General features: G+C 34.0%; 8 protein-coding genes, 3 long non-coding RNA genes and 1 pseudogene across 15 annotated transcripts; 4 read left to right on the top strand and 8 right to left on the bottom strand.

Moving 5' to 3' along the window:
* Positions 1-1,343: 1,343 nt before the first annotated feature.
* On the bottom strand, positions 1,344-3,363 carry LOC107616544 (uncharacterized). 2 transcript variants are annotated; one of them, XR_002354026.2, is made up of 4 exons: positions 3,254-3,363; positions 2,573-2,712; positions 2,157-2,201; positions 1,344-1,755 (listed from the first exon to the last, which is right to left on the bottom strand). It is a non-coding gene; the product is annotated as an uncharacterized LOC107616544 (long non-coding RNA). The 2 variants fall into 2 exon arrangements; XR_001614552.3 differs by having other exon boundaries at positions 3,259-3,363.
* Positions 3,364-32,075: 28,712 nt separating this feature from the next.
* On the bottom strand, positions 32,076-39,181 carry LOC107616535 (disease resistance protein RML1A). The gene is made up of 7 exons (XM_016318486.3): positions 38,596-39,181; positions 36,738-37,791; positions 36,331-36,633; positions 34,705-36,241; positions 34,528-34,598; positions 33,895-34,240; positions 32,076-33,234 (listed from the first exon to the last, which is right to left on the bottom strand). Exons 1-7 carry the CDS (start codon positions 39,069-39,071, stop codon positions 32,303-32,305), a joined length of 4,719 nt encoding a protein of 1,572 aa, XP_016173972.1. The 5' UTR covers positions 39,072-39,181; the 3' UTR covers positions 32,076-32,302.
* Positions 33,121-35,001, top strand: LOC148543681 (uncharacterized). Its single transcript, XR_015899506.1, has 3 exons — positions 33,121-33,253; positions 33,841-33,906; positions 34,891-35,001. It is a non-coding gene; the product is annotated as an uncharacterized LOC148543681 (long non-coding RNA).
* Positions 39,182-61,259: 22,078 nt separating the features above from the next.
* Positions 61,260-61,979, bottom strand: LOC148543680 (uncharacterized). The gene has a single exon (XM_088498639.1). It carries the CDS (start codon positions 61,977-61,979, stop codon positions 61,260-61,262), a length of 720 nt encoding a protein of 239 aa, XP_088354765.1.
* Positions 61,980-68,010: 6,031 nt separating this feature from the next.
* LOC107616536 (disease resistance protein RML1B-like) lies at positions 68,011-74,225 on the top strand. Of its 2 annotated transcripts, XM_088498580.1 has the most exons (7): positions 68,120-68,698; positions 69,302-69,471; positions 69,556-70,343; positions 70,424-70,723; positions 70,812-72,456; positions 72,752-72,906; positions 73,059-74,225. In XM_088498580.1, the coding sequence occupies exons 1-7, from the start codon at positions 68,214-68,216 to the stop codon at positions 74,088-74,090; spliced, it is 4,575 nt and encodes a 1,524-aa protein (XP_088354706.1). In that variant the 5' UTR covers positions 68,120-68,213; the 3' UTR covers positions 74,091-74,225. The 2 variants fall into 2 exon arrangements, with proteins under 2 accessions (XP_016173973.1, XP_088354706.1); XM_016318487.3 differs by having other exon boundaries at positions 68,011-68,698; positions 69,302-70,343.
* Positions 74,226-75,132: 907 nt separating this feature from the next.
* On the bottom strand, positions 75,133-80,193 carry LOC107616538 (disease resistance protein RML1B-like). Its single transcript, XM_016318489.3, has 4 exons — positions 79,056-80,193; positions 77,306-78,389; positions 76,916-77,224; positions 75,133-76,818 (listed from the first exon to the last, which is right to left on the bottom strand). The coding sequence occupies exons 1-4, from the start codon at positions 79,991-79,993 to the stop codon at positions 75,241-75,243; spliced, it is 3,909 nt and encodes a 1,302-aa protein (XP_016173975.2). The 5' UTR covers positions 79,994-80,193; the 3' UTR covers positions 75,133-75,240.
* Positions 80,194-80,298: 105 nt separating this feature from the next.
* LOC107616546 (putative wall-associated receptor kinase-like 16) lies at positions 80,299-82,230 on the bottom strand. The gene is made up of 3 exons (XM_088498638.1): positions 82,159-82,230; positions 81,582-81,706; positions 80,299-81,466 (listed from the first exon to the last, which is right to left on the bottom strand). Exons 1-3 carry the CDS (start codon positions 82,228-82,230, stop codon positions 80,299-80,301), a joined length of 1,365 nt encoding a protein of 454 aa, XP_088354764.1.
* Positions 82,231-82,240: 10 nt separating this feature from the next.
* LOC148543679 (wall-associated receptor kinase 2-like) lies at positions 82,241-83,023 on the bottom strand. The gene has a single exon (XM_088498637.1). It carries the CDS (start codon positions 83,021-83,023, stop codon positions 82,241-82,243), a length of 783 nt encoding a protein of 260 aa, XP_088354763.1.
* Positions 83,024-87,515: 4,492 nt separating this feature from the next.
* On the top strand, positions 87,516-89,535 carry LOC148543678 (uncharacterized). Its single transcript, XR_015899505.1, has 2 exons — positions 87,516-87,949; positions 88,966-89,535. It is a non-coding gene; the product is annotated as an uncharacterized LOC148543678 (long non-coding RNA).
* Positions 89,536-99,546: 10,011 nt separating this feature from the next.
* LOC107614923 (TMV resistance protein N-like) lies at positions 99,547-103,119 on the bottom strand (annotated as a pseudogene).
* Positions 103,120-111,650: 8,531 nt separating this feature from the next.
* LOC148543677 (uncharacterized) lies at positions 111,651-113,168 on the top strand. Its single transcript, XM_088498636.1, has one exon. It carries the CDS (start codon positions 111,651-111,653, stop codon positions 113,166-113,168), a length of 1,518 nt encoding a protein of 505 aa, XP_088354762.1.
* A 3,567-nt stretch (positions 113,169-116,735) lies between these two features.
* On the bottom strand, positions 116,736-120,365 carry LOC107616539 (disease resistance protein Roq1). Of its 3 annotated transcripts, XM_021111472.2 has the most exons (5): positions 119,814-120,365; positions 117,900-118,972; positions 117,673-117,803; positions 117,510-117,548; positions 116,736-117,415 (listed from the first exon to the last, which is right to left on the bottom strand). In XM_021111472.2, exons 1-2 carry the CDS (start codon positions 120,302-120,304, stop codon positions 118,189-118,191), a joined length of 1,275 nt encoding a protein of 424 aa, XP_020967131.1. In that variant the 5' UTR covers positions 120,305-120,365; the 3' UTR covers positions 116,736-117,415; positions 117,510-117,548; positions 117,673-117,803; positions 117,900-118,188. The 3 variants fall into 3 exon arrangements, with proteins under 3 accessions (XP_020967131.1, XP_016173977.1, XP_016173979.1); XM_016318491.3 differs by having other exon boundaries at positions 117,510-117,803; XM_016318493.3 differs by having other exon boundaries at positions 116,736-117,548.
* Positions 120,366-144,179: the final 23,814 nt, after the last annotated feature.

The raw sequence follows: 144,179 nt of genomic DNA, 5'->3' as shown, positions 1-144,179 counted from the left end.
CAAAGACTAATTACTTTTCAAGAAAAGAGCATGAAGAGGGATATGTTGTTACTTACAAGGTTATAGAAGAGATTGAGAATGGTGATAAGATGTTTGATGTTACTTACAAGGTGTCATTTGATTCTTCAACTTCCGATGTTTCTTGTCAATGCCATCTTTTTGAGTCAAAGAAAATCTTATGCCGCATACTCTTTCAGTCATGGTCTTGAAAGAGTGAAGAAATTGCCAAATAAATACATTCTTGATCGGTGGAAAAAAACTTTAAAGCGCAAGCACAGTAGCATCAAGTGTAGCCATGATCCAAGTCGTTTAGAGCCCGTAAAGAAACGTTATGATGATATGTGCAAGCAATTTTACGATATTGCTGAAGTAACCGCTGCATCCGAGGAGCTCATCGAGACCGTACATCGTATACTAGACTCGGTTTGGGTTATGTTGGTGGAACCAAAGGCCTCTTCAATGGATAATGTAGATAATCAAAATTCAAATGAGGTAGATGAAAATGCAAATGATTTAGAAATTCACAATCCCCAACAAGTATCACGAAAAGGTCGTAGGCGTAAGAAAAGGTTTCAATCTACTGTAGAAAAATTTGTTAAACAAGGAAGGAAGAAGTATAAAAAGAACGTGAAAGAGAGATCACAGGCAAGTTCAGTGCTTGATTAATTTTATTATTATTGCTAAAATGCTCTATTATCACTTCATTAATTGCTATTTTTTTAGCCACTTGTGGAGTTACCTTCAGAGTTGAGCATTACCTCTAACCAACCATATGGCTTTGTATCCTTGCTGAAGTCAATGCAACAAAGCCACCATTTGGAAGAATAATAGTTTTATTTTTTTTTTTTTGTAATAGATTTGTTATATGTTGCAATAGAACTCTTGCATTTTTGTCAGTTGTAATAATTTTTACATGTGATTAGTGAATTTACACTCAAACATTCTGAGTTATCTAAAATTCTGAGTTATTATTGGCTTAGGAACAAAATGATTCTGATCTCTATTCTCTAAGTCACAACAAATATTTAACTATACACTTCCAGCTATGGTGAATTTAACAAATAGTAACATCTAACAGGGCTTATTGAATATTACAAATGAAATCCACAACTTCTTACTCGAATTTTATTATAATCAAACTCAATAGTCAAATATAGCACAAACATTTATAATCAAACTCAGTAGTCAAGCACTGAACCTGAGTTTGCACCGAACCTGACTATAATCAAACTCAATAAACATTTATAATCAAACTCAGTAGTCAAATATAGCACCGAACGTGACTATAATCAAACTCAATAAACATCTATAATCAAACTCAGCAATCAAGCACTGAACCTGAATATAATAAAACTCAGTAGACATATATTAATCAAACAAAATTGCTAACATGACATTCAAATTCAGTAGTAAAAATTAAGTAAAAAATTTATACAATCAATTCTTTCCCCCTCGATTTGTCCTTAATTTTCCTCATACTTTTCTTTTTTAATATCCAATTATTCCTTCTAAAGTTCCCGTCCCAACATTTGCATATGGACTAACTTGGGAGGCTCCTAGTTTTCTTTGTCATGGTGCTTTTCTCTCCTTCGGGGTATCCAAAGCTTTCTTTTCATTTTTCTTTCTTTCCTTTTTATTGGCAATCTTTGTGAATTGATAACTCTTTGCTAGCTCCAAAATATTAGTTCGGCAATCATTTTGTAGGCATAGGAGCATTTGCATGATGATATTCTTCCTTAATTTATCACAATCATCCTGTTATTCAAATCAAATCATACATACTAAACAAATTCAGCAACCGAATTCAATAGTCAAATATATAATCAAATTCCGTAAATATGTATAATCAAACTCAAATTATAATCAAACTCAGTAAACATTTATAATCAAACACAGTAGTAAAATATAGCACTGAACTTGAGCATAATCAAACCTAGCAGTTAAATATAGCACTGAACCTGAATATAATCAAACTTTGTAAACATGTATAATCAAACTCATATTATAATCAAACTCTATAATCAAACATAGTAGTCAAATATAGCACTGAACTTGGGCATAATCAAACTCAGTAGTTAAATCCAGCAAGCAAATTCAACAAGCTAAATCCAATGAAATTTTACCAAACAATGCACATGTTTTAGAAAGAAACTTACATTAGTCCATTTTGGCATGACTTTGGATGGTTCTCACAAGTCCATCTATTTTATTACAAACAAGCCACAATAATGCAAATTTAGTTGTTTGGATATATCCAGATATTCAATTGTTTAAAATATGAATAAAGTCATAATTGTTTTAAATGCTTAAGAAAAAGAATGCAATACAATTTTTATCACGCTTTTCGACTAAGCACAAAACAATTATGGCTTAAACTCGAAAAATCCTCAGTATTAAACAAGGGTTAAACTAAACTGACATATAGAGAAAAGATATAAATAACAGTTTTCATTAGTTAATAGTTACAGTCACAAATTTTTGTATCAGACAAAAAAATATTATAATATATATCAAACAATGTTAATCTTATATAAAATAGTACTAATAGTGTTTTAAGGATAGAAATCCTTACCCATTATTTCTATTTTCTGAACATTTAATCAATTAAATCACAGTTGCTACAATCAATTGTGGCCATCGCGTTGCCATCAAATGATAGATATCCCCAATGCTATGTCCATCGGAGAAATGACCCATGAAAAGAGCTACAACCTACTCACGCATCCAATAGATATACACCAAATTAACATGTGTGGGAAGATAACATTGTAAATTGTGAAGAAAAAATAAACAGCGTATACAAAATCAATAGGATATATGGCATAAGAGTTCCGACAAAATATCAGTATTATGTTATTATCAGTATCAATAATATTAGACCATATCATGCATCATGATGATAATCTTTATTTGTTTAAACATTTTTTTTTTACATATTCTGACCCTATAAACCATCTAATAAGATTCTGCTAACTTTCACCACATTATATCAGACTTACGAATGAAAAAGAAGGGGAAAAAAAAGAGGCCTTTAAGAGTTTATTGGATGTATTCATGCTTGGCATCTCTGGTCACAACAAATACACAATTAAATTAAATCACGGCAAACAATTAAAAGATATTTAAAAGCAAATTGATCTATGATTAAAAAAATAATAATGAAGGATCTTTCTTACGTGTTTTTGGACAACACACAGAACGAAAATACTTCATAAAAAATTTATTATTATACCCTCTAAAATAAAAAATGCACCTTACCAAGAGAGCGCAACAGCAAAACAACCCTCTTCTGGATTGAGCACTTAGGGACGAGAAAGGTGTAAAAATAAGAAGGATTTAGAAGAGTGAAGTGAGAACTCAACGAATGAACGAGCCACTATCTAAAACATCTAAAACAATATATAAAGGGGATACAGTAGTTTGGTATCCAATTCTTTTTTCCTATTTTACCCTTCTCTTTATAATCTAAAATTACGTCTTCAGTCACGTACTCTGAAAATTCTACATTAACCCACGACCACAAGAGAATAATGTAACTGCTTCATTTTTAATCGTCAGAAAAATTTAAAAAACTGCTCACTTTCAATCGTAAAGTAAGATTATAAAAACTGCTCCACTTGCAATGGTTTGTTGTTTTTTTCGTCTTCTTACCTTATGTTTTGATAGACAAAAAAAAATTTGAAAAAATTAATAAATCAACAATCATGGCAAAGTCGACCCACTTGGACAGAATATGCTACGCTAAGAAAACAGAATATGAGCCACAACAACACCTACCTAGGAGACGTGCAACTTTTCAGGAGATGATTCGAAAAAGAAAATAAGTTGTCATATCAACTGATACAACTCCTATCCCAACTCCATTGTCAAGCACAGGTAGAGTTACTGATTAACTATAAATATAGGAGTAGTCCGATTTAACTTAATATAAAAATGGCCAGGGTCACTAACCATCCTCAATTTGTTACAGGTAACATATAACATGATGTATAATGATAAGTTTTAATATTGTCCTTAATGAAAGAGGTTTGTTATTAAAAGAAATTCTCCTGTACAATCGTCAGTTACTTAATATAAAAAAACTTCCACCCATTTCAAACAACAATTTCATTAAAAGTTTTCTATTAGGTGTAAATCATTGTTGTAGATTTTCAAAGAATAAAGGTAAAATAGTTTAAATATGTATATTATTAAAAAAAATTTCGTACATCCGTCAGTTATATTGAATAAAAAAACTTTTACACATCTTTCACTGTTATTTTATTAAAAAAAAATTACTTGGATGTAAATTATTCATGCAGAATTTTTGCGATGGATATGCTTTTGAAAGAATAAAAGTAAAAATGTAAAATAGTTTAACAGAGCAATATTTTTTTTTAAATTACACAGTAATTTTGTACCAATTTATATCATAATTTATTTTTCATATAATATTCATCCATCTAAGATCAGTCGTGGAGTACCTTACAAAACTTATATTTCAATAATTTTTTTATCATATAACCATTTTATATTTTGAAATTCAAAATTTTGTATTTTTATTTTTATTCAAAATTTATTTTTATATTTTATTTTAGTTTTGTTAATCAAAAAATATTAATATTAGTTTTCTATAAATTAGTTATTTGAAGAATTACTTATTATAAAAAAAAGTTAAGTCTATTTTTTTATTATAAGAGTACATATAATTCACTCTTAAATAGAATCAACATAAATATATATTTATTCAATTTTTTAAAATTTATATTAATTTATATTAATTATTAAAATAATGATATAATGAATGTACTCCTTAAAAAAAATGAAAATAACTTCGTAACTATATTTTTTTTTGGAAGGAAACATAACTCAATAAATTTAAAGTCTAATTTAAATAACTATAGTTAAATAAAGTAAGTAATAAAAAATGAGCATAAAATTTAACTTTTTTGTTATTTGGTATAAAAATAAATCATTGTTCTCATACATAATGACATAGAATTTTAGCATTATCATTTTCTATATGCATCTATTTTTTTTAGTTTTTATCCATATTTCTGTGCTTTATTTTAATCTATAACAATATCTATTGAAATATCAGAAAATTTGGTATCTATCTTTAAATTTTAATATTGTCTTTATCGAAAAGAAAGATTTATTATTAAAAGAAATTCTTCTGTACATCTGTCAGTTACTTTACATAAAAAAAACTTCTATCCATTTCCATTTCAAACAGTAACTTCGTTAAAAGTTTATGTAAATCAATGTTGCCTATTTTTAAAGAATAAAAATAAAATAGTTTAAACATGATAATTTTTTTTAATAAATGTATAAAGAATAATTTTTTTCTTTAAATTATTATATCATATTATTTTAATATACTTTTGGTACCTACAAAATATATAATGATAATTGGTGTTCAAATTTAAGTTCCAATATTATTCCTAAAAAAATTTATTATTAAAATTTTTTCTTAAGTCACGTTAAATAAAAAAAAATTTACTCATTTCTTCAAAATAACCTCATTAAAATTTTTCTATTGGAGGTAATTATTGGTGCAGATTAAAATAGTTGAAAGGGGTAATTTTTTAAAAAATAAATTTACCCAAAATATTTTTTCTTTTCAAATTATTATCATACTCTTTTATCGTACTCTAAATACCTACATAACATATAATGTCAATTGACTTTCAATGTTAAGTTCTAATATTGTCGGGAGGTTTATTATTAAAAAAATTTACATCAGTCAATTACATTGAATAAAAAAACTTCCACATATTTTTTACAGTAACTTTATTAAGAGTTTTCTTTTGAATATAAATTTGTCATGCAAATTTTTATTATCGATATGTTTTGAAAATAATAAAAGTAAAATAGTTTAACAAGGGGTATATTTTTTTAAAAAAATTTACACATAGTAATTTTATACCAACATATCATGATTTTTTTTGCATATAATATTCATTATTTTAAGTTCATTTATGGAGCATCTTACAAAAATTATATTCAAGTATTTTTTTTATCTCATAACTATTTTATATTTTGGAATTCAAAATTTTGTATTTTTAATTTTATTCAAAGTTTATTTTTATGTTTTATTTTAGTTTTGTTAATAAAAAGTATTTATATTAGTTTTAATTTTTATTTTTTAAGATAAATAAAAAGATTGGACATTTTTTATAAATTAGATGATTGAAAAATTATTTGTTATAGAAAAAGTTAAGTCTATTTCTTGACTATAAGCGTAGATATAATTAACACTAAATGTAACCAAAATAAATATAAATTTATTCAATTTTTTAAAATTGACATTAATTATTAAAATCATGATATAATAGATGTACTACTATAAAAAAATAAAAATAACTTCACAACTATTTTTTTTGTTGAGAGAAAACATAACTCAATAACTGTAAAGTTTAATTTAAACAACTATAAATAAGTAAAATAAATAATAAAAAAAGACATAAAATTTAACTTTTTTGTTATTTGGTTTAAAATTAAATATAATAAAATAAATCAATGTTCTCATACATAATGACATAAAATTTAACATTATCCTTTTTTAGATCTTTTTTTTTTTTAGTTTTTATCTTTATTTTTGTACTTTATTTTAATTTTATTAAACCAAAAAGTACTAATATAATTTAATTTTAATTTTTAACTTTTAATCATAAATGAAAATATGTGATTTTGTATACATTAGATAATAAAAACATATTCATAATAAAAAAAATTAAATTTACTTCTTCGTTATATTTATAAGAGTGTAACTTGAGCTTATTTTTAACTTTATTTTTAAAGTAGTATTCGCTCTTAAGTGTAATAATTACGAACTAATATACAGTGGTAATTAATTGCGATTGAAGATAACGTGGAAGGAGAATAAAAATAGAGGAAAAAAGAGAGAACAAGGCAATATAAGAGTGGTGGTGAGCCAACGATGGACATGTGAATAGATAATGTTAAAAAAATAATAAAAATAAAAATAAAAAATTTTAAAAGAATAATAAAATTAAAGATAATTTAAAATGTTAAATATAAAATTATAAGAAATAAAAGTTTTTTAACCATTAAAATTATACAAGAGAAAGAATGATTTAAATATAAATTTTTATATCAGCTTCAAGTTAAATAAAATTGAGAAATAAATAAATTTATAAATATTTATAAATTTTTATTTTCATTGTTACACATGATAACAACGTAATGATTTTAGTATTATACCTAAATTAACTCAAATTTAATTATTCTATATATTAAAAAATTAAATAACTTATAATTTTTTATTTAATTATTCAATACAAGATTTTTGAATGCTTGATATCTTAATTTTTTCTTAAAATGATAAAATATGACTTAAAAAGTAACTATGAAAAATAAGTATTTATGTAATAGTTATACATCTAGATATCTAAATCAAATAAGAAAATAATTTTTTAACAACTCAAAAGTTAACACAATGGATAATTACGGATCAAAGTGATAAACAAAAATAAGAGTTGTGATAATGGTATGGTGGTAATTGATTGCGGTTGGGGTTAATAGAAAAAGAAAAAAAAAGGAAGGGGAATAAAACAAGGCAACATAATAATAACGACAAAACAATAATAGTTATATATGTAAAAAGAATAATAAAAAAATAATATTGTATGATATGATGAGATGATATAATCAAAATAAAAAGAAATAACTTAGAAATAATAATAAAATTAAAGATAATTAAATATGTTTAATATAAGATTAAAGAAATAAATATTTTTATCTATTAGAATTATGCATAAAGATAAAGTGGGTTTTGAATTTAAATTTTTAAATTTGCTTCAAATAAATAGGATTGAGAAAATAAATAAATTTAATATATAAATAACTAATTTGTAAATAATGTTAGTAAATTTTTATCTTGATTTTATTACACATAATAACAACATAATTCTTTTTCCTTATTTTTTAATTTAAATCTATTTATTTTATATTTCTTACAAATATTAAATAACTTAAATTATTTTATTTTTTTATAATTTACTTTTTAATTATTGAATAATTTTTTATAATTATTGATATTAAATTAGGATAATATTTTTGACTTTTTTTTAACTATATCTTTTTATGATAACATCTTTAATGTGGGCTTCTATAATTTAGCGTTTTAAAAGTTTTTTATAGTAATTTTAATTTTAAAAAAATATCATATAACTAAGGCTACGTTAATTTTGAAATGATGAAAAAAAACTTATTTGACAAATTTAAAAAATGAATAATATATTAACACCAATACTAAAATGCGATATAAATAAGATCACGTCAATATTAAAATAAAAAGATAATAATTTAATAAATTTAAAAAACGAATAATATATTAAAAAATAAAATTAATTTTTTAAAAATAATAGAAAAGCCGCTGAACGTGCCTGTTGAGCCGCTAGTATATAGAAAGGGAATGAAGTTACTGAAAGATAAAATGGAGTGGTTACGCTTTGTTTACATTGATGAATTTAGATTCTTATCCATTAGATAAGTTAGAGATTTAAATTTTAAACTTCAATTGCAGTTTAGAGTCAACAAAAGATTCTATCCGTTTTCCTCGCGGTCAACCAAAACCAATTTTTTCACAAATTGAATTTGTCAATGGGAATTACAATGCACATGGATATATATTCGGACGGACTGGGGACTCTCTTGTATGGTAAAATCTGTAACTTTATACCTTATAGAAACCTTTAAATTTGTGTGTATACACACGTATTGCATCCCAAGGTTTAATTCCTTCATGACCATATATTGCATTAAAAACACTCCAACTTATATTTATATTAATCTAAAATTATTTTACATTTTTTATTACAATTGACAGTAATATAAAATTTTAAAACATATATAAATATAAATTTTTAGATTATATTCTCATTAGTATTTAATAAATAAAACTTTTATGTAATTGGCTAAATTTATAATTTCAAAATTTATGAAAAAACAAATTATAATAGGACATCTTTTGATAGATTAATTTGTCCTTAGTTTTCGGAATATACCTTTCAAATCACCCATAAAATTCTCTTAAGCGTTTGTTATTTAGAAAAATGCTAATTGTACAACATTAATCAGCCTTTAATCAGATTTAAATAATATTTAATTATTTTTTTATTGAAATATGTTCCTGTTTTGTAGATACATATCTATAAATGAATTTAATTTAAATTTTAAAATTCACGCATTTCATATCATAGTTAGTTACTGTGACTTTATTTTTTTTACGTAACTTCACGTAACAAATAAAGTTTTTTATTCCTTATTTTACGGGACATTGACACTGCATTAGTGAATCCAAAACCAAAAAGGTATCTTCCTGCTGAATTCTCCCTCTCGTCTTTATTGGTGAAGACGTATCACCACCTTTCAGCTGAAGCACTCTCTCGTTCTGCATTGGTGAAAGGTATCACTACTTTTCACACATGTGTTTATGTAATTTGTTAAGAAATATTATGTTCAATATTTTTAATTATATTTAAAATAAACATAAAAACTGTGTTATTATTTAATTGGAACAAGGTTGATTTTATTTAATTTTATTAATAGAGTTGTTATAAATAAAGTACTTTGTACGTAAGTAGTTTGAGCAAAGAAGCAAAAAAAATCTAGAGTTTATAAGAGGGAAGATGTAGATGGTATGGTCATAAAAATTCTGTTGTTATTTTTCAATTATAACACATCTGATAATAAAATATTTTATTCAAAATATTTTTAAAACACATCCAAAATTAAACTTAAATACATATTCAAAATTATAAGAATGCACTCTAAATATTTTATCAACACATCCAAAACTCATGTAAAAAAACTTATATATGTTTATAAGAACATAATGAACAACATAAACACATCTAAAATTAAGGATTGACACATCCAAATTAGATTAACATTACAACTCTCAAAAAACACAGACACTTTCAATATTATACATAAATTTTAAAAAATAGAACTTTTTATTAAGTGGAAAAAGAAAGATAACATATCTTCACGAATGAACTCAACCAAATTTTTTTAGAATTTTGCAAGCAGAATTACCAAATTTTGAATTCTAACTAATTTGATTTTTAGTTGTGTATTTAAATTGTAATATATTAATAATTAAATATATTAAATTTGAAACAAAAATTTAAAATTGAAATTTAAATTTTAAATTTTAAATTTCAGTTTTATTTAGTTTGTATTTTGAATATGTATTTAATTTTAAAAAGACACTAAATTTATTTAAAATTTTTAGATGTGTTTGTTTTATTTTTTTTAAATTATTGTAATAAAAAGCTAAATATTGTAAATTTTTTAAAGGATACCTAGTTGAACTGTGTTATTTATAATGATCTGACATTTCATGCTTAGTGTTCTTGCCTGGTTCAGCCGAGCTATATCCTTCCTTAGCCGAGCTATAACTTGTTTCCCAGCGAGAGTTGGCCGATCTATTATCCGAATCAGGATATGCCTTGGTCACCAAATGAAACAGGAAGGGGAGCCCCTGCAAAAAGCACTCCGACGATCAAGTCAGTTGATGAGAATTATAAGAAGAGTTATTATCTTGGAAAGATGACATACCTTTTGAATTCTAATAGTTCTCTTTTATAATTAGGGAACGAGGATAACCGTTTTCCGACGTTTAAGAGGATTTAATACCCTTTCCGACGTTATTGAACAAATCATTTATAATCATAATTCGACGAAGTTAATATATCGGTTACAAGAAAATTAGCCGAGCTATAACTTTTCAGTGATGTATAACGGTCATAACACTTAGTATGTGAAATTCATCAGTGTTGTATGTAACATTCTTCATGGTTATTATTAGTTATTCCTCATGGCAAATTTGGCTGCCAAATTTGGACGCTACTTCGCTTCATCATCTGGCTGCATGCCTAAGCTTGTTTGGTTATTCTATTTTTCATTCTGTTTTCTTTTTTTTAATTCCTTCCTCCTAAAAAAATTGAATTTCTTAATCTTGAATCTAGTTTTTTGTTTAAATAAAATTTTGCTTTGCATACCTTTATTTAAGCAAAACAATATTTGCATACTTTATATTTTAATATTCTCTAAATATACTGATAATTGTATAATTACGACTAAAATTTTTTAATTGTCAATAAATATATTATTAGTGATTATTTTTATTGCTGTTAAAGATAAAATAAATAACTACTAAAAATAATTTTTTTTAGTAGTAAATAACTCTATTGAATGAAGTTGTCAAGATAATTGTAAAATAATTTTTATCTTTAAATTTACATATTTAAAAACATTTTAATTTTATCTATTTTCAATCCATTAACCCTTACTCCTAAATCAATTTTTTATTCTAAAAATTAAAATAACCAAAAAAAATCCTTTGTCTATCTAGCTTTTTTCTAATATACAGATCTCTTATATGAGACTATATCTTAGAAATATAAGAGACTTTCTTGAAAAGTTGGTCAATAAACTTGTTAAGAAGAGTCTTTAATTTCGAATTATCATGACATCCTAAAATTTGTGGCGCTTAGTTAAACTTAAATAATAAACTCGTATGCCTCAGTTATTTCTTTCCTAACGTTAGTAGTGAAGAGTTCAACCAGATCGACAACATAATTTCTAATATCGAGATTAAGGAAGTAATTTTTAATATGGAAAGTTTTAAAGTGCCAAAAAGAGATGGCATCAAGCTGTTCTTTTTTTAATCAAAGTCAATGGGATTGTGTAGGAAAAGATTTGTGTTCTTTGGTACAACAGATTTTCGTGGATCATGAAAAAGTTGGGGAGATTAATGAAACTCTATCACCCTTGCTTATTTCTAAATCTGATCCGATTACCAGCCTCAATCAAATGTGCTCCATCCGTCTTTGTAATATTACTTATAGGGTATGTGTAGTTCAAGTATTACTTTGTTATAAAGATTTCATTTCTATGGAAATTAAATATATCCAAGGAGAAGGTGGGAATTGAAATGATGGGATTTTGATTTCCTGGAATCAAACTTGTTTCAAAATAGCTTTTCAAACTTTGAACCAAACACAGGCATATGATATTCCCATATTAAAATTCCTAGGAATTATTTATAATTCCCCCAACCACACACACCAATAAAGTGATTACCAAGATCATTGTGCTACGAAAAAGAGAGAGGAAGTGCTGCCTCTGCCGCCACCAAGTCGTCACCGCTGCCGAAGAACCCAAAGAGAGAGACTATGATAAAGGAGAAGGAGAACGCGACCGTGACGGAGCTCGTCCCTTTCGCCCTTGCTATCGTTATTGTGGAAGAAGGAGGCCGCCGTCGAGCTGCGTGGCGTTGTCGCTGAAAAGACCACCATTGGAACCTCTGCCTGCTTGCCCTAGCTCTGTTCTTTATTCTTCTTTCACTGGAGCCTTCCACCATTGCCCTTGCGCTTTTGAAAACGCCGCATGAATCACTTCAGACTTTTGTCAGTTTCGTTTCACCACCATTTTAGTTAGGTTAGTGGTTGCTTGTTCTGTTTTGTTTTTGACACTGTTTTATCACTGTCATTGATGATGCTGTCGTTGCTCTACCTTTAGCCGTTGTTGCGTGTCACCGGCTTGCCTCTTCTGCTCCGTTGTGTTCTAGTTAGCTGTTCTGCCTGCCTGTCGGAGCTGCCGCTGTCCGGATCTAAATTCTGCGCTCTTTTGTTCTATTCTACTTCAACCATCATCACCTTTTGATTTGGCACTCCGGCCTTGGTCTCATCGATCATTGGGACCAATTTGTGAGTAGACTTTATATTTATAACCGTTAACCTTTTAGTTTATGCTATTCTGAATTTTTAATTATATTTATAAAATTATTGTTGAGAACTTTGATTTGATTAGAATTATTGATTTATTACAGTTGAATAATTATTTCTATGAAGCTCATATCTTAAAAATTTTAGATGAAACTATATATATATTTGATGAAGCTTTATATTATTTTAGAATATTTGATTTTACTCGAATATATACTTTTGAAGCATTAAAGTATTTGTTGGTACTCACTTGTTTTAAAATTGTTAAATATGTTTGAAATTTTTTATGATTGAAAATGTATGATGAAAAAAATTTTAATGAGAAAGTATTATCTGATTTGATTTGATTTGATACCTTATATATTTGAATGATCAAAGATTTTTTATATTTGAAATTATATGTTTTGAATTGGTTTGGGAGGCTCGTATTAGGAAATCATAGTTAACGGCAGTTATGACGTTAACTTAGATACATCTGACTCAGACTCCAGCCAGTAAAGGTGTTGCTAGCCTAACGTGTAGGTCACACGTTATATATGTTATTCTGTTAGGACACACAAGAGGAAATGGCTATCATAGAGGTGGAGCTGCTCAAGTGTAGATTTTTTATTTGATTTTTATACGAGAACTCCCTTATTGATTCACTTATTATTATCAATTGCTATTTTCTAATTAAAATTACTTTGATAATTGTTGGGAATAAGACACCATTCCCCCTTGAGAAAACACTTTTGACAGAGAAATAAAATAGACACAATCACAACACAAGAATTTAACGTGGAAACTCCAATTACTGGAGAAAAAATCACGGCCGTTGTCAAATGACAACCAGAGAATATATATCACTATGTGAAAATTGTTACAATACATAGACTTCTTTCTCTCTAACACCGGCACCCCAGTACACCCACACTCTCTCAAAGCAAATATCTAACTACACCTCACAACACTCTCTAATAAAAAAGTACAGAGGAAAAGAAAAATCAGATACAAGCTTAAAGTGTTTCTGACTGGTGCAAAAACAAATGGAGAACTTAGCCTCATATTTATAGCCTAGGCCACCCACTCCATTTGCTATCCTAAGCAATGTGGGACTAATTCAACCAAATCCTAACAATCTCCACCTTGATTGAAATAGTCACACATCTTCAGCTTCCATTGTCAACACCAACAATTCTTTGCTGTCATTGTCTATACCGACAATCATAGTTCAGAGAACTATCATACTCCACTATGAAAGTATACTCACTTGGAATTAGACCACTCAAAGCATTTCGCCTTAGTACAGATCGAAACCTTGCTGAAAATTCATGGTGCAACTTCCAAATTGGCTTTTCCTGGAAGTTCTTCAACCATCGACATAACTCCGCCACACACCTTGCATCTCAACGCCAACCAATGCCCGTGTGCAATTGTGGACCCGATTGCCACAACTTATCCTTATCCATGGCAGTGCGGCAATACCATGAGGATACTTCTTATCTTCAACGCCTTGTGCAAACCTGATTGTATCAACACATCCTTGACTTGTATTTGCCACAAGCCAAAATTGATTCTTCCATCAAATTTCTCTATTTCAAGCTTCACAGCACTTGAATATCCTGATATTGTTGTAACCGTATACTGGAATAATATAACTCAACTGTGCACTAGGAAGGGTCCCCAGAAAAGAGAGGTGGGTCACAATGGACACACTTAAATACCAAGTCTTTTCTTAGCCAGAACCTTTTCAAATTGCACTCTCATAGTGTCACACTGCCTTCCAGCAACAACAATAAAGTTTGGAGTTTTGAAACTTCTTTACATTATTAATATTGTAACGTGTATTGGTACAGTATTTTAACAAGTATTTTATTAATAAAGTTTTTATTATATATTGATAACATCGTTAAATAATTAATGCTAATAAATTATATTTTTTTAAAAGTTAATATTTAAAAAATTAATACTAACTTAAAATTATACTTTTAAATAAAAATAATAAAATAATTATAAAATATTAATCTCCCATCTTTATTTATTAAGCAACTTTTTTTTAAATTAATGTTTTATTAGTGTTAATTTTTTTACTGAAATAAAATAAAAAAATTATTATTTCTCATAACAATTTTTTTTATCTTTTAAGATTTATTTTGTTTTAAAATTTTATAAACTCATTACAATATGATTTCTAGATCGTACTGGTATATTAATCTAATTTTATTCACATAATTTAAAATTTTAAATTATAAAATTTTTAAATTAAAATTTAAATAAATATAATTAATTAATAACTTAATTTAATTTAATAAAAATAAACATATTCGTATTATTATATTTATATGATTAATTATATTTATTCGATTTAAAAAAAATAATTGTTTAAAATCGTTAATTATAAATTAAAAAATTAATATACTCATATTATTTTTAATACGATTACGTTTACAATACTCCTTAATAGTTTGGTAAATCAACAGTCAATAAAATTTTTAATTATTTAATGAATCAATACTCCATATATTTTTATTTTTAAATTAGTTTTTTACGGTTAAAATTTCTATTATTTTCTTTATATTTATTTTACCTCTTCTGCTTTAAATTAAAAAATTATTTATATTTATTTTACCTCGTAACTCTCTTTCTCAAATCTCACTTCTAACCAAATCCATCACCGTCGTTCACCACCGTCACCGGTGTCTCGTTCAACGTTACATCTCCTTCATCATTTCTATCGTCGCGTCACCGTCTTGGAGCCACTTCGCCTCACTGGCTTAGGCTGGGTTTGGTAAAGCTTTTTCAAGAGGTGCTTTGCGTTTGGTAAATTAAAAAGCCCAAGTGCTTGTGCTTGCAGCTTTTAAAAGTTAGGGGTGCTTTTGAAAGCACCTAGGAGGGAGCTTTTCAAAGCTGGCTTATACTTATCAAATTTTTTTCATTTTCTCGCACATATTTTCCGTTATTATATTACCATTGAAATCCTCATATATTTCTAACTTCTCATCCTAACCTTCACAAATTCTAACACAATCTTCATATATTTTTTATTTTTGAACCTAATCTTTACAAATTTCAACACAAATACATCTCTATCATATATTAGGTATGAACTTCTATCAATTTATATTATTTTTTTGCATTAATTTTGTATTTTGTCAGTAGATCTATTATGTTTGTTTGTTTTTTTTCTGTTCTTTGAAATGGGAAGAGGTTGACCTGGTTTATGAAAACCAATCATAAAATTTTTTTTTGCATGAACATTAGTCAAAATTATAATAACAACGTGTATATACATATGTAAATATAGATATATAATCATAAGAGTAGTTTATTTGAAATATGTGTCATATTTTTTGTGATCTGTAAACGTGAACCAATATATATAGGTGGGTAATGGACGTACCCAGTACTAACATTGGATTACACACAAATTTTATGATATTTATATAAAATTTTAAAGTTAAAAAATAAAAAAATTTATTTATTATATTTATGTTTATTATGAATTTTTTATTTTAACATTATTTTATTTTAAAATATTATATAAAATTTTAAAGAATTTGAAAAAAAGAAATTATTTTTTGTTATAAACATGTTTATTATAATTTTTTTAACTTTTAAAAGCTGTTTTACCAAATACAATTGTAGTGCTTGTACTTATTAAAAGTCATTTTTAATTTGATTTTACCAAACGCACATGCTGCAGCTTTTAGCTCTCTTTTAAAAGACAGCTTTCATAAGCTACTTTTGAAAAGCAAAAGCTTTACCAAACCCAGCCTTAGTGTCTTGCAGGCCGCAACCGTACCCGCGTCGTAATTGTCTTCTCTTCACCATGGTTACTCTTTTGGTTGGATCTGTTCTTTTAGTCGGAACAAATTCTTAATCCTATTCTTCAAATTTTTGTTTCAAATAGAATGTTTTTAGGATATTTTAGAATTTTTATCCCCTATTTTTTATTTTTTTATTCTTCTATTATGGATATGTTTTATTGTTTCTAAACTATCTTCAATTTTTGTCCCTATTTTAATTGTTCTGGTCTTTTATTTTTGTTCCTATTTTAGTGTTTTAAATTAAATTCAAAATTTTACTTTTTAACTCATTTAGTAATCTAATCATAAAAGAACATCTTAATATTTAAACTTAATACTAAATAATATATTTGATTCTATTAATTAAATTCAAATTCACATTTCCGTGTTTTAGTTATCCAAGAAAAAAATTCCAATTTAAATTTTTATTTTTTAATTTAATAAAACAACTTTAATTATTTAAAGAATAAAGTATTGTTTTTGCCGTCTAACGTTTGGGATAAGTCTCAAAATTGTACCTAACGTTTAAATTATCATATTTAAGTCCCTAATGTTTTAAAATTGGCTCAATGTTGTCAAGCGTTTAGGGATCTGTTAACAGAATTGATGACGAGACAAAATTGAAATGATTTTAAAACGTTAGGGACGTAAATAGGACGAAAACGTTGGAGACAAAAATAATACATAAAAATAAATTTTAATTTTATCCTTCAATAATATCAATTTTTTACGGTACATAGTTGTTCAATTATATATTTATGTTTATTTTTATGAATTAGTGTTTAAATAAGAAAATACAAAACATAGAAAAAAATCACAAGTGTGCTTTAGTATGTATAGTATAATAAAAATGAATTTTGAGTATAATGAAATGAACTAAGTATAAATAATTAAAATTAAGATATATACAAAATGTTCAATATAATTAATTTTTAAAATTAAAAAGGAGAAAAATAATTAAATTCATTCTCTTATACGAAGTATTTATTTTACGTTATATAGTATACATATAAATTTAAATTTTTAAAATTAAAGTTAAATTCATAAATATTTTTAAGTAATTAATGGCATAGAATTTTTTTTCCTTTTAATATGCTTACACAAAATAAATGATATTTTGGTCTTTTTATTTTAATACATTTAAATAATATTAATACTAAAAGAATATTTTTGTCTTTTTAATTAAATAAAATTTAAATTAAAATTAAATAATTTTAATATTAAAGGGTATTTTTTATCTTTTAAAATTAATACTAAAAATATGTTTTGATTTTTAAATTTTTTAAACATTTTATTTTTTTTAATTATAATGTTATAATAATTTTTTTAAATGTTATAATAATCTAATATGAGTAATATTAATCAAAAAGTGTAATAAGCCCAAACTGACCTATAAATCTAACCAATCCAATATAAAATATTAATTCTAGCCCAAATAAATTTTAAATAAAAAATATAAAATAATTATAAATGCTAACTTTTTTCTAATTTTTTATCAGAAGTTTTAGTACTCCAAAGTTTCAAGAAGCATGGAATCGCGTCCCCATTAAATAAGTTAGAGAATTAAACTTCAATTGCGCTTTAGAGTCAACAAAAGATTCTATCCCTTTTCTCGTTGTCAACCAAAACCAAAAATCACAAATTGAATTTGTCAATGGAAATTACAATGCACATGGATATATCTTCGGACGGACTAGGGACTCTCTTGTATGGTAAAATCTGTAACTTTATATCTTATAAAAACCTTTAATTTATATATATATATATACACGTAATGCATCCCAAGGTTTAATTCCTTCATTACCATATATTGCATAAAAAACACTCCAACTTATATTTATATTAATCTAAAATTATTTTACATTTTTTATTGATACAATTCAGTAATTCACAGTAATATAAAATTTTAAAACATATATAAATATAAATTTTTAGATTATATTCTCATTAGTATTTAATAAAGAAAACTTTTAAGTAATTGGGTAAATTTATAATTTCAAAATTTATGAAAAAACCAATTATAATAGGACATCTTTGATAGATTATTTTGTCCTTAGTTTTCGGAATACCTTTGAAATCACCCATAACAAAATTCTCCTAAGCGTTTGTTATTTATAATGATCTGACATTTCATGCTTAGTATGTGGGATTCATCAGTGTTGTATTAACATTCTTCATGGTTATTAACTTATTATTAGTTATTCCTCGTTGCAAACTTGGCTGCCAAATTTGGACGCTACTTCGCTTCATCATCTGGCTGCTGCATGCCTAAGCTTGTTTGCTTATTCTATTTTTCATTCTGTTTTCTTTTTTTTTAATTTCTTTTAAAAAAAATAGAAAAACTCAAAACAGTTTCTGGCAATTACTTTGAAAGACAATGAGGTCCTTGACAAAAAAAATCCAATTCGACCCTGATAATTACCTCAAAAAGACAATGAGGCTTCTGTGCCAAAAAAAAGTCAATGTTTTTTTTTTTGCACAGGGACTAATCAGTCAAAAAAAAAGATCAGGAGCCGGATTGGATATTTTTTTTCTTAGGGACCTTGTTATCCTTTCGAGATAATTGTCAGGGGTCGAGTGGGGTATTCACTAAAAAAAATTGATTTTCCTAATCATGAATCTAGTTTTTTGTTTAAATAAAATTTTGCTTTGCATAGCTTTATTTAAGCAAAACAATATTTGCATACTTTATATTTAATATTCTCTAAATTTATACTTTATATTTGCATAAAATTTTGCTTTGCATAGTAAAACTCATACATATAAAAGTTAAACACTTTATTAATCTTTTATTTTATTATTTTATAGTTCTCTTTATTTTAGAAAATATTTTTTCATCTTAAAAATATGCTAAATGGGTCTTACATATAGGCATTCAATAAATTAAATCTCCAATTTTTGTTATTTAAATAACTTTTTTAAATTATTGTAGAAAAAATATATTATCTCTCTTAATTTCATCGAAATTAAAAAAAATTTAATTTTGTATTCACTGACTATAAAATTGGAAACAATTTTTTTTACCTCAATTTCACGGTTATTTTCAACAAAATTGAAGAATAAAGTATTGGTTATCAGCAAAATTAAAATAAAACTAATTTTTTATTTAAATAAAAAAAACTCCGATCCCCTCACGAAGTTTATTTGTTGCAGTATTTTGCAAATAGGTCCTATAATAAAATTAAAATTGAAATTTGTGATTTAATGACCAACTTAGATAATAACTAAATTAATATATTATATGTACATTAAAATCAATTATTAAAATTTTTATTAGTATAAAATTAGTATTTTTACTCGTAATAATATTATGGGAATATAAATTTTTTAAAACTACGGTCTATTTTATTCTGACAATATAGATTATGCATAGCACAAAAGATTTATAAAATCAAACTACTTTTACAAAAAAAATGTTGTAAGTTAATAAAAGTCTTAGGCTAAAAAAACCAAGATATCTGTAAATAAAAAATCAAATAATAAGATTTTTAGTTATTATTTTTATATGAAAAAGTCTAATTTTTTATTAATAATTAATTTTAACATTCGTTATCTAAAATTTAAAATAATTTAACATGTATACTTTTACATTTAATTAGGTGTTAACTGTTACGTTTGTTGCACAAATAGAAATAATTATTTTTTATACTTGATATTTAAAAATAATATTTTTTTCTCTTTACGTATATAAAAATATAATTAGATATTAGTATAAAAAAATTATACTGATAGTTATAAAATTAACTCAAAATTAATTTTTTTAAAATAATTGAATTTTGATTCTAACTTTTAATTATAACATTAGTATTCTCTCTAAATTATATGTAACAAATATTTGAAAGAAGAAAAATAAAAATATAAATTAAAAAGATAAGCGGTAAAAATTTAAAACTAAATAAAAAACTAAAAAGCTATGTATATAATAATAATAATATTTTTTATTTAAATTATATTATTTTGTTAATTTTATTTTTTGTAGAAGAGAAAGATAAAAAAATAGAAAATGAGAGAAAAGAGAGAGAAAGATAAAGATGAAGAATGAGAGTGAGAGTGAGAGTTTGTTAATTTTGGAAGAAAATTTTTTATTTTAATTGTAAAAAAAATATCAGATGACATATTTTGATTTGTCAAATTACTAATATAAAATATAAATTATATATGAGTAAAAATAGTAAAGAGAAATAGAAAAGTGAAGAGAGGTAGATGAGAGAATTTAGGAAGGGAGTTTATTAATTTTGAAAAAAAAATTTCTCTCAATATTTTAATAAGAGAGTGTCATGTGAAATGTGAGTATGTGACTCATTTGATCATTAAATTAGATAGTAATATATAATACATAATACAAGTATATTTTAATTTCAATTTTAATATTTTAATTTTAATTTTAATGCAATTAAAGAATGTCATGTTGCACACTTTGATTATCAAATTAGTAATTAGTCATTGACATTGATAATGATATATAAAATAGATAGAGTAGTTGAAGGAATGAGATAAATAGAGAAAGGAAAAGGGAGGAGGGGATAATTCTTTAATTTTGGAGGGAAACATTTTATTTCAATTACAATGTGGGAGTGACATGTGACACATTTTGGTTGTAAAATTAGTAAAGAGGAGGAAAGAATTCTTTAATTTTGGAGGGAAGGATTTAATTTCAATTATAATGAGAAAGTGACATGTGGCACATTTTGATTGTAAAATTAGTAAGGAGGAGAGGAGAATTCCTTAATTTTGGGGAGAAATATTTGATTCCAATTAGAATGAGAAAGTGACAATGTGGCACATTTTAATTGGAAAATTAGTAAGGAGGAGAGGAGAATTCCTTAATTTTGGAGGAAAGATTTGATTCCAATTGCAATAAGAAAGTGACATGTGACATATTTTGGTTGTAAAATTATAGATATATAATAGATATATGATACATAATATAGGTATATTTCAATTTCAATTTTAATATTTCAATTTTAATTTTAATGCAATTAAAGAATGTCATGTTGCACATTTTGATTGTCAAATTAGTAATTAGTCATTGATATTAATAATGATATATAAAATAGATAGAATTGTTGAAGGAATAAGAGAGATAGAGAAAGGAAGATGGAAGAGTGGATAACTCTTTAATTTTGGAGAGAAAGATTTGATTTCAATTGCATTGAGGGAGTGACATATGACACATTTTGGTTGTAAAATTAGTATGGAAGAGGAAAAAATTCTTTAATTTTGGAAGGAAATATTTAATTTTAATTACAATGGGGAGTGACATGTGGCACATTTTGGTTGTAAAATTAGTAAAGAAGAGAGAAGAATTTCTTAATTTTGGAGGAAAAAATTTGATTCCAATTGCAATGAGAAAGTGACATGTGGCACATTTTTATTGTAAAATTAGAAATATATAATAGATAATAGATATAATAGATAATAGATTAGTAATTAGTCGTTGATATTAATAATGATATATAAAATAGATAGAGTGGTTGAAGGAATAAGAGATATAGAAAAAGAAAGATGAAAAAAGGGAAAACTCTTTAATTTTTAAGGGAAAGATTTGATTTCAATTGCAATGAAAAAGTGACATGTGACACATTTTGGTTGTAAAATTAGTATGGAAGAGGGGAGAACTCTTTAATTTTGGAGGAAAATATTTAATTTCAATTGCAATGAGGAAGTGACATGTGACACATTTTGATTATAAAATTAGTAGGAGGATGGAAGAATTCCTTAATTTTAGAGAAAAAAATTTAATTTTAATTACAATAAAAAAGTGACATGTGACACATTTTAATTGTAAAATTAAAAATATATAATAAATAATAGATATATATTAATATAAAAAATATATATTAAAAATAAATTAAATAACACATCTATTTATATACAAATATATAATAATTAATTTTAGTGTACAATTATTTTTTTTTATAAATTAAACAGGTTCTATAATAAATTCCAACATATACCTACTTTCACAAAGGTACAAAATCAGCTCTATATGTCATGTTTTAATTGGTTACAACTCTTAACTTCGTGATGAAGTATCCCCAAAGAAATAATCTTAGTCTATGCTTTGCAAATTGTCCAACATCTTCACATCATCTTTGGCTAAAAATTTTTATTAGGGAGGAAAAATGTGTGCAATTTAATTTTATTGATGGTGCATGTATTTTTATTTTAGCATGGAAATTAGTAATTGATACGTCTGATTATTTGTAACTTAATTTTTTATTTTTTTAATATCAAATCGAAGAGTTTGATTTGTTTGTTTTAATTTAAAAAAAAAATTATAGATTGAAAAGGTCTGATTTTCATTTCTAATAAATCGAATAGTCTAATTTTTATTTCCAAAAAATCAGAAGGTCTAATTTTCACATTTTAAATAAAAAATTTTCACATTTAAAAATAACATCTTTATAATCTATAATCCTAAAAAATATCATTTTCATCCTAATATAAAAAATAGGGTAAAAAACCGTAATAAGCCAAGGGTAGTTTCGCATTACGTAAATAAGCCAAAAGCAAAATCGTTTCAGCAATGAGCCAAGGCCTATTTTTATGTAATTCGAACCAGCCTGGTTCGAACTACATTCCTTAGTAAATCGAACCAACATGGTTCGAATTAGGAGAAGAAAAAGTTGAAGGTAATTCGAACCAAGGTGGTTCGAACTCAAGCTCCACATAATTCGAACAAGGCTAGTTCGAATTATGCCTATTCTAGCAAACCATGTAAATCGAACCAACCTGGTTCGAATTACACTTCTCGTGGCTCTTTAATAATTCGAACCAACTTGGTTCGAATTACTAGTGATTCGGCTATATAAGGAGTTCGAATCAGCCTCATTCGAACTATTCTTCCCTTCCCCTACCCCACCAAATCCCAGAGAAAACGACCCAGATTCTCTACGACGAAGACCTGAACGGAATACTCTGCTGATGGGGGATGATCCGGCACGGTTATATCGCTTGGACGGAGTTGCTCATATAGCCGAGGTCATCAACGAGGAGGTTAGTACAGAAAAATCTTCGTTGTAGCGGTATATGTGACTTAGTGGTTTTGCATGCCGATTAGATGGTGGTTTAGTTGGTGGTTTATGTAGGTGGTTTATGTTAGTGGTTTATGTTAGTGGTTAATGTTGGTGGTTTATGTTAGTGGTTTATGTTAGTGGTTTATGTTGGTGGTTTATGTTAGTGGTTTATGTTAGCGGTTTGTTTTAGTTGTTTTATGTTAGCTCTTTTTAGTTAGTGGTTTATGTTGGTTTCTTATGTTGGTGGTTTATGTTAGTTGTTTTATGTAAGTGGTTTCTGTTAGTTGTTTTATGCTAGCTGTTTTATATAAACGGTTTTGGTTAAGCTGTTTTATGTTAGTGGTTCTACTTATGTTGTTTTATGTTACCGGTTTAGTTGTGCGGTCTATGGGTTTGTTTTGCATGTGGTTCTTGTTCATGTATTTTTATGCGGTTTTATTTAGTATAATGTTTTGTTGATGATTTATCGTGTTGGTTATGTTTGTCGTTGGTTATTAAGCTGGTTCTAACAATGCGGTGCATTTCATGACCAGCCTCAGCGATGCATTAGGAGCATGCGGCGGCAGCAGGGCATGCGACTGGATGACAGATACGTTCCGTACTTGCAGATGGCCGGTCTATACCATCTTGCAAGGCTGAACGATAGATGGTTCCGGTTAGACGAGGCCCTTGTCAGTGCATTCGTCGAGCGATGGCGTCCGGAAATGCACACGTTTCATATGCCGTTCGGAGAGTGCACGATCACACTCCAGGACGTCGCATACCAGTTGGGTTTGCCAGTGGACGGGCGTTACGTGAGCGGCTGCCTATCAGAGTTCCATATATACATCCAGGGTGGGCGTCCAGCCTGGGAGTGGTCAATACTCTGTAGCTGCCCAATGAGAAAGAGCCCGTCGAAGTGGTCTCCGCTACGGTGAACTCGGAGTTATCCCGGTCATACAAAGTCACCGTGAAGCACCTGGCCGTCTTCAAGTTGGCCTCAATACACTTCACCAAGTACTAACTGAATTGTTGTCCGGTTCTCATCTGGGCCTCAGCCTCTCTCTCCTTGCGAACAAAGAGTTCCACAAGCCTTCCATATGTTGCCTTCACCAGAGAGCATACAGGAAGGTTTCTGACACCCTTCAGGATTGAGTTCACACACTCGGAGATATTCGTCGTCATGTGACCGAATCTCCGTCCCTCATCACGATGCTGAGTCCACAAGGAATAATCAATCCGGTTCGCCCACTCACACATCGCCGGGTCTTCAGACCGAAGAATATCAAACCAGTAATCAAACTCAACCTCGGTCTTGGCATATGCCGCATTCACTAGAAGCCTTCATGCGTCTTTGCCCTTGAAGGTAAGGGCAAAATTAGCCGCTACGTGTCGAATGCAGAATGCACGGTATGCAGATGGAGGTAACCAACCTCCGTCAGGAGCCTCAAGCGCAGCCTTGATGCCGTTATGCCTGTCCGATATAACCAGAAGACCTGGCTGCGGTGTCACGTGCTGTCGAAGGTGGGAGAGAAAGAATGACCAAGACTCTGCATTCTCACCCTCTACTAGTGCGAATGCAACATGTAGAATGTTGGAGTTCCCGTCCTGTGCAATCGCGATGAGCAAAGTACCCCCGTACTTCCCATACAGATGGGTGCCGTCAATGCTAACTAGGGGCTTGCAATGGCGAAATGCCTCGATGAGCGGTGGAAACGTCCAGAAAAGTCTGTGGAAAAAAGCTTGAGACTCGTCTACTTGTCCACTAACTCGAACGGGGCTCGTCCGTAGGATTGCAACAGTACCGGGCATCGTCAACTGGACTCCCAACACCCACCTGGGGAGCTCGTTGTATGACTCATCCCAGTCACCGTATATGAGGGCAATAGCCTTCTGCTTCGCCATCCAGACCCTCCTGTAAGTCGGCCTAAACCCGAAGTGTGCTGCCGTGGCATTTAGGAGCACCTTGATGCTGACGGATGCATCAGCCCTAACCATTGGCATAATGAACGCCGAAATCACATGATAATCCAAGCTCCTGTGGTCACTCGAGATGGAGGTCGCAAGACAAGTGTGAGGTCCATTGTACCGTTTGACCTCCCAAATGCCCTTGCGCTGCCGCAGACTCAGTCGAATCAACCATGTGCACCCATTCTCAAACTCAGAACACTTGCCCACAAAAGACGGGGAGGCGACAGGTTGGACCGCTGGCTCGTACACAGGGACGGATGAAGAAGCAACGACAGGCCTGGAACTGGAACCGGCTGCCATGGCTACAGTGGTGGTATTCCGGTTCGAACCCCCTGAGCTGGATACCACATCAACCAGCTTTGCCAACAATTCTGGTGTCCTCACCTCCGGAAACTGCCTCCGACAAAGAAACATGACTTGCAGGTCCTCATCACTACCAATCGTGAAACAATCATACTTCACGGTATCCTGCAAGACCGTGATTGGAATGCGATAGAAAAACTTCTTAACCCGCTTCGCACCTTCCAGACCAAGTTTCATCAGCACAGATCTAACAAGGTCATCATAGCTCGTCGTTGGGTTCACGACAATACAGAGAGGATCCTTATCTGTGAACTTCACACCGGAACGAGTTTTCCTCTGAATGGATCCTCTGTGATGAACCAAAACAACAAAAATCTCCTCACTAGCCATCTTACACCCTCTAATGAGAGCAACTCACGTTTACAACCATATATATACTGCTCTGTCTACCACTAAATCGAACCAGCCTGGTTCGAATTAGGGTTTGTGTAATTCGAACCAACTTGGTTCGAATTACTTGATGCAGCCTCTCTCTCTATAATTCGAACCAGCCTGGTTCGAATTATATGATGCAGCCTTCTCTCTCTATAATTCGAATCAGCCTGGTTCGAATTACTAGCATTGCTAAATCGAACCAACCTTGTTCGATTTACTTGAACCAGCTCCTCTATGTAATTCGAACTGCATTGGTTCGAATTATTAATGAATAGAGTTCGAACCACTATGGTTCGAATTATATAAATATGTGGTTTGACTCATTACTAAAACGATTTTGGTTTTGACTTATTTACATAATTTCGGCCTGACATTGGCTTATTATAGTTTTTTACCCTAAAAAATAATTTGCGCCAATCTTTCCTTATTCATTTTTTTTCAATCTTCTCTCTGCTCTCCATCTCTTTGTCGTTTACTCTCAGATCATAGAAGTGGTAACTAATTAAGAATGGAGAATAACCTAATAGTAAAGAGTATTGTAAAAAAGAGAGTACTATTTACTCTAATTAATTAAAAACAATGTTAATAGAATAAAACTATTATTTTTAGTAGGGTGCTTATTATGGTTATTAATTGTAACAAAGGTATTTTTTATACTCATAAAAAGAAGTGTTTAAGTTTAAGAATACAAAATTTGAATATTTTATCACACCACTTTAATTTATTTTTACATAAAAAATAATTAAAAATTTGAGTAAATATGAATTATTATATTACATGTTTATTTATATCCAAATGCTAAAATTTGACAAACAAAATTATTGAGTTAATATAGTATGATTCAACAATTAAATTGGAAAAAAATTTCATAATATATAAAAAGTCATTTGATTGTAAGATAATAATACCTGGTGCAGATAAATAGATTACCAAATGCATATATAGAAAAATTCTAACATTCACTCATCATTTGAATGAAATGTTACCATCCTTTTTATCGTTACTGTAAAAGTCCAATTAATGCCAAATCTAAATCATTCATTTTAAAGGAACTACTTCATTAAATCAAGACAAGAAAAATATATTCTCCTTCATAATAATTATATTGTTACTAGAATAGTTATTTTTATTTTCATCTTTATTAGAACTCCCCACCGATCTATGGTAAAAAATAAAGCTAAGTTCTTTTTTTTTAAAAAACAAAATCAAAGATAGAGAGACTTGAACCTACAATCTTTTAGTTGAGTATGAAAAGATTATACCATTTGAACTATAATTTATTGACAAATAAAACTAAGTTCAGATTATAATAAATAAATCAAAACATATTTTATTCCATATTTTAAAAAATAGAATATTATTTATTTATAATTAAAATAAAGATATAGTATATTCATATAAAATGTCATCGAAAAGATTAATGGTTCTTTTTAAATTATTATTTATCATTTTCTTATAAAATTTGAAGCTATTATAATTTAATTTTAAAACCGTTTAAATATACAATAATTCATTAGTATATTTGGAAGTAATTTATGAAGTCAGCATCTTATCTTATATATCTATGAGGAGAATGAAAATTGTCTTGCAATAAATAGCATGTTCAGTCATTAGAAATTTTAATATGTATAATTCACTCGGTTGCACGGACACTGACACGGACACGGGACACGATACGACACGGGATACGCCGACACGCAAATTTTAAAATCTTACACACGGAGACACGCATACATATAAAATATAAAGTATTTTTTAGATAAACCGTAATGATATTTTAATATTTTATTAATATTAAAATATAAATTAATTTTTTAAATTATTTTTAATGTCTTATTTTAAGTATATCAAGTATTTAAAATATTTTTTGTTTTAATAAATAATAATATATACTATATCTAAATTTATTTTAAGAATATATATTAAGAATAAGACCGGACACACTGACACGTGATGGTATTTAGGTGCGTCCAAGTGTGTCAAGAGAATAATTTTTTATTTTTTATTGAAACACGGTTTGGACACAGCAGACACGCGTGTCGAACGAATGTCGGTGAGTGTCGTGTCCAAAATGTGTCCGACACATAAACATGACAACTCAGTAAAGTGTCCTTACTTCATAGGTTGTCTCTTTATTTTTTCTTTTTATTATTTGAAAATACATTTTGGTATATTATTTTTTTTAACAAAAACTATAAATTCATTACTGATCAGCGATTAATTGTATGAAGTATCTTTCTGATCTCGCTGGATGACCAACATCATCTAACCAATAATAAGTTAACAAATATTTTTAAATTATATTTTATATTAATAAACTATTATTAATTAATAATAATTTAAATTTTATTTTTAAAAAATACAAAATTAATAATTATTAATTACAGTGATTTAAAATTAATTTATTAAAAATTATTTACTTATATTTTTTTATATTTTTATTTTTATGCAAATAATTACCTATTTAACCCATTAATTTGTATAAATTAAGCTAGTATTTTTTCAAACAATAAAATTAGACGGTCAAATATTTTTTTTGGCCAAATCTAATCAAGTTATACGTGCGTATTTTTTTCTAACGTTCGCCTTCTTTCTTTACTTTTTTTTTCTCTTTTTTTTTTATTTTTTTATTTTTTTTCTTCGTTTTGTGGTCGTCTTCTATTAACACCATATGGTGAAACATAGAAAAAAAAAAAAAGAAAACTAAAAAATTAGAAGCAACTATATAACTAAAATTCCTTCGTTATTTTTAGGGTTAAGTACAATTTTGGTCCCTAATGTAGAGGTCGAAAATTTATTACGTCCTTAACCTTTTTTTGCTACAAAATGGTCCCAAGATTTCAGTTTAATTTGTTTTAAAATCATCCTTCGGACGAAAATACCCTTCCCCTTCTTCCCTAAATTCATCCAAATGTAGAAGTTGAAACAGAATAGATGCAGAAGCAGAACAGAAGCATAACAGAAGCAATATCAATAAAATAACAACAATAACCAGAAGCAAAAAACAACAATAAAATCAAGAGAACAACAACAACAATAGCAGCTACAAACAGAACAACAACAACAACAAAAGAACAACAAAAATTCAGAACTCAAAAAATCATCATCATCATTAAAACTCGAAAAAACACCCAGAACTTAGAACTCAGAAACAACAATAGATAATTGAATCAGAAAAATAATAACAAAAGAACAGAAACTAGAAGAATTGATAATCAGAAGCAGAAACAGCAAAACTAGAAGAAATCTGAAACCGGCGAGAACAGTGACGACGGCGACCGAGCAAGGAGGAGGAGCAGAAACGGTGAGCGGCGGTGACATCCACCCTCGCGAATCTGCTGCCATCGACGTCGAGCCAGGAAGAGGAGCAGCGGTGAGATCTGGCGGTGAAATCCAGCGGAGACGACGAGGACCGAACGATTAGGAGTGACGGCGGCAACGGCGGCGACGACGAGGGCCCCTTCCCCTCTCCTTCCCGAACAACCCCCCCCCCCAAACACCCTTCGCATAACCCCTTCCCTTTTCCCTTTTACTTTACGCGTTTCTTTCTTTCTTTTTTATTTTTTTATTTTTTTATTAAGGATAATTTGATAATAAAAATAAAAAATTTGGAAAAAAAGCACGAGTTTAAAATAAATCGAAATTTTGGGATCATTTTATAGTAAAAAAAAGGTCGGAGACGAAATAAATTTTTGCCCTCTACATTAGAAACCAAAATCATACTTAACCCTTATTTTTAATATTACCATCAATAACGAAAAGATTTAGATAAATTTTATTCTTGATAGTGTTCAAAAAAACCAACAATATCTATAGTTTTGTTGAAAAAAAAAATTTATTTCCAACCATATAGTCATATACACTAAATGGTAGAAATAAATCCAATCAACTATTTTTTTTGGTGATCCTTAGCTTGCTCAATGGTACAACAATTCAATGTTTGAAGTGCTCCTTTATTGTTCTTGGTAATGTCCAAGGAAGCTTAACATCAGATATTCAAACACATCATGCATGTGAGGAAAACTCATGTACCTAACCGATATCCTCGGCAATATCTCTCATTATCCTCTGCAACCAAAACTATGCAACCGATAATAAACCCATTAATTCAAATGATATCGAGATCTGGGCGTAACGTAACTTTCGAATCAAATCCTACTAACAACCACACCGAGCATAACTCAAAGGGCTCAGCCTATTTAATCAGGCGAACTTAACTCGCCAATGATACAGAACACAAACTTTATCTACTTTTTACTTCTCACTCCTTATCTTCTTAACGTTATTCTTTGTGAGTTTATTATTCTGGTAACTGACTTGAGCGTCGGAGTCCTTTTTTGTAGGGTCTACTCCGAAGTCAAGGTTCACAGGAGAGTACTTCCGAGTCATATCTCTGTCGTTGCACCGACCATACCTCGGAGGCGTATTCTAGATGGAACAACTCATAAACAACAAATAAGTGGTGCACACTTTCAATATTTTTATTATATAATATACAGACAGTAAATTAGTTTAATAATATCCAATTTACTCAATTTTTTCTTAGTACTAATTTTATTATCTAAAACAAATCGAATAAATAATTCAACTCTTAATAAAATTAAACCTCTTTATACATCTTTAATGAAATTCTAGTTAGATATATTTTTGATACTATTTTTTATCTGCAATACCTGCATAAAACTACAAAGAAATTAATAGTAAAAACACATTTTTTATTATATTCTCACACCACAATAGTGTTACCTATACTTTTTCTTCTTATTAACTATTATTGATTGTAAAAGATCAGGAAGTTGATTTACAAGTTTTAATTTTCATTGATAAAGATCTTTCTATTAGAAGTTCCAAACCTATTCTATTCTATTCTAAAATCTACATTCCCATGTTAATATATATAACTTATATATATAATATTACATTTTCAAAATTTGGAAGTATTTCATATTATAAGGACTAATTAGTTCACTGTACGATGCCTTTTATATATAAATTACACACAATTATTTAAAAAGAAAATTAGATTGTCAATTTAAAAAGTTTTAGAATTAATTATAGGCAGAGTAAGATATATAACTCTAACTGGTTAGTTAAAAATCTAACAATAATTAATTATTCATGGATAAATTGAAATAATAATAATAAAATCAGTGTAGTTAGATTTGTAATATTATGAAATAGATTATTTGAACTAACCTCGCATTGTGGGATATGAGCAATTTTGGGCCAATTTGGACCTGTCTGCTTATTGTACCTTGCACGTAATGTGGGACAACCAAATATTTTCAAATACTGAAGATTATTAATTTGATCCATGTTAGGAAGAGATGACAATTCCTTACAATCAATGATATAAAGTTGTTCAAGAAAGGTCATCGGCATCCTTGTGGGCAATGATTTTATCCCTGTTATGTGTATTCTCAAATATTGCAATTTAGTATGGAAGGAGGAAGCTAACAGATGAGGATAAGAATTGGGTAGGTGAAAGCAAGGAGCTGATGTTGACAATTAACAATTCTAAAGTCTCATATGCATCTGAAACATCCAAGCAGGAGAAGTTGAAGTTTGAAATGGGAAGGTTTTCGAACATCCTTTTCACAGAACTCAATAAGAAGTTAAACAAGATCAATGTTGTAGCAAGAGTTTTAAAAAGGTGTTTTCACAAGGTGCTTTAACAAGGTGTTTTAATGTTTGAATCTTTGAATGTAAATATATATACTTGTAATGATCCCATTTTTAATCTAACAAACGAAATTAATTTTTTTTTTAAATGACATAACCATTAAAATCTATATACATCTATTATTATAATCAATTAATGGAGACTAAGATTTTTAAAATTAGACAAAATCAAGGATATTTTAGTAAGATAATATAAATAGAATGTTTATTAGTAATTGAAGAGTGCATAATTAGTTCCTCCAAGATGCTAACAAGCTATAATTCAATGGCGCAGTCTACTCATCTTTTCCTAAAAATCTCGAACTCTAATCTCACTCCTAACTTAAAAAAAAAATCCCTCCCAAGACGGGCACTATCAAAATTTAAATCTTGGGATCAAAAAAATAATTTAGTCGCCACGGGCATCGTCGTGACCACCATTGTCAAAGTTGCTGGTGTCTTCTTCACTTTCAGTCTCCTCCGTATCAGATGGGGATACTATCTGCCCATTTTGAATCTCCTTGAAAGGTCCAAGCCTACTTAAATCAATGTTGGGGTACAAAGTGGAAACCTGCAACCTGCAATTTTCAAACGACCAAACCAACTGAATTGCTGCCTCCGTAATCAGCTCACTCTCTCTTCTTTTCCAATAAGATTCTCTCTGAGCTCCTGCATCTTTCTCATCTTCAAGTTTCTTTTGGGTTTCTTTCAGCGACTTTTCAGTTTCCTCATATTTACTTCTCCAAGAAGCCACCTCAGTATTCAAATCCTCAACTCTTTTCTCCAACGATTCAACATGTGAAACCCTGTCCTCCATTCTTTTCAATGCTTCTTCAAACTTTGCATTTTCTTCTCTTGCAACTCTTAATTCTTCCTCTCTTTCCCGTTTGGCCGCTTCGAACTTCATCTCTGCGTATCTCGCAACGCTCACTGAACGAAGACCTTGAACTTGAAGCCAGCGACAAAGTGCCGAAACATCAAGGTCTTTTGTTATGGAATGATCATATGGATATAGAACATGATTGTCCACAAACTCTGTTATTTGGAGGCGTTTCGCTGATGCATCGAAGTGTTTTAGCAACTCCAGAGCAACTTGAGGATCATCCAAGGAGGGAATGGCAATTTTATCGTGAGTTTGTGCAATAGAAGTAGAAGCATTTTCAGTTGGAACCTGGTTCAAACGGATATCTTCTACTCTTTTGCCTTTAATCTTCGAACGGGAAGAAAGAGAACTTACCATAGCTAAATTTGTAGCTGGGGTTACTCTTTCAGGGTTGGCTTCAACTTTTGCCTTCAAGTGACGGCGGAGTTCTTTCAGAGGCAACTTAGGAGCCATGATCACTGCAAAAAATAGATCAAGGTAGTTGATATGTGTTTGGCGAAGTTAAACATGTGTTGTGAAACTAACTGTCGCAACTTGATAAGAATTTTATTAATTAGATTAATGACAGAAAAATCAATTTGATTCACGACTCACTGACCAAACTGCACATGAGTAAACTTAAAAGACCAAATTGATTATTAAATGAAAACTCTAACGCTAAATTAAGTCTTATCTCATTAAAACACTTTTCATTTATTTATAATCGGATAATGTGAAAACTTTCATTTAGATAATTTAATTAAAACGAAGAGAAATATGGAGTGAAGGTTGTGATAGTTATCTCCATGTGATTTCAAGGATTCAAGGTTATAGGTTCAGATATGAAAGTAGCCACTAATATTTTTATTAGATTAGTTGCTGTGTTACTTGATAGCTTGTGATGCAAGTCAAGTCAGAACTAGAAGTTAGTTAGGATGTTTGATTATTCCTGGTTATTGTTGAGCCCACGTGTCTTCTAGTTATAGTTAGTTATCAAGTGGTTCATTCTGTTACTTAATTGTGTTGCTCAGAATTGTTATGGAGGTTGAATATAAATAACCGAGATGAACATTTCTGTTAAGCAGTACATTTCATCAACATAATGAATGACAGAAAGGGATTGCTTAAAGGGAACTCACCGCCATGCGAAGGTATACTGGAATTAATGGGTTGAGCATGCTCAATCATTTCTTCTTTGTGTAGCTCTTGCAGTTTCTTAGCATCTATGTTTTGTTGCCCAAGATTTTTCGTTTGTTCTGCATTTGGTTCCTTTTGCTTTGGTTCATCAGCAGTCATATCACGCATGTTATGATGAACTTCTTGTAGTTTTTCTTCGAAATCTTTGACCTCTTCCATACCATTTGGCTGATCATAATAATTTTCAATTGAAATGTCCTTGGACACATTTTTATTAACTGAATCAATTGATAGAGGGGGTCCAGCTTCAGATTCAGTTGGTGTTTCTTCATTTCCTTCGCCTTTGACCTGTACAATGTAATTGCAACATAGGTATAAAATGATTCTACCTGTGTTTGTAATTATGGCATGTTTTGAGTAACAGGAATGAAGTCAACAAAGCTTTTTCAATCCTTTTCTAAGAACTCAAGATCATAAAAGTTTCTATCAATAATGTTATGAAACGGTAAAGAATTATGGCAGAGTGAAATACAACTATTTTTCTAACTTTATTGACTGATATAACTATTTTATAATGTCAGAGTGTCGGTATATAAAAATTAATGTCTCACATAAAAGAAATTCTTTTGACTTACTATGTTGTTCTCCTCATGGCTTTCTCCACCACTAGTCTTGTTTTCATTGGGAGCAAATTTCATCTTCTCTTCTGCATGAAAATTATCTGAACTCTTAGTATTTGTACTGAATGGTTATTGAAGATGTAATAAATTTTTTTTATTAAGTACATATCGAAAAACATATTCAATGTGTACCTGCACCCAGTACATTGCTCTGCTTCTCATCAAGTCTTTCTTTCTTCAAGTATTGAGATGGTGTCTGGACATGGCTGTCACTGTGATTTTGATATCCATGTGGTGCATGTAACTGCTGCTTTGATGATTCCTCCTCCAAGTCCTTTTTCTTCTTATCTAATTCCAGTAAAAATCTTTGCAATTCAGATTCATTTATGATTTGAACACCACATTCTTTAATAGTGATGGAGTCATCAGCTTCCCCGGTGTCCGTTGCAACACTGAACTCAAGATGAAAACTTGTCCCATATTGACCAAGAATTTTGTCAGTGAGGAATGGATCATACCATATATATACATGATCCGAGTTCAATTCACTTATGGTTATGTCCTCCCACGAAGAATTCTTACCTCCTGCAAAGTTGTATTCGCATCGGATTTTGGCACCGTGCATCTTCATTCCATGAGGCGGTGAAAGAACCACTGAATAGATAAAGCCAAGAAAGTTGGAAGGAGAGTCAGGGAGTTCAATTGTTATGGAGGAGGATTTCTCCGTCTTATATGCAAATTGATCTGGGATTGTGTCTCCTGGCAAACAGACCTCCACACTATTGTAGTTGTAGCTATGGACATCGGTTGCATAGCTTCTTACTGTGACATTGCTAGATACAGCACTCACCATTGTTGAATGGATGCTTTCCATGATCGAATGCAATGTGTGTCCGGCCGACAATTTCAAGCTATTATTGAAGGAGATGCGTTTCGTCTTTCCCACCATCTTTGTTGCCAGAGTGTTTAGAGCTGATACAGACTCCAATGAGATGCAGTTATCGGCAGAGAACTCCTTGACAGAGGATGGAAGCTCAGGCAGTGTCTCAAGAAACCTGCAATCCTTTAGGGACAAAATTTCCAACTCTTGAAGACGCTTGATGGTTGCAGGCAACCTGGTCACATTGCTTCCATCTAGCCTTAACTCGCGCAATTTCGATAAGGCATCAATGTTGTCAGGGAATTCAAGTAAGTGACTACAATCCTTCAAATGTAGTATTTGTAGAGATGATAAGCCGTTAAACAGTTCTTGCAACTGATGCTTGTCAATTACTAGTTCACTGTATGAATGCCTCAACTCCTTAAGCAATTTTAGAGTTGATAACTGCTTTGGAAGACGCTCAACTCTTGAACCTTCTAGATTGAGGCATTTGAGCTTCTGTAGCTGCCCAATTGATTCGTCCAGCTTTTCAACCTTTGTGTTACTCAAATCCAAGTTTTCAATTAAATCTGATGATACTGCAAATTCATTGAGATTTGAGCAGCCTTTGACACTTATGTGCTGCAGAGAATTCAGATGCCTTTTGGCCTTAACACACTGCAAATTTGTGCACCTATCCAGTATCAAAGAAACAAGTTCATTGGAGGAAAATACAGATGAATTAAGAGTAGGCAAAGTCTCGCAGCCAGAGAGATTCACCCATTTGAGTCTTTTAGCCTCAGACAAATCTGGAAGCTCTTTTAACTCTCTGCATTCACTCAAGTCCATCCCTTCTAAATTATAGAGTTCCTGTTCCATCAGAATGGAAAATCTTCATATTTGAATTTAATAAAAAAAGAAAATGTGATACACATGAGTATGTATGTTTATATCTTTACCTGCTTGTCATTCCAAAGTTTCTTGACACGGCTGTGCGGCATGTGAATCTCAACAAGTAACTCAGCACAAAAACTTGGTGGAAGAGTGTTGAAAGGGTACTGATGCCACTCAAAGTACCTTAATTTACCAGAAAACGGTTCAAGGTGTGTAGGAAGGATCATCTTACCAGAACTCTGACCCGAGGGGATATATAATTTTAGAAATCTCAAGCTATTCATCCTTTTGAATGCGCCAGGACTCAAACGCAAGTCTTTAATTTTAGACAAATCTAATATTATGCCTTCAACTGCATCAAGACTCTCCTGAAAAACAATGTAACCAAAAAGTGCAACATAAGCTATGATATAATGTCCAAATAAAAAGGTGTGCAAAACAAGAAAGCATACAGATACAACCTGTTCTTTACCTTGTTATCTTTGAGTACAACACGAATGTCTTCAGTATCCCTCAGTCGGCTACGTTTTCTAGGGTCTTTTTCTTCCTTGCGTACGATCTCGAAAGCCATTTTTCTTAGCAAGCCATGCATTTCGATTGTTTCTTTATACGGAATAGTAGTAATCAATGCTTTATCTTGAAGGACCTCTATTCCTCTTATCGGTGATAAATCACAGGCTTTTAATATGCTTGTGACAAGATCTTTCTTTTCTCCATGGAAAAAGAATGCAATGTCAAGAAATATCTCCTTGTCTAGGTCTTCCAATTCATCATAAATCTTTCTAAAGGCAGTATGAATGCGCTGATCTGGATGCTTCTCGAGCTTTTCCAAAGTACCTTCCCAGAACTGAATGCTTTTGGATCGAAGATATGAACCCAAAAGGCTCAGAGCTAATGGAATTCCCCCGGCATACCTAACAACCTTATTTACCAGACTCTCGTAAGGTTTTGGAGGGATGCTTTCCTCAAATGCTTTCAGGCTAAGAAGCTCTATAGATTTAGAATCGTTCCATTGTTGAACTTCAAATATCCAATCAACTCTGTTTTCAAGCAAATGCTTATGTGTTGTTGTTATAATAAGTTTACTTTCTCTACTATGGCTCTTGTACCCTTCACACACTGCTTCTAACAACGGTTGATCAAAATCATTCACATTGTCGAGGATAATGAGAACTTTCTTATTGCTAAGGCTGCTAATACTGTTCATGAATCCGGTTACATCAGTGGAAATTTCTTCTCTCAATAGCTCTGAGAGAAGCCTTTGAGGCGTATATTCTTTCGCATTTTCCGCATAGCAAACATGGTCATAATGAGGAAAGGATTTTGCAAATAACATTTTAGCAATGGTTGTCTTGCCTATTCCAACCATACCCCAAATTCCAATTACTCGGTGTTGCTTAATGTAGAATTTAACATTTTTACGGATTTCTTCAATTCCAACCAGGCCTGTTGGTACAATGGGGTGCTTTAGAATACGCATTTTCAATACATCATTCACAACCTTTCTGATGAGCTCATGATCGTCCCTACAATGAGTTGAGAAACATAGGATAAACATAACTATGAAAATTAAATAGGCTAGCAGTTTTATTAAAATTTATTCGGTATTTAATTGAGTGATGTCACATCATTAGATGTAATTTCATACCATTAAAAATACTAATGATAGTTAATTGATGGCTATAAATCACAAAATTTGCGAGCTTTCTAATACTCCTCAATTAAATAATCACAAATATTTTAAAATAAAAAACCAGAAATAGATTAATTGTCATCTCAAGTAATTCAACTTTTTATTAAAGTAGATTTGTTTATTATTTTAATATATAAAATTTTTAAAATAAAAAAAAATATTTCTCCATAGCCGGTGTTTTATTGCTCTATAGACACTTATTAGTTAGCTAAAGTAACCAAAACAAGATGTATTTTAATTTAATTATTTTGAACTAAAACTTTATGTAACTTCATTTTTTTAATTAATTTACTAAATTTGATCACATGAATCATACAAATTTATTAAAATACCTTTTTTTAAAAAAATGGTAAGACAATATAGGCAACATTAACCACAGGTTATTATTATTATTATTATTAATAATAAACAAATTTTCCAAATTTATAAAACATGTGTGGTCTCTCAAAACAAAATATAAAAGTCTAAGGAACTAATATTAATTTAGTTAATTAATTTTAAAATTAGTCAATAAAAAAATTAAAAAAAAACAGAAAAAAACTAAAAACAATAAAAATATTTAAAATTCAAGTAAAATTAATATCTGAAAGTAAAATAAATTAAAAATAATATAGAGTTTCTCATGATATATACTTACGCATAGTTTTTGGAGTGCCATCCAGAAATGTTAGCTGATTTCTTGAGAGCCTGTCTCCAGTTGCTTATCTTGTCTCTGTTGGATTCACTTTCTGTGAGATCTCTTTCGTATTTTGCAAACGCCTTCTCAAAACTCCCACTTTGGTGGCGTATATCTGACGGATCTGTTCTATAGAAAACTGGGATAACAACCTGACCGTGATCTTCCCTCCATTGAATAATCTTGACGAGTTCCTCCAAGCACCACTTTGAGGTCGCGTAGTTTTCTGAAAAAACCACGATGGACATCAGCGAGCTCTCGATGGCTTTCTCGAGTGCCGGCCAGACTTCGTCTCCTCTCTGGAGAAGACAATCCATGTATGCCCGGATTGTCTTGTTTTCCAGAGCGCTAAACAGATGGACAGTGAATGTTTCGCGGGTGTCCTCACCTCTGAAGCTGATGAATACATCGTATGTTGTTGTACAAGAAGACGACATATATTATCGTAATGCACCTCTAATTAACTACTACTCAGATGATTGCAGACCTGCATCGCCTTTTAGATCTCTTTCTACTAGGACAAAATCTTTTGATCTCACGGCAGGTCAACCATTGCTAAGGTTATTATTAAAATTTAAAAACGAATATGGTACGTTTACATTAAAATCAGTCATTAAAATCAATCATTATATATTTTTGTATAAATTATAAATACATATTAAAATATAAATATACCTTTAAAATAAATTAAATTACAAATATTTATATACAAATACATTGATAGTTGATTTTAATGTATAAATAATATTTTTATATTAAAAAAATTTAAATATTTTAAAAATACTATTTACATACCAAAATCAGTCTCTATATATTTTTATATAAATATATATAATTTAACTAATTTTTAGTATGTATTTTATATTTTTATATATATTCTATTTTAATAGCTGATTTTAGTTATTGATTTTGACGTGAATCTGACATAGTTGTAAATTTTTGTATTAAAAATTTATATGCACCATTTTTCCTGCATTATCTCTTGTATATTTTTTTATTTTGATATTAAAAATAATTAATAAAAAATTATTTTTACATAAAAATATAAAAAATATATATAAAATTTTTTTATGTAAATTAAGTCCATTCCTCATCTATTGCTTGTAATTTTCAAGTCATCATCTAGTGACACTAGAAGAAGGAAACAAGACAATTATCTATAACCAAGACGATTTAAACGTTAGGGACACAAATAGAATTTACCCCAAACGTTGAAGACAAAAACGATACTTTATTCTTTATTTAATTTTCAGTCTTGGTTGTAGGTAATTGTCTTATTTCCTTCTTCTAGTGTCATTAGATGATGACTTGAAAATTACAAGCAATAGATGAGGAATGGACTTAATTTACATAAAAAAAATTTTATATATTTTTTTATATTTTTATGTAAAAATAATTTTTTTATTAATTATCTTTAAAAGTAAAGTATCGTTTTTGTCCTCAACGTTTGGGGTAAATCCTATTTGTGTCTCTAACGTTTAAATCATCCTATTTGTATCTCTAACATTTGTAAGAGTGATTCAATGTTATCCTGCCGTCAATTACACATTATGAGCACTTTAGTTTGAGTTTTAAAAATCTCTTCTTGAGGTTAGAATACAAATTGATGAGTTTGGAAAACTCTAAACTAAATTGATGATGATCAAACATTATTAACAGCAAAATTATTAATCTAATCATGTGTTAATTAAGTTAATTTTGCTGTGCAGGATTTTATTGGGCCGGAAAATAAAATGTTGCAAGCCCAAATTAAAAATCAGCCGAGCTATATGTTTCCTATCAAATGGCTGAATTAATTGGGCCAAATTCAATGTTATTATAAGCCCATATCTAGTTTTGATGAATGCTTCCTATGCTTGATCTGTTACAAAATTTATCAGGAAAGCAAATGTTGACTATTAGGCCAGAACTTAAATATTATCATTAAGCCCAAGTTGTTTTGCATGCATGGTCCGAAAGAAAAATAGAATTGGGAAACAATGATGAAAACCCAACTCATTGAATCAGGTGGCATGCTTCCAACGGACTTCACATTAACTTGTTATGGAATTCAAATTTTATAGAGAAAAGTTAATGCAGTCCTTGGGAATATGAAAGAGAAAAAGTCAAGTGATTTGATGGCAATGAATAGTAGCCTACACGCTACTACACAAAGCATGGAGAAGTGCATCTAATTAATTTATCTTTCATAACACTCATAGCTTTGTTTCTATTTTCTCTTTCTTCTCTCTCTCTCTTTGTGCTTCTCTTCTTCGGTTATTACACAGGAAACAAAGGCAGCCATGAAAGCAAAAATAAGCTACCAAAAGGAAGGAAGAGCAAGCCTAAAGACCATCACAATGATGACAAGAAAACATACTAAAATAAAAATGAGCTGTGGCTAAGATACTTACCAAATGTGGTCAGATTTGGTGAGGTTATCTTGGGCTTTGCATGCTCAAAAAGGAAGAAGAAGATCTCGGCCAGCAAGGGAGATTCTTGAAGCATGGCTTGTCTTTGATTCTGCTCAACCACCACAGGGAGTAGCTAGAGTGGCGAAGTGATGGTTGAAGGCAGAGATTGAAGCAGATGAAGTCATCATCATCATGAAGCATTAAGGGCCAGAATTTCATCTTGGAGAGCAAGCCAAGGATGAAGAGCTCGGATTGATGAAGGGTGATGATCAAGAAAGGACTAGAGGTAATTGCATGTTGGTTAATGCATGGTTATCTCTTCTCTCTGTGTGTGGCTGAACCGGTTTTGTTGAAGGAGGAAGAAGTTGGTTCGGTTTTGGCTTCAATAAGTGGAGGCTCCCCTCTTCTATATTAAGGGTGGACAGCCACTGTTTGAAGTAAGGAGAAAAATTTGAGAGTGCAAGGCACAGTGTTCTCAGAGCTACCTGAGCTAACAATTTTCTCTTCTCCTTCAATGTATTCTGTTTTGTATTTTTCTGTTTAATTTTGTCATGTCTTGAGTCTCATGGTAAAAGGCAAACAGTGAGGTTTGTAATGAAAAAGCCATAGAGCGGAAAAAGGCAGAGAGTGCAAAATTAAAAGAAAAAGCCATAGATGTCTTAGAGTTCCTTTGTTCATCTATGTTGTGTTTCATGATTCTGTGGGAATCCCCTTGTAAGTTGGGTTAGCACTTTACAAGTTGTAATCAGATTGATTATAGTGAAATTCCATCATGTTTGTGATGGAGACTGGATGTAGGCTGCACTGCACTTAGCAGCTGAACCAGGATATATCTTGGTGTAATCTTTCTTCTCTCCAACTCCATTTCTGATTTCTACTGCACAGGAGCAAAAACTAAAATTGTCTCGTGCCAAGTGACGAGACAAAACAAAAAGTCTCGTGGCAAGTGACGAGCAAAAACAAAAAGTCTCGTGTCCAGAGACGAGCTAAAACAGAAAAGCCTTCCTCTGTATTCAGCAAGTGTCAGCAACATAAAAAGAGGGCTAAGATTCAACCCCCCCTTCTCTTAGCCACTGAAACCATCAATTGGTATCAGAGCTTGGTCTCAAAGAGATCAAGCTTTGCAGCTTGGAGTAAAGATCCTCATGGCAGAAAACAGTGGCGCAAATGTGGTGTCTTATAATCTAACTGAAGGTCAATCAAGCAACAGACCCCCTCTTTTCAATGGGAAAAATTATACCTATTGGAAGGAGAGGATGAAGATATTCGTACAAGCAGTGGATTATAGACTTTGGAAGATTATTCTCGAAGGGCCTCAATTTCCAACTATCACAAGTGCAGAAGGAGTTGTTTCTCTCAAACCAGAAGCAAGATGGACCGAGGAAGATAGGAAGAAGGTGGAGTTAAATGCCAAGGCAATAAATATGCTCAATTGTGCTATCAGCTTCGAGGAGTACCGACGGGTATCAAGATGCACAACGGCAAAGGAAATCTGGGACAAATTGCAAATCACCCATGAAGGAACCACCATTGTCAAGAAGACTCGGACAGATATGCTAAACAGAGAATATGAAATGTTTGCAATGAAGGAAGGAGAGTCCATTGATGAACTGTTCGAACGGTTCAATGCTATCATTGTTGGCTTAGATGCTCTGGGAATTACACATTCTGATTCTGTGCTAGTAAGAAGAGTGTTGAGATGTCTCACAAAAGAGTGGGAAACTAAAGCTTTAATTATTTCTGAGAGCAGTAGCCTAGACTCCATGACACTTGATGATTTGAGAGGAAATCTTCTTGCTTTTGAAAATACCTATTTGAAAAAGGATACAAAAAAGAAAGGAATTGCATTTTCTTCTGTGACTAACCCTCTGGATGATGAATCCAGTGATAACTCTTCTGAAAATGAGTTTGTTTTATTTGCAAAAAAATTCAGGAAAATGGCTAAGCTCAGAGGCAAAGGCAGCAGCACAAGGAGAATAAAGAAAGACCTTAGCAAGGTAACTTGCTATAATTACAAGGAAATGGGGCATTTCAAATCTGATTGTCCCAAGCTGAAAAAGGAGGAAAAGCCGAAAAGAGGAAAGAAGAAAGGACTGATGGCCACATGGGAAGACTTGGAGAATGACTCTGATGATGATGATGAAGAAACCGAGACCAAGTCACAAACATGTCTCATGGCAGACCACATAGATCAGGTAGTCTTTCATAACCCTAACACTGAAGATCTCCATCTTATGATAGACCACCTTTCTGAAAAAATAAGATGTTTTCTGCTGGAAAATCAAGAACTTGAACAGCAAATTACCATTCTTAAGGCCGGAAACAGTTTTCTAAAAGAAAAAGTGAGAGAGGCCGAAACTGCTTGTGATCTTGTTGAAGAAAATAAGCAGTTAAGAGCCCAAGTTAGGAGCTGTGAAAGTAACCATTATGTTCTTGCATATGTGGACTGTTTTAAACAAAATGAAGAGTTGCTTAAAAAGGTTAAAAGACTTGAGGAAGACTTGGCCAAATTTACACAAAGTTCTGAAAGTTTAAATCACATCTTGGCTAGTCAAAAACCTCTTTATGATAAGGCTGGGTTGGGGTTTCATAAATCTGAAAATTCATTTTTTTGAAAATATTGCTTCATCTTCTAATGACACAAGATTCCAAGATCCCACCTACTTTAACAAAAAGGCAACTCCAAGGTTTTGTAGACTATGCAATCGGAATGGACACTTTCCCATTCAATGCTTTTTCGGTGAAAGAATGGTTGGTGACAAAGTTTATAAAATTGTTTTTGATTACAATGGCTTAGGACATAGAAGATGGTTTAACGTAAAAGGATCCAAAAAGATTTGGATACCTAAGGTTACTTAAGCATTGTTTTGTAGGTGTGCCTAGCATCCAAAAGGAAGGAAAATGTGTGGTATATGGACAGCGGATGCTCTAGGCATATGACCGGAAAGGCAACCTTCTTCATAAAGCTTGATGACTATGATGGAGGACTTGTCACTTTCGGTGATGATGCAAAAGGAAAAATTGTGGCTGTTGGGAAAGTTGGTAAAAACTTTTCTTCTTGTATAAATGATGTTCTCCTTGTACATGGCTTGAAACATAATTTGCTTAGTGTTAGTCAACTTTGTGATTTGGGTTTTGAAGTTATCTTTAAGAAATCTGTTTGTTTAGTTGTGTGTGAAAAAACTGGAAATGTTCTTCTTGAAGCTAAAAGATGCAACAATGTGTATGGATTAACTCTTGAGGATTTAAAGGAACAAAATGTAACATGTTTCACATCTTTTGAATCTGAAAAATGGCTTTGGCATAGAAAGTTGGGACATGCTAGCATGTATCAAATTTCTAAGCTAGTCAAAAGAAATTTGGTTAGAGGAATCCCAAACATCAAGTTTGATAAGGATCTCACTTGTGACGCTTGTCAATTAGGCAAACAAGTGAAATCCTCTTTTAAATCAAAAGATAGAATCTCAACCAAAAGGCCATTGGAAATATTACATATTGATCTTTTTGGTCCTACTAGAACTCAAAGTTTAGGAGGTAAACATTATGGTCTTGTGGTGGTAGATGATTACTCTAGATTTAGTTGGGTACTTTTCCTTGCTCATAAGAATGATGCTTTTCATGCTTTTTCCACCCTTTGTAAGAAAATTCAAAATGAAAAGGATTTGAAAATTGCCCATTTAAGAAGTGATCATGGAAGAGAATTTGAAAATCAAGATTTTGAAAAATTCTGTGATGACTTAGGGATTTCTCATAATTTTTCATGTCCTAGAACCCCCCAACAAAATGGGGTGGTTGAAAGAAGGAATAGAAGCCTTCAAGAAATGACTAGGGCTATATTATGTGAGAGTGAAATTCCTAAATTCTTATGGGCTGAGGCTGTGAACACAGCATGTTATTTTTGAATAGAACAATCATTAGAAAAAGGTTAAAGAAAACGCCTTATGAGCTATGGAAAGGAACCCCTCCAAATCTTAAGTATTTTCATATTTTTGGATGCAAATGTTTTGTGCTTAACAATAAAGAAAATCTTGGAAAATTTGATCCAAAATCATATGAAGGAATGTTTGTTGGATATTCCACCACAAGCAAGGCCTATAGAGTTTATCTCAAGGAACATAGGACAATAGAGGAATCCATACATGTTACTTTTTGTGATTCTAACTTAATTCCCAGTATTGTGAAGGATATTGATTCAGATTGTGAAGATGGAACAAGCAAAGAAATTCCCAAATCTGTCCAGAATGAAGAATCTGTCAGCCCTGTTCTGTCTCGTCAGATTGGAGGAGACACTTCCATTTTGTCTCCTGAACAGGCACGAGCAACTGAAACAGTGAGACCACCAGAAGTTCATCAAAGTTCCACACCTGTCCGAAAGCCTAGAGAATGGAAGTCTATGAGAGGTTATCCTCATGATTTCATCATTGGTGATCCTTCTCATGGCGTAACAACGAGATCCTCCACCAAAAGGCAAACCGAACCTAGCAACTTTGCTTTCTTGTCACAAATGGAGCCCAACAATGTCAAACAAGCTCTTGAAGATCCATCATGGGTCAAGGCCATGGAAGAAGAGCTAGCTCAATTTGACAAGAATGAGGTTTGGACATTAGTACCTTATTCGAATGATATGAAGGTAACGGGTACTAAGTGGGTCTTTAAAAATAAACTTGGTGAGGATGGACAAGTTGTTCGTAACAAGGCTAGATTAGTGGCCCAAGGTTACGATCAAGAAGAAGGTATAGATTTTGATGAGTCTTTTGCTCCGGTAGCTAGAATAGAAGCAATTAGATTGCTTCTTGCCTATGCCGCCCATAAAGGTTTCAAAATGTTTCAAATGGATGTTAAATGTGCTTTCCTTAATGGTTTTATTGATAGAGAAGTGTATGTGGCACAACCCCCCGGTTTTGAACATAAAGAGTTTCCAAATCATGTTTTCAAATTAACTAAAGCTCTTTATGGTCTTAGACAAGCTCCAAGAGCTTGGTATGAAAGGCTTAGTGCCTTCTTGTTGGAAAATAAATTTCAAAGGGGTACCACCGACACTACTTTATTTATTAAAGCATCTAATGATGATATACTTCTTGTTCAAGTTTATGTTGATGATATTGTATTTGGTTCGGCCAACATTTCCTTGTGTGAAGAGTTTGGAAAACTCATGTCTAGTGAGTTTGAAATGAGTTTAATGGGAGAGCTTACTTTCTTTCTTGGCCTCCAAATTAAACAAACTCCTAGTGGTACTTTTATTTACCAAGGAAAATATGCAAAAGAACTTATTAAAAAGTTTGGCCTAGAACACTCCAAAGCAATGGGTACACCAATGCATCCCAACACAAAACTTGAAAAGGATGATGATGGTCAAGATGTGGATGAAACAAAGTATAGAGGAATGATAGGTTCACTCATGTACCTTACCTCCTCTAGACCGGATATTGTTCAAAGTGTGGGTGTATGTTCAAGATTTCAATCTCACCCAAAAGAATCCCATCTTACGGCTGTTAAACGCATCATTAGATACATTAAGGGAACTTGTGATTATGGCTTGTGGTATCCTAAATCTGATGAATTTTGTGCACTAGGGTTTTGTGATGCAGATTATGCGGGAGATAGAGTGGATAGAAGAAGCACGTCCGGCATGTGTTGCTTCCTTGGAAGCTCACTCAATATGTGGTCAAGCAAGAAACAAGCCACAGTGGCTTTATCCACAGCTGAAGCAGAATACATTTCCGCATCTGCATGTTGCACTCAATTAATTTGGTTAAAAACACAATTGGAAGATTACAAATTAAAAATCAATAGTATACCCCTATTTTGTGATAATATGAGTGCCATAAATATTTCAAAAAATCCTGTTTTGCACTCAAGAACAAAGCACATTGAAATTAAATATCATTTCATTAGAGAACATGTGCAAAAGGGTACTATTGATATTCAATTTGTAAAATCTGAAGACCAAATTGCTGATATTTTTACAAAACCTCTCTGTGAAGACAGATTCTGTATCTTGAGAAAAAGTTTGGGAATGTTTGATTTAAGTTTTATTGAAAATCTGTGAATTTGTGACTCTGTTCAGTTGTTGCTCGTAGGTTTGGACGAGATAAAAATCATGGCATGATGGAAGAGCTGTGGTCAAGGGGGAGGCAGCGCAGAATTCAAAATTTTATGGGCCCCACCAAAATTTCTTGACCCCACCTTAACAGTTATGGTAGTTATCTTTCTACAAATAAGAATCTTCCTCTTGTGTCATCAAATCTCCTTGGAAGTGGTTATTGTCAAATCAAATCCCTATATCCATCTAATCCCTTGATTTAAGGCAACAACTTTTCAGTTTTGGATTTCAAAAGTTAAAAGGGAAATCATTTTTTTGGATAATAACCACCCATTATGGTCATTAACCGTCCACTAATGGTCATTACTCTCCATATTCTCTTTCCAAACCCCATTAAATGCGTTCACCCACCTTGTCTCTCTCCCTCTCTCAATTCGGTTATCACCACCACCCTTTCATATTCCATTCCCTATTACCATGAAAAAGAAAACCGCGCCAAGAAAGAGTGAAAGAATTCTTCTTTCTCAAAAACCATCAACACCCCAAACACACACTCATATCCACATACATTCTACTTCCTCATCCTCTCCCTCACCTCCAACCAAACAAACCGAAGCCATGAGAAGAAAGGTAGTGGCCCAAAAGAGTTCCGGAAGAGGACGAAATAGGAAGAACAAGGACCCCCAAGAGGAAGAAGAGCAAGAATCTTATACTTCTCCCATTCCATCTCCTCCACCCTCATCACCGAAGCGGACTACTCCTGGAAAAAGCTCCCAGAAGAATCAGGGGTTTGCACTCAATGACACTACTGAACCTCCAAACTTGGAATCCATGGAATTTAGAGACAAATATGGCAAGACTCACTCCCACTTTGATCCAAGCAGATTTAACTCTTGCACCTCTTTTGAGTTTCATAAGGAGGTTATGGAGAAGCGTCATTTGTGCACAACTTATCTTGTTAGCCTTGAAAATCTCACCAACAAGGGCATCAACGTCTCTCATCTGTTTGAACTACTCAACTGGAAACCTTTGCTTCTCATTCAGAAACCAGTCTACCCTGGTCTTGTTCGAGAGTTTTATGCCAATATGCGGCTCATTGACGGCACCCTTCATTCCTATGTCAAAAGGGTTCAAATAGCCCTTGATGCTGAGACTATTGGAGCGGCCCTGGGCTTCAAGGATGAAGGACCGCGAGCATACATGGTGGAAAAATGGGACACACAAGTTGGCGTTCCATACAAGACTGTTCTCAAGCACATTTGCGAGAACCTTTCTGGATTGCATGGCACCATACCAACACATAAAGCTCTAGGACCGGTCAATTCTCTGCTTCACCGCATCATCACACATATTCTGACTCCCCAAAGTGGCTCACACAACCGAGTAACATTTTCTGACTGTCTCATCTTATTTGCTTTGGTTACCTCTACTCCTATATCCTTCGGTTATATTATGATTAGACACATGTGGGATTCTGTTAGAAGCACCAGAAAGGCTAACCTGCCTTATGGTATGTTTCTAACTAGAATATTTGAGTACTTTAAAGTTGATTTGTTGAATGAGGCTGTAGAAAACAAGGTGTCTTCAATTAGAGGAGCAGGAGCAACTAAGGAAACCAAAGGGCGACAAACTGCTGCATCGGATAGTGACCAGGAAGGCAGACCAGAATCTTCCAAAACAATCAAGTCCATCAAACAGATTTTGGGAGAATTTTCGAACATGGCAGATTTGATGTATCGGTCAGCCAAAGAAACCCGTAAGCAAGCCTTTGACAATGAGAAAGCTTGGAAAAATTGCAAAGACAGGGTCAATCTGATGACGGAACATTTTAAAGAAGATTTGGGAGATGCTGAAGAACAACTTAATTTTTCTGATGATTAGTGACTGTTTCTTTACTCTGTTTGATATTGGCTCCACTAGGCTCAATCTGTTTTTTGTATGAGCATGACTTGATACTCACTGCTCTAGGATACTCTCTAGGATATTGTGATATACTCTTGCTACTTTGCTTTGAATATTTTGCTATGTTTGATTCTGTTTTGTGCAGGTGCCCCCATGATGACAAAAAGAGGAAGAAATTTAGGTTCCATAATTGAAATTGGAACGAAACAGGGGCTGGAAAAACAGGGGAACAAGGGTTGAAATTTTCAAAATTGAAAATTTATGATCACCCTTGTTCAAAGAATGCATGCGTTATTGCATTCACTATATTGCTTGAACTACATTTAGTTTATGATGATGTTTGATTTTGATGCTTGGCTGTTGATTCATCATTGATAAATTTGTTGGATTGAAAACTTATTTTTGGCAGTTCCTTTAAATTGTGCATTGTATTAAAACTGCCTTGTTTTGATCATGTGTACTTCAAATATTTTTCACATCATTTTGTTTTGCTCTGATATACTAACAAGAAATGTTTGGAAAATATTTGGATAAATTTTTGTTTGTATGAAAAGTTTGAGCAGTAAATCAGTTTATGATATCAAATAAGTTTTTTGATTATCAATTAAAACTGCTCATAAATCAAGCATTTAGCATCATAAAATATGCTAAATAACATTACTACTTGAAGCTTGATTTAAAAATGTTACAGGTTGAGTGCTTCCCTTGGTAACATAAGCATAAATCAAGGGGGAGCATTGTGACATTTTGAAAGGGGGAAAAATTCAAATCAAAGGGAGTATTCTTTACTCATTCTCTAAATTTTTTCCCATTTCAATTTTGATAATGTTTGTCATCAAGGGGGAGATTGATGAGTTTGGAAAACTCTAAACTAAATTGATGATGATCAAACATTATTAACAGCAAAATTATTAATCTAATCATGTGTTAATTAAGTTAATTTTACTGTGCAGGATTTTATTGGGCCGGAAAATAAAATGTTGCAAGCCCAAATTAAAAATCAGCCGAGCTATATGTTTCCTATCAAATGGCTGAATTAATTGGGCCAAATTCAATGTTATTATAAGCCCATATCTAGTTTTGATGAATGCTTCCTATGCTTGATCTGTTACAAAATTTATCAGGAAAGCAAATGTTGACTATTAGGCCAGAACTTAAATATTATCATTAAGCCCAAGTTGTTTTGCATGCATGGTTCGAAAGAAAAATAGAATTGGGAAACAATGATGAAAACCCAACTCATTGAATCAGGTGGCATGCTTCCAACGGACTTCACATTAACTTGTTATGGAATTCAAATTTTATAGAGAAAAGTTAATGCAGTCCTTGGGAATATGAAAGAGAAAAAGTCAAGTGATTTGATGGCAATGAATAGTAGCCTACACGCTACTACACAAAGCATGGAGAAGTGCATCTAATTAATTTATCTTTCATAACACTCATAGCTTTGTTTCTATTTTCTCTTTCTTCTCTCTCTCTTTGTGCTTCTCTTCTTCGGTTATTACACAGGAAACAAAGGCAGCCATGAAAGCAAAAATAAGCTACCAAAAGGAAGGAAGAGCAAGCCTAAAGACCATCACAATGATGACAAGAAAACATACTAAAATAAAAATGAGCTGTGGCTAAGATACTTACCAAATGTGGTCAGATTTGGTGAGGTTATCTTGGGCTTTGCATGCTCAAAAAGGAAGAAGAAGATCTCGGCCAGCAAGGGAGATTCTTGAAGCATGGCTTGTCTTTGATTCTGCTCAACCACCACAGGGAGTAGCTAGAGTGGCGAAGTGATGGTTGAAGACAGAGATTGAAGCAGATGAAGTCATCATCATCATGAAGCATCAAGGGCCAGAATTTCATCTTGGAGAGCAAGCCAAGGATGAAGAGCTCGGATTGATGAAGGGTGATGATCAAGAAAGGACTAGAGGTAATTGCATGTTGGTTAATGCATGGTTATCTCTTCTCTCTCTGTGTGGCCGAACCGGTTTTGTTGAAGGAGGAAGAAGTTGGTTCGGTTTTGGCTTCAATAAGTGGAGGCTCCCCTCTTCTATATTAAGGGTGGACAGCCACTGTTTGAAGTAAGGAGAAAAATTTGAGAGTGCAAGGCACAGTGTTCTCAGAGCTACCTGAGCTAACAATTTTCTCTTCTCCTTCAATGTATTCTGTTTTGTATTTTTCTGTTTAATTTTGTCATGTCTTGAGTCTCATGGTAAAAGGAAAACAGTGAGGTTTGTAATGAAAAAGCCATAGAGCGGAAAAAGGCAGAGAGTGCAAAATTAAAAGAAAAAGCCATAGATGTCTTAGAGTTCCTTTGTTCATCTATGTTGTGTTTCATGATTCTGTGGGAATCCCCTTGTAAGTTGGGTTAGCACTTTACAAGTTGTAATCAGATTGATTATAGTGAAATTCCATCATGTTTGTGATGGAGACTGGATGTAGGCTGCACTGCACTTAGCAGCTGAACCAGGATATATCTTGGTGTAATCTTTCTTCTCTCCAACTCCATTTCTGATTTCTACTGCACAGGAGCAAAAACTAAAATTGTCTCGTGCCAAGTGACGAGACAAAACAAAAAGTCTCGTGGCAAGTGACGAGCAAAAACAAAAAGTCTCGTGTCCAGAGACGAGCTAAAACAGAAAAGCCTTCCTCTGTATTCAGCAAGTGTCAGCAACATAAAAAGAGGGCTAAGATTCAACCCCCCCTTCTCTTAGCCACTGAAACCATCACAAATGTCTGGGATAGAATCGATGAGCACTTTAGTTCGTCCTATTTGAGTTTTAATTCCTACAACATTTACATAATTCACTTTTTTAGGGACATAATTGAATCTAAACACAAATAGTGGGTATAATATTAAAATCGAACACATCCAAGTGAGACCTAATTGAGAATGAATACATTCAAGTGAGAATAATTGAAAAATATAATCTGATTTGTTAGTATAATTGATAGTAGGATAACATTAAATCACTTTTATAAACATTAAGGATACAAATAGGACGATTTAAACATTAGAAACACAAATAGGACTTACCCCAAACATTAAGGACAAAAACGATACTTTACTCTTAAATAAATAAGACCAAGAACACTTTTAAACTTTGGGAATATAATGGCCGGCTAACAATTAATTAAAAAATGAAAAAAAATGTAATTAAAAGACTAAAAAAAATGAAAGCAGTTGAATGAATTATGGAGCAAAGCACATGACAAGTGCATAACAATGATGTTTGTCCCTGGTCCAGTGTTGAAATACTTTGGTTTTCCCATCTATATATTTATATTTATTTATTATATATTATAAAAATTGATACCAAACATATAATAGAACGAATTTATGCGATATTACTTTTTGCATTTGTATCACATTAGCAATTTTGCATAGATAATAATTTTATAATATAAAAATTAGATTTTTTATAGTATTAATATGTTATTGGGTAAAGTATATTTTTTGTCTTTGAAATTTGGCAAAAATTTTAAAATTACCCTTAAATTTTATTTTGTTTCAATTTTGTCCCAAAAATTTTCGATTTGCATTAACTATACTCCTGGCCGCTAATTTTTCAAAAAATTTAGCACCAATTTAACAAGCTGCAATTTCATAAGAACAACCTTCAAAATAAGTAAATCAAGCATAATTTCATACATTTTTGTTGGATTAGTGTTAAATTCTTTGAAAATTTAGCTATTGGGAATATATTCGATGCAAATAAAAAAAATTTGGGACAAAATTAAAACAAAATAAAATTTAGAAATATTTTTGAAACTTTAACTAAATTTTAAAGACAAAAAATATATTTTATCTTATGTTATTTATCATCAACCATTATAAAAATTGAATTAATTTTAATATGCCACTAAATAAAATTTAAAACTTCTTAATCCATTAAATTTAATACATAGCATTATTACTCAATTGAATTAAAAAATAACAATTAAATATAATTATTATCTTATTAAAGTAATATATTTTTCTTTGTATGTTTGTGTTAAATAATTATATTAAATCATATACAAATGGCCAAATAAATATTTTGTCCATTTTTTTTTATAAATTAGCCTTTAAATTTAACATTAATTTACATATTATCAAATCCATCCATAAACAATATAGAAATTTAAATTTATACTATAGGAAAGTTTTCAAATACTCCAGTCACCTTTACTGGTTCTTCGATGATCCAGGGTGCAGTACCGTTGAGATATATAATTGAAAATGTTGAGGGTGCAGATTTATTATAATTATTATGGTGTAGAATCATAGAAGAAGGGTGCAAGCTGTTCCCAAAACCTATTGAAAACGTCACATGAAAAGCTACAGGAGTTTATTGACATTGAGGGCAGATGTGGTGTGTTGTGAAATTATTGAGTCGCAGCTATTAACTCAGCGCGCTAGTGGAGCCGTAGCATGGAGTTGGTTTTTTTGTGGACTAAAAGGCATGGGCCTTTGATTATTTTTGTCAGATATGAGGAGTCAGATATGAGGACAACAGAACACAACCTACCACCACCCAAAGCACCCGTTGCTGGTTTTGTGAAAATCTACTACCGGGTAAGCCACCGCACGAACGCTGTGCCTGACCTTCGGACTCTAACAACCTACCGCGACGAGCTTCGATCGCCTTCGGCCACTCACGAGCTCGACTGCCATACGACGCATCCCCACGTCATAAGTAAGCAATCTGTAGGACCCCACAACGGTTGCATGCGACAAGGACGGCCGACCTCATACCAGCGACACAGCTTCAGGAAAACCGTGTTAGATAAGCCACAGAGACAACAGAGAGGAATTGGGGTTCAGGCCAGCCTCCAACACTGCACGGGTGGCTACTCACCGTCACAATGAGCACTTGGGTTTTTCAAAATGACAGCGTTATGAATTTCTTTGCAAAATATCTATTAACCTGGCCCCACCAACCCTCCGTTCTTCATTTCTATAACGGGCTACACTTCCTGCATCACCAACCCATCATTATTCCAACAATACTAACAGGGACACAAAGGCCCGCACTAAACAAAACTTCTACAATAATACACAACCACAGATTGCTACAACTTCCCTCTTGTTAGGCCCATTACCCCCTGACCAAAAACAAATTCTAATAGAGCCCAACGGTGCTAGCATGTAAACCAGCTGACTTAGATGCAGCTTGGCTTGATTTTAACTTCACGCTGATCGCACGTTAATGCCCCTGTGGTCACTTTTCACTTTTTTCTTGGGACATTAACGATATTACACATGATGCTACACGACAAACCTTAGACCGGCTACCTTACCGTACCTGGATCATCAAAGAACCAGTAAAGGTGACTGGAGCATTTGAAAACTTTCCTATACTATATTAGTATAGCTAAGTTAGCTCAGGCAGCGACTCACGAGAGAGGGAGACATGGAATGATGGAAACATCTTGTTATTTTTCTCTCTTAGCAACTCGACTCACCAAAAGTTTACGTGGGAATAGCATTCCAAAAACATGATTCCCTTGCATTAAGGACATCCAGCAACCATACATAAATGTAACTAAATAACAAAGGAAAGAGTAGTATTAAGAATAGCACTGCCAAGAAGATGAGACGGCCACTGTTACAATTAAATTAAGGAAAGAATGGAAGGTCAAACATATATATATATATATATATGTCACCTATTCAATTAATACATATAACATTTCGCTCTCTATTGTTACCTGTTCATACCCTGACCCAACGATTAAGGCCCAGGATCCAAGTAAAAAGGTCCAACCCAAAGGGTTGACCTCACCTTTCACCAGATCAGCCACTATAGAGTCGGTACTCGTCACGACTTGCTCTAAAGAAGTCGGGAACGAGGGTTAGTTGGCAGATAAACACTCATTTGAATGAGTAACTGCCCCTAGAATCTCTCTAACCACTTCCACGAGCCATATCTTAACTTTTCTAAGATAAAGGGACGGTTAACACCCTAGAAAAGTGGCACTACTCCAACGGTGGTTATTGGTTCACCACTATAAATACACTGACACTCCTCAGGTATCTCCAAGTTCCAATACATTCTAAACCTGCTTAACCCCTTGCTGACTTAGGCATCGGAGTGTCTTTGCAGGTACCACCCCCCATTCTTTCACATACACAAGTCGGACGGAGGGCACCGAGTTGCAGACCCACTTGAAAGTCTCCTCCTTCACATGATTGGGCCAACCAACACCGTCCAGCCCATTAATCTCCGGTTACCCATCGTAACATTGGCGCCGTTACCGGGGACCCGAGAGATCAACCAGTGATGGTGGACAGATCCCCTGAGGAGGGTCATGTGGAAACAGATTCTGAACAAGAGAATCTGGATACCGGAAATAATGACGCGGACCTAACCCTCCATCAGGAAACCAACGATCAACACAAAGAAGGAACCTCCGGAGTCAAATCCCCGAAGGTGAATTCCTCAGAAGGCCGTGAGTCAGAGAAGGACGGACAGTCCCACGCAACTGAGCTTATGAGATTAGTCCATGTCCACCAAAGTCGTTTGAAACAACTAGAACAGGAACGGGAGCGACAAAGGGAGATAGAAAAGCACCTAAGAGAGGAGATGGATCGACGAAAAGAATTAGAGGAAAAACTCTTAAAGTTATAATCCTCCCTCAAAGGTCGGAACTCCCGTGACGGTAGAGAAGAGTCGCCCCTAGGGGGAAAGATCCTTTTAGTGAGGACATAATGAGGACAAAAGTTCCGAGAAATTTTAGAAGCCCCGATATGGACCTCTATGACAGAACCACTGATCCAAAGCATCATTTGAGCAATTTTAAAAGTCGGATGTATCTGGCTGACGCTTCTGATGTTACGCGATGCAAAGCTTTTCCGACAACCTTGTCGAAAGCCGCGATGAAGTGGTTCGACAGCCTCCCCCCGAGGTCGGTTACCAGTTTTGAAGACCTCTCAAGGAAGTTCTTGATGAGGTTTTCTATCCAGAAAGACAAAGTAAAACATGCACCAAGCCTCCTGGGAATAAAACAGGAGGTCGGAGAATCCTTACGAGCCTATATGGAAAGGTTCAACAAAGCATGTTTAGAGATTCAAGACCTGCCCACCGAGGCAGTCATAATGGGGTTAGTCAATGGGCTCAGAGAAGGTCCCTTCTCACAGTCCATATCCAAAAGACACCCCATCTCCCTAAGTGATGTACAGGAAAGAGCTGAAAAGTACATCAACATGGAGGAAAATGCTAAGTTGAGAGACCTGAGCTGGCGACCTGGGCACCCTCCCTCAACGAAAGAGAGAGAGAGGGAAACCAAGAAGAAGGAAGAACTCGGTCTCGATAGACCAAGAAAATATCACTCTTATACTCCTCTGAAAGTTTCTATAGTGGATGTATACAGAGAGATTTGTAACACCGAAAGGCTGCCACCCCCCAGACCCATTAAAAATAAAAAAGGGAGGAGCCGCAGCGACTACTGTGAGTACCATAAAATATATGGTCACTCCACAAATGACTGTTACGACCTCAAAATGTGATAGAAAAGCTGGCTAGAGAAGGTCGGCTTGAGAGATATCTCATAGAAAGGTCGGACAGCCATGGGAAGAGAAAGCGAGATGATGTGGATAGAAGAGACCCACCACCACAGACCCCGGAGAGACATATCCATATGATCTCAGGAGGGTTCGCGGGAGGTGGACTCACCAAATCCTCTCGCAAAAGGCATCTCAAGAGAGTCTACCAGGTCGGAGGAGAGTCATCCGACCTCCCCACCATTTCATTCACAAAAGAAGATGGGCAAGGAATAATCCCTGGACACGATGATCCAGTGGTAATAACTATGATCCTAGCAAATGCTCATCTCCACAGAACCCTAGTAGACCAAGGAAGCTCAGCGGACATTCTTTTCAAGCCCGCTTTCGACAAACTAGGGTTGGATGAAAAAGAGTTAAGAGCCTACCCCGACACCTTATACGGACTAGGCGACACGCCAATAAAGCCACTAGAATTTTTGCCCCTCCACACCACTTTTGGAAAAGGGGAAAAATCAAAAAATCTGAGCATAGACTTCATAGTCATCGATGTAGGGTCAGCATATAATGCTTTAATTGGCAGAGCTACCCTTAATCGACTCGGAGCGGTGGTATCCACTCCTCACCTTTGTATGAAATTTTCGACCTCAGCGGGGATAGCAACGGTAAGGGGAGATCAGAAATTGGCAAGGAAATGCTACAATGAAAGCCTAAACCTGAGAGGAAAAGGCAGAAAGGTTCACACAGTAGAGCTCGGAGGCGCAAGGGCTAGAGAGAAGCTGCGTCCACAACCGGGAGGAAAAACCGAGGAGATACAGGTCGGCGAAGAGGAGAAAAAAAATACTCACATAGGGGCCAGCCTAGGGAAAACCCTAAAACAAGGGTTGACTAAGCTCCTAAGAGATAACTCCGATCTCTTTGCCTGGAAGGCCTCTGACATGCCTGGGATAGAGCCCGAGCTCATGTCCCATAAGCTCTCGGTTTACCCGGGGTCCCGACCTGTACAACAACGAAGACGCAAGCTCGGCCCCGAACGAGCCCTAATAGTAGAAGAGCAAGTACAAGCGCTCCTAGAAGCCGGTTTCATCAGAGAAGTCAAGTACCCAACATGGCTAGCCAATGTAGTGCTAGTCAAAAAACAAAATGGCAAATGGAGAATGTGTGTCGACTATACCGACTTAAATAAGGCATGTCCCAAGGACCCTTATCCACTGCCAAGTATTGACTCCCTAGTAGACTCCAGCTCGGGGTATCAATACTTGTCGTTCATGGACGCCTACTCGGGGTATAACCAAATCCCGATGTATGAGCCAGACCAGGAGAAAACATTATTCATCACGCCCAGAGCTAATTTTTGCTACGTGGTCATGCCATTTGGATTGAAAAATGCAGGAGCCACATACCAGAGGCTGATGAATAGGGTGTTTGCCTCTCACCTTGGGAACCTAATGGAAGTATACGTCGACGACATGCTGGTAAAGACCAAGAAAGAAGTCAACCTCTTGGCAGACCTCTCACAAGTCTTCGACACCATAAGGTTACACGGGATGAGACTAAATCCCGCAAAGTGTGCCTTCGCGGTAGAGGCAGGAAAATTTCTAGGGTTTATGCTAACACAAAGAGGGATTGAAGCTAATCTCGACAAGTGTAGAGCTATCCTGGAGATGAAAAGCCCGACTTGTTTAAGAGAGGTCCAGCAGCTGAATGGCCGACTTGCAGCCCTCTCCAGATTCTTGGCAGGATCAGCACTAAAATCCCTTCCACTGTTCTCCTTATTGAGAAAGGGATGTCAATTCGAATGGACTCCTGAATGCGAGGAGGCGTTCCAGGAGTTCAAAAGATTCTTGAGCCAACCTCCTATTCTGACCTGACCTACAGCTGGGGAAGACCTCGTCCTATACTTATATGTAGCAGACAAGGCCGTCTCGTCGGCCCTGATAAGAGAAGACGAGGTCGGACAGCACCCAGTATATTTCATCAGTAAAGTTCTACAAGGCCCTGAGCTAAGATACCACAAACTAGAGAAGTTTGCCTACTCCTTAGTGGTAGCCTCACGAAGGCTACGACCTTACTTTCAAGCTCACACAATAAGAGTCCGCACGAACTAACCCATGAAGCAAATCCTCCAAAAGACGGATGTTGCAGGGAGAATGGTTCAATGGGCAATAGAGCTCTCCGAGTTCGACTTGAAGTATGATACTCGGACGGCGATTAAAGCCCAGTGCCTCACCGACTTCATCGCAGAATACACAGGAGATCAAGAGGAAAAACTAACTACATGGAAACTCTACGTAGATGGATCCTCAAACAAAACAGGAAGTGGTGCAGGCATAATATTGGTGGATGAAAGAGGAACCCAGATAGAAGTTTCCCTCAAATTTGAATTCCCAGCTTCAAATAATCAGGCAGAATATGAAGCCTTGATTGCTGGATTGAAGCTGACGGAAGAAGTCGGTGCTACAAAAGTGATGATATACAGCGACTCGCAAGTGGTGACCTCCCAGATAAGTGGAGAGTATCAGGCAAAGGACCCAAATATGAAAAGGTACTTGGAAAAAACTCTGGAACATCTTGGGCACTTTGCAGAAACTGAGGTCAAACACATAACTCGGGATCTAAATAGCAGAGCAGACGCCCTATCCAAGTTAGCAAGTACCAAGCCAGGAGGGAATAACAGAAGCCTGATCCAGGAAACTCTCCAGAAACCCTCCGTAGTAAAAGAAAAAGACAAACAAGAGGTCCTTGAGGTAGTCGGATTAAGCCTCGGATGGATGAACCCCTTGGTCGAATACATGAAATTCGACATCCTCCCGAAAGAGGAAAGAGGGGCTAAGAAAATCCGGAGGGAAGCACAACACTACACCTTGGTGAAAAATATTCTCTACAGGAGGGGGATATCAACACCATTGTTAAAGTGCGTACCGACCTCAAAAACCACCGAGGTGTTAGAAGAAGTCCATAGTGGGATCTGTGGAAATCATCTCGGAGCAAGGTCGTTAGCCAGGAAAGTGATCCGAGCTGGATTCTACTGGCCGACCTTGCAGAAAGATGCGACCAAATTTGTGAAAAAGTGCCAACCGTGCCAGATGCATGCAAATTTTCACGTGGCTCCCCCGGAGGAGCTCATCAGCATCACTTCTCCATGGCCCTTTGCGAAATGGGGAATTGATTTGTTAGGTCCTTTTCCCCAGGCGCCAGGACAAGTCAAATACCTGATAGTGGGAATAGATTACTTCACAAAGTGGATAGAAGCAGAACCATTAGCCACCATCACCGCACAAATAAGTCGGAGGTTCCTCTACAAAAATATCATCACAAGGTATGGGATACCTCATTCCATTACTACAGATAATGGAACCCATTCACCGACTCTACCTTTAGAAGCCTAGTAGCCAGTATGAAAATTAAGCACCAGTTCACCTCGGTGGAACACCCACAAGCCAATGGGCAAGCCGAGGCAGCTAACAAAGTCATACTGGCAGGGCTAAAGAAAAGGCTACAAGATGCAAAAGGAGCCTGGGCTGAAGAGCTCCCACAAGTACTATGGGCCTACAGGACGACCCCCCAATCCGCCATTGGAGAAACACCCTTCCGACTAGTTAATGGGGTAGAAGCCATGATCCCAATAGAAGTCAACGAGCAAAGCCCAAGAGTGATTCTCCATGACGAGATCGGAAATATACAGGGGCACAAAGAGGAGCTCGACTTGCTCCCCGAGGTCCGAGAAGAAGCCCAGATAAGAGAAGCAGCGTTGAAGCAAAGGATGGCTACGAGATACAACAAAAAAGTCATTCGAAGAGCATTTGCCCCGAACGACTTCGTATTGATCAGAAACGACATTGGAGTCAACAAATCAGGGGAAGGAAAACTCGCTGCAAATTGGAAGGGACCATACAAGGTCAATGAAGTCTTAGGAAAAGGTTATTATAAAGTAACCAACCTGAACGGAACCGAGTTACCGAGGTCATGGCATGCTTGTAATATGAAAAGGTACTACAGTTAAAAGCGAACTCTACTCCCTGATGTACTCTTTTCCCAACTTCATGATTTTTCCCCCAAAATCAAAGGGTTTTTTCTGAAGAAGGGTTTTTAACGAGGCATCATAGTAGAGGCTAAGGGAAATAGGTTGTCAAAGACCCTTAGTAGCAATAAGGTACCTCCCCGATTAATAAAGATCTTTTTTATCTTACAAACATCTCTTATAAATTCCTTCTTTGTTTTCTCTTCCAACGAAACGCGCCGACTTAAGCTCGACAAAACGTGAAAATCCCATGAACCGACCTAGATGGTCGTCAGGATAAAACGACGAGGTACAAGTCGGTGTAAAGAGGTTATAGAAGTTGATCATAATAAACTCGGAAACATCCCGACTCATAAGCTGGAACGGAAAACCGAGTAACACAAAAATGAATCACGAAAGTAGCCTAAGTCATAAAAGCTCAATGAAACGAAATTGAGTACTAGGAATAACAAAAGAGAGATAGGAAAAAATCCAAGAAAGGACTAAAAGGCTGTCCTAAAGATCCTTAGAACAAAAAGGTTCAGAAAGGCAGACAAGCCAAAGAAAAGGTTTTTTCAGAAAAGATCAAGAGAAATTCGAAAAAATCGCAATCAGAAAAGCATGCACGCATAAGGTAACTTAAACCCTTATCCAAAAAAGGGGTACTTATTTTTTAACTTAAAAAGGGTATTATAAAGTGTTTTGTTTACGGCCTTAAAAGGCTAAAAAATTGTTCAAACACTACCAAAAATAAATAAAGAGTTTAAAAAAGAGGGGACCCACAGGCCGAGCCCCCAAATAGCCAACAAATTACTTTTTTGCAAGAGGAGTAGACAGATCACCACCACCAGAGACAGGAGGAGCGCCACCAGGACCGGGAAGAGAGGCATCCATAGGAGACGAAGAGGAAGTCGGAGGAACTGTAGAAGAACTCGGAGCGTCCTTAGGGCGAGGAGGGGACTCTATAATTCTCTGTCCCCGAGTCTTTAATTCTGACTCGGAAATAATCTCGGGGACAGGGGGATCCACAATGGCACCATCAATGACAACTTTATCAGGATCTAAAGGGGAAAGGTCCAGGCCAGGAGCAATGACTCCGACCTGCTCCCTAAAGATCCTCCAAGCCTCCTCAGCCCCATCAGCAATAGAGTCCTCCAACTTGGTATAGGCCCTCTGAGAATTCAGCAGCTCATTTTTCACAGACACAAGATCGTTAAATAAACTTTGGTAGCTATCCTGTGCTGTCTTCCTCAAGCCCACCTCCATGTTGCATTGGGCTTGCAATTTCCTCTCCTTCTCCCGGAGGCTATCCCTCTCCTCCTTCAACTTGGCGACTTCCTCCTTCAACTCCCTCTCCTGCTCTTGATATAAAAGAAGCCTTCCTTCCAGCTCCTCGACCCTCGAGGTCATCCCTAAAGAGCTGAGAGGAGCCTTCTCAAAAATATCTAAGAGTTTGCCACAAACCCCCGCCGCCTTGAGGCTCTCCTCAACCAGAGTGGTAAGGTGGCGCCGAACAGAAACATCATCCATGCTTATACGAGCATGGGGATAGATGTTCTTTCAGACGAATGCAAGAGCATCCGCCTTAACCTCACCAGAAGAGCCAGACTCTAAAGTCTTGCGCTTCTTCTTCTCTGGCTCAGAAGAAGATCGGGTGGAGGGGGGCGGCTGAGAGAAAGCTGAAGAAGAAATCACAATGGGCTGAGAGGGAGTCCCAACGTTCCGAGGAGGAGGAGGAGAGATAAACGCCCTGGCGCCACCAGTTTTGGCGCGAGACCTTGCTTTGGCCTCCTGAACTCTCTGGTAAGATTCCTGAGCGTTTGTCTTCGCCATCTCTGAAAAGACAATAACTAATATATTAGATAAGTCGGAAAGGTCAGTCAGACAAGTCGGAAATCTAACAAACAAATAAAAGCTACCTAGCTGTGCCTGGACAAAGGTCGGAGACCCCTGGAGAAACTTTTTTGTGTCCAAGTATGGGGCCCTCCCCCACACTTCTCGGAGGAACCCCATAATGGCTGCTTCTACCTCATCCAGGTCATCCAGACCATATTTCTCGCAGGGAGAGGCCTCCAGCCATACAAAGGAAAGCGGAGAGAAGAATTATCATCCAGAAAAAAGGGGTGGTGACCCTCTACAGCTTGAACTTTGAAAAAATAATTTTTAAAGTCATGGAAGGATTCGTCAAAAAGGGTAAAAACTCTCCGACCCTGTATGGCTCGGAAAGACACCCACTGTTGCTTATTGTTTAGCCCACTGAAGGGTTTGGTCATATGGAAGAGATAGAAAAAAATATTCAAAGAAGTCGGGAACTCCAAAGCCTGGCTAATAAATTGATAAATTTTCAAAAAAACCCAAGAGTTGGGGTGAAGCTGGGTAGAAGCAACTCGACAGTGATGCAAAACAGACATCTCAAAGTCTGAAAAAGGAAGAAAAACACCCAAACGGGTGATCATACACTCATACATAAAGAAAAAAATGAGGGGCCGCCTCATTGGCCCTCCCGAAGCAGACCCGGTCTTCTGGACCCGGGACTACCAATTCATACTTCGGCTCATCTTCCTCAGAAGTACAAATTCTGTGGTGAGTACAAAGATGGGTAATAAACTCAGTATCGACCGAGGGTTCCTCCCCTAGGACCGTGACATCAACCCACTGAGAAAGAACGTCTACGGAAGCCATTTCTTTTTCTTAAAAGGATGACAAAAACCTACAAGGGAAAAAGAAAAGGAAAATCAAAAACACGGTCTCTAAAGGGAGGGAATACGGAACCAAAGTCTACAAACCAACCTATCTACAAAATAAAGACATGTAAATAGAAAGGCATGTTACAGAAAGAACTAACCTTTATCTGAAAATAAGGGTTGGAGGAAGCAAAAGCCTTCGAAAACACAAGGGTGCAGCACGAACAAATGAGGAAGAAGTTTAAAAATCGCAGAAACAAAACAACGAAAGAGAGGGAAAGCATTTATAAACATGTTAGGGGCACTATGGTAAAAACGGGGCAGTCATTAATGAAAATGCACCGTTACCAAGACCATCAATCCCTACGCACATCCCTAACGGACACGACGCTTGATTAGACGTAACTGTCAGAACCAAAAGGTCACGAAAAGTCACGTCAGTTTCAGAACATCACGTCGGTCCTCCAACAAGTCGGTTACAACCCCGAGTAGTATACTCGAACCCAAATCTTAAAGAGAAATTGGGCTCGAGTAGGGGCACTGTTCATACCCTGGCCCAACGATTAAGGCCCAGGATCCAAGTAAAAAGGCCCAACCCGAAGGGTTGACCTCACCTTTCACCAGATCAGCCACTATAGAGTCGGTACTCGTCACGACTTGCTCTAAAGAAGTCGGGAACGAGGGTTAGTTGGCAGATAAGTACTCATTTGAATGAGTAACTGCCCCTAGAATCTCTCTAACCACTTTCACGAGCCATATCTTAACTTTCCTAATATAAAGGGACGGTTAACACCCTAGAAAAGTGGCACTACTCCAACGGTGGTTATTGGTTCACCACTATAAATACACTGACACTCCTCAGGTATCTCCAAGTTCCAATACATTCTAAACCTACTTAACCCTTGCTGACTTAGGCATCGGAGTGTCTTTGCAGGTACCACCCCCCCATTCTTTCACATACACAAGTCAGACGGAGGGCACCGAGTTGCAGACCCACTTGAAAGCTTCCTCCTTCACACGATTGGGCCAACCAACACCGTCCAACCCATTAATCTCCGGTTACCCATCGTAACATTACCTTTGTTAAAAGAATTTGTCAACAACGATATAATAGTGGTATCATTCAATTTTCTTTTTAATTTGATAAGAACTATGACTTGTTTTTTTTTTTTTTTTTTTCTTACTATCACGCATGCTAAACAGAAAAAAAAAAAAGAATTGTTATATTCATTTTGAAATCGTGACATTTTGTGGCGTATACTAAACATTATCTTTTTAAGAATGCGTAAGTATAAATTATTTGGTGTAAAATGTAAAAATAAAATGTAAGATTCGAGAGCAAAATATGAAAAAAGAAATTATCTATCTATTAATAAATATAAAAATTGGTACAAACTTTAGCTATACAATCAATTTAAATTATTTTATTTTTTAATGATATCATTCAACAATTATAAATAGATTTCAATTGATGAAAATCAATCCATCGTTCTTTAGTAAAAGAATAAAAAAATAAAAAATATTTATTATTATTATTCAATTAAAATATAAAATATTAATTAAATATAATAAATATATACATTAAAAGTGTGATAATAATAATATAAATATTTGGCATATTTATGCATATTGCACATGGCTCTTATTACTACTATTATTTTGTTTATGAAAAAGTATAGAAAGATAATGAGTTTAGTGAACAATGTGAACAATAGAATTAAAAAAAAAATCAGATGATAATTAATTTAATTAATTTCTAATAATTTTAAATTTTGAATCTTAAAAAAATAAAAATTTACAAATGGTGCAGTTATGCATACGGTAACTTCCCTTTTTCGCATGTGATTTTTGTTCTGCAGAGCCTTCCTCTCGCCCATTCTCTTCCCATCTTTCCAGTCCGACGCCACCTAGAACACCAGCCGCCACCGTCTAGAACACCAGCTGACGCCACCCAGCTTACCACGAACATCCGAGCAAGCACCCCCTTCGCGAACATTGTGTCCCTCGCACAGCCCACCAACGCGCCGGCCGTGCAGGCCCCACCGCAGGCCACTGCCTCCCGTCGTGTCGTTCGTGCACCGCTCTTCCTCCCACCGATTCGACTCCTCCTTCTCTTCCATCTCTGGCCGATGCGTGTTCGGGTTCGAAGCCCACGGAGCAGATTAGCAACCTCGCTTAGCCGAAGTTGTCATTGTGTGGCTGTTCCGTCGCCTGATCTCCTCCCCTATCTTCATGTGTCGGCGTCGACTCTCTCCAGCCACCCAACAAATGTGCTGGATGTTCAATTCACTAGGTATGTAGATTGTTATTTTAATTCTTAATTGGATGGATATTTTGTTTGATTCAATTTACGTATATATAATTAACAAATGATGGATGGTCATTTCACTAGGTAGTCGTATGATTATTTTAATAACTACATGGATGGTTGTTTGATGACGATCCTACGTCGGTGATGGGGAGGGAGCTACAGGGGTAGACGATGATGGTCGGTGAGAGAGCTTCTAACAACTGGAGAGGTGGAATGATTGATGAGGGTGCGGGTGACAGACGGTTTGGGAGAGAAAAAAGAGTTTGGGTGAATTCTTTTGGTAAATTAGAGTTTAGATGGTTATTTTTTTGAAATAACTGTTTGTATTTCTTTTTTTTCTTGTATTGGGCCAAATTCAAAATTCATGGTTCACATTGTTAAGATTTTTTATTGTCTACCTAATAAAATTGTTCATTTATTAATCTCTCGTACCAATTGCAGAAAACTCTTACAAATAAATTTAAATCTGACACAATATCTTCTCACTGAATTATCGTGATTATAAAGTTATTTCATAATTTTTTATTACATATTTAGTATTTTTATTCTCATTTATTTTTCTTCTAATTTTTTCTTTAATTTTTTACAAACTAAACATCACATGAAAAGACAAAACATAACAATTAAAATAAAAGAAGATATAATTTTGTATAATTTTAATATAAAAAAAATCTGTACTTTTTAAAAATAAATCAATTCGAATTCCTAAAACAATAAACAATATTCAAATTTATATCACAATTTAGTTGAATAATTATATGGAATTATATAAATTATCAAATAAATATTTTACAAAAAATTTTTAATATATAACATTTTAAATTTAATATTAATTTACATATCATCTAATCAATTTAATTTTTTAAGTCACCGAAAAAATCTCATTTTTACATACAAACCTTAAAAAAACAATTACAGAAACACATATCAAAACAAAGAATAAATTACATAATATAATTAATTTATCTCTGTGCATCATAAACATGTCTCACTTTAATTTAAATTTAATTTTAATGCATTAAGCATTTTTAATTAATATATTTATTGTATTTAATTAATATTTTATATTTAATTGAATGATAATAATTAATAGATTTTTTTGTAATTTTTTTATTCTTTTTTACTTAAGAATAATTGATTAATTCTCATCAACTAAAATTTATTTAAAATGACTGATATTTAGAATAAAATGACTTAAACTTAAACTTATTATATAAAAAATTTGTATCAAAATAAATAAATAAATATATATATATATATATATATATATATATATATATATATATATATATATATTCGTAATTTTAAACTCATAAACAAGAAAACTATGGAAACAAAAATCTCAAATGATTTTTACTGGAAAGAAAAATAGTTTCCGTGATAGAGTTAAAAATAAAATATATTTTATTATCCAAAATATGCATGGCAAAAATAATTTACGTTTTTTATACGAATTTATCTTTTAAAGCAAAGGTCAAATACTCAAAATTTATTAGTTTTTGTAACTTTTAATTTAAAGAGTAGATACCTAACTCGATCTCTGAGAAATTTTTTAAAGGACTAGAAGGTCCCAAACAAAAAAAAATTCTTTTCGGTTTTTAATATTTAACTTTGTGAGACTGATTAGTTCCTGTGTTAATATTTTTCTTCAAAACATACTTAAGTGATACATTAATAACTAATATATCCTTCATTTAATTTTTATAAGTAAAAATAATTTAAAAATTACTAATATTTCTTAATTTTACACAGCAAATTTAGCTAATATATTTAAAAAAGGAGTAATAGAAAAATAAAAATAAAACTAAACGGTTTTGATAATTATCTTTAAAAGACAACAAAACTCTCATAAAAAAAGAATTTGTTAATCCTAATTTGTTCTTAATGGATAAATTAAAAGTTTAACATGCTATGTAGACTTTTTTTTTTTTTTTTTTACAAATTAGACACCCAAGTTTAAGGGGGAAAAAGAGTGAATTAGTAAAATAGTATCCAAAAGTTCACATCGCTAACAAAAATAATCTCAAAAGATACTAACAACAAATAAGTCCGAAAAGATTTAAAAGCACGACAAAAAAAATAGATATTAAATATATATTCTAAAAAAAGATTTTAGTAATCATATTTTGATGTGATTTTTTACTAGTATTAATAAAAAATAAGATCTTTTTATCCTTAAAATTTCGTAAATTTATATCAAGTGAATTTTTATAAAAATATTTTTATTGTGAATGACTAAGTATTTTTGAAAAAAAAAAAACCGAAAGATCAAATTTTATTCCGAATATTTTTGTACTCCTTCTAAATATTTATTCAAATATTGCCATAAAAATTCAAATAAAATGAATAAATTATTTATTAAATATCAATTTTTTAATTAGTTATAATTTTTTTACATTTTTAAATTATTTAAAAACGGTTTATCGATAATATCTTTTAAAATTTTTTTTGTAACATCTGAATATCTCATAACTTCACAGAAAAGTAAACACCTCAGATAAATTCGGTTGAGCCCCTACTCTAAAAAGTCTCTGTATTAAAGCGCAATGGACCCGTTTTGAACGGTGGACTTAGTCATATTGATTGCACTCTTTCAAGTCAAAGGATGCAGGTGAATAATAAAGGAAAAAAGATTATCAAGTTCATATTAGGTGCTTTATATATATATAATTCAATCTAAGCCAAGTGATTAGGTTGGCCATGAACACACACATACTCTGCACTTGTTCTAATTATCTTCTGCACTAAACTTTCTAAACCAATTTGGATATGTCTTGCTCAACCAAGAAATATGATGTTTTTCTTAGCTTCAGAGGCGAGGACACACGCACAAACTTCACTAGCCATCTTTACACTGCTCTTGATCAAAAGTCAATCAGAACTTACATAGATTATCAACTCAACAGAGGAGAAGATGTTTGGCCACCACTCGCCAAAGCGATCGAGAACTCGCATGTATCGGTTGTGGTTTTCTCAGAGAACTATGCTTCTTCAAAATGGTGCTTGGAAGAACTTGTCAAGATTCTCCAATGCAGAAAGGATTTTGGCCAGGTTGTTATTCCAGTGTTCTATGAAACAGATCCATCACATATAAGAAAACAAAGTGGGAGTTATGGGAAGGCATTTGCAAAACATGAGCTTGATCTTTGGGTAGAGGGCAGATACAGTGATTCCAACAAACACAAAGTAGACAATTGGAAAGCTGCTCTCACTGAAGCTGCCAATATTTCTGGGTGGGACTCTCGGAACCACAAGTAAGTTACATAAATTCAAGTAAACATCTAAAATGGTACCAGAAATATTTTGGCGCTGACAAAATAGATCATATTAGAACTAAAGTCTCTATGGTCTTGAACATGTGTTTGACATTTAAGTTGTGGTTGGACCATTTTATCAAATATCCATAATCTTTCAGAGAAGACAGATATCCAGTATCCATATCAATGAAGAAATCTTTCTCAGTATTGGTTTTTGTAGTTCTCTTTAAAAAGAACATTTTGCCATGATGTGAATGTTTCACTTTTACATAAGTACCAAACACTATCTGTTGAAGTGTTAGAGGCTTAGAGCACACGCAACACTCACTTCATAACAGAGTTATAATATATTAAGAGAAATGCTTTGAAATGATAGATTTCTATTGATTAATGTATACTTCAGTCATGCAAAATTTAAATGCACATAAACTTAGATAAAAGGTAAGAAAGAAATGGTAAATGAACTCTTATTTCTTTGTTAATTATGAAGGGTAAAAAAAGCCAAATAAATTCATAGTTTCTGTACTTAGTTTTCATATTTGTGATGAATTTATTTAGTTTATACTTCCTTACATCTCTTTTCCCCATCATTTTTGCAAGGGACGATTCTCAACTGATTGCAAACGTGGTTAATGATGTACTGCAAAAGCGTTACTTGAGGCACCCTATTGAACTAAAAGGCCTTGTTGGAACTGAAGAAATCTGCAGAAATGTCGAATTGTTAATGAAAAGAGTTCGAATAATTGGAATTTGGGGCATGGGTGGAATAGGTAAGACAACCATTGCCAAAGTGTTGTTTGCCAAACTGTTTCCTCAGTATGACAATGTGTGCTTTGTGGTGAAAGAAATCTCAGTTGATAGGCTTCTGTTCGAGCTGTTAAAGGAAGAAACTTCCACATCTAACTTGGTAGGACTCGCATTCGACATGAAGAGGCTTAATAACAAAAAGGTCCTCATTGTGCTAGATGATGTGGATAGTCTTGATCAATTGGAACATTTGTGTAGAGATTTTCGAGATCTAAGTGAAGATAGTCGACTCATCATAACTACAAGAAATAGGCAATTGCTTGCTGGAAGAGTTGATTGGATATATAAGGTTGAGAAATGGAAAGCATCTGAATCTCTACAGCTTTTTAGCCTGGAAGCCTTCAAGGAAACTCATCCTCAAAGGGGTTATGAAGATCTCGCCGCAATGGCGGTTAAGTATGCTGGAGGCATTCCCTTAGCTTTGAAAGTTTTGGGTTCGTATCTTCGTTCGAAAAGTATCAAATTTTGGGAAAGTACTTTGAGAAAACTCAACAAGTATCCCAATGAGACGATTGTAAATTTGTTGAAGGTAAGCTATGATGGATTGGATGATCTAGAGAAGAAGATATTCTTGGACATTGCATTTTTTTTCAATGGAGAAGAGAAAGATCATGTCATAAGCATACTAGATGCATGTGGATTTGAAGCAAGTAGTGGAATAGATGTTCTTGAAGATAAAGCTTTGATAACCATTTCATATAACAACACAATAGAAATGCATGAACTGCTACAAAAAATGGGTTTTGACATAGTGCGTAGAGAATGTAGTGGAGACTTTGCAAGACGAAGTCGATTGAGGGATACTGAAGTTCGTGCTGTACTTAAAGATAATAAGGTAAGAAAATGTACACAACTTTTAGACATGCTTTCAGTTGGAAACTGTTGCTAATGTGATTCCATCACCTTTTTTTGCAGGGGACTGATGCAGTTGAAGGCATAATATTAGATTTATCTCTAATCAAAGATATTCATTTGAGTGTTGACACATTCAAAAAGATGAATAACATGAGATTTCTAAGATTCTATATCCCCTTGGGTCAGAGTCCTGGCCATGTGTACCTTCCAAGAGCTCTTAAGTCATTTTCCAATAAACTGAGGTACTTTGAGTGGAATGGATATCCTTTGGAGTCTCTTCCTTCAACTTTTCATGCTAAGTTGCTCGTTGAAATTCGCATGCCGCACAGTCGTGTCGAACAACTTTGGAGGGGAAAACAGGTAAGGATATATACATATACCTAAGCTCCTTTTTCTTATGTCTATTCAAATTTGAAGACTTACTTTCCACTATAATGTCTTGTTGTAGGAACTTGATAATTTAGAGGGCATTGACCTAAGTGATTGCAAACATTTGATAATGCTTCCGGATTTGTCGAAGGCGTCAAGACTTAAATGGGTGAATCTATCAGGTTGTGAGAGTTTGTGTGCTCTTCATTCATCTATTTTGTCCTCTGATACACTTGCCACTTTGATACTAGATAGGTGTACAAATCTGGGGACTGTGAAAGGTGAAAAGCATTTAAAATCTCTGAAGAATATTAGTGTCAGTGGGTGCTCAAGTCTCAAGGAATTTGCAGTGTCATCTGATTTAATTGAGAACTTGGATTTAAGCAACACAGAAATTGAGACGCTAGACACATCAATTGGGAATCTACCTAATCTTATATGGCTCAATTTAGAAGGTTTGAAGCTTAAGCAACTTCAAAAGGAGTTATGTTTCTTGACATCACTAAAGGAGTTAAAGCTTTCTTACAGTGGACTAGTAATTGACAAGCAGCAACTGCATGTGCTGTTTGATGGCTTGAGATCTCTACAGATACTCCATCTGAAGGATTGTGCTAATTTGTTTGAATTTCCCGACAACATTGGCACTTTATTGAAACTACAAGAGTTAAAGCTAGATGGAAGCAGTGTGAGGAGTTTGCCTACAAGCATCAAACATCTTTTAGTGCTCGAGATTCTGTCATTAAAGAATTGCAGGGAGCTTCTGAGCCTACCGGAGCTTCCGTCTTTCATCAAGGAATTCTATGCCCCTAACTGCACCTCATTGGAGACAGTATCAAAATTCAAAAGCTTTGCGATGAAGATGGTGGGAAAGACAAAACACATTTCATTCAAGAATAGCATGAAACTGAATGGAAACTCACTGTATTCTATCATGGAAAGCTTGCATTTAACAATGTTAAGTGCTGCATTTCACAATGTGTTGGTAAGAAGATTCCATGTGGCCATCCATAGTTATAATTATAACTGTGTGGATGCCTGTTTACCAGGAAGCAGAGTCCCCGAGCAATTCACATTTCGAATAACAAACTCTTCCTCCATTACCGTTCATCTTCCTACCTGTTCCAACTTGCTGGGCTTCATCTACTGTGTGGTTCTCTCACCATCCAATGGAATGAAGCAGTGCGGTGCAAAAATACAGTGTGAATGCAATTTGGCAGGAGGCCTAAAGGCTACATGGCAAGATAAAGCAGTTAGTGAGCTGAACTCGGATCATGTTTATTTATTGTATGATCCATTCCATTGTGACAACATTCTCAGATTTTATGAACCAAAGGTCTATTTTGAGTTCAGTGTAACAGCTGACACAGGGGAAGTTGATGGATCTATAGCTATTCAAGAGTGTGGTGTACACCTCATAAGTGATTCAGAATTGCAGTGTGTTTTATCAGAACTGGAAATGGATTTAGACAAGAGGAAGGACTTGGAGAAGGAATTGGAGATAGAATCTGGAAAGGCCAGATGGTTATATACACATGCCTCCGAAGATCACAGCAAAAATCTGGTCACCCCTCCCCCTCCTCCTCCTCCCTCAACCCCTCCACTCCCAAAACCAAAAACTAGAAAGAAAGTAAGGTCACACAAGGAGAAAAGTAGCAGTAAGAGAAACCGGATGCAGAATCCAGGAACGGAATTATGCGTGCAATGTTGCTGCAATAGGAAAGTAGGTATGTAACTCTGACTAATCTGTGGGCATCTGTGGTTGTTGCTCATTCCTTTGATGATTAATTAATAGCATTTACATATGTAACCAAAAAAATAAATAGCATTAATATTTAAGTTTTAACAATCACACAATACAAGAAGTAAAGTCTTTACACGAAAACCAACGAATTTATCAAAAGATGTTATAGGACTCGAGTAAAGGTATGTCTTTACTCAGAGTGTTGAATCTATCACTTTGTGTGTGTGTGTGTGTGTTTTTTTTTTTTTTTCAACTTATCATTTGTTTCTTGTTTGTAGCCACAGAAGAAATGAAGTCTGAGATTGTTGAAATAGATCCTAGGAGTACAGACCATTTTTCTGATGTAGAAGAGAGAATGGAATCTAATTGCAAGAAAATCAAGAATGGTGATAGAAAAGGTCTTGAGGAAAATAACTCAAAGTCAACAAAAGCTGTAAGTCAATGGTTGTTTTATTTTGAAAAATTTTCTCATTCATCTTAGTTATGATGTGCTAAAAGTATAAAACATTAACACTTTCAATTTAGTATTATATAAATATTTCAACTGTAATTTGGTCAATCTGAATATCTGATTATACTGCCTAGGTCAAAAGCAAAGGAAATGAAGGCAGGCCAATTGATTTTGATGCTGGATTGGATCTGCTTGTTAATTCAGATTCAGCCAGTGAAGAATATGCGCCTGAAGACATGCCACTTCAAAACTTTTATGATCAACCAAATACCATAGAAGGATCTAATCACTATAAAGAAAATCCAATGCTACTAAAAAGACAACTCCTGGTTCATCCTGACATTAATGATCTGACCGTTGAAAAACCAAACCAGGAAAGAAAAAAGGAAAGAATGGGTCTCGACAAGCCTAAAGTGGAAGGTGAGTCGGATGAAGATCCTCTTGCTGAACTTGAGAGCATCTTGCTGGGAAGACAGAAGTCGTTGCTGAAACCAGCCTGTTCTGCAAGCGATGTTGCCATAAGGGAAGCTTTGCAAAATCTTGAATGCATACTCGAAAAGTCACTTGAAAACATTCTTGGTGACATTGAATTACAACACAAGTTACAAATTTCTTTGCAATGCATAGAAGAGGCATCAGATGAAGAAGTTTCTCCCAGTATAACAAAGCTTGTCAAAAGCATGACATCTTCTGTTGAGGATCTGATCAAAAGTTTTGCGTGGACCCAAAAAGTAGTTGAAGACCACACTAGCCGCTTGGAACAAAAAGAAAAACTTGTGCAGAAAATGTTAGATGCTAGGAAACAGCAAGAATTAGTGAAAGAAAGAATGAAACAATACAAGATTCAAGCAGAAAGTGTTGAGAGAGAGGTTGAAGATCTTGACGAACAAATTCGATTTCTTGTTGGACAAAGAAAAATCATCCAAATGAAAAGGACCAAGTTGAATAAGGACTTGGAAGAATGCGATGGCAAAAGGAGGAAACTAACAGATGAGGCTAAGGATTGGGTAACTGAAAGCAAGGAGCTAATGTTGACAATTAACAATTCTGAAGCCTCATATGCAAGTGCAATATCTAAGCAAGAGAAGTTGAATGAGAAATGGGAAGGTTTTCGAGAATCTTTTTCACAAAAGAAGTTAAAACCTTATCCTAGAATAGTGCTGTAGTAACAGTTTTAACAAGCTGTTCTAAACTTCTAATCTCTTAATTTTTCTCTCTAATTCCAGTAACAATAACATACCGTGCAGTCAGCTAAATGGATTAGTATTTCATCATAAATCATATTTGTATTTGATCCCCTATTCGTATTCAAGTCCACCTTCTCTAGTTCCAAACTTAAATTAGAGAAAATTTAAAACTTCAGATCCAAACATTAGACTGCTCTTTACAAGATTAAGCAGTATTTAAAAGGAGACCAAAAACCTCTTTAGTTCCCAAAGGAGTAGTAAACTGCTACAAAATTGAGTGCTTTACAAACCTCAAAATGTATCTTTCTTCACATTTATTAAAAGATTTGGTAAGTTTTTTTAAGATTATAATTTCAGAAAAATATATCTAAGCACAATTTAATCTCTCTTCTCATGCACAACTAGCCATTTCAGGAAATGCCTACCATTACTTAGCTCTATTTTAGTGTTGTGTTAAGTTTAAATACCCCTGATTCAACCAATCAACCCCCTCCTCAGGGGCTAGCCAAAGTATCATATCCAATATTCCAATCAAGTCTATCAAAAGAAAAAAATGGATTAATATGATTTAAGAATAAAATTATATATTTTTAGGTTATTAAAAATTAAATTAATTAATCTGTTGCCACCTTGTCAAATATGTACTAGTTAGTAACAAACACCATTGGTTAAGTAATAAGCAAACACATTTCCTTTTCAATGGTGTTGAGTTTAGGTCGTGGACAAAGAAAAAAAAATATTATGGTTGGAAATTTTTAAACTGGATAAATCGAATTTAAGGTAACAATGTCCGAACAATAGTGCCAAAAAAAACTTGTTGAGAATAAATTATGTATGAAATCAAATCAAAATCATACAAATTTTCATGAATAACTATAAAATTTGACTATAAGATTATGAGCCAAATTATCTATTATATTATTATATATTTTTCAGCTACAAATAGTCAACCTATTTTCATGAATCTATTTCATCTTCAGAATTTGTCAAAAATGTAGTAAAAATCAATTATTTTTCTTTCTTTCTTTCTTTGCAAAAGAAGTTATCATCACGTTGTGAGAAGTTACAAAGAGAAAAAGAAAGTTAATACATGAATAAGAATTCAGAAGAAGAAAGAAACCTGTGTCCACTAGCATAGTTCTTTGAATTTCTTTGTGGAAGGGAGTGGTCCTCGGTCACTGGAGCTTCCAACTCCAACCCCACCTTCAGTATGCTCCATCTCAAGAATACCCCTAGGCCTTTTATTTTCCATGCCCAACTCCAATTTCAATTCCACCTGCTTCAACTGAGAATCAGGGGCAACAAGTGGATAAACCGCACACTCTCTGATCAACCAATCATGATCCTGACTCCACTGAAATGTGCAACAATAGAAATAGAATTCAATTGTGACCTTTAGGTTGCCCTTGTAAGACTCGCTCTGACTTCCGTATTTTAATTTGTATGCCTTAATTGCCTCTATGATGCCACCACGGTCAAATGACATATAAATATGATCAAAATCCCGTTCTGCAGGAACGTCATCAAGAAGAATTTTACTAGTTGAATATTTGTTCATGTCACTATCTTCCAGGTGGCATTGATACTGAAGAATAAGGCCATATTTGATTGGGGAAGGCCAACAGGGTGCGATAACAACGCAGAGAACGAAACTAGAACAGAGATCATAAGGCTGATCAAGTTCAAAAGTTATGGAAGCTCCCTTTGTTTGATACGTGAACCACTTTGGTATTCTGTGGTCTTGGTAGAAGATTCTGAAATTGATATCTGCAAACATTGTTCTTCGTCCTCCCCCTCCTCTTCTTTTAATCCTTCTTAACTCATATCGGTGCGCTAAGTCCCTTAAATATTGATGGAATGAATCAGTATGTTTCTGTACATGGAAATTCACACAATTATGAAATGAATCATCACTTCTGCCATCTTCTTTCGGCCTAAAATTTGTTAAACTTGATGATGCTATGGGCAACAATGTGCAGTTGTCTGCTTCCAAACGAATAATGGATGATGGAAGCTCTGGCAAAGATTGAAGCCTCCTGCAACCCTTTAATGACAATGTTTCCAGTGCTGAAAGATGCTTGATGGTCTCCGGCAACCTCACCACATAGCTTCCATCCAAAGCTAACTTTTGTAGCGACGATAGCTGGTTGATATTGTCGGGGAGCTCAAACAAGTAATGGCAATCCATAAAATACAGTTCACGCAATGATTGCAAGCCATTAAATACGAGATGCAGGTTTTCTTTGGAGCTTACTCGGCTGCATCTATGCAGCGAAAGCGTCTCGAGAGATTTCAAACAAGACAATTCCTTCGGAAGATTCTCAAGTCGATGGCCATCGACATGTAAGATTCTTGCTTTGCTGAAACGCCCAATGGATGGGTGTAACACTTTGACTCCCATCATTAAATCCAAGACTTCAACTTCTTCTGAAGACACAGAAAATTTAGCTAGACTTTTGCAGCCACTGACGTTGAGGTGCCAAAGTGATTTAAAATGAGTCTGGCTTTCAAGCGTCTCAAGCTTTGAGCAGCCAGTTAGATCCAAACGCTCAAGTGTGCTGCAAGATAAAATGGATGGATGGATGTTGCTTAAACTTCTACAGCCAAAGAGATCCACATTTCTAAGATTTTTTGCCTTAGACAGATCAGGGAGCTCCACCAATTCTTGGCATCCAGCTAGGTTTACATCCTTCAGATTAACAAGATCCTATAACAAAGAAAACGGAGACATCAATGGGAAATCATTAGTGGAAAGTGCCTTTTTCTGGCTAAAATCCGAAGCAAGTTAATACACAGGGACAAACCTGCATTTTGTTCCAGAGTCTTCTAAATTGACCATTAGGCATTTGAAGAGTGACAAGCTTTTCAGGACAAAAATTTGATGGTAGAGAAGGCAAAGGATATGCATGCCACTCAAGGTGCCTTAATTTCTCAGAAAAAGACTCCAACTCCTCAGGAAGCTGCAGACCAGATAATTTGCCATGCTCCCTTATGGAGATAAAGAATTTGAGATATTTTAGATTAGGCATCTTTTTGAAAGTGTCAACACTCAAGCTTAGGTTTTGTCGAATTTGATATGTATCTAACTTCATGCCTTGAATTGCACCAGTTCCCTGACAAAACACAGAGAAAAAGAAAAGCAAATTGAATCAAATTAATGAGTCTTGTTAAAAGGAAATGTGTGTGTCTGTTACCTTATTGTTTTTGAGAACATCACAAGTATCATCAAGATCCCACAGTCGACTACGATCTTCAGGATTTTCAATAGATTCTTGACGAACGATCTCCCAACCCATTTGTTGTATCAAGTCATGCATCCCTACAGAATCATTAGATATAGTTATGAGAGCCTTATCAAGAAGGGATCTCATGCCAATAACTGGGTAGAGGCTGCAACTGTCTAACAGACTAACTATGTTTTCTTTTAGTTCACCCTTAAGAAAACACGCAATGTCTAGAAATATTTGTTGCTCCTCATAATCTAACTCATCATAGCTCAACCTTAGCACAGTTTGAATTTCTTCATTGGGAATCTTCTCGATTTTGTTCAGCGCACTTTCCCATTCAGCTTCAGTTTTAGAATGAAGGAAAGAACCCAACACTACTAAGGCTAGGGGGACACCTTTGCAATAGTTAACTGCCTTTCTTGATAGCTCTTTATATCCCACTTCCGGAGAGTCTTCATTAAATGCATTCAAGCTGAACAATGTAAGGGATGTAGGGAAATCTAACCCCTCCACCTCATGTATTTTCTCAACTCTCCTGTTTTGCAGCACACTTTTATCTCTAGTTGTAATGATGATCTTACTACCTGGACCATAGGATTCAAGCTCCCCAACAAGGTATTTCAACTGCTTCGAACTACTCACATCATCAAGAACTATGAAATTGCTTTGTCTGCGGATCCTGCACTCAACAAAAGTTGATTTTGCTGTGCTACTTTGGCGAACTTTTTCATTTAACAGCACTGAGTAAAGTTGATCGCGTAAATCATGTAGTCCTTGCACATGATCTCCTGATCTTTCCCGTATATTTTCCAAGAAGCATGAACCTTCGAACCCATGAGAGTATTTGTCAAATATATATCTCGCAATAGTTGTTTTGCCTATCCCACCTATCCCCCATATACCAACCGATCGAGCTTCTCTTAGTAATGATTCTAAAGGGGCAGACTTTTCCTGAATACCAACAAGGCCTTTAAAATCATTGGGTGGGTAATGGTAAATTAGCTTTTGCAAAACGTCTTTGACAATCCTTTGAATGAGTTCAGTGTCATCCCTACAGTATGAAATAGAGCATAAAAATTTAATTAAGTGAAAGAACCATTATTCATTATAGCGCGCATTGATTGCAATTTTGACTTTTTAGATTCCTTAAAACTATATATGCAAATCTATCCCTGAACTTTCTTAAATATGTGTTCCCCCTAAAATAATTGCACTATACATTAGGTATGAACAAATCTAATATACAATTTTGATATAAATTTTTTTAAAATTTTATACTAAGTTTGGAGTAAAGATCCAAATGACCCTTGAAATTTGTCTCGCGCCTTAAAATAGCCCCCAAAATTTCATTTAACCCAATTTAAATTCTCAAATGTGGGTTCTTGATGTCTTTGGATTCATCTTTGCTTTGCCCAACTTCCATGTGACTGAGACTTAATGGAATTATCATAAACTTGATTGTCACCATCAAAATTTGGAATTCAAATTAGATTAATTGAAATTTCAAAGAACATTTTGAGGCGCGAAACAAATTCCAGGCGTCATTTGGCATTTTGCTCATTATATTTGCTCACCATGGATTAAAAATTTATCAATCAGACCTGAGACTAAAATACGCATTACATTAAATTGAGGTAGGTAAAGTGCAATTTAGTAGAATCCATTTACTGAATAATGAAGAATTTCATAGTTTACTATTTGGCAAACGAATCATTACCTATAGGAGCGGGAGTGAGAATCCCAGCCAGCCAAATCAGCTGCTTCAGCCAGAGCATCCTTCCATTTTTGAATCTTGTTTATATCAAGCATGGAATTTTGCATGTGCTTCTTCTCAAACGCTTCTTTGTAACTTCCATTCTGCTTCCTTACATGTGATGGATCAATCTCATAGAACACAGGTATAACAACCTGTCCATATTCTTTTCTACACTCCAATATCCTCACGAGTTCTTCAAGGCACCACTTGGAGTCAGCATAGTTCTCCGAGAAGACGATAACAGACACATACGAATCCTCGATTGCGCGAAAGAGCGACGGCGAGATCTCATCGCCTTTGTGAAGCTCGTAATCGATGAAGGTCTTTATTCGCTTTCTGCACAGAGCTTCGTGAAGATGACAGGTGAAGTTGGTGCGCGTGTCCTCACCCCTAAAACTGATAAACACATCGTACTTTCCATGAGTACTCAACGGACCAACCAAACGGGAAGATAATGAAGAAGAAGGAGGAGGTGGAGGAGGAGGAAGCTGTAACTGCCTTACGGCCGGGTCGGGTTCGGGTTCAGATGAAGCGGCAGCAGAATCAAGAGGGAGGTTGGGGAAGAGGAAGAGTCGCATGCGAGCAGTTTTAGGGGAAGCGCTGTGGAGTTGATCGTACTCGATCATCATGTTTTCGAGGTCGTCATCGTCGGTGACGGAGATAAGGGAGTCGAGATCCTCGCCGGGAAGCTGGTACTTGAAGGAGACGTCGGCGGAGGCGGAGGCGGCATTGCAGAGGGTGGCAAGCTTGGCGAGCATTGCGGGGAAGGTTATGGTGGTGCGGTGGACGTAGACGATCTTGGTGTGGCCGCCGACGTAGGAGAGCTTAGTGTGGTCGAGTGTGTCGCGTTGAATCTTGCCGCCGTAGCTGCACATGAATTTTGCCTTGTAGTTCTCCATCTTCTTTTTTCGTTTTGGATTCTGGGTTTGGAGTTTGAGAGAGTAAAGAAGAAGGATGCGGGTCAACGCAAATACTCATCCATTTATATGGTCTGGAAAAGAAATAAAAAATTCAAAATACGTACATATCAGATAGTGTTTTTGGTGCTCCATACCAGGATCACTTGTACAGTAACCATTTTCATAACCATTTTTTCTTCTTTTAGCTAGTATTATACACCGAATTTATATGTATCCATTATTCCAGTCAAATTAAATCATTACCATAAATAAATTTTTTATTGATAAATCTTCTAGAGTGTTATTTATATTACTGAATACAATCCATCTTGCATTGAATCGGTACACGATTCGTAGCCACTGTTTTGGACACTGCTAGTGCTACTACTGCCATGCTCAAATGTGCCAGATGGATCGTCAAACAAGCGAAGACTCTTGGTCAAACTTAGGTCTGAATTGTGTTTGATTTGATGCTTCTGTCTTATATTCTTCAACTCCATTGCAACCATTCCCATGCTAGGCCTTTCTTTTGCATGAAGTCTCAAACACTTTGCTGCAAGTAGAGCAACTTGGATGAATTCGTCTTCATTTTCTTTATTCACAATCCCAGTTTCAAGAATATCAAGCCAGCAATTCTTTTCCAAGGTTAAGATGAACTGCTTAGCAAGAAAGGGAAATCCTCCATCTGGTTTCTCAACATGAATTGTTTTCTCCCCTATTATCAGTTCGGCGAGAACGACACCAAAACCATACACATCACTTTTCTCAGTAAGTTGGCCCGTGTGAATATACTCTGGGTCCAAATAATAAAGATCTAGTCCAATTTCATGCATCGAACTCAAACTTAGATTCCTAAAATCAAACAATAATTTGGCAGTATAAGTGTCATCAAGGAGAATATTGCCACTTGAGACCTTTGAGTGGATAATTGGTATTGTGGCACCTGAGTGCAAATAATCTAGAGCTCTAGCTGCCTCTGTTGCTATCTGTAGACGAGTTTTCCATGATAAGTTGATCTTCTCTTCCTTGTGTAGGTGGTCAAAAACGGTACCATTATTGAAAAATTCATAAACCAGTAAAGGAACTTCACTCTCTAAACAACAACCCAAGATGGGGACCACATTCCTATGCCTGATTTGTTCTAGAAGAACCAACCAATCAATGAATTCCTCGATTACGTTCTGATCTAGTTCCCTGAACTTCTTGATAGCAACAACCCTATTATTGGACAAAATTCCTTTGAAAACCGTACTAATATGTCCTTTACCAATGATTAGTCTCTCATCAAAGTTGTTGGTGGCCTTAATAAGTTGCTCTAATGTGAAGATTTTAGCATTTAAAAGCTTTTGTTGTAAAATGGGACCACCATTTTTTTTAAGAACTTGTCTTTCAAGTTGATTAGTTTCCTTTTCAGATACCTCAGGTATATGCAAAAAGCTCCTACAATCAGGATTAGAAGTCCAACGCCTAAACCTATGCATGGTTAAGACATGGGAAAAGTAATAAGCACATGCAAGTGAAAAGGAAAAGAAAAACAGAACTGAATAATTGTGCTTTGCATACCAATTATTGCACCCTTGGTAAGTACAAGGGTTCGGTGGCATCCTTTACCTTCCCTTTTTCCATCTCCAGATTCCCCAGCAGGACAAAAGCACTCGAACGACCCTTCAGTTTCACGGCAATGATGTTCACTGATGCAATTATGGGTGTTATCTGCAAGGGTGGTGCACCAGAATTAATATTGCAACTCTCATTTTTTACATGTTAATATTAATTTTTAGGTGCATTCTATGGTGTCTATCTATATTTGCCTAAGTTACTAAAAGAAGATAAAAATTAATATTTAAATTAAAAAATATAAAAATAAATAATTTTTTAATATTTAAAACTTACCATACAAGGTAAGTTCAATAATTTCGACACCAAAGTTATAGGCACCATAGAATTTGCCTAATTTTTATGTCTAACAAAACCAAATAAAGATGAAAACTTCAACATAAACTTTATCTCTAAACATAATTACATAGTCATGCTAATATGACCAACACATTTATACGTAACATGTCTAAACATTACAACTCATTTTTTTCAGTATGGGTTATACTTTTTCTTTCAGTATACATGCAATATGCTTGTCTAAAATTTAATTAAAAACACAATAGTACCTCGGCAACCTTCCAGATCGTATGGATTTCCCTCGAAGCCTTTATTACATCTCCATCGGTAACCAAATCCATTGTTGGAATCCTAGCAACTGCTATTACCCCTGCATATATGCCGATAGATGTTTTGGCGGGAAACTTCACGACCCAGTTCTCCAACGCTCCAATCAATAACCATGGGAACCCTCTCCAACGATGCCCCCTTCATCAAATGACTCACCGAAAATTCGTAGCCACCCTTTTTTGCCATAAAGGAGTAGCTGCAGTTGTTGAATCCCCACGATGTGTTGAAATTGGAGAAGCTATTCGCCTCTATGCTGATATTATTGTTCTTCATGGCAAGAGGAATATCCACCTTACAGCACCCTATCCCCGTGCAACTCTCATCGTTTTGAATATCAGCCATGTTATTGCACCTTGTCAAGCACCCTGTTGTGTTCTCTATGCTGCCATGAATAATATTATTGATGAACCCGTAAGTGTCACACCCTACACTTACGAAGCTGTTTTCTTCCTTAGAAGTCACGAAAGCCGTCCCTATAGGAAGTCTGGCTTCGTTGCCTTGCTTTCTTACTCTGTTATTATCTTGGTTGTGATCTTCTCTACCTACCTTGGAAATCAAAGCAGGCATGCCCAGTTGACTTTTGAGGGAGATCTTCCATATTTTGAGGTCAACGCCTCTGAGATATAAAGTTGAGTCTTTGCAGACAAGTTCCAAGCTTTGTTTCAAGAAACAGCTTTTACTGGTGATTGATGGAACTCCTATGCCAAACGGCGGGTATGGAATTAAAACATCCCCACATGTTTCAGTGCAACCAGGAAGGGCTTGCGTAGCTGCGGCTACTATCTTTGCCAGAACAATTACCATTACAAACACCAACCTCGTTTTCATTTCTATTGGATTAAGAAATAATTAACCATTCTAACTAAGATTGGTGTGTCTTGAATGGAGGGTTTAACTTGTTTTTTAGTAGGGTTTCTTTTCAATTTTCTTATCCAGTTTGTTGACCTCGAAGTAGGGGTATTCATGGATCGGATCCGATCCGCATATTCGCGGTATTTATCCGAATTCGACCCGAGAAAATTGCGGATATAGATCCGATTCGCGAAGCTATCGGATCGGATCCGATCCGATCCGATCCGATCGGCACACTAATCGAATCGGATTGCGGATTTTGTGTAAGTATCTGCATATCCGCGTATCCGCAAAAATAAAGAAATAAATAAGTAAACATTCTTTTTATGTATTATTTCAACTAATAATTATCCTATATGTTGTATTATTTTAATTTATTATTTAAAAAAAATATGTTTAATATTATTTTAAAAGTAAACATATTTAAAAGAATAGGAAAAATAAATTTTATTGATATTTTTTTAATAAAATTAAATTTTTTAAAATATATTTGTGTTTTAAGGATATATCCGATCTGATTGCGGATCGGATCGAATCAGATTCAAACTTAAAAACTGCGAATATAGGATCCAATCTGATAATTTTAGTGCGAAACAAATTGAAATTTTAGCTATATTCGATTCGATCCAATCCGGGTTCAGTCCTACTTGAAAGGAGAAGTGGAGGACTCACTAGCTAGATCCAAGCGCACTGCCAGCATAAATAAGACAATATAATGGGAAGAAATTGCATTGTTCTTTTCCCCTTTTAGGCATACAAAGATATCTAGCATCCTAACTCGGAATTTGTTTGGTGCTTATAAAATTTTGGTGTTTGTTTCGGTATAATAAATTTATATGTATCGATACGATAATTAAAATGTAGATAAATTAAAATACGGATTATAATTTTCATATTAACGTTTAATTTTTATTTTTTAAATATATATTGTAATATTATTTTTATTAAAATATCTTTATAATTTAATAAAAAAAAAATTTTTTATAATTATACAAAAAGTCAAAAACTTCGTCTATGTTACACTTGTGGTACATAGCCAGTTCTAAACTCGGATAAAGGAGGAGGGTTGTGTTAGATCTTCGGCAACCAACATAAAAATATAGCCGAACCCCATGACATGAATCAAAGACATTATTGCGCTAAAGCTAGGTCGTTGTCCGGAAGCAACGCGCCGTATGGCTCGAGTACGGTGTCAAAGCAAGAGCCGCTGCATCGGTGCCCAGATGTAGTGTTAAATGAGCAAGGGTTCTCGCGTTTTCGTGAACGGACGAGGGTAAATAAGCTAGTTCACAAAGTAAAAGGTAAAGGTCGAAGTGACAGAAGGTTGGGATTTGGGACATGGAACATAGGCACTCTAACAGGAAAGTCTATGGAGGTGGTGGACACCATGACAAGGAGGAAGATTAACATTATGTGCCTACAAGAAACGAAATGGGTTGGTGCAAAGGCTAGGGAGTTGGATACTTCTGGTTTCAAACTTTGGAATACAGGAAAGGTGAAGAATAGGAATGGGGTTGGAATAATTGTGGATAAGCAGTGGAAGAAGGACGTAGTGGATGTCAAGAGGGGGGGAGATCGGATCATCTCTATCAAACTTGTGGTAGAGGGAGGTGCTTTCCATGTGATTAGCGCCTATGCACCGCAAGTGGGTTCGGACGAACAACACAAGATAAGGTTTTGGGAGGATCTAGAGAGTTTGGTTCAAGGCATACCTTTGGGAGATAAGATTTTCTTAGGAGGAGATTTAAATGGCCATGTTGGGAGAGAAGTGACTGGATATGGGAGTATTCACGAAGGCCATGGTTTCGGGGTGATCAATGCCGAGGGTAAAACTATTTTGGACTTTTCCTCAACTTTTGATCTTCTAATCGCAAATACATGTTTTAAAAAGAGAGACGAACATCTTATAACCTATAAGAGTGGCATGACAAGCTCTCAAATCGACTTCTTCTTGTTGAGGAGAGTCGACCGGAAATTTTGCATTAACTGTAAAATTATCCCGGGAGAGAGTTTGACAACACAACATAGGGTGCTCGTCATGGATTTTCGCGTTGAGCAAAAGTTGAGGAAAAGACATCATACGAAGAACCCAAGAATGAGGTGGTGGCAGATGAAAGGTGAGGAACAAAAAAGCTTCCTAAGACAGGTAGGAGAAGAGGCAAAGTGGGATGGGAATGGAAGCGCGGAAGAGATATGGAGGGAGATGGCAGAAGTTATTAGAAGAATAGCAAAAGAAAGTTTTGGTGAATCTAAAGGAATAGGACCAAGAGACAAGGAGTCCTGGTGGTGGAATGCGAGTATACAAGAAAAGATAAAGATAAAATGGGAATGCTTTAAAGAGTGGTCTTTATGTCGCAATGCAGATAACTGGAAAAAATATAAGGAGGCTAAGAAATAGACAAAAGTGGTTGTAAGTGAAGCAAGAACAAGAGCATATGAGGGTCTCTACCAGTCTTTGGGTATGAAAGAAGGAGAAAAAGGTATATATAGAATCGCAAAGAGTCGGGAAAGAAGAACGAGAGATTTGGATCAGGTTAAGTGCATAAAGGATAAGGATGGAGAGATGTTGGTTCAAGAGGAAAAGATTAATGAAAGGTGGAAGAACTACTTCTACGAGTTATTTAATGAGGGACAGAAGACTCTTCCGAGCCTTGGTCGATTATGCACAAGGGAAGAAGACCAAAACTTTGACTACTATCAAAGGATTCGAGACTTCGAGGTAAAAGAGGCTCTAAAGCAGATGAAAAATGGCAGGGCAGTAGGACCTGATAATATCCCGATTGAGGTTTGGAAGGGTCTTGGAGAAAAAGGCATCAACTGGTTAACCAAGCTTTTTAATGAGATTTTAAGGTCAAAGAAGATGCCTGATGAGTGGAGAAAGAGCACCTTGGTACCTATCTACAAGAATAAGGGGGATATACAGAGTTGCGGAAACTATAGAGGGATTAAGCTTATGAGTCATACTATGAAGTTATGGGAAAGGGTGATAGAACGGAGGTTGAGAAAAGAGACACAAGTAACAGAGAACTAATTTGGATTTATGCCAGACAGATCTACCACTGAAGCGATATACCTATTAAGAAGGATGATGGAAAGGTATCATAGTAATAAAAGGGATCTACATATGGTGTTTATTGATTTAGAAAAAGCGTATGATAGGGTACCAAGGGAGGTCTTATGGAAGGTTTTAGAAAAGAGGAGAGTAAGGATCGCATATATTCGGGCAATTAAAGACATGTATAATGGGGCCACAACTAGTGTGAAGACTCAAGGTGTTGTGACAGAGGAATTCCTTATTGGTATAGGATTACACCAGGGATCATCCTTAAGTCCATACCTTTTCACATTAGTCTTAGAAGTACTCACAAAGCACATCCAAGAGCCTGTGCCATGGTGCATGCTTTTTGCCGATGATATCGTCCTTATGGGAGAGTCAAGGGAAGACCTAAATAAGAAGTTGGAGTTATGGAGAGAAGCTCTAGAAGTGTATGGTCTGCGCATAAGCCGTAGCAAGACGGAATATATGGAGTGTAAGTTCAGTCTGAGAAGGGAAAACCCCAATATATAGGTGAAGATTGGAGAAAACATCCTACAAAAAGTTAAAAGTTTTAAGTATCTTGGGTGCATCATACAGGATAATGGAGAGATTGAACAGGATGTAAATTATAGGATCCAAGCAGGTTGGTCAAAATGGCGGAGTGCATCTAATTTTATATGCGACAAAAAAGTACCTTTAAAACTTAAAGGTAAATTCTATCGCACCGCTATAAGACCGGCTATGCTGTATGGTACGGAGTGTTGGGCGGCTAAAGGGGAACACGAACATAAGCTGAGTGTGGCAGAGATGAAGATGTTGAGATGGATGAGTGGTCATACGCGATTGGATAAAATAAGGAATGAAGATATAAGGGAGAGAGTTGGAGTAGCACCCATTGTGGAAAAGATAGTTGAATCGCGTCTCAAGTGGTTTGGACATATGAGAAGAAGACCGATAGAACATCCAGTCAGGAGGGTGGATGAGATGGAAGATGGACAAAGGGCGAAAGGCAGAGGAAGACCTAAAAAGACCATCCATGAGGTGGTCAAATGAGATCTACATGTAAACAGTCTCTCTGTAGACATGATACATGACAGAGCACAATGGCGTCGTTTGATTCATGTAGCCGACCCCACTTAGTGGGACAAGACTTTGTTGTTGTTGTTGTATACAAAAAGTCAAAAATACTTTAATATTCTTCTTCTTATGTTGAATACAAATTATTTTTTAAATTAATTAAATTTTAACATTCAACTAACTTTAATCTTATAGTTTAAAATCTTAAATAATTTAAAAATTATACAAAAGCTCATCTGATTATTCATCTATACTAAAAGAAATTTTTTCCAATTTCATTAATACTCTCCATAAACTCTAATCTCTTATACTCATTCATACCAAAAAATATATCTAAAAAACTAAAAAAAAAAAGTGTTCTTCGTCTTGACTGGATTTTCTCACCTCTTTCAAACGTCTCTTACTCTCAATTCTCAGACTCAAACTCTCTCTCCTCTCTCACTTCCACTACCACTAGCCCACTAGAGTTTCTCTCAGTCTCACTCGAGTCTCGTCTCAGTCACACTTGCTGGCGTCTCGTCATTCGTCTCGCCTCGTTGCCGGGGTCGCCGGGGTCTCAACGTCTTGCGGCCTTTCTTGGGCTCCTTGTCGCCGGCAACAGAAGCAACTCGTCAGGTCGTCGTGGCTCGTCGTCTTGTCTTCTGGTTTCGGGTCCTCGCCGTCACCAAGTGGCTCGTCGCTTGGGTTTAAGGTATTTCTAGGAATTCTTTGCACAAGAGGCATGCCATTGGTGAAAAGAAGGTAGTTTAGAGGAAGAAGAGAAAGTATGCTTTCACTCTCTTTTCCAATTCTCTGTGTTTTCCTTAATTTTTGTTTTTTTTTTCGAAGAGCCTTAGTTTCTGTTAGTTTCAAAATCAAATTCCCCCCGAATTTCAACGCTCGTCTGAATTTCAACCCAAATCCTCTGTCCAGATTCAATCCTCTGTCCGAATTTCACATTTATTTTTTAGTTATTTTTACGAAGGTTCATTCATTTGTGCTAAGTGATTTCAATTAGTTTATAAGTTTTTATTACCGTAGAACTAACTCTCAGACAAAAAAGCCAAGTTCCTAGTTATTTACAAGTTATCTTGGAAGTGATTATACTCCTTGTACAGATTGCACAGAATATAAGAACTCAAGTAAGATTTTATGTCACTATCTAGCTATATAGAGTAGACCAAAAAATACTTAATATGCTAATCTAATTCCTTTGAACAAACTAGGGTCCCTATGCTTGAAATTTTTCCATTTGATGTTAACCGACTTAGACTTAATTATTTAAGTCTCATTCTCTGTTCCTGCATGTGCTTTCTTTCTTTCTTTTTATCCGTGCCTTTATTGTGAGTTTTAACACTATAAGATAGGACCATAGATTTTTGTGAAGAGTATATAATAGAGAGGCCACTTGATGTATAGTGTAACTCATTGTAGAGAGAAAGCTATGATTCTGATTTCTTCTTTTATGATCAATAACAAATCACAAAACTTAATTCTTTTTATTCTATAGTTTATTGCTTTCTATCTTTCTGATTCAAGATAGTTCCACTTAGTTTTCTTGCCAAAATTGATAAGCAGTAGCTCCATGATCTGCCAGTTGTAATGAATTTTATTTATAATACCTAGCAACCTCTTGAGTATATCTCTGACTTCTTTTATGTTGGTGCATTGGTTCTTTTAATCAGCATTATAGAACTTGAAAGTGAGTCTGGCATTTTTCTATCAGATAAAGAAGTACTTATTTATTTGCTACTCTATTAAACTTGAAAGTATCATGTGTAATTTAAACATATGCTTGCAGATGAATCAATTTCTTGGAGGTGGTATCCTTGACTCTTCAGGATCATTGCCACTTGGACTGCACAATCATATAGAACTCCCTTCAAACAAAAGTTTTTATTACAAACACACATCTAATGCTTTCTTGACTTGATTCTACCAGAAAATCGGAAAACAGTAACAATAGCTATAATGAGTATGTATTTATAATGGTTTTCTGCTTGAAATCCAACAATGTTAACAAGCTAAGAAAAAGTGAATAGTTTCCTAGTCTTGGTTGAGAACAAGATAACTCGGAATTAAAGATAGAAGGGACTTGTTATATTAGAGACCATGCATTTGGATTCAAGAAAACTGGAAATCAAAGATAAGAAGAAATTTTGCATGAGGATTTCATTTGACCTATCTTAATTTCGATAGTTATGGTTTTATTTTATTTGAGACTTTTAATTTGGTTACATTACATGTAATAATTCTATAGTTGCTCTGTAGTCTTAGTAATGAAATTTTAAATTTGATGACACTCCAAGTTTTGGTTCCTACAAGGGATTTTGTAACATGAAAATGCATGACTTTTATTTAAGAAGGAAAACTATAGGGTACCAATATACTATTTACAAATTTATTGTCAACAATAATTAATATTAAAGACTCCTCCACTAAAAGACACATATATAAAGAGACATTCAGAAAACATATCAACAAAGACACTTCCATTAGAAACGGCCATAAAAAAAATATTTTCATTAGACACATCTAGAAAAATATTTTCATTAAACACAGCCATAGGCAAGAGTTAGCAGAAATTGGTAAAATCCTTATTGATTATATAGCGGAATTGATTTAAGAATTAAAAGGAATCTTATTCAGATTACTCTGGAGAGTCGGGAGGATCAACAACTTAGGATCAAAGAGCAAGTTTTGCATCAAGAACTTAACGCTGTCCTTCTTCAAGAAGAGCTGTTGTGGTATCAAAAATCTAGAGAACAATGGGTGAGATGTGGAGACAGAAATACAAATTTTTTTCATCTGCAGACAGTTATCAGGAGAAAGAGGAACAAAATTCATGGGTTATTTTTGGAGGATAGGTCTTGGGCCACGGAGACTATGGGTGTGTTTGGGGTTCACGTTGAGGAATAGAAAAGCACGTTTGAGCGTCTTGAACGTTTCATTGTCATGTTTGGCAACTTTTTGGACCCCCTAACCCAGAAGTGCTTTCACCTCTGAACGTACGTTCACGTGAAGCTAAAAATTCAAGCTTCTGCGTTCACGTTGGGAAAGTTAATTATCGTTGGAGAAATTAGATAAAAAATTTGTTCCATATCTACCAACTGTACCCTTCATTTATTCTATAAAAATTTATTTCACACTTTATGAATGTTCTTCTCTATATGTTCTTGGTTACAAATTTGTTTTTCAGATTTATTTTCATCACTGCCAAGGTAAAGATTTTAATTTTTTTTATTATTTTTAGTTCTTTCTTTCATATTTTGATTTTTATATTTTTTATTGTATTTTTTATTTATATGATAAATATTTTTCATATCATTTTTCTGATGTTATTTTTTTAATTTTCTATTGTTATATTTTTATTGTATTTTTTTATTTATATGACAACTATTGTTAATATAAATTTTTATTTTTATTAATTTTTATGATATTTTTATGATATTTTTTGTTTATATAAATTATTTTTTTCTATCCTTTATTGTACTATATTTATATTGTGTATAAAATTTTTTATTTTTTTATTTGATTTTTTTATATGAATTTTATTTACTTTTTATTATAATTTTTTTCTTCATATAATATATGTTGTTGGTTGTGATTATTATATACTATGTTTGTATGATTTTTTTTTATTTTTTTATTTTTATTGTACTTCTTACTGTACTTTATTTTTGTTTTTATTATATATTAATTATAAGTAACAAAAGAGTATAAATAATAAAAATTTATAGTCTAAAATAACACTAAATTAAAGAGTACTAACGACACTAAAATAAATTATAAAATATCTTTTTTGTTTAATATTATAAAATGTATAGTACTCCCTTTTATATTTTTATTTCTTATTTTTTTTTAGTTTATGTGAATTTTTTTTATTATTTACTGTTCTTTATGTTTAATATGTAAAGTGTCTTTTTTATTTTTTATTCGACGATGTAAAATTTATAATTATAATTCTCATATATTATATTTTATTGTAACTTTTTTATAATATAGATTAATAGATCCCATTAAAAAAGACAAATTAAATAAAAAATTATTCATAAGTATTAATAAAATTATGAATGTTGGATGCTAAAAAAGTCTTATATTGTCAATTTTTATATGTTACTTTAATTTAGTAAGTAAATACTAACATTATTATAAAATAAATTAAAAAGATTTATTCAAATATCTAAAGTAAAATAATAGAATAATATTCAAAATTATTTTAATTGATGTCTCTTTTAGTAATTTTTCATCTAAAAGTGATTTTGAGTAGTATAATCCAAACAACATTTATTTTACTATAATCCATTTTGACATAAAGATTGCCAAACATAAATCACGTTAACACAAACTTACTTTTCATCAAAATCAAGTTTGCAAAATCAATTCTATGCAAACTCCCGTTTGCAAACTATAATCCAAACACACACTATGACTCTAGAAATGGCGGCAAATTCTTTCTTTCAAAAACTCTTTTCTACAAGGGAGGATATTGACCTGGACGCCATGGGGCCTTTTCCTTGCCCGTCTCTTAGTACTGAGACTTGTCAAAAGTTAGTGGAACTAGTGACGTTTGAAGAGGTTAAAAGAGCTGTGATGACCATGAGTTCATTTAAAGCCCCAAGGCCAGATAGATTTCAAGCAATTTTCTATAAAGAGTGCTGGGACTCTCTTAGCAACGATGTGTGTGGACTGGTCAAGCGAGCCTTTGAGGGTGAGCCAATGAATGCGACAATTTTTGATACTCTCGTTGTTCTAATTCCTAAAGTGGAAGTTCCCTCTTCCTTACGGGAGTTTCGGCCTATTAGCTTATGTAATGTAATTTATAAAATTGTCACAAAGGTTCTAGTTAACAGGTTCAGACCTTTCCTGTCAGAGATCATTGGTCCTTTGCAAGGAGGGTTCATTCCAGGAAGAGAAACCACAGAGAATATTATCACTGCTCAGGAGATTATGCACTTCATGGGGAACACCAAGTCTCGAAAAGGGACCATAGCGTTCAAGATTGATTTGGAAAAAGCTTATTACAGGGTAGACTGGGGTTTTTTTGGAAGCTACTTTGGTCCGGCTTGGGTTTCCAAAGGCTACTATTAATCTTATATTGAATTGTGTGACTTCCTCTTCGTTGGCAGTTTTGTGGAATGGGAACAGGCTCCAAAATTTCAATCCAAAGAGAGGGTTGAGGCAAGGAGATCCCATGTCTCCTTATCTATTTGTACTTTGTATGGAAATGCTTGCCTGCTTTATCTCTCATAGAGTTTCCCAAGGTTTGTGGAACCCAGTAGCGGTTCTAGGAACGAACCACAACTCTCTCATTTGATGTTTGCAGTTGATCTTTTGCTTTTCTGTAAGGCATCGAAAGCTCAAGTAATAGAGGTTATGCATTGCCTGGACTTGTTTTCTAGAGTGTCAGGTTTGAAGGTAAATCTTCATAAGTCAAAGGCCCAGTGTTCCAAGAGGGTGTCGGAGAGGAGAAAAGAGGTTCTCTCAGGGGGTCTCTAACATCCGGTTCTGCAATGATTTGGGTAAATACCTGGAAATTAACATCGGTCATGCTAGAGCTTCTAGGAAGACGGTTCAGGAGGTTATTGAAAAAATTTCGAGGAAGCTCTTCAGTTGGAAAGGACGCCTGCTGAATAAGGTAGGGAGGCTTTGTCTTGTTAAATCGGTTATGGTCTCCATCCCGGTTTATGAAATGCAAATTTCTCTTCTCCCAAAGTATGCATGTAATAAAATTGATTTCTTGATGAGACAATTCTTGTGGAAAGGTCAAGCGATCGGCAAAGGGCTGCCTCTGGTCAGCTGGGAGGTCGCCATAACTCCTAAAAGGGTAGGAGGATTGGGTATTAGGGATACTTCTTGTGCTAACATGGCGCTTTTGGGAAAGTTGGTATGGGATTGTCTAAATAATAGTGAGAAGTTTTGGGTGCAGGTTCTGAAGCATAAATATCTCAGGAATCAATCTGGTATGAACGAAAACAGTAGAAATTCTTCATCGGCTACCTAGAAGAACATTGTTAGTGCTTATGAGCATCTCAAGGAAGGGCTTCATTGGAATATTGGAGATGTCCACAAATCAGTTTGGTATGATGAGTGGACTCCTTTTGGTAAGCTTTGCAACCTTGTTCCTTATGTACATATTTCTGAATCAGATTTCATGGTGGCTGACTTGTGAAAAGGGGTGTCTTGGGAGGTTGATAGTCTTACTACGCCTATTCCGCATGAGATTAAGAAGTTTATTTGTAGTCTGAGATATCCTAGTTCGACTGATTTGGAGCCACAGTGGGAGTGGTGGCCTGCAGCAACAAAAAAGTATAGTGCAAGGGAGGGTTATAGATGGTTATTAAAGAAAACATTAAATTGGAATGCCAATAGTAATTGGAACTGGTTGTGGAATACAAACATTCCGGAGAAGTTCAAATTTACTATGTGGCTTGGCTTACATGATACTCTACCAACTGAGACCTTTCGATTCAAGCGGCATCTAGCTTCTTCAGATATGTGTAAGAGATGTAACAAGGCGCAAGAGACTATGGAGCATTGCCTTAGAGATTGTGAACGATCAAAGGCAATTTGGCATATGTTGGATCCTAGTATCCTGGACTCGACGGCTGGTACTGCTCTTGAAGAGTGGTTTCAGAAGGCGTTGGCTAACAATGAGGCATCCTTTGGTACAGGACTTTGGTGGGTATGGAGACATAGGTGCAATGACATATTCAATACTGACAACCCTTGGACAGACCACAAGGTTGTTGCCTTGGCCAGAATTACCGCCAAGGACTTACAGGTTTATAGGAATCGAAACAATGCCTTTAGGTCTCTCCGAAATTGCCTGTGTTGGGAACCACCGGTAGGCAATAGTTTTAAAGTTAATTGCGATGTAAGCTTGTATATGGATTCAAATTTAGCGGGATTTGGGTGTATTATTAGAGATTCTAAGGGAGGTTGGATCTCGGGCTGCTCTTGAAGCATTTCCCCTTGGTCTATCATTAGATGTGAATTATTTGCTGCTTGGAGGGGGCTGGTTTTAGCTTGGGATTGCGGTTCGAGAGATATTATATGTGAAACGGATTGCCTTGACATTCTGCCCATCATACATGAGCTTACAAGTGGGTATTCATCTGAAGTAATAGATTTGGTTCACAAGATTCAGGAGCTTTTATCTCGTCCTTGACTTGTTCACGTTGAATGGGTGTCCCGAGAAACAAATAGAGCTGCGGATTGGATGGCTAAATATGGTGCCAAGAATAACTCTAATCATGTTATTTGGTCTGAGCCTTGTGTTGATCTCCAACAAATCATCCGCTCGGATATAGGGTAGTGTTTGCTTTGTTTCTTTCCATGTTTAGACAAAAAAAAAAAGGAATCTTATTTGGGACGAAATCGTTTTGGAAATTTTGTTTACTCTTCAAATTTTTTCACTAAATTTGTTATTTCCTCAAAATAGGGGATTTAAGTACTCCTTTATCATTTTCTTTCCTTTGTCCTTCTTCACATTTCATGAAATTTCACGAAGAATAATTAAACTTACTTAAAATGAAATTAAATATGCCTCGTATTTGGTATAATGTTCTCAAAATATATAATTCCAATATGAGATGAAACTAAACATATTCCAATTTTTAACTTCTTTTTCATAATATAAATCAAATTTAACTACTAGTGCTGTTTATAAAATTTGATTTGACAGTGTTTTTTTTATATATACGTGTAATATATATGTGCAAAATGATCGAAATACAATCAGACTATAATGTTAAAAAAATATAAAATAATGTATGGTGAAGAGTAAAATTTCATCTAATTATCTATATATATCACTTTATATGGAACTTTCTCATAAATGAGCAGGAACCAATCTTCCCTTCGTTATTCTTGAATACAATTTACAAAATCTATAGAGCGTTAATGGTTAAAATCGCAACCTGACTAATTAGGACTAGGGAGCTTGAAGGATTAACAATAAATAAACCTTAAAATGACATTCAAAGGGGTCTCTACCTTTGCTCACTAGTTAACATGTCCTACTTGAACTAGAGACTTGATATCTTATAAACATTTCCCTTTGTCTTAGATTTTTCCAATAATTAAGGCCAAGGCAATTAGTGGAGAGGATTAGATTGTTGTAGTTGGTATAAGTGTGGAGCAGCCTCCAAGAGCCATGATCTTGGAGTGCATGTTGAAGAAGTCGAAGATCCCCCCTTCTGAGAGCTTGCACAATGTCACTGTACTATCCCAATAATAGAATTTTGGCAAAACAGAGAAATCCCATTAATAGAGGCATTGATACATCATATTGACAAGAACAAAGAAACAAAATAAAGAGATTGAACCAAAGAGAAAAAAAAAGTGATTAAAATTCAAACAATCATGTGATTAAAATCATGTTCTGTTCGAAAAAATTTCAATTAATAAGAGTGAATACCCACCCGGTCCCTGAAAATTATCTCGAAAGGACAACGAGGTCTCCAAGAAAAAAAATATTCAATCCGGTCTCTGATCTTTTTTTTGGGACTGATTAGTCTATGTGGCAAAAAAAACAACATTGACTTTTTTTGGCACAAGCGTCTTGTTGTCCTTTCGAGATAATTAGCAGGGACCAGATTAGATTTTTTTTTTCAAGGACCTCGTTATCTTTCGAATTAATTGTCAGGGACTATTTTAGGTTTTTCTCAATTAATAATGGCATGAGCAAGGCTAAAGCATGCTAATATTTAACAAAATCATAGCCCCAATTTGCGTCCCTGTCACCAATTTGTAATCACGGAGTCAGAAAAGATAGCGGAGTCGAGTAGAGAGCGGGATCTTCTTGGTACGGCGATGGACTTGTTGCGCTTCAGAAGGTGTAGCGGAGCAGAGGAAAGCTTCAAGCAAGCAGCAAGTAGTGGTACACGACGGGCTTCATCTCTCGCAGCTGTAATAGATTCGAACCACGCACAACTAGAGGAGATGGTGAGCAGCTCTGACAAAAGAAAGGAAGCAGAAGAGCCCGGCGTCGCCGTCTTTGTGGGATCCAACAGGCACAATGCTGATTAGAGCTCAGAAAAAAAGGTTTAGGGTTAGAGGACTTCTTCTTCTTCTCCTTTAGCAGAGAAAAAGAAGAGGAGGGAGGAGACGAAGAACACGAACCTAGATGAACAATTTTTTTATTTTTATTTTTTGTTTTTTTTTCATGTGTTTTTGTTTTGTTTTTATAAATTATTTAAAATTTAAAAATATAAATTAAAGTTAATTAAATTCTAAATTTTAATTAATTTAAGGATAGTTTTCTTAGTATAAAAAAAATATTTAAGTTTTTTTATACAATTATTTAAAAAAATATTTTTTATTTTTATTAAATTATAAAGATATTTTAGTAAAAATAATTATATGATATATATTTTAGAGAAAAAAAATTAAATGTTGGCATAAAAATTATAATTCACGTATCGTATTTTAATTTGTCTATGTTTTTATCGTACTGGTACGTATAAATTTATCATCGTATCGAAGTAAATACCTAAAATTTTTTGTGCCTAGATATATATAAAAAGGGGATGGCTATATTGAAATTGGGATTTTTTAGTACTTATGAAATTTAATATATTTATATTTGTTGATATTTTAATTATATTTTTCATAACGAATTTTTTCCCCTTTTAGCTAGTATTATACATCCAATTTATATATATCCAATATTCCAATCAAATCATTACTATAAACTTTTGATTGATAAATCTTCTGGGATTTCTGGTCGTGAGTGTCATTTATATTATTAGGTTAACTATAAGTAGTTGAGAGTTAATAATAATTAGTAATTGTAGATTAGTATTTATTATAGTAGTTGATGAGTGTTTTTATAAATACTTTGTATGTTATATAGTTTCATACAATAATTAATTAATTATATATTCGGTAGTTTTTTGGCTGTTTATTAGTTTTTCGACAATTTGTTAGTATTTTTATAATTCTGTCTATGCTTTTTTTTTATATAATTTTGTCTGTTTTCTTTGTTTTATCTGCATTTTTTTAACCGTTTTTTTTTGTGTTCTGTTTTGACAATTCTTTAATGCTTGATTTTAATTTGGGAAATTATATATCATAAAAATTAACTTGATATTCGATATATGTTTGATCTCATTTTAATTTATTAACAATATTATAATGTTTATTTAATGTCTTTAATGGATATACAAGTGATTGTATTATATTGGTCTTTCTTCAAAATGATATGTATCTCCTTACCAATACTAGTATCATTTTAAAGATTATATCTATCTAGGAGTGGCAAACAAACCAAAACTTGCCAGGCCAACCGCGTAACTCGCCAAATAAGGTGGATCGGGCTGAAAATTTGAAACCGCCATAATTAAAAAACTCGCTTAATCTATGGACTTTGACAGGTTACGACGGGGCGGGGCGGGACGGGGCTTCCCCAGTAGGCCCATCATTTTTTTTTTTTGTAATTGAAGATGATCTAAGTTATAATTTTGATTAGGGTTAAGTAGGATTTTGATCCCTAAGATATAGCCGAAAATTTTTTCCTCCCCAACCTTTTCTTACATACAAAATCGTCCCTAAAGTTTAACTTGGTTTTAAAATCATCTTTCGGACCAAAATATCTTTCTCCTTCTTCACCAAAATACTAAATTTCTATTCTTCTTTTTCTTCTTCTTCAACTAAAATTTCAACTAGAATTTTAACAGCAACAATTCAACTAACAAATATAAAAAAATCAAAACAAAATTTTAACTAGCAAATATCATATGCAGAAGAATGAAATTAGAATTAGAAGCTGAAGAAACAAAAACAGAAAAACAATGAAATCAATCAAAATTAAATGGAATCCGAATCAACAACAACAATGTAATTAACAAAATCAACAAATCTAATAATATAATTAACAAAAGAAACAGAAGCTGAATAATCAACGTAATTAATAAAATCAACAAATCAAAAACAGAATTGGAACCTTAAAGAGGACCAACGGCAAGCGAGGAGTAGCGGCGAACCTGCGAGGAGGAGAAGCAGTGGCAAGATCCAGCAAGATTCACATGCTGCAACAAGTGCTAGCTTATGAGAATCTTGATGATCTAGCAAGAAAGGAGTTCAACAAGAGGCAACAAGTGCAATGGGATATTATTTCTGTCTACAAGTAGACTCAACTTCAGGCTCAAGCTAATTCTTTAGTTCTTCATCATTGTTGTAACCACTAGAAACATTAATATCCAAAGGTGGCAGGGTAGGGTTACTTGAATACTGATGAAAAGGAGGGTCATAACTTGATTTTTCGGGTTCGAGTTTGAGTTTAGATCCAAGCTCAAGCTCAAGCTCAGAGTTGCTCTTTTATTCATCGTTGTTAGTACTTGAATCTTGACAATGAAAATGATCATCATTTGGTTCGCTACTATTAATAATGTCCTCCCCAACACAATCTCCATGAAAAATAGTAGTTTCATCTTTGGGAGAATTTCGGTGAAGTGACTCATCATTTGATTCTTTATAGCAGCTACTAGAAACAATCCAAGATGGAGGAGGTGGTTGAAACAATGGAATAGTAGTAAAGATGTTGTCCATATCATTCCAACCAAGGTATTGGTATGGAGGGTTGAGTTCAACATCATATTGAGGTGATGTGTTCATGTTGTATGCTGGAAACTACATATAAACTAGTCTAAAAGGGCTTAAATTAATAATTAATATAGGGCGTTTTGGTTTTAGTCCCTCAAAAAATTTCTTGAAATGTAATACTGATAAGGATAATTTTGTTTTGGTGTTGTCCAGTAATGTGTTGTAAATTTATTGAAAAAGTTAGATAATAATGGCATAACATTTATTTAATATTACATACCTTCACATTAATGATAACAATAACAGCAACAACAAAGCCTTGTCCTACTAAATGAAAATTACTACAAATATTAAATGACACCATTGTGCCTATCACAAATGATGCTTGAACTCAGCCATATATTCCTTGTTTGATTAAATTTATTCAATCCCATTTTTAATTTATTAATAAGTATATTTTTTCCTTCTAAGATTCATTATATTCAATATATTTAGACAATATATACTTATTAATAGTCCGTCGATGGAAGGCTTAGTAATTATAGCTCTCTGAAGATGGTTCTTCTTACTCTTATGATGGAAGTAGTTTGGGAAGTCCTCTTGTTCCTTCGCTTCTAAGAGCTCCCCATTTCAGGTTTAAGTCCCCTAAGCGCCAAGGAGAGACTATATCTAAAGGTCATAAGAATTATGAACTCATGCTTAATTTGCAGCTAGGTATCAGGTACTGATCATGCCTTTTTCTTCTCCCATGTATTTAGATCTTTCTAGTAGTAAAGATTACGAAAACATTTCTATTCATCTAACACTACTAGCAAATATGCATCAGTATATTTTGTTAAATTAAACATTTTTGAACAGTAAATTTAGTTTTAGAATGGAGGAAAGAACCCAACACTACTAAGGCTAGGGGGAGACCTTTGCAATAGTTAACTGCCCTTCTTGACAGCTCTTTATATCCCACTTCAGGAGAGTCTTCATTAAATGCATTCAAGCTGAACAATGTAAGGGATGCAGGGGAATCTAACCCCGCCACCTCATGTATTTTCTCAACTCTCCGGTTTTGCAGCACACTTTTATCTCTAGTTGTAATGATGATCTTACTACCTGGACCATAGGATTCAAGCTCCCCAGCCAGGTATTTTCAACAGCTTTGAACTACTCACATCATCAAGAACTATGAAATTGCTTTGTCTGCGGATCCTGCACTCAACAAAAGTTGATTTTGCTGCGCTACTTTGGCGAACTTTTTCATTTAACAGCACTGAGTAAAGTTGATCACGTAAATCATGTAGTCCTTGCACATGATCTCCTGATCTTTCCCGTATATTTTCCAAGAAGCATGAACCTTCGAACCCATGAGAGTATTTGTCAAATACTCAAATATATATCTCGCAATAGTTGTTTTGCCTATCCCACCTATCCCCCATATACCAACCGATCGAGCTTCTCTTAGTAATGATTCTAAAGGGGCAGACTTTTCCTGAATACCAACTAGGCCTTTAAAATCATTGGGTGGGTAATGGTAAATTAGCTTTTGCAAAACGTCTTTGACATTTGACAATCCTTTGAATGAGTTCAGTGTCATCCCTACAGTATGAAATAGAGCATAAAAATTTAATTGTTAAGTGAAAGAACCATTATTCATTCTAGCGCATTGATTGCAATTTAGATTTTTTAGATTCCTTAAAACTATATATGCAAATCTATCCTTGAACTTTCTTAAATATGTGTTCCCCCTAAAATAATTGCACTATACATTAGGTATGAACAAATCTAATATACAATTTTGATATAAAATTTTTTTATATTTTATACTAAGTTTGGAGTAAAGATCCAAATGACCCTTGAAATTTGTCTCGCACCTTAAAATAGCTCCCGAAATTTCATTTAACCCAATTTAAATTCTCAAATGTGGGTTCTTGATGTCTTTGGATTCATCTCCGCTAACTTTGTCACGGTTCAAAGTCCTTGCCCAACTTCCATGTGACTGAGACTTGATGGAATTATCATAAACTTGATTGCCGCCATCAAAATTTGGAATTCAAATTAGATTAATTGAAATTTCAAAGAACATTTTGAGGCGCGAAACAAATTCCAGGCGTCATTTGGCATTTTGCTCATTATATTTGCTAACCATGGATTAAAAATTTATCAATCAGACCTGAGACTAAAATACACATCACATTAAATTGAGGGAGGTAAAGTGCAATTGCCATGTCAGCAACATCGTTTACTTAGCAAAATTTTAAAATTAATTACTCAATTTTTGTCAAATCATTTATTATTTTTAAATTAGCAATATATATATATATATACAAAAAACAATATAATAATTAGAAATTAATAACGTCTAACCAAATTTGTAACTTACAAAGACATTAAATCCATATTTCTATATTTATTATATCTTACTGTTGTAAACAATACAATAAATTTATAATTCTAATAATTAATTTATTAATTTCTATAAATAACTCATTCAATGTAATAATCATCCATATTACAAATATCATAATATTATTAATTATAATAAATTTTAAGTTACAAATATTCAAATTCCATACTATTTGAAGATTGAACTACTTATATAAGTCTCTTATTACTATTATTTCAAATAGCATCAAATTTAGCACAAAAAATTTATTTTCGAACTACACATCATCTCAAACTTACTCGAATGGAGATAATTATGTTGAATGTGAAAAGGGTAAGAAAAAATTGTTGGGTACAACTTTTTCAAATCTAATGGCACTCCAGAAAAGTAAAAACATTAAAACACCACCCCAATTGAAAAATTTGTGCAACCTCACTTATATTTGAAGTCAATATAAATGATTTTAATCTTAAAGAAAGTTCTAAACAATATACTCTTACCAAAACATTTGTTCCAACAAAAAACACTGAACTTCAACACTCATTACAACAAATAAAACAAGTAATACTAAAAAAAATTACTTATTTTAGTTATTTTAGACATCATTTTTATTTCTAATTTAAATTATTCATTGATTATAGGAACTAACTTCGCCAACACTAATATCATTAGATGAAGATCACATACCATCAAGAGATTAAGGAGAAAGAAAACTATACAAATTCAAGATATATATTTGGAAGAAAAACATACTTATAAAGATGGAACAAACAACACAATAAAAAGTGTATACAACTCAACAATTCATAAAGAACATGTCTTCAGAAGAACCTATACAGAAAGAAGAAAGTAACAACTCTAACAATAACCAATAAAAAAAAGAGGACGAGTGCCACATAAGAAGACTAAGATCATCAACTAAAACAAACGCAAAAATCAAAATCACCAAATAAAAATGTCATTTTGTACATGCAACTCTAATATCTAAATTTTTTTACTACAAATTATTTTAAATAAAATATCTTTTAAATTTAACTTTAGTTTATACATTTAATTTAATTTTACAAAATATAATAATTTTTAATATTTATTATATATTATCGTTAATTTACCGTCACAGACATTGCGTGAATCACGTTCTAGTCTAGTAGAATCCATTTACTGAATAATGAAGAAGTTCAAACGAATCATTACCTATAAGAGCGAGAGTCAGAATCCCAGCCAGCCAAATCAGCTGCTTCAGCCAGAGCATCCTTCCATTTTTGAATCTTGTTTATATCAAGCGTGGAATTTTGCATGTGCTTCTCAAACGCTTCTTTGTAACTTCTGCTTCCTTACATGTGATGGATCAATCTCATAGAACACAGGTATAACAACCTGTCCATATTCTTTTCTACACTCCAATATCCTCACGAGTTCTTCAAGGCACCACTTGGAGTCAGCATAGTTCTCCGAGAAGACGATAACAGACACATACGAATCCTCGATTGCGCGAAAGAGCGATGGCGAGATCTCATCGCCTTTGTGAAGCTCGTAATCGATGAAGGTCTTTATTCGCTTTCTTCACAGTGCTTCGTGATGATGGCAAGTAAAGTTGGTGCGCGTGTCCTCACCCAAAACTGATAAATACATCGTACTTTCCATGAGTACTCAACGGACCAACCAAACGGGAAGATAATGAAGAAGAAGGAGGAGGAAGCTGTAACTGCCTTTCGGCCGGGTCGGGTTCGGGTTAGATGAAGCGGCAGAAGAATCAAGAGGGAGGTTGGGGAAGAGGAAGAGTCGCATACGAGCAGTTTTAGGGGAAGCGCTGTGGAGTTGATCGTACTCGATCATCATGTTTTCGAGGTCGTCATCGTCGGTGACGGAGATAAGGGAGTCGAGATCCTCGCCGGGAAGCTGGTGCTTGAAGGAGACGTCGGCGGAGGCGGCGGGATTGCAGAGGGTGGCAAGCATAGTGGGGAAGGTTACGGTCGTGCGGTGGACGTAGAGGATCTTGGTGTGGTCGTGTATCGCGTTGGATCTCGCCGCCATAGCTGCATATGAATTTTGCCTTATAACTCCATCTTCCTTTTGCTTTTTCGATTCTAGGTTTGGAGTTTGGAGAAGAAGAAAAAGAAGAAGAAGAAGAAGAATGATGTGTTTGAGATGGGAAAGAAGGAGGATGCTGGTCAACGAAAATACTCATCCATGCATATGGTCTGGAAAAGAATAAAAAAATTAAAAATACGTATTGATCAGTTACTGTTTTTGGTGCTTCATACTCTATACACATCACTTTTTTCAGTAAGTTGGCCTGTGTGAATATACTCTGGGTCCAAATAATAAACATCTAATTCAACTTGATGCATCGAACCCAAACTTAGATTCCTAAAATCAAACAATAATTTGGCAGTATAAGTGTCATCAAGGAGAATGTTGGCACTTGAGACACTTGAGTGGATAACTGGTAGTCTGGTACCTGAGTGCAAATAATCTACAGCTCTAGCTGCATCTATTGCTATCTCTAGACGAATTTTCCATGAGAAGCTGATCTTTTCTTCCTTGTGTAGCTTGTCAAAAAGGGTACCATCATTGAAAAATTCATAAACCAGTAAAGGAACTTCACTCTATCTCTAAGCAATAACCCAAGATGTGGACCACATTCATATGCCAGATTTGTTCTAGAAGAGCCACCCTATTATTGAACTCATTGATTAGGCTCTGATCAAATTCACTGAACTTCTCGATAGTTAAAAGTTAAAACCCTATTATTGGACAAAATTCCTTTGAAAAGCATACTATTAGGTCGTTTACCAATGATTAGACTTTCATCATAGTTGTTGGTAGCCTTAAAAAGTTGCTCTGCAGTAAAGAATGTAGATTTGCTGGAAGCTCATCGTAGTAAAGGGCGACAATTTTGTATAAAGAACTTGTGCTAGAACAGGTCTTTGGGAAAATAACTCAAAAGTCAACAAAAGCTGTAAGTCAATGGTTGTTTTATTTTGATAAATTTTCTCATTCATCTTAGTTATGATGTGCTGAAAATATAAAACATTCACACTTTCATTTTAGTATTTTATCAATATTTCAAGTTTCAACGATCACTGTTGAGTTAAGAAATTAACTAAATTAATTAGTGATGACAAACATTATTTTTGGGCAAATAAATAATTAGTGTTGATTAATTATAATTGCATATTACTAATTATTTATAAAACTACTGCAGGCCAAAATCTGATTCACAGCCCAAATGGAATGGAAAATAAAACAAAGCTAATGGGTTAAATAAATAAATGAAGCCCATGAGGAAACAAGGCTGAAAAATCAGAATGGGCAAAAAGATTGGATACCCGATCCAAGCCCGATTTGATTTCAATTCCCTCCATCTTGCTCCAACCAAAGCAACGTTCCTCTCCTCTCTAATCAAATCACATCAAGACTTCAGAAAAGTAAGAAAGAGAAAGAGAGAAAAAGCTTCCTCCATAAACCAGAAACCAAAGAAGCAAGAAAGAGAAAATCTAAGCTTGAAGCACAGAAGCTAAAGCAGAAAATCTAATCTAAATCAAGCTTAGGTTAAAGGTAATCCATCTCATCTTGCATGCATCAGATCTTCATCCCTTCTTCCCAACTCTCTGCACAATCCGAAAATGGCATTCAAGGGAAAGTTGATCTTTGTTCTTCACTGCTACAAATCCACGGTCACAAGAGACTCTTGGGGACCAAGTTGCATTTTTATGGCTAAGATCAAGTTGACCATAAGAAGATTTCTATTGTTACTGCTTTGTGGCTTTCGGTCAAGATGAGGAAGTCAGAGGAAAAGTTTCTTCTCTGAGGATTAAGGTGAAAAAGTGAATCTGTGAGTTGGTGAAGCTCAAGGCTCAAGGTGTTGACCTTGGAAGAAGAACTCAGCCACATGCAAGGAGATAAAAGAAGCTTGCTGTTCATTCAGAAAGCAAGGAGAGAAAACCAGAGTTTGAGAGTTGTGTTCTGTGAAGTACTCACTGTGAAGTTCCTCTACTTGGATAATGCTTTCTATCAAAGAAGCATTCGGCCAATACTGAAGAACTAAATTAGTGGTTTGCAAAGCTGGTTTTTCACATAGCAAAGAGGCTGTTGATGAAGTCAATCTCCTTCATGTTTTACAGATTGTAATTTACTTTTCAATGTTTATCTTTCTGTAATTTCTTGAGAGAAAAGGCATATTGAGAGAACTCAAGTAAAAAGCCATGAGTGGAAAAAGGTTGAGTGATACACTTGAGAGAAAAGCCTAGAGTTATTTTCTGATTTCTTTAGGTGTGTTTATGTCTTGTATCTTGTACCTGTGAGGTATCCCTTTCTTAGTTGGGTTAGCACTAAGAGTGAATAGTTAGGTATTAGCATAGCCAATGTCAAGTTAGGTTAGAACTTGAGTGTGAAAGGATTGGGTCAATCCTGTGTTATTGGTGTATGTAATACTGTTAACTATAGTGAAATTCTTCCATAGTTGTGGAGGAGACTGGATGTAGGTTGCATAGCACAAGGCAACCGAACCAGGATACATGCTGGTGTTAGCTTTTCTCTTCTATGCTGTGTTCTGTTTTCTGATATTCATGAGACAAAAATAAATTGTCTCATAAATTTCCGCTGCTGAGTTCAAACAGAATCAGAATTGCAATCTGTTTTAAAAGGGTAACAACAGCAACTAAAAGGAAGGCATAGATTCAACCCCCCTTCTCTAAGCCTACCACAACCTTCAATTGGTATCAGGAGCTAAGGTCTCAAGAATCAAGCTTAACCGCTTGGAGCAAAGATCCAATGGCGAACAACTTAGGCACAACCACAGTTGCCTACACCCTCACTGAAGGCCAGTCAAACAACCGGCCACCTTTCTTCAACGGGAAGAACTACTCCTACTGGAAGGAAAGGATAAAGATCTTCATCCAATCCATTGACTACAACATATGGAAGATTGTTGTGAGCGGTCCCAAGATTCCAACAAAAATAAGTGCTGATGGAATGGTGACTCCAAAAGAAGAAGCTGAATGGAATGAAGATGATAAGAAGAAGATAGAGCTGAATGCTAAAGCAATCAACCTTCTTCACTGTGCTATCAGCTTTGAAGAGTACCGGAAGGTGTCTAGATGCAAGACAGCCAAAGAAATCTGGAAAAAACTCCAGGTTACACACGAAGGCACCAAACAAGTAAAAGAAACGAGGATTGATATGCTGCGAAAAGAGTATGAGATGTTTAGCATGAAGGATGGAGAAAGCATTGATGAAGCGTTTGAGAGATTCTCAATCATAATCAACAACCTTGATGCTATGGGTACAAACTATGCAGAACAAACCTTGGTGAGAAAACTCCTTAGAAGCCTCACAAAAGAGTGGGAAAACACTGCCACTGTCCTAACCGAGAGTAACAACAGATGAGCTGAGAGGAAAACTCCTTGCCTGTGAAGCCACACACACAAACACAGACTCAAAGAAAAAGGGAATAGCCCTCAAGTCACAAATAGAACCGAAAGAGTGAGTGTAGTGATGGTATTTCAGATGACGAGCTTTTGTTTTTTGCTAGGAGACTTAGAAGGATGATGAAGGACAAGGGCAAATACAAAGGTTCAAGTTCAAAAGAGCACAAGTTCGACTTGAGCAAAGTGACGTGCCATCACTGCAAGGAGGCTGGACACTTCAAGCTAAACTGTCCAAAGCTCAAAAAGGAGGACAAAGGAAAGAAGGAAAGGAAGAGAGTACTCATGGCAGCTTGGGAGGATCTTGAGAATGACTCAAATGAAGAAGAAGAATCTGAAGGAGATGACAAAGACTGCTTCATGGCTGGAAACAACAATCTTGATGAGGTAAACTATTATGATTTGACCATTGAGGATTTGCATGTTATTATTGATGATCTCACTTTAAACACATCAAAACTGCTTGACAAATACAATGAATGCAGATCTGAAAGAGATGTGTTAAGAGATGAAAATGAATTTTTAAAAGAAAAAGTGAAGGAAACTGAATGTGCTTTGGACATCATTGAAGAAAACAGATTTCTAAAATCTGAACTTGAAAAATTAAAAGGAAAGCACATTGTGGATCCTTCACATGAGTTAATTGCTGAAAATAAAAGATTAAATGATATGAGTAAAAGGCTGAATGGTGACTTAGCAAAATTTGCTCAAGGTTCTAGTAACTTGGACAAAGTACTTGCAAGTCAAAGACCATTGTTTGAAAAATCTGGTTTAGGCTACATAACCAAGGAAGATGCATTTTCTAATATTTCCTCTATAAAGTTTGTGGCTTCTTCATCAAATACCAAAACCATACCAAACAAATCTGGTATTGAAAATACTCCAACACTTGAAGAAAAATTTGATGAAGTATACACAAGTAAAACTGAGCCTTCACCAAAAACTGAACCGAGTTCAAACCGGCCAGGTTTGGGTTATATTTCGAAAAATGAGGCTGCTTTCAAGAAACCAACTTTTTACAACAAAACCTCATTTTCGAAAGGCAAAAATATTCAAAAAAATTCTGGTGAAAATGCTTTTGCAAAGAGGATTAACTTTATTAAAAATCAGTTTGTCAAAAGAAATGCATCTCCTCCAAGAACCAGAAAATTTCAAAGCTTTAATCATTTCAAGCAATATAACTCACATCAGTTTCAGCAACACACACCAGAAAATCATTGTGTTAATTGCAAGAAATTTGGTCACTCATATGCACAATGCTTCATTGAAAAGAGAGTTGTAGGAAACAAAGTCTACAATGTTGTTTGTGATTTCAATGCACTTGGGCAACCAAGATGGATTAACTTCAAAGGATCCAAATTAATTTGGATACCTAAGGCTACTTAAAACTCATCATGCAGATCTGCCTAGCATCCAAGAACAAAAAGGACATGTGGTACATGGATAGTGGATGTTCAAGGCACATGACTGGGAGGTCAACTTACTTCATCAAACTAAACAAGTATGATGGAGGTTTTGTGACCTTTGGAGATGATGGTAAAGGTAAAATCATTGCTGTTGGAAAAGTAGGTAATGAGCAATCTACTTTCATTGATGATGTACTTTTGGTATGTGGTTTGAAGCACAATCTTTTGAGTATAAGTCAGCTGTGTGATTTAGGATATTTAGTGATTTTCAAAAGATTTGAATGCTGTGTTGTTAATGAAAAAACAAATGAAGTGATGTTTGTTGCCAAGCGTTTTAATAATATGTATGGACTTACTCTTGATGAACTAAAAGATCAAAATGTATCTTGTCTTCACTCTAAAGAATCTGAAAAGTGGTTATGGCACAAGAGATTGGGCCATGCAAGTATGTTTCAAATAAACAAACTTGTTAAGAAAGAATTAGTAAGAGGTCTTCCTTTGATAAAGTTTGACAAAGACATCACTTGTGATGCTTGCCAAATGGGAAAACAAACAAAAAGTTCTTTTAAACCAAAGGAAGACATCTCTACTAAAAGACCACTTGAATTGCTACACATTGATTTATTTGGTCCAACAAGAACTCAAAGCCTAGGTGGTAAACATTATGGTTTAGTAATTGTGGATGACTACACTAGGTTTGGTTGGGTTTTATTTCTTGCACACAAAAATGAAGCCTTTTCGGCCTTTGAACCTTTTTGTAAGAAAATTCAAAATGAAAAGGATTTGAAAATCTCTTCTATAAGAAGCGATCATGGAACTGAATTTGAAAATAATTTGTTTGAATCCTTTTGTGAGGAATTTGGAATATCTCACAACTTCTCTTGTCCAAGAACACCACAACAAAATGGTGTTGTGGAAAGAAGAAATAGAAGCATACAAGAGATGACAAGAGCTATACTTTGTGAGAGTAATGTTCCAAAATTCCTTTGGGCTGAAGCGGTTAACACAGCTTGCCACATTTTAAATAGAACAATCATAAGAAAATTTTTGAAGAAAACCCCTTATGAACTTTGGAAAGGCTACCCACCAAACTTAGATTACTTGCACATCTTTGGATGCAAATGTTTTGTTTTAAATAACAAAGAAAATTTGGGAAAATTTGATCCAAAGGCTTATGAGTGTTTGTTTGTAGGATATTCCACAACTAGTAAAGCATATAGGGTTTATCATCAAGATGCTAGGATTATTGAAGAGTCCATACATATTACATTTTGTGATACTAACTTGGTACAAAGCTTTTTGGAAGAATGTGATGCAGGAAATCAAGCTCAAAAGGAAGGTGAAGCTGCTCAAAATCAAGAAAAAGAGAGTTCTGGACAAGCTGAACCAGAAACTGCTAATGCTGAGAATTCAAGAGACAATTCCATTTTGTCTCATGAATCTGAAGGAAATCCTGCAGTCAGCAGCGTTCAGAATCCCTTGGTGAATGAATCTGCCTCCAAGTCCACCAGACCTCGTGAATGGAGATTCTTGAAGAATTATCCTAAGGAATTTGTCATTGGGGACGTCTCTCATGGAGTGCAAACAAGGTCTTCCACTAGAAAGGCAAATGAAGGATCAAACATTGCCCTTCTTTCACAAATAGAGCCTCAAAACGTCAAGGAAGCACTTAGTGACCCTTCTTGGGTCAAAGCTATGGAGGATGAGCTTCTTGAGTTTGAAAAGAACCAAGTATGGACTTTGGTTCCAAGGCCAAGTGGAAAGAAAGTGACCGGCACCAAGTGGATATTTCGGAACAAGTTGGGAGAAGATGGTAGCATTGCAAGAAACAAGGCAAGACTAGTGGCACAAGGATATGACCAAGAAGAAGGAATAGACTTTGATGAATCCTTTGCCCCTGTTGCCCGAATGGAAGCCATAAGACTTCTCTTAGCTTATGCTGCATATTGTGGTTTTAAATTATATCAAATGGATGTGAAATGTGCATTTTTGAATGGTGTGATAGATAGAGAAGTGTATGTGGAGCAGCCTCCTGATTTTGAAAATAAAGAGCATTTTAATCATGTTTTCAAATTATCTAAAGCTCTCTATGGTTTAAGACAAGCTCCTAGAGCTTGGTATGAGAGACTTAGTTCTTTTCTTGTGAAAAAATGGTTTTCAAAGAGGCACCACTGACACAACTCTGTTTATCAAGAACTCTAATGATTCTTTTATTCTAGTCCAAATATATGTTGATGACATTATTTTTGGATCAGCCAATGAATCCCTTTGTTCTGAATTTGGAAAACTCATGACAAGTGAATTTGACATGAGTATGATGGGTGAACTTAATTTTTTCCTTGGGCTGCAAATTAAACAAACTGAAAAAGGTATTTTCATTCATCAAGAAAAGTATGCCAAGGAATTAGTTAAGAAATTTGGTATGGAAAATGTCAAACCCATGGGAACTCCCATGCATCCTAGTTCTAAACTAGATAAGGGAGAAACTGAGAAAGATGTTGATGAGACTAGGTATAGAGGAATGATTAGCTCTCTAATGTACTTAACTTCCTCTAGACCCGATATTGTGCAAAGTGTTGGATTGTGTTCTAGGTTTCAATCCAAACCTAAAGAGTCACATCTTTCTGCAGTTAAAAGGATCATTAGATATGTTCATGGCACATCCAATTTTGGTCTTTGGTATCCTAAGATTGATGATTTTTCTGTAGTTGGTTATTGTGATGCAGATTTCGCTGGTGATAGAGTTGATCGAAGGAGCACTTCTGGTTTATGTTACTTCCTTGGAAAGTCCTTAAATGTCTGGTCAAGTAAGAAGCAACCAACGGTGGCCTTATCCACTGCAGAAGCTGAGTATATAGCTGCTTCCTCTTGTTGTTCTCAGCTTTTATGGTTAAAAACACAGCTTGTTGATTACAAATTAAATGCTGAAAATATTCCCTTGATGTGTGATAATATGAGTGCCATTAATATTTCTAAAAATCCAGTTTTGCACTCTAGGACCAAACACATTGAAGTGAAATTTCACTCAATAAGAGAACATGTCCAAAAAGGGGGATATTAGTATTCAATTTGTTAAATCAGAGGAGCAATTAGCAGATATTTTTACAAAACCATTAGCTGAGGATAGATTCTGCATGCTTAGGACTTGTCTAGGAATCTTGAGTTATGATTCTTTGTTTAAAAAATGCTGATGTATTTGCTGGAGCTTTTTTTTTTGTCTCATAAACAGGCATGAGACAATTTTGGGCAGGTGATGAACGTTTCCATCAAGTCAACATGTTCTGGGCTTGTTTCAAATAAATCTCAATCTGGGCCAACCTCAATATTCAGATCAAGAGTGGTCCAAATGTGTTTCATTAATTTCATATCATCTCAAGGCCCAAATATGAATGTTACAATCTTGTTTGTTAGTTTTTGATGAATTGTGTGTTTCATAAAAGGCTTTCACTAAATGTTTTGTGGCCCAAAAAGTGTTTCAGGTTAATTTTGTTGTTTTTCAAAATTTTAAAATTAATTTTTTTAATTTTTAAAATCAAATAAAATATTTCTTGAATGAGGTCATGTCTTTTCAAGTCTTTTCAAATGGTGATGCAGTTGCATGATTTTGGAAATTTGCTTTTGGGTACGGTTACCAACACTCCCTCTCTTCCCTCCATTACTCCTTTTTTATCCCTTCGGTTTTCACCACTACCCACATTACTCTCTTTCTTCTTAAATCAAAAACCACCAAATGAGGAAGAAAACCATAGTACACAAGCCTCCTCGAGAAAAGGTGTATAAACTTCCATCCAAACCCTCCACTCGCTCCCAAGACCGCACCTTCACACCTTCACCATCTCCTCCTACCTCTCCTCCTCGCACTGCACCCCTGGCGCGAACCAAGACTACACCAATGTACCCTGCTCCTGCCAAGCCGATGCCACCACCTAAGACGACGCCCTCCAAACCGAGCTCTTCGAAACCTGGCTCATCCAAAGGGAAGCGTCCTGCTATTGCAGAACCTGTTCCTGAGACAGCAAAACCTAAGTCAAGGTCTGTCCCTGTTCGATCACAAAGAGGTAACCCTCATCGCCCTCTCACATCTGTTAGAGAACCAGACATTGATCCTTTTGCTCACAAATCACACTACATGACATCTCACTCAGACTTTAACCCCCATCGTTTCAAATCTGCCATGAACCATGATTTTTATGAGGGAGTCGTTCAGTATCGTACTCTATGCCCATCTTTTCTGGCTGATTTACCTGATTTGAAAAAGAAAGGTTTTTCTTTTGTTGAAAATTTGGAATTTTTAGACTGGAATCACCTTTTCAAAATCAAAAAACCTATATATCCTCAGTTGGTCAAAGAATTTTATGCAAACATGACTTACCATGAAGGAAGTGTACATTCGTATGTTAAGGGCAGAGACATTATCTTGAATAATGAAACTATCAGTGACTCCTTGAAGTACACTGATGTTGGGCCGTGTGCTTATACCTCTATGAAATGGGATGAAGGTGTTGGTATTTCTTACCATGATGCTTTGGCTCACATTTGTGAACATATTTCCCTAATTGATGGCATCACACCCACTCACAAAGCCCTGGGATATGAACGTGCTCAGTTGCACCGAATTGTTAATCACATCTTGATTCCTCAAAGTGGTTCATATCAAAGGGTCTCTTACACTGACACACTTGTTTTGTATGCCCTAATCACTAAAACAGAAATCTCTTTTGCCTACTTGATGGCTAGATACATGTTTGATTCTGTTAGAAGTATAAAAGATAAAGCACTACCTTATGGCATGTTTTTAACTTGCATATTTGAGAATTTTGGTGTTGACCTGTCAAATGAGGATTATAAAAACAGACATTCATACCTAAAAGGGGGTGGTTCAGTGAAACAGAAAAAAGGACCAACTCGATCTGAGAGAGTGGTTCTAGATGATGATGATGAAGAGTTCATTCCAGATGATTCTACTGCTCCTTCCACTGAGGGTACTTCCATCTCCACTGGGAAGAAATCCACTCTGCTGAATGTGGTCAGGGATGTTGCTCAAGAGTTTGTCTCCCAATCGAATCACTTGATTGAATTGAGCAAAGAGAAAAGGAAGCTGGCTAGCAAGCATGAGAACTTTCTAAAGAAATCAAGGGATAGGGTGGCTGTACTGATGACTTTCATTGACAACCTTCAAAATGATGAAGACATTGCCACGGATGTTGAAGAAGAAGCTGCTTCGGAGGGGAATGGTTCTGATGCCTAGGATTTGTCTCATAAAAACTACTGCTGCTGCTCTCTTTTTGTCTCATGAATTCTGTTTCTTTAGCTACTTTTGAACTGTTTCATTTTGGATGACTGTAATAACTTTGAATACTAATGCACTTATGGTAGTTTAGTTAGTGTTTTGGACTGTGCACTAACCTTTCTTGCAGGGTTTATAGTGATGTTTTTGTTGTTCTTGCTTATTATCAACCCTTGATGACAAAAGGGGGAGTAATAGGAGAAATAGCAATAGCTGGCATGCTATTCTGACTAAAGTTGCCTTTGATTACTGTTTTTTGTGGACTTTGTTTGACTGCAGCAGATTTTAATAAGCTTGATTTTCAAATGTTTGCAATTATTGTGAACTGTTGTGAAAGAGGTTGGAAACTTGCTTTATGATATGTTGCTATCTGACTCTGACCCTGATGTATTAAAGCTCTATTTTGGCCATTTAAACTATCACTGTTTGCTATACTTTTGGTTGGTACATAGCATATGTTTAGTTCCATATAAGCATATGTAAACAGGAAAGAAGAGAAGAGCATAAATCCAGGGGGAGCAATTTTTGAAAAGGAAAGGGGGAGCAACATAAAAGCAAATGACAAAAATCAAAGGGAGTTTCTAAACCTTACTCAAACTCATTTCTTTTGCTTATTGCTTAAATCATGTTTGTCATCAAGGAGGAGATTGTTGAGTTAAGAAATTAACTAAATTAATTAGTTATGACAAATATTATTTTTGGGCAAATAAATAATTAGTGTTGATTAATTATAATTGCATATTACTAATTATTTATAAAACTACTGCAGGTCAAAATCTGATTCACAGCCCAAATGGAATGAAAAATAAAACAAGGCTAATGGATTAAATAAATAAATGAAGCCCATGAGGAAACAAGGCTGAAAAATCAGAATGGGCAAAAAGATTGGATACCCGATCCAAGCCCGAATTGATTTCAATTCCCTCCATCTTGCTCCAACCAAAGCAACGTTCCTCTCCTCTCTAATCAAATCACATCAAGACTTCAGAAAAGTAAGAAAGAGAAAGAGAGAAAAAGCTTCCTCCATAAGCCAGAAACCAAAGAAGCAAGAAAGAGAAAATCTAAGCTTGAAGCATAGAAGCTAAAGCAGAAAATCTAATCCAAATCAAGCTTAGGTTAAAGGTAATCCATCTCATCTTGCATGCATCAGATCTTCATCCCTTCTTTCCAACTCTCTGCACAATCCGAAAATGGCATTCAAGGGAAAGTTGATCTCTGTTCTTCACTGCTACAAATCCACGGTCACAAGAGATTCTTGGGGACCAAGTTGCATTTCTATGGCTAAGATCAAGTTGACCATAAGAAGATTTCTATTGTTACTGCTTTGTGGCTTTCGGTCAAGATGAGGAAGTCAGAGGAAAAGTTTCTTCTCTGAGGATTAAGGTGAAAAAGTGAATCTGTGAGTTGGTGAAGCTCAAAGCTCAAGGTGTTGACCTTGGAAGAAGAACTCAGCCACATGCAAGGAGATAAAAGAAGCTTGTTGTTCATTCAGAAAGCAAGAAGAGAAAACCAGAGTTTGAGAGTTGTGTTCTGTGAAGTACTCACTGTGAAGTTCCTCTACTTGGATAATGCTTTCTATCAAAGAAGCATTCGGCCAATACTGAAGAACTAAATTAGTGGTTTGCAAAGCTGGTTTTTCACATAGCAAAGAGGCTGTTGATGAAGTCAATCTCCTTCATGTTTTACAGATTGTAATTTACTTTTCAATGTTTATCTTTCTGTAATTTCTTGATAGAAAAGGCATATTGAGAGAACTCAAGTAAAAAGCCATGAGTGGAAAAAGGCTGAGTGATACACTTGAGAGAAAAGCCTAGAGTTATTTTCTGATTTCTTTAGGTGTGTTTATGTCTTGTATCTTGTACCTGTGAGGTATTCCTTTCTTAGTTGGGTTAGCACTAAGAGTGAATAGTTAGGTATTAGCATAGCCAATGTCAAGTTAGGTTAGAACTTGAGTGTGAAAGGATTGGGTCAATCCTGTGTTATTGGTGTATGTAATACTGTTAACTATAGTGAAATTCTTCCATAGTTGTGGAGGAGACTGGATGTAGGTTGCATAGCACAAGGCAACCGAACCAGGATACATGCTGGTGTTAGTTTTTCTCTTCTATGCTGTGTTTTGTTTTCTGATATTCATGAGACAAAAATAAATTGTCTCATAAATTTCCGCTGCTGAGTTCAAACAGAATCAGAATTGCAATCTGTTTTAAAAGGGTAACAACAGCAACTAAAAGGAAGGCATAGATTCAACCCCCTTCTCTAAGCCTACCACAACCTTCAATCACATCTTGTCAATCTGATTATATTGCGTAGGTCAAAAGCAAAGGAAATGAAGGAAGGCCAATTGATTTTGATGCTGGATTGGATCTGCTCGTTAATTTGGATTCAGCCAGCAAAGAAAATGTGTCTAAAGACATGCTGGTTCAAAACTTTTATGATCAACCAAGTACCATAGAAAGGTCTAAGCATTATGAAGAAAATCCAATGCTACTAAGAAGACAACTCCTGGTTCATCCTGACATTAATAATTGGACCGTTGAAGAACCAAATCCGGAAAGAAAAAAGGAACAAATGGGTCTTGACAAACCTAAAGTTGAAGACAAGTGAGATGATCCTCTTGCTGAACTTGAGAGCATCTTGTTGGGAACACAGAAGTCGTTGCCGAAACCAGCCTGTTCTGCAAGCGATGTTGTCATAAGGGAAGCTCTGCATAATCTTGAATGCATACTTGAAAACATTCTTGGTGACATTGAACTACAACATAAGTTACAAATTTCTTTACAGTGCATAGAACAGGCATCAGATGGAAAAGCATGTCAGCTTCTGTTGAGGATCTGATCAAAAGTTTTGCATCGACCCAAAAAGTAGTTGAAGACAACACTAGCCGCTTGGAACAAAAAGAAAAACTTGTGCACAAAATGTTAGATGCTAGGAAACAACAAGAATTACTGAAAGAAAGAATGAAACAATACAAGTTTCAAGCAGAAAGTGTTGACAGAGAGGTTTAAGATCTTGACGAACATATTCGCCTTCTTGTTGAACAAAGAAAAATCATCCAAATGAAACGGACCAAGTAGAATAAGGACTTGGAAGAATGTGATGGCAAAAGGAGGAAACTAACAGACGAGGCTAAGAATTGCATAGCTGAAAGCAAGGAGCTAACGTTGACAATTAACAATTCTGAAGTCTCATATGCATCTGCAATATCCAAGCTGGAGAAGTTGAATGAGAAATGGGAAGGTTTTCGAACATCTTTTTCACTATAGAAGTTAAAACCTCATCGTAATGTAATGTTGTAGTACAAGTTTTAACAAGCTGTTTTAATTTTCTTAATTTTTCTCTCAAATCTAGTAACTAGTTAAACCATCGTATACATTTTCTCTGTCGATTACAGTTTATATTTGAAAACAGAATATAGCTTTCTACCTTTTATGGACAAAAGATGCTTGTAACTGCACGGTTTGCTAATGATCAATGTTATAATATACTTTTTTGTGTTTTGATTTGTTTTAACTTATCCTACAGAAACACATAAGGTTGAGTGTCACACAAAATGTAAGGGCCCTTGATTGTATACCATATACAAACACACATAAAGCTGAGTGACATAATATAAGAAACAATAATTGAAGCTGATTGCAATTCTCCAAGGACAGTTTCTAGCTGAAGTATTTTTATGTTAGCTAGTAATGTCATTATACAGCTCCCATTAAGCCTTTGGTTCATGTAATTCTGATAAGAGGCTGATATTGTCAGGGAGCTCAATCAATTTACTACAATCCTTAAAATGCAATATTTGTAGCGATACTAAGCCATTAAACAGGACATATAGCTGGTCTTTCTGAAATTCCACTTCACCGTGAAAAAGATTAAGATATTTTAGGGATTTCAAGCCAGGCAACTCATTTGGAAGATGCTCAAGTCTTAAGGGGCTTAAGATTGTTTAGAATCCTAATGGATGTGTGCAATGTTTCAATTGCTGTCCTGCTTAGATATTAACTATTAAGTGCTTCTCCCTTTTAACCTGAATGAGAGCTTTGCAGTTGTCCAGTATCACAGTAAGAGCAGATAGAACTGATTCATGAAGATGACACAACTTCTCTAAACCAGAGAGATTCACCCACCTAAAGTCTTGATGCATTAGACATATCTGGAAGGTTCATTAACTTTCTACATTCACTCAGATCAATCATTTCTAGATTGTTAAGATCCTGCAACAAGTTGAAAGGAAACATCACAGCTGAAAATCTTTTAATAAAATTTTGATTGATCTCGGAAAGTAAATATATATACAGATACATATACCTTTTTCCCTGCCAAAGCTCTTCCACATTGCCGTGGCACCTGTGAATATCAACAAGAAACTCAACACACAATCCTAGCGGAAGAGACTTACAAGGGTATCCTTCCCACTGAAGGTACCTTAATTCTTTACGAAACTGTGTAAGGCCTTCAGATAGGTACTCACCACAGGAACTACCTTTGGCGAAATAGAATTTTAGAAATCTTATCCTATTCATCTTTTTAATATATCGAACTAAACTGTAAATCTTCTATCTGAGATATGTCCAAAAGTATGCCTTCCACTGTGTTAGTTCCCTGTTAAAACAATAATAAAAGAAACTAATATCAAATTAAATACTTCTATCTGAAAGCATATGCCTGAAAATAAATTAGTAAAATTGTTCTCCTTACTGTGTTGTTTTAAAGTACTAAGTACTTAACACGAATGTCTTTGACATCCCTCAATCTGCTACAGCCTCCAAGATCCAGTTCAGCTTCTTGGTGCATGCACTATCGCCAAAGCCATTTCTTGTAACAAGTCATGCATTTGTATTCTCTTGTCATAAGATGTAGTACATATTAAAGTTTTATGTTTAAGTTCGACCAGTCCATTGTTTGGTTCGAATCAATTGCAAGCATGTAGTATCTTCTTGACACGGTCTTCTACTTTTGTGGCAAAGTATCTTTGGCTGCAGACAATCTAATACCTTAACACCTCTTGAATTTCTACATTAGGGGAGTTTTCAAGTTTTCTCATAGTGCTTTCCCAAAAATCTTTATCCAGTGATCTCGAAGAGGATAAATATGAACCCAGTGCATTTAGAGCAAATGGAATACCTCCTGCATATTCTACTGCTCGTTTTGAGAGTTCCTCATATCCCTCTTTGGGATGGATTTCCCTAAAGGCTCTAAGGCTAAAAAGCTTTAGAGATTCTTCAGGGCTCAATGCCTTGACCTCGTATATCTCATCTACTTTGTTAGTAAGCAAACACCTATTTCTTGTTGTAATGATGACTCTGCTATCTTCTGGTAGGTCATCAAGAACTTTAGACTCTTCACACAAGTACTCTAATTGCTCAAGAGTATCCACACCATCAAGCACAATGAGAGCTTTTTTCAGGCTTCTTGTTGTGAGTTTAGTTCCTACAACCTTACCTATAGGATTAATTTGCTTTAGTTGCTCCAAGAGCTTTCCACGTAAATATGCCAATTCGCCATATTTTGATTCTTCTGTTATATTTTCCAAGAAGCAAACACTATCATAGTGGGGAGTGAGGATGGTAAACACAACTTTAGCAATTGTCGTCTTTCCTATTCCCCCAATACCCCAAATTCCAATTCTTTGAGCATTTTTGAGTAATAACTCAACGTGTTTACGAGTTTCTTCGATTCCAACAAGCCTTTTTGTGGTATTGGAATATCCAAATTCCAATAGCTTTTGCAAAACATCTTTGACAATGTCCTTGATGAGTAGAGATTCGTCCCTAGCATAAATATATAAAATACACATAACAAAAGGAATTTTTACATAAAGAGTTTTATCAATCGGAATACTTAAGGAATATATTAATTAGTATATAGTCCATTTTCTATTTTTTTGAGTTTGATATATCATTCTTGACCACAAAGTTTTAGAATCAATGTATAAAAATTTAAAAATTGAATCTGAATACAATAATAAGTAGGATAACTATATAATAGGATTTTGGATTTCTTGTTTATCACTTAAGTTTAAAGAGAAATTAACTAAAATGTCATGAAAATCATGAGGTATGTAAGTCGTTGGATAAGTCATGTTATTTCATTGGATTATTGTTTCAATAATAGTAATTAGTAAATATCTTAAAATATTGAGAGTAAAATTACATCAATAAATTTAAAACTTTTTTTGGGGGTATAAAATTTCTAAAATGTAATCAAATATTGGCTTAGTTGGCTCCTTCTTTAATGGGGAAGATTTTTCTAGGACCTTGAGGCTTTACAGAGTCTTAAGAGAATGCAAGGACTTTCTTGACAACATTTCATTCACATTTTAGTCCCTTTAATTAATCATTTTTATACAAAATATCAGTTTAAAAGTTAAATTGGGATTAAAAATCCTACATTCTCATTAATAACCACAACCTGAGCTCCATTTAAGGATTTGTTTGCCAATAAATTACTCCATACACAAAGCGTGGGATTCCAACCCAACACACTTGCTCAAGTGGACAAATGCTAAACCAACCCCAAGTTAGTTACAGTCAACAGTCAAGTCAGCTAATTACGCACTAATCCAGCTAATTAATTAACAAATAATACATAGATAGAAGGAAGACAACTAACCTACTTTGTGAGTCGAATCCAGATAGATCTGTGGCTTCAGCCAGAGCAGCCCTCCACCTACGCTCTTCGGATTCATCGTTCCGGTTCCGGAGATTCCGTTCCTGTTCAGAAAAAGCTTCCTGATAAGTCTCTCTCTGATAGCGTACCTGTGATGGATCTGTATTGTAGAACACAGGAATAACAAGCAGCCCTAGATGTTTTCTGCACTCCATTATTTTCACCAGTTCTTTCAAGCACCATGTTGAGGAAGCGTAGTGTCTAGAAAAGACGACCACCGATATGTATGAGTTTTCGATTGCTTTACAAAGTGAATCCCAAATGCCATCTCCTCTTTCAAGTTGATAATCTATGAATGTTTCGATTCCCTTGTTGGTAAGAGCCTTATGAAGATGGCTGGTGAAGCCGGTGCGGATGTCCTCCCCTCGGAAGCTAATAAATACATCGTACCTTTTGGGGGAGACCAGAGATGAGCATGCAACAGAGTGAGCCATATTATGAGAACACCGTTGGATGGTTGTACCGTGTAGAGGAAAAGGGATAATAATGGCAATGGCTATGCTAAACAAACAAACAAAAAGATACAAAGAATATACGCTCCAATATTGACTTATAGGTCAACCCGATTAATGGGATTTTTTAAGGGTAAAACCAGTAAAGAAACCAAGCACACACCAATATTACGTGAAAATCTCAAAAGCAAAAAACATTACATGTAAATCTTTTTTACCAGTTTAATCGAATTTATTATATTCAATTTAGGGTTTGTCAATATAATTCGATTTAGTAGGTTTATAGTAAAATTGAGGTAGTTTTAATTTAGTAGGATTTAAACGTTAGTTTGACAAGTATATGATAAATTGAATTTATGAACTTCGAATTGCACTCATAATAAATATAATAAATCGAAACAACATACCTACTAAATCGAATATAATAACTTCGATTTACAATTCCATTGAAGAGCATAGGTAAATCGATATCAATAGATTCAATTTATTAACATCAGGCATATATATGGAATTTAGACTCAATTGGTTCGAATTACAAATCACAAAATGAACCTAAATAAAAATTTTGTCAATAACCCGCCAAAATTCAAATCTAACTACATAGAGGACGATCCAAACTGTATCTATTAGTTGATAAAGTTGCACATATTGTTAGTGTCATTCATAAAAAAGTTAGTAAATGAAATTTTTTTTTGTCAATATAGGTTAGTAATGCTAGTAATGTTAACATGCTTCCTCTAGTAGCTATATATATTAGGAATTAGAAAATTAGAAAATTAGTTAGGAATTAGAAAATTAATTTTTTTCAATATAAAAGATGGTTAGAAGTAGTGATTTAGTAGTTGGTTAGATTTTAAAAATTTGAAATGGTACTTAAAAATATTAGTTAGAGTAGTAAATGTAAACTCTGTTAGATTTTTTAGGTTATTAATTTTATATTTAGCGAGGAGTAATTTAGGATTAGAATTCACTTTAACTTAATAGTGCCGTTATCATGGTAATTGAGGATTGCAATATATTTTTTACGTTAAAGTTATTTTTATTAGAGTACTCCCGTGTTAAACTCATTTAGTTTTAGCATTTTGTCTTTTATTTGAAAATATAAGATTATATGTTTGGGTTTAGGTTTTTTTTCCAATTAGGTGATGCATTATTTACCATGTTATTATGGTTCTTATAAATAATTTTTTATGGGTCTTATAAACAATTTTTTATAAGTTAGGTCATGCATTATTTAGCATTTTTTCAATTTTTTTAATTAAACATTGTTTTGTTATGGTTCTTATAAATAATTTTTTATCGTTATGCAGCATCAACGCTGTATCATCAGCATGAAAAGGTAACACGGTATGTTCCTAGATGACAGGATCATGCCCTACTTGCAAATGGCCGGTTTATATCATTTTGCGAGGCTGAACGAGACCTGATTTTAGGTTGTATGAGCCATTGATGAATGCATTCATAGAGAGATGGCGTCCGGAGATGCATACTTTTCCCATGCCACTCGGGGAGTGCATAATTACGCTGCAGGATTTAGCGTACCAGTTAGGTCTCCCGATCGATGGTCAGTACGTCAACGGATGCCTCACAAACTTTGAGAGATACATTGACGGTGGCCGCCCAGCATGGGAATGGTTCGAGGAGCTATTGGGTATTTTACCTCATGCTAACTGCATCGTCATGGTTATACCGGTGCATGTGTCATGTGGCCAACAGGAACGTGAAAAAGTTAGCCGGTCTATTACAGCTCCTTCAGTCATGGATCTTCTGGAGGTTTTCTGGTTTCTGGCCTGAGGGATTTGATGTCTCTCATTGGCCATTGGCGTCGAAGTACTTGCTTTTGGGTTATACTGTTTCCGTTGTTGATAAAATGTCTTAGGTCGTAGATGGTCAGGTTATCAGCCAACTTTGAGCGAGAAGGGGCCTTGATTCGCGCATTATAGGCTTAGGATAGATGTATTTTAGGGCGGGAATGTGAGTATTTAGGGTTTGAATATATTCATCGTTAATGTTATCTTGGAAATTTTTACTGTTTATGGTGTAACGATAACTATTTCTGTTCACAGTCCACGTGGATGCCATATTGCTTGCCTGATGCCATTCAGGTGGTATACCCCGAGATACTGGAGCCACGACATATGACATTATGGAGGGCTGTGACAACATTGATCTATTTTGTTGTTATAAAGTGGCATTAGGTGGATCAGGTGCTACCGCAGCTTGGTGGAGTACAGCACCGATCCCGTGCCACATTCGATATCAATTTCTTGATATTAAAGAATGACAAAGGTGGAGATCAGTGGTTTTCCACTACGTTACAGAGTTGGCACATTCATTGGACCAACAAGGCCCAACATGTGTTACGGTTTGACGTTGTTCCAAATCCAAGACCTTCACATGCGTACTTGGAGTGGTGGCATGAGCATGACAGGAGATTCTTGTTGCTTGAGCTCTTTCTCGGTGACCCCAGGGCAGTTGTGATACCAGCTGAGGTGATGCAGAGAGGTCCAGGGCAGGTTCCTGATATGGACCAGGTGCCTGATGTCCTAGACAGATGTCGTGTTGAGCGAAGATGTTGTGTTAGGACACGTTCGAGTCAGCGTGAGTGGAGGTGGCATGACAATGTGATTGGTGCATTAGAGGTCAGGGGTCGAGGCCGTAGAGGAGGTAAGGGTCTTGGCCGACAAGGTGGGAGGGGTGGTGGTGGTGGTCGAGGTAGAGCTCCATGTGGAGGGAGGGGCAGAGATGACGATGATGATGATAGTTACGACGGTGGTGATGGTGAGGATGATGGTGGAGATAATCCTAGAGATGATGACGGCTACGCCGGTGGTAATGGATTTGATAGAGGATGACACGATGGTGGAGATGATGGTGGAGTTGGTGGTAGTGGTGGAGTAGGTGGCGGAGGATGATGGTGGAGTTGATGGTGGTATCGGTAGTGGTAGGTTTGGAGGGGGTGGCGGAGGCAATGACGGATCCAGAAAATTTTATCGGTGGGAGCAAAAAAATATATATAGTATAAAATATGATTACTCTTCAAATTATTTTAACTAAAAATTAAAACAATAAAATAATAATTTAAAATAATAAATAATAAATCAATTGCCATAATCATCAAACCAATTAGGATTAAATCTTCGAAAAGAAAAACCACAAACAGTTTGCGAAAAATCATGAATCCTTAGTTGACAAGGATCTTTTTGTAAATATGCACATCTAACTTTGTCTCTGTCATTCGAATGATAATTTGAAATCTTTGGTCGTTGTCCTGGATCTGGTACGAGACTCTCTATTTCAAATTCTAAAAACCTCCTTTTGTTAGAAGAGGTCGATGAATTGTTTTGAGATTCAATCTCCAATGACAAAGTTCTTTTGAAATATTTCTCCATTACTAATAGAATAAAATTATAAATCTAAGTTCATTAATTAATAAAATTAATTCACAGTTCTACACAAATTGAAAAGTTCTATGAAGTTATAAATACAAATTGATAGGCATGTGCCATTTAAATTAATTTCCAACAGGCATAATTTTCAACCAGCAACAACAACTAATAATATCCCAAATTCCTAATTCAAAATAACTCAATACACAAAAACAATTAACAAACAAATTAATGAAACTAAATTAGCAATTACATCATCAGAACATATTCAATCACAATTACCAAACTAACTATATGAATTATCAAACAATGAAGCAAATAAGCAATGAACTAAATGAAGTAACTAACTAACTAAGCAACTAAGCAACTAAGCAAGCAGAAATCGATTTTGGTGAATCATGAATGTACCAAGAGTCCAAGACTGAACTGCTGAACTCCAGGAGGCAGAAGTGCAAAACCCAGTAACGCTAATAAAATGAACTTGAACTACTGAAGATTGAACACTGAATAAGGCAGAACCAGACGCTGATCTACCAAAGGAAGGAGCACAGAAGAGGAACGCAGCGGCAGAACCAGTGACACAGAAGAGAAACCAGTTATGCAAAAGAAGGCGGAACCACCAGACGCGGTGCGGCGCGATACAAGGAGAAACCGACGAAGCCACGTGGGAGAATCGCGGCAAAACAAGAAGAAACCAAGTTGGAGCCCCGGGAGAGAAATGCTGAACAGGGCAGGGCAGCAACGTCAGTGGCAGTGAGCTAGTGACACTGCCACATTGGCGGTGGCAGAAACACAGAGTGGCAGGATAGCGGTAGACGGCAGTAACTCTGGACTCTGGAGCCTAAAGGTGGAGGCTGGAGCAGATGAAGAAAATTGGAAAAGGGGAGAAGAAAAAGAGTTAGGGATTTGGGGTAGGGTGCAGATAAAATTAATTATATAGTGGGGGTAATTATGGTATTTCACTAAGAATTAATCACTATTTTTTCAAATTTCACTGGGGGTAGTTGCCCATACTACCTTGTGAATGCATCCGTCCCTGGGCAGAGGCATTGATGACAGATATGATGGAGGGATGGGCGGGGGGTTTAGGAGGAGGTGTGAGCAGTTCCGATGGTGCAGGAGATATTAGTAGAGACTGTTATGGTTTGGGTTCACAGGCTGGTTGAGGGTTTGGTGATTATTTTGTTAGGGTTCCTAGCAGTGACGAGTGGTGCACAAGAGCTAAACATACATTAGCCCAGGTCAGATGCTATCAGACATGCCTGGCAATGAGGGCCTTGACGCGGAGTTCGGAGGGTCACGCTTCCTTGAGGAGATTAACGTGATCATGTAGGACGATGATTTGGCACAACGCATATCTGAGGTAGGTGGACCGCAGGCACACCTAGATGTGGATCTAAATGAGCCTCCTATTGAACCTGTGGATGGCACGTTTGCATTGGGTGGGACACCCCCTCGGCATTCGCTACACATACTTGAGCACATCCCAGTCCATCAATGTTACAGGAGCACATACCAGATGAGATGGAGCATCATGGTGACCGAGATGAGGATGAGGTCCCTCTGGCCTAGAGAGCACAGCGTATCAGGCGCCACCACTGCCGCTTCACAGGATCGCATCTACTTTGTTTAGGTGTATGAATTGTCAATTTCTTGTTGTGTTCTTATGTTCGTTTTTGCATATGTATGCATATTTATCTACATATTAGTTATATCCTGCTTGTCACCTACTGTATTTAGCAAGCGCATGTATGTTACATCTGATTAAAAGCACATGTTATATTACCCTTTCATGATGTATTAAGCAGCAGTGTCATAACATGAGTGAATAATACGCAAAATACCCGAAAACCAAATCATGTTATTCAACTAACTGTTACATGGGAATACAAAACACAATACACATTACATTGGACACACTATTAAAGGAAACTAAAGGTAGACACACCCGATCAAGTCTTACACTAAATAAACACAACCTGAGACGTTACCAGCAGAAATGGAACCCATGTTGACTCCTCTTTATGGACACATCCTATGTATGTGGCCAGTCCGTCTGCATAGCCCACATCTCTTAGGTCTATTTGGGTTAGCCTTGTCCATTGTACTCTGGATTCTAGTAGTCCTAGGACGCCCTTCAGACGCATGTCTCTTGCTTGGATCTGGTATGACTATCGGACCATCATACGGTGGTCAAAACCCCTCAAAGATTGGAGGCGTGAAGCCCATCTGATAGACATCGAACACTGATCTCATCTGATACACCTCATGGACATAGGTGACCCAACTCAGACGTGAGTATGCACAGTATGCTAAGGCATGGCGACATGGATAATGAAGTACTTGGAAATATCCGCAATCACAGGTCTGATCCCTGAGGGACATTTTGTAAGATCCAAGTGAGAAGCTACCAGTTGGAGTCGTCTTAGCCATAGTGAACTCAGAATTATCCCTGGCATACAAAGTCACCGTAAAACACCTTGAGGCCTTTAGATTAGCCTCTATTGCCTTCATCAGATGCTGACTAAACTGTTGCTCGGTTCCTAACTATGCATCTGCCTCTCTTCTCTTGTGAATAAATAGCTCAGCCAATCTCCCACAGGTGGACTTAACCAATGAACAAACTGGAATGTTTCTGACACCTTTAGTATCGAGTTTACACATTCGGAGATGTTGGTAGTTATATGCCCAAATCTCCGACCTTCATCTCGATGCTAAGTCCACTACGTATACTCAATTCTGTTAACCCAATCACACATTGCGGTGTCTTCAGACTGGAAAATGTCAAACCAATAGTCAAACTCGACCTCAGTCTTGGCTTATGCAAAAGGAATGCTATTGGATTTACCGTCCTGAGAAATCACAACGATCAGTGTACCCCTCGTATTTTCCATACAATTGGGTCCCATCAACACTAATCAATGGCTTACAATGCCGGAAGGCTTCAATACATGGTGAAAATGTCCAAAAAAGCCGATGGAAATAAGCAGATGACTCATCGACTTACCCACCAACTCGCACAGGACTTGTCCTCAACACTGTAACACTACCTGGCATCGTGATTTGCACACCAGTACCCATCGCGATAACTCATTATATGAATAATCCCAATTTCCATAAACCTGTGCAACGACCTTCTACTTAGCCAACCAAACCCTCCTGTAAGTCGGTCTAAAACTGAAATTTGCCTTTGTCGTATTCTGCAATATCTTGATCGACATGACACCATCAACTCTAATCATAGGCAGTATGAAAGCCGATATAACATGGTAATCAAGCATCCTGTGATCACTAGATATCGAGGTGGCTGGACAAGTATGAGATCTATTGTATCGTTTTACCTTTCAAATATTCATGCGTTGGCGAAGACTGATCTGAATCAACCATGTGCAACCATTGCCAAAATCCTTACAATTTTCATGGTACTTGTGATTATCAGATTCCAATACTTTGTAATCAATCACAAAGCGGATGCTATAAGTCTTCACGCTTAACACGGCCTCCTCTTTACCCTGAAACTGCTGCCCAACTTGGAACTCAGCTGGAGCTCTTGTATGCTGTGGATCTCTGGCCCCAAATCTAGAAGGTACTCCTGGTAACCCCTGCTATGTCATGGCATCCAAGTCCAAAGTTGAAAAGTGAGGGAGGTACTACTGAGTTTCTAAACTAGATGCTCCACCACCCTCGATTGGAATACTCCTCGCTATATCATCATCACTGTCATCAGCAATCGTGGCGGGTTCCATATCATCATCATCATCATCTCGCAGTACATCCTTGACACCATCTAGTGCTCCACCCTCCCCGAAAATTGGAACCATCACAAGAGTACCGGCCATGGCAATAGCAACCTCACCAAAGGGTCGATTGTCACCTACTTCTCTGTCACGATTGCGGTTTAGATCAGCTGCGAATGAAGATGCAACCAAAACCGCTTCAGGTGCAATCACAGGCACATATGATGATACACCAAGAGGTCTCAAACTGGAGGCGGCTGGCATTGCTAAAGATTGAGGATTATGGTTTGAACCTCCTAAACTACAGACCACATCAACAAGCTTGGCCAATAGCTCGGTGTCCTCATCTAGGGAAACTGGCGACGCCAATAGAACAGAACTTGCAAATCTTCGTCACTGTCTATGACGAACGAATTGTACTTCACACCATCAAGTAACATGGAAAATCAAAATTCTAGAATAACTTCTCCACCTGTTTCACACCATGTAGCCCTAGTTTTCGATTATAGTGTTCTAAAACTCGCTAAAATACGTAGAAGGTTTGAGAAAAACACTTAGCGGATCCTTATCAATAAATATTATTCCAGATCACGTTTTTTTTAATCGACCCTCTGTAATACACCAGAACTAGAAAACTATCATCACTGACCATTGTAAATCCCACTATGATGAGAAATTCATGTTCAGCTCCTATTTATATACGTTAGTATCCTAGTAAATCGAATTAATTCAACTCGATTTATACATACAGGTAATTGCATACTAAATCGAGCTTATTGGATTCGATTTAGTACCAAGCACCATTGAGTATAATTCGACTTTGGTTCATTCGATTTACTATGTAAGTATAAATCGAATTAATTTCTTTCGATTTAGCATTGTTCCCTACTAATTTGAATCACATGAATTCGATTTAGTACCATAAAGCATAATTCGAATTCATTGAATTTGATTTATATAGAGTTGTAGTGCACCATATAAATCGAATCATATGAATTCCATTTACCACTATAATGCTTAATTCGAATTTAGTGAATTCGATTTATATAGAGTTATGTACAAAGACATACACGTAACCTTATTTGGTTTGGGACTTTCATGTAATGTTGCAATAAATTTGGTTTATCAACGTCTTTTATCCTTTTTTATTTAAATAATAAAAAATTATTATTTCTAAACATATGCAAAGACCGGTGAATTTCTTGTTTGCGCAAGCGCAACAATTGTCACTTTACAGTTTGCAACACTTTACATTTGGACTTAGAAATTATGAGCGAAAGATAAAGACTAAATTAAATTTTTGTATTGTGTAAGATTGAGTTATGTCTTAATATTATTTAATTTAAGATAAAAATAAAAATTTAAATAAATAAAATTACTAAAATATTTTACTAATTAAAAAAATTAAAACAAAATTCTATCGAGCCATTCTCTTCTCCTTTTCCCTTTCCCTCTCTATTATCTCTTTTTCTTTCTTTCCTTTGCTCCACTCAAGTTTGTTGCATTTAGTGTTTAGTCATGTCGCCGATGGTCCGCCGCGCTATCTCTATTCCTTACGCTCGCCGCGCCACCATAGTTCCAGTTCTGTGCCGCTGTGCTCTATTCCTTACGTTGCAGTGGCTTCAGGGTTTTAATTATAGACAAAGACGACAATTTAAAGTTATCAACAATAAATGTCGTGTTCAAAGAAATTTTTAATAATATTTAGGTAAGAATAATATTATTTTCATTTAATAGCATGTTATGATTTACACTTTTGTATAAATATTTACTGTAGATATAACTAATTTATCTATAACCCTGTTTTTAGATTTGAGATGAAATGTGTAATAAGGAGTACAACATCATATGCCAATTACTTTTCTAATGAAATTAGTAAGATACTAGGTTGTCGATAAATTTTTATTAGCCTTTTGATATAAAATTTAGTGTAAAATTAACATGCTATTATTACAATTATATATGTTCTTATTTTTTTATGTCTCCCTTCTTATGGTTTAAACTCTTCTATTTGTTTTTTACTTTGAATAAAGATAAAACAACATATTCAATACGTTTATTATATAATGATAATGATCGTGTTATACTAAACTCAAAAAATTTATAATTATAAAATATTATTTTTAATTTAATATGTCAAATTTAAATATAAGCCCGTGCATCGCACGAGTTTAACACTAGTAGCAATACAAATAGGAAGTTCTTATGCTGACGTGTTGCTCATACATTGAGTTTGAAAATTTATTTGCTTAAGTGTTGTCACTAGAAATTTTTAAAATTTTATTTATAAATATAACTTATTATTTACTTAGGTTGTTACCTTTTGAATTTTTAAATACGCTTTCTTAAATTGTTGGGTATTTAGTTTTTAATATTGTTGAACTAATAATTTACTTAGGTGTCATCACTAAAAATTTTTAAAATGTTATTTATAAATTATAATATATTATTTGATTAAGTTGTTACTTTTAAAATTTAAAACAATCTTTCCTCTAGACCGAATACAAATGGGGAGACTTTTTGCTGACATGGGACTCATATGTTGAATTTCGAGATTATTTACTTAAATATCGTTGTTAGAAATTTTTGTAATTTTATTTATAAATTAATAGATTATTTGGTTAGATTGTTAGATAATAATAATAAGGATTTAGTTTTTAAGTTTATTAGCAAGAGGTAGATAGATATTTAAATCTTAATATTATTGAATTAATTTAAAAAAAATTAATATATAAATTATTCGATTAAATTGTTAGATATTAATAAGGATTTAATTTTCGAGTTTATTAGCAAGGTAGTTAGAGATTTAAATCTTAATATTATTGAACTAATTTAAACAAGGTTATTTATAAATTATTTCAAAATTAGGATGGTTGTTTAATAATAAAATCACAATTTAAAAGTAATAACAAAACAATAAGAAGCAAGTAGTAGTAAGAAACAAGTTCAAAAACAAAATAATAAGAGCTTAAATTTGAAAACAGAAACAAAAAGTTCTTTTAAAACAAAACAATACAAAATTGAATTTAAAAGAAGTTGTTACTTTTTAAAATTTAAGTTATTTACTTAAGTTGTTTTGCTTAGGTTGTTATTTTTTTAATTTTAAGTTATTTTACTTAGGTGGTTATTTTTTAAATTTTAAGTTATTTGCTTAGTTTGTTATTTTTTAAATTTTAAGTTATTTATAGATTACTCTTTTAAATCATAAATTACTATTATTTGTTTAAGTGGTTACTTTTTAATTTTAAATTATTTGCACATAAATTAAAATTTTCAAAACAAATTTCAAAAAATACATGCCTCAGTAAAGAGGGCTCTTATGTCTCGATTCATGAATTTGCTAAAAAAAGTCGATAATGGATAATCAATTATTATTTTTTAAATATAAACACTTACACATAATAGATGAGTAAAACGAAATTTAAGAATTTTAATATTAACTTCAATGTAAGTTTATTTATTTGGATTTGTTTCAAGATTTCATTGTATATATTCGAATTTATTTGTTTTAGTTTTTTGTATTTAAATTGTTATTTTAACTTGATTTTGTTACAAAATTTTTTATAATATTAAATTTTTTTTACCTGAAGGATTTTAATTTGTTAAAAAAATTTGTTGTTGCTGAAAATAAATATTTTTCTATTTTTTATTTAAAATATTATTATTGATATGTTAATATTAAAAATATAAAAAATAAGCATACTTTAAAAAAATACTTTACCTTGTTTGATTTTTATAAAATTAAAATAAATAATTAATTATTATTTTTTAAATTATAACTATTTCTTTAATAAAAAATAATTTATAATTTTTTTTTCAAATTTTTTGAATTTGTTAATTTTTAAATTTTAAAATATAAATATATATGTATATAATTTGGTACAATTTTTTTTGTTGTTATTTTTTAAGTTGTAATTAATTTTTTTAAATATAAACACTTACACATATTAGATGAATAAAATAAAATCTAGAAATTTTAAATAGATTTGTTTTAAGATTTTATTCTATAAATTTAAATTTATTTATTTTAGTATTTTTTATTAAATTGTTATTTTAAATTTATTTTGTTATAAATATTTTTGTAATATTAAACTTTTTTTGTAAATAAATATTTTTCTATATTTTTATTTAAAATGTTATTATTGGTATATTAGTATTAAAAATATAAAAGATAAAGCATACTTAAAAAAATATATTATGAAATCAAATAATTTTATAATTGTGGGTATTTGTCTATACGGGAGGCTGTGTGGAGAACTTTGACTTATGATATTCATTGGAGATGGCCTTCAGTGATGAAATTAACCTTTTATTTACCTGAAAAGCAAAATATCTTTAAAGACGATGACAATATTGAGAAAATCATATATCATAAGAAAAGAAAAGGTATGATGTTCTTAGCATGGATGGAGGCCAACAAAGTTTGAAGCAGGTCAAATTTTAACATATACTGAATTTCCAAATCAATTTATTTATGATAGAGAAGAAATGGAATTATATCCACGCAAGAAAGGATATTGTATCAGGAGGTTAAACTATGTTCCACCAAGTACATGTGATGATATCTACTATATGAAAATTTTGTTAATTATTCAAAAAAATTGCATAAGATATGAGTCTATTAGGACAGTTAATGGGATTACATATCCTAGCTTTCAATATGCTTTCTATTTTATGGGACTACTGTGTGATGATAGAAAATTCATTGTAGCTATTAATGAGGTCTAGTCATCAATTGAGAAAACTGTTTGTGATGCTATTGATATCTAATAGTGTTAACAAATCAAATTGTATTTGAAATGCAACTTAGACATTATTGTTCTCCGGAAATGGCCGATATATTGCTATTTTTGATTATTCCAATAATAAAATTTTGAAACATTAAAAAAAAGTAAGTGGACCTAACCCATTGAATCAGAACTATATCTACTATTCTGATATTCAAATTCGATATAGATGAAATTGATCTTTTTTTTAGACTATATATGAAGAGATAAATATTGAAAAACTAAGGTATTTCACTATGTGGTAAATCATTATGACATGTAGGACTTTACTTGCTAAAATCAGTGTTAACTAATGGATAACTTTACGTTGTTTTGTCAAGAGTTAAGAGTTGCAATGGTCTGAACATTCTAATTCTAGATGAAGACAACAATTCAAACTCATCAACAACAAATGTCGTGCTTAACGAAGTTTTTAATAATATTTAGATAAAAAAATAGTATTTTTATTTTAGTAACATGTTATGATTTATACTTTTATACAAATATTTGTTGTAGATATAACTAATTTATTAACTATACTTTCAGACTTGAAATAAAATGTATAATATGGAGCACAACATTATATGTCAATTGCTTTTCTAATGAGGTTAGTAAAATATTAGGTTGTCGATAAATTTTCATTAGCCTTATAATATAAAGTTTAGTGTAAAATTGACATGCTACTATTACAGTTATATATGTTCTTATTTTTTTCATGTATCTTTCTTTATGATTCAAGAATATTATAAACTTCAAACTGTTCCATTTGTATTTTACTTTGAATAAAGATAAAACAACATATTAAGTACGTTTATTATATAATGACGATGATAATGTTATATTAAACTTGAGAAATTTATAATTATTAAATATTATTTTCGATTTACCATGTCAAATTAAAATGTTAGCCCCGTATCGCACGGATTTAACACTAGTAGATTTTGTTTTCTCAAGGTTATAAATACTAGAGCAGCTCTCATTGTAACTCACTTGATCAATTCATAATAATAAAACTTAGCTTTCAGTTTCGCTCTCTATCTCTCCTGCATTTGTTCCTTCTTGTGCTTTCTGATCGTGGTAATAATGTAAGAAAATAGTCGTAGGATTCAAGGATGAGGGGAAAACTTAAAATAGTTGATATAACGATATAAATGCACAAACAAATCGAAGAAGATACGACCCATTAATTAATCAAATTCAACAATCAACATAAAATCGATTTTAAATTAAAACACCAAAAATAATAGTAACTTAGAACGTACAACGTAACAAAAGTGAGAAAAAACACATGGAGGATGAGATAATATACCAGAAGTCAAAGAAAAGAGAAGAGTAATCTAATAACTGTTGCTGTGTCAATCAAGTTTGTTGTTGTTGAACTCGCAATTGTCGTGGATGATTGCGGTGTTATAAGCTTGCCATGGAGATGCAAGGTGGCTCAAGAATATGGAGGATTTTGTGGTCTTGTAGCTGTAAAGATGGAGAGAGTTGAAGAGTTTTTCTTTTGTGAAAGTGAATAAGAATTAGAGAGTAAAAGAATCCACAATCAGTAAAAGAATGAAAATTGATTGATTCAATTATAAAACATCCGAAAAATACAACAATTCGGATATTTTTTTTAATTTTTTTTTGTTGACAGGAAAGAAAATAAACAATAACCAAAAAAAAAAATAAAATAAATAAGAAACTGCTTAAGAAAGGTAATTTTATTGAATACCACTCTTAAAGTCTTTTTAAGGCAATAGAAGCTTCACTTGGGGAGAAAGGATCCTCGTTACAATTTTTGCCATGATATCTATTATTATGTTTGCATCTCTCAAGATCAACTAAAGATCAGCACGCCATTTCTAAAATATGATATCTCGAATTTTCAATAGTAAATGATCAATAATATTATCCTATAAATTATTGACAATAGTAAAGACCTTCACACAGTCTGTCTCACATATAATATCTCTTTGCCTGAGTCCCAGACTAAAAGAAAGTCTCTCCAAATAGCAAACAACTCTTCTTACCAAATACTATGACTCTCAATTGTTCCTAGACAGCCTTGTTGCCACCTTCCCTTATAATCTCTGCTAACATAGGCAAAACCAACCCGAGCACCATTATCAGGATAGCTAGTATCACAATTAATCTTAAAGGTACCCATTGTGAGGGAATCCAAGAGCCACTAATGGTGGAGGGGATAGACATTCGTTGCAACTAAAAAATATTCCGAAACTCCTTTTGCAAGGACAAAATCATACTAGTCACCTTGTCTGTGGTCTAAGGCTCGTGAGAATAAAAGATATCGTTATTTATCGAACGTCAAATCCACCAGAGATCATAAAAGAATCTAAAGGGACACTGTTTGCTATTATATAAGAACTAACTCATTAAATCTACTGGTTGACCGGAGATCCCAAAAGCTTGCCAAACTAGTTGGGCTTTTGGACAATCGCGAATGCAATGTATTTAGGGGTAAACCTTAATCACTCTTGGGTGACATGCGTAACTTTCAACAATGTTCTGGACAAGATTCAGGGAAGGCTAGCCAGCTGGAAAGGGAGATTGCTTTACAAGGCGGGCAAACTCTGTTTGCTCAATTCGGTAGTGACTGCATTTCCTACTTACCGCATGCAAGTATCTCTCTTCCCTAAAGGGGTAACTAATAAGATAGAATCCATGATGCAGAACTTTCTATGGAAGGGTCAAGCTAATGGTAGAGGGCTGAATCTAGTTAATTGGAAGGTGTTTGATACGTATTTCAAATGTTCGTGATATAAAAAGTTCAAGTGTTATTAAGAAGATATTAGTTTATATTTTTAGAATGTTTTAATTTAATTTGATATATTTTGATTTTGTTTATTTAATTACTAGATTGGACCTTATGTTTATGGCGTTTAGGGTTTTCTTTGTTTTAACCTAATAAGATGTTATAAATACCTTCTTAGCTATTGTAGTCGTAGTATAGAATGATTTAGATGTTTGAAAACTCTTTTTTTTTTTGCTTCGTGATGAAACCATGATGTGGACAATTGACGTTGAGGAGTCCCTCTCTTGTTGCATCAGGGAATTGGGAGAAGGTTGAGGAGTCCCTTCGAATCAATTCCCAAACTATGGCGTTGACAAGTTAGGTTGAGGAGTCCCTTTCTTGTTGCGTCAAGAAATTGGGTAGAAGTAGAGTGATTCTTTTTGTACTCAATTTCAATATATTCTTTTTATTTCTATTTCAATTTCAATGTCTCCTTTTTTTATTCAGTTTAAATCTTTATCTTCTTGTTTAAACTGAATAAAAAAGATAAGAATTTAAACTGAATAAAAAAAGATACATTGAAATTGAAATAGAAATAAAAATGATAAATTGAAATTGAGTACAAAGAGAATCACTCTACTTCTACCCAATTTCTTGACGCAACAAGAAAGGGACTCTTCAACCTAACTTGTGAACGCCATAGTTTGGGAATTGATTCGAAGGGACTTCTCAACCTTCTACCCAACTCCCCGATGCAACAAGAGAGGGACTCCTTGTAACACCCTAATTAGCCTAAGCCTTACCTCACGTCATAAAGCAAAGGTTAATCAAAGGTTACGACAGCTCATACATATAATATATAGAAAGAATTAATATAATCTAGAAGCCCGGTGAAGGATATAGCTCAAAAACGGGATTTGTAAAGCGCAAAACGTACACACGAAGCTACTAACTTAAAGCACAAGATATAGATATAATAAACCAAAATAACTAAGTATAATAGCATAGGAATCTAGCCATGACTCGCAAAGTTTAAGCCGACTAGCCATATATACAGACAAAACAGAAACCTGACAGTAAAAATAGCTTATACAAATTTTTCTCTCAAAGTAATGCCTCTAGGCAAAAGCAAAAATACAAAAGATGAGAGATCTAATACAAAATAAACAAAAGACTCCAAAAGTATCCATGATCCTCCGCTTCTGTCACCATCAGAACAACTCACCGAGGTGGGTTGCGACCTGCATCTGAAAAATAACAACAGAATATGGTATGAGAATCGGAGGTTCTCAGTATGGTAACAGTGCCCAGTGATGTAAGATATAAGACCCCGGGATGCCAAAGGCAATCCTAGAACTTCTTATCCATCACAAGATTCATCTTAAAGCATAACTAAATAGTAAAGCATAACATAAAATCTTAACATAATAAAAAGGGTAATCTAACTTAAGGAATTTTCTATTCTAACAGATCTCTGTTGTCCCACAGCCTTCACCAACCTATCATCCATGTGATCCCATCGCCACCGCCTACCTAACCTCCTCAGCACCAGATAATCACAATTAATACAAGCAAGTAAAACACAAGTAATATACATTTACAGCAAGTAAAACAACTAGCAATTAATCATATTATTCATTTAGGCAAGAGATGCAATTAGGCAAAGCAAACGAAACACATAATAGATGGACATGATGAATGCCTGTCCTATTGGCTCGTGATATCACTTGTCGGTCTATGAATGCCAACCCGACATACCCTTTCGGATGTCCCCTTTCTGCTACGTCCGAGGATATAGCGCTTGACACGCTTTTGTTCCGAGGATATAGTGCTTGGCACACTATCGTTCCGAGGATATAGTGCCTGACACACTCTTGCGGCAAAGAAGAAAAACAACAACAACATTTATTTCATTATAAATCATTCCAAGGATATAGTGCCTGGCACACTATCATTCCAAGGATATAGTGCCTGGCACACTATCCACATCCAACAAGTCCATCGACCTCAAATCATCACCAATCATCACCATTTCCCACCTCAAATCACTTTTAATTATCAATTCTCAACATTTCAAGGATATAGTGTTTGGCACACTTTCCTTCAATATTCATCAAGCTCATAATAACCATCATCAGTTCTTAATTTCATTCCGAACTCATTAGTTCATCAGTTTCTCAATTCATATACCATTCTTCCTTCTCACTCCACCAAACCCATCCTCAGTACACCAGAAACCTAAGCCTCCGTTCTCTAACTTTTCAAAATTAAATTTCCTAGGACCTTTCCCATATTTTGATACCTGAAAATAAGCCCAAGAGTCTTAAAATGGTGTCACAGAAGCTTACAAGCTTGTTGGGAAGGCGAAATAGTTGAAAACAAAGTTTAAGTTTGAGAAACAGGGTGTGTGCGTACGCACAGGGGTGTGCGTGCGCACGCCCAAAGTGATTTTCAAAAAGTGTGCGTACGCATAGAGGTGTGCGTATGCACAAATACAAAATTTAAAAGTTCTGTTTGCTCGCACAAGGTGTGCTAGCGCCCTCAACAGACTAACTACCCTTCCCAACGTGTGCGTGCGCACATGTTGTAAAGCTCCATTAGGTATGTGCGTGCACAGGTTGTGCTAGCACTGTAAACAGAAGGCCTTCCCCTGTATGTGCATACACACAAGGCTGTGCTTGCGCACATACCAGAAATCACAAAATTCTGCAACTATGCAGAATTTCAGATTTTGACACCAAACTTTGAATGATCATAACTTCCTCTACAAAAATTCAAATTTTACAAACTTTATATCAATTTGAAGACTTTTCAATGAACTTTAATCCTAAACAAGTTTCAACAAATTTTGAAAACTGAGGCACAAGTTATGATCTGTCAAAGTTCACTAAAAATAAGTTTTTAACAAAATCCACAAATTCCTCAATTTATTATAATACACAACCAAAACCATACCAAACCATTCCAAACTCCAATTTACATCACAATCCACCCTCTTGGATCATAATTCACCATTCATACCAATTTTCTATCACATCTCACTATTCTCAACCATCAACATCAAATATATATAACATTAAAATTAATCCTCCACCAACACATTCACCAATCATCATTCCATCACGATACATTCTCATTATCAACCTCATTCAGGCTTTATATCAATAATCAACAATATACATTCATTCAAATTCATGAAACATCATACCTCCACATCATTATTTATCAACATTAACAAATTCAATTCATCAACCATCATCAACAACCACATCAATCCAACCCTATCATATGGGTCGCTAGCCTAAGTGTTCAGAAATATTATATACTACATAGAGGAAACCAAAACCATACATTGGCCGATTCTCAATATGAACCAAAACCCCAAATGAGCACAAGTTGAGCTTTTAACCGCAATCTAAGCTACCAATCAACTCCAACAAGCTCCAATTCAATTCCAAAGGTTTCCAAACTCACAATAATCAAGCTATATACATACAAATCATAACCAATCAACCTAGGGCTCACCATAATCAAAATTTCACAAGAGTTCAAGGCCTCTTACCTTGCCTAACAGTTTTGAATGCCAAACCCAAAGGTAATCAAGGGCTTGTGTGTACCTAAACACCAAAAATCACAAAATCTTACTTAATCACAAATCCTAGGATTCGAAATTTTGGAGAGAATAACTGAGAGGAATTCGTGATTACTTTATCAGTTTCTTGGATAGATTTTGTAGAGCTCTTCACGAGGAACGCGTGGCCGCAAATGATGCGGCGATCGGAGCTCCGTAGCTCAAGTTATGAGCTTGTGAAGATGATGATGAATAGTGTTTTTCTTCTCTTCTCCCTCTTCTCTCAATTTCTGGTGTGTGATGTATTTTGAGTGTGTTGTTGCTGAATGGGTTCATTAATGAACCTATTTATATGTTGGGCTTGGGCCCGATCCAACCCGTTAGCGTTTTTAACCCGTCTAGCCCAACTTTGGGTCAAACCTTTAAAATTAATGCCCGGTTTTGCATTTCTAACATTTTCTAAGGTTTTCGACTGTTTTCACTTTTTCTCGCACAGAGCCGGGTAGACTTAAATCGGTTCGACCGGTTCAACCGTCGGTTTGCGATTTTACTCGGTTTTTCACAGAAAATATATTTTCCGACTCAGAAGAATTCACTGAGTCCAAAAATCATATTTAAATCCCAAATTCTCATTCTAACTTTTTGGAACCTAATTTGAGCAATTAAAATATTCTATTCTAGTTAAACAATTTTTCGCGAGAACCCCGGTTCTTACACTCCTCAACCTTAATTGTCCACATCATGGTTTCGTCACGAAACAAAAAAGTGGTTTTCAAACCTCTAAATCATTCTATACTACCACTATCCTAGTTTAATTTATGATGTATTTATAACCTCTTATTAGGTTAAAATATAAAAAACCCTAAGCCCACAAACAGAATGCCCAATCTAGTAATTAAATAAACAAAATCAAAATACATCAAATTAAAACATTCTAAAAATGTAAACTAATATCTTCTAAATAACACTTGAACTCTTCATATCACGAACATTTGAAGCACATATCAGTGTTGGTCACCCCTAAAAAGTTTAGGGTCTGAAAATTAGAGATCCTTTTTGTGCTAATATTGCTCTTCTTAGAAAGCTAGTTTGGCAACATTTTCACCATCCTGATGTGCTATGGGTTCAACTATTGACGGAGAAATATCATTCCTCTAAGGATGATTGCTTCAGTCAGTTTCGAGATAGGAAATCTTATGTTTGGAAGAGTATATGTCGAGTTTGGAATATCCTGAAGGAAGATTTTATTTGGTGCATTGAGGATTTGGAACAGAACTTTTGGTTTTTTAAATGGAGAAGAGAGGGGCGATTGTGCCATGAGATAGATTATGCTCACATTTCTGATTTGGATCTCCGGATCTTAGACCTTTGGTCATCTGGATAGTGGAACCTTGAGAATATATATTCTCCTCTAAATCAATCTCTGCAGAGCAACATTAACTCTTACAACCCAAATGTTCAAGTTGGTTTAGAGGTCGGTTGGTGTTGGACTGGTGCAGCTTCAAAAGGTTTATGATGTTCGTAGTGGTTATTTGTGGCTCAGTAAGAAGATATTTAGTTGGGAGGATAGAGAGACTTGACTTTGGCTTTAGCGTCAACATGTTCCGAAAAATCACAAATTTTTGGCCTGATTATATCTCCAGAAGACTCTTCCTACTGTTACATTTTGTTTTAGAAGGAACATTTTACACACGGATAGTTGTCCAAGATATTTCTTAGACTAGGAATTTTTTTTAATTTTTTATTTAGTAAGTATTACTATTTATTTGAAAAAAAAAGCCTATGTTACAACCTTTATAAATATATTTATTTAGTAATTATATATAGCATAAATGAGTTACTTGATTTTGGAAAAAAAATGAGTTACTTAATGGTTAGAAGATAAAAAATAAGTTTAATATATTTTATAAAATTATATAATTTTTAATAAAACAAATTATTATAATATAATTTTTTTAAACATATCTAAAACACCGATATTTTAATCAGTGATTTTAACTTTTAATTTTAATTAATATATATTATGTATATTTTTTATAATTAAAATTAAGTATTAAAATTATTAAAATATGTGTGTTTCAAATATACTTAAAATTCTTTCGAAAATGCATGCATAAACAGTCGATTTATCATATTTCAATATTTCATAGACTTTATGATGACTTATAATGCAGGCCAGGCCACAAGTCTTGGCGGGTCGCCTAGCCTGCTTTCATCACTATGGCTATATTTTGGCTCTCCAATATTTTTTTTTAATATATATATATATATATACGATCTTTTACTTGGAAATTTAAATGTGTTTAGCATTTAATAATAACGTCTTTATAAATGTTGATCATGCAACAAGGCTTTGAAATTTACTATTACTTGGTAATTTCATATACAAATTTAATCACCTGTGCCATGCACGTGATAAGATTGAAATTATAATTTTAAGTTGCTATGTTAAATTTTATTTTAATTATAATAATTTAATTAATAAAAAAATAACTTGTATGCGTTGTTTTTCTTTTCTTAATATAGTGTTAATTGTATTAACTATAAAATAGTTATTTAATCTACTTTTTTCAATAAATCAGACATATATACTCAATATGACCATAAATAATCTAGTAATACTTAAATCTACCAACAAAGTTTTATATATTAGTATACTGTGAAGTAAAAAAATATCAAAATCAGCTCAAAATGAAGAACAAATTGATAGAGAATCCTAAAGCAGAAAGTTTTGTAATAAACAATAAATAATTTAAACATACTGAATAACAATTCAATGCTATCCTTTGATACCTGCAAAATATATACATGAAATAACATTGTATCAATATTTGTATATAAAATTATATGATTAACGTAATTATAAAATTGTTTGTCAAGAGAATAAAATTATACCAATTTTTATGATAATTTTAATATTCTCAAACTATTAATGTACAATAAGAATTCATCTATTATTAGTTCCTAGAATTTCTAAATTTTTTTAAGTGATAGTAATAAATTTTTTGTTATTACCTTTTTATTATAGGCTCTCAAAAACTTCTCTATATACCACATTCATCGTGCAGTAATTTCCAAGTGTATTAACCCGTGCCATGCACGTGATAAGATTAAAATTATAATTTTAAATTATTTTGTTAAGATTAATTTAAATTATAATAATTTGATTAATAAAAATATAACATGTTATGTATTATTTGTTTTTTATTAAGCTAGTATTAAATATATTAACTCTAAATAGTTATTAATTGGTTTTAGTAATCTACTTTCTTCAATAACTCAAACATATATACTCAATGTGACCATAAATAACAATACTTAGACCCACCAACAAATTTTTATATGTTGTTTTACTGTCAAATAAGAACATATCAAAATTAGCTTAAAATAAATAATAAATTATTAGAGAATTCTAATGCACAAAATTCTCTAATAAAAAATGAATAATTTAAATCTATTAAAAAACAACTCAACACTTTTCTTTGATGCCTGCAAAACATATACCTAAAATAATATTATATCAATGTTAGTATATAGTTTTACAATCATCGACCGTATTTACTATACATGACTCCTTCTTAAAAGTTATTCTATACACGTGTGCAGTCGGAAGATAAATTACTGGACTTTATTTTATTTTTTTAAATTATTCTAATTATGCATTATTCATTAAATGCTAATTGTAAGATTGTGATATAATTATAATAAGGATATTTTTCTAAAATAAATTTAGAAGAGAGAATAGTACTTTCATTTTGGAGAGAAAATGAATTCATGAGGAATTGACACCTCATTTTTATTAGTTGATAATGTATTAAATATTGATTTTATATAATTATAATAAAAATATTTCTCTAAATTAGTATAATCATACGTTAAATGTTAATTGTAATATAATTATAATAAATATATTTTTTAAAATAAATTTTGAAAAGAAAATAGTGATTTCATTTTAGAGAAAAAATGAATTCATGGGAATTAACACCTCACTTTTATTAGTTGGAGAAAAAATCCAGTTTTAGTATATTTTGTTATTATTATACATTTTTCTCTAATCATATATCCACTGTTTTTTTTTCTTTGTTTCAGCATTTTGAACTTGGGCTAAACTTCTCGTAGTTCTCACTTCTTAGTCATTCTATTAGATGTAGTTAATAACTATTGAAATTTTTTTATTAATATAGGAGAAAAATATATTATTATATGATAGAATTAATATGAATATATTTTATTATTAAATAAATAAAGTTAATATAAAATAAAATTATACATAAAAAACAAAGAAAATAAAATTAAAATAGCAAAAGTGATAAAAAGATTATTTTTATAATTTTATTTTGACATTTTTATGTATAGAAGATTAGAAAATAGTAAATTTTTAACTAAATTAATTTATATTTGTTGTATTCAATTTAAATAAGTAATAAATTATCTTATTTTAATTTATTCCTTAAATTTATATATCATAAAAATTAAATCAAATAATTAATATACATAATTTTAAATTGTGTGATACTTAAATATCTATTCAAATCAATTAGTTGATATAATTAATTCATCATAATGAATTGACTTTAATGAGTTAAACAAAATAATACATAAGCATGCTACGTTGATTCTATCATTAAAGGTAAAAATTCGATTTTTATATGATAGGATAGATAATATAATAGACGGCGAGAAAGAGAAAGATAAACATTTTAGATCCTAAGTTGTTTCATTTGAATGTTGCAATGTGGGTATCACATTATTTTACTTATTCTACCCTATGGACCCTTTTGTAATTTTATTTCAGTATCAATAGAATTTCACTACCTTTGAGTACTAAATTAAAATTCAAAATGAAACTAAAAAAAAGTAAAGAGTATAAAATTATTGATTGAAAAACACTCTAAATAATAAAAAGCCAAATTAACTTTAATATTAAATTCATTAATACGATTTTAATTTTATATAATAGTTAGAAAATATATTAGTAAAAGCAAATGGAAGAATAGCTTTAATTAGTATTTGATAAAATATTTATTTAGAATAATTAAAAAATATAAAATTATGATATTATTAAAAATAATACATTTTTATGTTAAAAAAATATATTTAAATAAAATATTTATAAAGTATAAAATTTAAAGTAACATAGCTTTATAAACATTAATCATTAATCAATTATGAACTAACATAAAATTATAATATAATTTATTTATGAAAAAATAATCAATAATTAATATTAATAAATATAAAAATCATCCAAACACTTTAATTAAAAGTATGAATGGTTAATTATTATTCATTATTAATAATATTTTATTCATAAAAAAACTGAAAATATAATTATTCAGATTTAGATTTTAGAAAAATAAACGTATAAATAATAAATGATCTATTTTATCATGTATATTATAAATTAATGAATTAAACTAACTAATATAATAAATTATAATTAATTAATTGGTATAAATTATAATAAATTATATGATATTTAAAAAGAAAATAAAATAAATAAAAGAATAAAAAATAGAAAAATAGAAGACTACAATAAAATAAATTGAATGTAAGTTTTTTTCTTTTTACAAATTTATATCACATCTGCTTCAATAATAATAAATAAAAATACATCAACTTAATATCTAAGAAAAAAAGATGAGATAAAATCATAA

Source organism: Arachis ipaensis, chromosome B9 (assembly GCF_059453495.1).
Source record: "Arachis ipaensis isolate K30076 ecotype BB chromosome B9, ASM5945349v1, whole genome shotgun sequence".
Taxonomy (NCBI): Eukaryota; Viridiplantae; Streptophyta; class Magnoliopsida; order Fabales; family Fabaceae; genus Arachis; species Arachis ipaensis.
The sequence above is the reverse complement of the archived record's forward strand: the minus strand, read 5'-3'. Positions and strand labels throughout refer to the sequence as shown.

Coding starts and splice junctions, on each gene's coding strand:
- LOC107616538 (XM_016318489.3), bottom strand. CDS start 79,993: ATGGAGAACTACAAGGCAAAATTCATGTGCAGCTACGGCGGCAAGATT. Junction 77,225..77,305: donor ATGTTCTCAAAAACAATAAG/GTAACAGACACA, acceptor GTGTTTTGTCAG/GGAACTGGTGCAATTCAAGG. Junction 76,819..76,915: donor GACTCTGGAACAAAATGCAG/GTTTGTCCCTGT, acceptor TCTTTGTTATAG/GATCTTGTTAATCTGAAGGA.
- LOC107616546 (XM_088498638.1), bottom strand. CDS start 82,230: ATGGATTTGGTTACCGATGGAGATGTAATAAAGGCTTCGAGGGAAATC. Junction 81,707..82,158: donor CGATCTGGAAGGTTGCCGAG/GTACTATTGTGT, acceptor CCACCCTTGCAG/ATAACACCCATAATTGCATC. Junction 81,467..81,581: donor AAGGATGCCACCGAACCCTT/GTACTTACCAAG, acceptor AACCATGCATAG/GTTTAGGCGTTGGACTTCTA.
- LOC148543679 (XM_088498637.1), bottom strand. CDS start 83,023: ATGGTAATTGTTCTGGCAAAGATAGTAGCCGCAGCTACGCAAGCCCTT.
- LOC107616539 (XM_016318491.3), bottom strand. CDS start 120,304: ATGGCTCACTCTGTTGCATGCTCATCTCTGGTCTCCCCCAAAAGGTAC. Junction 118,973..119,813: donor GGATTCGACTCACAAAGTAG/GTTAGTTGTCTT, acceptor TATTTATGCTAG/GGACGAATCTCTACTCATCA.
- LOC107616536 (XM_016318487.3), top strand. CDS start 68,214: ATGTCTTGCTCAACCAAGAAATATGATGTTTTTCTTAGCTTCAGAGGC. Junction 70,344..70,423: donor CTGTACTTAAAGATAATAAG/GTAAGAAAATGT, acceptor CTTTTTTTGCAG/GGGACTGATGCAGTTGAAGG. Junction 72,907..73,058: donor ACTCAAAGTCAACAAAAGCT/GTAAGTCAATGG, acceptor TATACTGCCTAG/GTCAAAAGCAAAGGAAATGA.
- LOC148543677 (XM_088498636.1), top strand. CDS start 111,651: ATGAGGAAGAAAACCATAGTACACAAGCCTCCTCGAGAAAAGGTGTAT.
- LOC148543680 (XM_088498639.1), bottom strand. CDS start 61,979: ATGGATGATGTTTCTGTTCGGCGCCACCTTACCACTCTGGTTGAGGAG.
- LOC107616535 (XM_016318486.3), bottom strand. CDS start 39,071: ATGTCGTCTTCTTGTACAACAACATACGATGTATTCATCAGCTTCAGA. Junction 36,242..36,330: donor AACTTTGGAATGACAAGCAG/GTAAAGATATAA, acceptor CTGATGGAACAG/GAACTCTATAATTTAGAAGG. Junction 34,599..34,704: donor GAGCAATGTACTGGGTGCAG/GTACACATTGAA, acceptor ATTTTCATGCAG/AAGAGAAGATGAAATTTGCT.